At 34.8% G+C, this 133,908-nt stretch overlaps 8 protein-coding genes across 11 annotated transcripts; 4 read left to right on the top strand and 4 right to left on the bottom strand.

Annotated features, from left to right (window-relative positions):
• Positions 1–2,169: 2,169 nt before the first annotated feature.
• On the bottom strand, positions 2,170–10,532 carry LOC120336161 (uncharacterized). The gene is made up of 16 exons (XM_039403772.2): positions 10,289–10,532; positions 9,628–9,771; positions 9,252–9,406; positions 8,953–9,045; positions 8,596–8,765; positions 8,077–8,238; positions 7,720–7,900; positions 7,260–7,498; positions 6,597–6,754; positions 6,017–6,105; positions 5,260–5,453; positions 4,919–5,096; positions 4,305–4,501; positions 3,440–3,562; positions 3,108–3,326; positions 2,170–3,020 (listed from the first exon to the last, which is right to left on the bottom strand). Exons 1-16 carry the CDS (start codon positions 10,374–10,376, stop codon positions 2,333–2,335), a joined length of 3,078 nt encoding a protein of 1,025 aa, XP_039259706.2. The 5' UTR covers positions 10,377–10,532; the 3' UTR covers positions 2,170–2,332.
• A 12,772-nt stretch (positions 10,533–23,304) lies between these two features.
• LOC120335478 (casein kinase I-like) lies at positions 23,305–27,632 on the top strand. The gene is made up of 3 exons (XM_039402984.2): positions 23,305–24,070; positions 24,483–24,581; positions 26,184–27,632. Exons 1-3 carry the CDS (start codon positions 23,333–23,335, stop codon positions 26,394–26,396), a joined length of 1,050 nt encoding a protein of 349 aa, XP_039258918.1. The 5' UTR covers positions 23,305–23,332; the 3' UTR covers positions 26,397–27,632.
• A 3,196-nt stretch (positions 27,633–30,828) lies between these two features.
• On the top strand, positions 30,829–59,241 carry LOC120336474 (glutaryl-CoA dehydrogenase, mitochondrial-like). Of its 2 annotated transcripts, none has more exons than XM_039404160.2 (9): positions 30,829–31,364; positions 31,784–31,933; positions 32,337–32,448; positions 54,296–54,417; positions 55,753–55,882; positions 56,424–56,646; positions 57,272–57,501; positions 58,077–58,237; positions 58,810–59,241. In XM_039404160.2, the coding sequence occupies exons 1-9, from the start codon at positions 31,277–31,279 to the stop codon at positions 58,875–58,877; spliced, it is 1,284 nt and encodes a 427-aa protein (XP_039260094.1). In that variant the 5' UTR covers positions 30,829–31,276; the 3' UTR covers positions 58,878–59,241. The 2 variants fall into 2 exon arrangements, with proteins under 2 accessions (XP_039260094.1, XP_039260095.1); XM_039404161.2 differs by lacking the exon at positions 30,829–31,364 and adding an exon at positions 31,381–31,514.
• A 673-nt stretch (positions 59,242–59,914) lies between these two features.
• Positions 59,915–72,957, bottom strand: LOC120335713 (uncharacterized). 2 transcript variants are annotated; one of them, XM_039403300.2, is made up of 17 exons: positions 72,641–72,957; positions 71,582–71,772; positions 70,727–70,878; positions 69,701–69,792; positions 68,988–69,105; positions 68,508–68,606; positions 67,713–67,800; positions 66,926–67,067; positions 66,464–66,573; positions 65,143–65,338; positions 64,787–64,979; positions 63,762–63,906; positions 63,215–63,406; positions 62,337–62,465; positions 61,418–61,519; positions 60,871–61,006; positions 59,915–60,410 (listed from the first exon to the last, which is right to left on the bottom strand). In XM_039403300.2, the coding sequence occupies exons 1-17, from the start codon at positions 72,838–72,840 to the stop codon at positions 60,293–60,295; spliced, it is 2,403 nt and encodes an 800-aa protein (XP_039259234.2). In that variant the 5' UTR covers positions 72,841–72,957; the 3' UTR covers positions 59,915–60,292. The 2 variants fall into 2 exon arrangements, with proteins under 2 accessions (XP_039259234.2, XP_039259236.2); XM_039403302.2 differs by lacking the exon at positions 63,215–63,406.
• Positions 72,958–74,616: 1,659 nt separating this feature from the next.
• On the top strand, positions 74,617–89,950 carry LOC120335325 (uncharacterized). Of its 2 annotated transcripts, none has more exons than XM_078110042.1 (8): positions 74,617–75,342; positions 75,853–75,912; positions 76,465–76,545; positions 76,827–76,994; positions 81,935–82,048; positions 84,878–85,096; positions 87,025–87,257; positions 88,246–89,950. In XM_078110042.1, the coding sequence occupies exons 2-8, from the start codon at positions 75,861–75,863 to the stop codon at positions 88,429–88,431; spliced, it is 1,053 nt and encodes a 350-aa protein (XP_077966168.1). In that variant the 5' UTR covers positions 74,617–75,342; positions 75,853–75,860; the 3' UTR covers positions 88,432–89,950. The 2 variants fall into 2 exon arrangements, with proteins under 2 accessions (XP_077966168.1, XP_077966167.1); XM_078110041.1 differs by having other exon boundaries at positions 74,617–75,552.
• LOC120336325 (5'-3' exoribonuclease 2-like) lies at positions 89,116–101,973 on the bottom strand. Its single transcript, XM_039403986.2, has 21 exons — positions 101,809–101,973; positions 101,019–101,146; positions 100,533–100,644; positions 100,082–100,143; positions 99,703–99,814; positions 99,269–99,358; positions 98,816–98,957; positions 97,879–98,090; positions 97,271–97,462; positions 96,904–97,032; positions 96,433–96,588; positions 95,721–95,834; positions 94,781–94,882; positions 94,034–94,109; positions 93,647–93,843; positions 93,007–93,163; positions 91,873–92,062; positions 91,497–91,622; positions 90,681–90,892; positions 90,035–90,168; positions 89,116–89,412 (listed from the first exon to the last, which is right to left on the bottom strand). The coding sequence occupies exons 1-21, from the start codon at positions 101,881–101,883 to the stop codon at positions 89,296–89,298; spliced, it is 2,835 nt and encodes a 944-aa protein (XP_039259920.2). The 5' UTR covers positions 101,884–101,973; the 3' UTR covers positions 89,116–89,295.
• A 3,097-nt stretch (positions 101,974–105,070) lies between these two features.
• On the top strand, positions 105,071–109,130 carry LOC120336859 (uncharacterized). The gene has a single exon (XM_039404625.2). The coding sequence runs from the start codon at positions 105,120–105,122 to the stop codon at positions 107,955–107,957; it is 2,838 nt and encodes a 945-aa protein (XP_039260559.2). The 5' UTR covers positions 105,071–105,119; the 3' UTR covers positions 107,958–109,130.
• Positions 109,131–112,507: 3,377 nt separating this feature from the next.
• LOC120336860 (putative RNA-binding protein EIF1AD) lies at positions 112,508–115,209 on the bottom strand. Its single transcript, XM_039404626.2, has 4 exons — positions 114,859–115,209; positions 114,434–114,542; positions 113,671–113,779; positions 112,508–113,322 (listed from the first exon to the last, which is right to left on the bottom strand). The coding sequence occupies exons 1-4, from the start codon at positions 114,943–114,945 to the stop codon at positions 113,025–113,027; spliced, it is 603 nt and encodes a 200-aa protein (XP_039260560.1). The 5' UTR covers positions 114,946–115,209; the 3' UTR covers positions 112,508–113,024.
• Positions 115,210–133,908: the final 18,699 nt, after the last annotated feature.

The raw sequence follows: 133,908 nt of genomic DNA, 5'->3' as shown, positions 1-133,908 counted from the left end.
CCACGTGATAGAATATTGTGGAGAAAAAAGCGAGAAAAAATGAAAACTCACCATCTTCTAGCAGACGCTTTAGACCTGCCGCCTCCCTCACAGAGCGTTCGTCCCAAACCGGAGAGCTCTGAATGCCATTGAAACACTCAATGAGCTCAAACCTAATTTCGGACACGCCCTGCACCACGCGTGATTGGAAGTTCCAACGTGTTGGTGCACAAGCTGGGAGACGGCGGCTACATATCTGGCGAAGGAGGTCAGAGCGCTTCGGCGAAACGGAAAAAAATGAAGAAAACCCCGAAACATTTGCAAAAAATATACGGACGAGAGGGGTATCAGGACACATATTTTTAATAACGAGGTTAAATTGGTGTGCATAACAATGTAAAAAATGCGCATGAGGAAAATCTTCTTTTATATAAACTTGAACACCCTGTTTCGACCGCCGCGCCGTCATAAGTTTGAGCTATCAATTTTGACTTCGCGTTGTAAGGCTGTAACACTTCTTTCAGTACAGCCGTGCGATCAACGATTGGTACAAAGCTGTGAAATCTCTCGGTAGGTTTACCATCTTTCACAAACCGAAAAATCACAGCCAGTTGGGAAACGCACGTGATGTCAGTTGTCTCGTCAGACTGAATCGAAAGGAACTGGCAATTCTCAATTTCCAGAGCCAAATGTTGTAAATAAATTTTATACATTGAGTCGAGCAAATCATTTTGGATATCCTTAGATGTCCCTTTCGAAACAGTTGCGGCATCAAGATGATCTCTCAATACTGTATCTAGGGATGCGGTGTATTTCACCATATCCAAAAATACCCCTCTATTAGAAGAGCCAGCCCGTTCATCGTGCCCACGGAGGGACAGCTCGTGACAACCAATGAACTTCAAAACATCTATCAATCGACCGAGAACATGGCGGTTTTTCTCGACGTTTTGGTTGTGCTGACGAATAGAAACCGCGCGTCCTTCATCCAACTGTGCTGCAATATTAACATTTCCGAATGTTCGGTATTTTACTGCATTGTCCAGATGTTCATAGAAGATTGATGATCCCTGGCACGCTCGGAAAGATGTTTAAGATCTCTAAAACCAAATTTACACCAACGTGAGTCACGGGCGGTAGCAAAAAGTAGGCAATAGAAACAAAAAAGTGCATTTTTGTCCTCGCTGTAACACAACCATTCGTGTTTTTTATACCAAGTTTCTGCGCAGAATGTACGCCGACGCTTTCCTCCGTCATGTGATTGTTCCAGTGAACAATTTTTTGGTTGATAAGGCCCAAGACGTTGTACCTCTAATTTTTGTTCCAGCGGCAGTTGCGATAACGGAGTGCGAAGTAGTGCATCAACCTTATTTATTATGAGGTCTAAGGCTAAGAAATGCGAAGCCGGAAAGAAGTGAGGAGCTCAAAAGGAATGTGGAAAATTGAAAGCAAATAGACTAAAGGTCTCTAACTGATTCAAATAGCGAAACAAGCGACAAAAACGAAGGCGAGGAAACGATCCACTCTTCAAGCAACCAACGAACGAGAAGGAATGCGTGAATATGTCAACACGTTGTTGTAAGAAACTTCGGCATTGTGTCGTCATAATTTTGGGGCTAGCCCCCGATGATTTAGTAAAAGAAACAGAAAACAAACGAGACAAACGCGGCGAGTGGAAGTTAAAAGAGAGAATACGATATACAATGAGCAACCGGGGCAAAATCGGCGTCGCCCCGTCGACGTTCGGCGAAGGCTTTGGGAGCGAAAAATGAACCATGTCGGGAGAATATGGCTAGTGTAGACAGTCTGTGCAACCGATATTGAGGTATTTTTCGAATATTTTTTATTATACCGAAAAAACAACCGGGACATTGCCCCGGTTGGCCCTATTGACGCGCCGCCACTGTGACCGACGCTAAAATTGAATCGATCACAATTTATAACTCGATTTTGAATTTATCCATCAGAGACAGAAGAGTCAGGATAAATATTCTCGGGCGAAAAAGTTTCGTCATATTAATCTGAGTAACCCAGAACATTTTTGAGTTATTTTAAGTTTAATATACTTGGAACCATGCTGCGCAATAACTGCTTCTGGGCTTATTTTGAACGTAGCGTTTCGAAACTTAATTTTAACGTTGTGTATTTCGTGAGTTTCATATTATGTAGACGCAGAAACATGTTAGTAGGATACTGCTGACATTTTCTATTCATTTGCAAAAGTCAGAAAGTTGTGTTGTGATTAACGCTTTCGTGTAATGAATGATCACGTATAAAAATAATAAAGTGCTTCAATGTTTATAAAATTCCAGTATAAAATAAAATGGAAACACCAAGTACAATATTTAAAAACTCAATCAGTTAACTTCAATTCCTCTCTGCGCAATCGTTCTAATGGACCCAATTCAGTTTCATTGTAGACGGCTTCAGTTTTTATTTCATCTTCGCATAGAATACTTGAAGGTTGTTGATTTTCTTCTACTTTTGACTCTATATTTAGTTGCTGTTTACCTAACTCATCATCAATCTTGTTAATATTTTTATTTTGAATATCAGTGGATGTGGCATTAATTACTGGCACCGTTACAAGAGTTTCTGAGTTCGAATTTGGTGAGTGTAGAGCATCCTTTTTTATGTAATATTCGTTATTAACTTGGTCGCCTGGGGGAACTTCTTCCACAACAACTTCTACTTTTGTTTTGTGCATTTCCTTCATTTCAATATCTTCACCTTTGAACGATGAAAGCATGGAAATTCTATTAGACAAGTGTTCAGTGCTATCTCCTTGAATGAATGAATTGATCCCACTTCTTCGTTTTTCTTCTGGAATTGCAGAAAACCGCTTAAATTCTTCCGCCGTCATTCGACGTGGCCACCTGTTTGGCTGATAAGCATCCATTGCATGTAAACTATCCAAACTTGATGTTCTTTTATATCCAACCAAAACCGCGTCAGTTCCGGAATCATGAACTTCTTGCAATCCGGCAACGTCTGATGCAGCATGTACACAAGGCATATCTTTACAAGCTTTGCAGATGTAGCTTTGAAAAGAACAAAAAAACAATTATTAATTACAGATTGATTGATTCGAGATTATTAAAATGTGTTTTACTATTCTAAATACTTACTTTGTGGCAAGTTCAGGATCTTGCCGATAAACAGCATATCGCCCAGATGTGTATATAGATTGTCGACCCAGCATATTGATTGAAGAAACACTTCCGCTTCTAACAAGTCTCGAATATCTTTCAATTTTTCCCAATCTGGGCAAACTTGCACTACAGCCAGCTTTCATATAGTACCCGGACGTATGCCGTATCATGTCATTGGGCCCCGTTGGGATAATTCTGAAATGAATTTGCGTCAGTAAGTGAATTAAATATATATGTCACATAACAAAATTGTTCCTTCCTTGAGGCTAAATAATTAATAATATCATACTGTGCGTTTTAAAGCAAACCTGTTGATTCTATGAGCGCATCCGCTTAATGATGTTGATCCAGAACCGGAGCTTTGTTTTCTATTCATCGATGACGTGTAAATTGAATACTGACTAGCTGCACTTCCAATGCTTCTAACGTTACTGTAATGAGAATCGTTAAATAATAAGCTTATATAATATATATATTTATTGAGAAGCGCATAATTGACATAGAATTTATATATATATATATTGTGCAATCCGTTTTTAAATTAATGACACCCAGACAAAAGTATGTTTGATTGGAGTACTATAGTGCAATATATAGATTAATTCCGAATCAGCTACTTTATTACTTATCGATTTTAATCGGTAATGGGCGAATTATGCCGTATAATTAGCGAGTTATTGATTAATTAGTGATGGGACACAAGTGGAGTAGGAGCGCTGTTTTGGGGGATCCCCTAACTTTCGATCGATAAGTCTTCAGTCTCTGACCGCTATTCTCGCTTATAAGTTGTTTGGATTCCTCGAAGCTATTGAGAGCAAAAAGCCGTAGTAAAATGTACTCAAACGTTTAGTATATGAGACTTTGTTGAACACATGACCTCACAGCGGGTCATAAATATAGTGTACTGTTGACGGCAGTACAAAAGGTATACGAAAATACGGTAGGCACAAGGAGAAAATTTAAAGAGTAACGGGTGCGACAGAATGTGTTTTCGAGCGTTCACAATCTACCATATCAGCTTAAAATAAATCAATGTACACTTTCGTACGTTGCGCACTTTGTGCGATAAACGCAAATTGTCTGATTTGGACATAACAGACATATTTGTTCCAGTGTATCTGCTGAAGAAATTTCTTGCACGTTACTATATATATATATATATATAACTCAAACCTCGGTCTCCTTGTGTACACGGGAGTTCCTGTAGCGTTTAGCTCACTTGCACCCATTTGACTACTAATACTTTTACGATGTCCACGAGTTCTTCTACTCCCTCCAGAGGTTGATCTTGCGAGTGTGTTTGACGCAGATATACTCACTTTATGTTGTTCCCATCGATTACTTGCAACTCTTGTAACAATTCCCCGAGACTGAAAAATAAAGAAGATTTGTTGACGCAAAAAGACTTCCACTTCGAAATAAATTCACGTCAAAATCAAGAAAATGTAAAACACACAAAGCTATATTGTTTCCAGTTGTGACAACAAAACGACAAGATATTGTAATAAAATGATCACCATAGATAAGTTACTGCAGTGGATTTTCTACACAATACGAGTTACATTATAGTTACTTTACTCAATAGTACTTTATTCTAAAAATATTACTATTTCGAACTGTACTTATAAAATTTATAAAAATTTTGTTTTTTGAAATATACTCTGCAAGTAAGAAATAAACTGCGTAATAACCAGGCTGACACAAGCATGGTATTTTTATAGATGTTGATACATCCCGTTTCCAAATTAATTGTACAAGATACCTTTAAAACTCTGAATACAACTTACCTCTCTGTTTACAACACAGTAGAGAAGAAAAATAAAGAATCCTTGCAATCCGTTTAAAATGACATGTATGTATTGAAAAATCACATTGAGTAACGTTTGTTCAGTGTTGATGAGAAATCCAATAAGCCACGGTGCTCCTAATATGGGGAAAAGTACCAAGATGCTTTTTGCTGTTTTCCTGAAATAGGTTCATTAAAATGATTATTTTCCATCGTTAAAATATGACTTCCCTTTGCATAGTATTATGTCATTTTACAATGTGTTCTGTTCTCTCTTTTGATGATAAAGATTTAGTCATCGCACCATGCAGAGTGGGCAAAACATCGTTGGTAGAAACTCACCAAAAATGTTTGCTATCCCGATTGCTGTCCGAAGGCATCATTGTATCAGTTTTTCGATTTAATCTCCAAACAAATATAACTGTGTGAGCGAGTATGAAAATATTAACTGAAAATATAAATATGAGAGGCCCAGTTGCTGCCCAAATCATCCCGTCTTTCTTATTCAGCCAACAATACGATTGATAAGTCTTCGTCTGAAAAAATGAGAATTGAATTAGCGTTGCTTGCTTTTATCTTTCATTGTTAAGTTACCTTCAAAGTATCTGATTTATTCAAAGGTTCTGACAACAAGAGAAATATTTGATTTAAATATGGGGGTGTTATTAGGGGCTAGCAAGCCTAGCATTAATGCTATGATTCGAGTATTGGAAACTGTTGTAGTATGATTCCATAGACTTGGTTACCATAACGCGTTTGTGACGCAATTATTGAAGTGTGACGTTACGCGTGCATACGCTTGACTTTGTCGCAAACTGCTGTGCTGTCCAGTTATCTTTGTGTTTATACAGTGATGAACCAAGTTCGTACTGTATACTGCTTAACAAATGTCATTAGCCCAACTGATAAATATTTGGATCATATTTATTGTGTATAACATAGGCTTATTGACATTAATAATTGTGACAGAAACCGTTGATGCCGTCGATGCCTTTTTTGCAAAAAGGGGAGTTGGTCTCTGAAATTCCGAGGATGAATGATTTCGCGCCTAATGTAGTATAGTTGGAAATGCTATAGGCATATCCGATAAGAAACTCACGAATAATGGCGTTTTTTCTACGCCCTCTTCTTCCTGACAAGTTTCAACCACGGGTCTGTCGAGGTAAATGTTTTGAAGAAAGCCAATCACTGAAAAGCATAGATAAGAATGTTTAGAAAAAATTAATGTTATCTTTAATACGATTTGTCTATGAACTTTATCAACGCTACCAGAATAATCCAAAGTTTGAAAAAAATATGATGATACCCGACATATCATAATTTTTTGTCGACACGAATGTATGATACGAGTTTGTTGGTCATACCACCCCAAACTGCACTGTTTATCACATGGCAGAACTGACATCATAATGATTTCAACATGCAACAACAATTATTTAAAAGCACATGGAAAAACGTCTATTTATAGTAACATTACTGCAGCGTCTAGAACATTGGCAGTACGTGTCTGATAATCAATACTGACTACATAAGACTGGAACCTATGCTATAGAAATAGTATTTTTACAAATGAATCATAAAAACGTATTTATATTATGTTTTCTCGGACAAGATATGTTATGTTGACATTTGTTCATACGTGCTATCCAGTAATGTATTATTATCACGGCGGCACTTACTCGCAGATATAAACACAATTACAGCAGGAATTCCCCATCCTGTCCAGTATTTATGAACTCCGAGTGCCGTATTCTTCATACTTCGTATAATTACATTCAAATAAAGTAGCATTCCTTCTATCAACATCCACATCCCACTTGCTAACATGAAGTAGTGGCTGAATGATGTAATTGGAACACGTTATTACGTCTGAAACACCTTGTATTTGTGAACTATTACCTTATGGCGAAACCATGGTATCGCCTTTATCATTTTTGAAGTTTTGACATATAAATTATGCTATCGATCTACTGAAAATTGCCAAACTAATTTTTAAGTCATATTCCACCAAAGCATTCCAAATCTTTTAACTGGACGAATGATTTGAAATATAATACATAGTGCTCAAAACCAACTTAGAAACCCACACGCTCAAGCATGGTTTCATTATTCATTACATTTTCAACAAAAGTACGAATAAAAGATGCAATAAGTTCTGTAAATAATACATTATAAATGAGAAATACTTTTGAAATTGAATGGAAATATTGACAGCAGTAAACAAAACGTTCATGTCATTATATAAGCTATTGGAAATTAGTAGCTAATAATCCGTTTTAATGAGTGCTTATTACCAAAGTTTAAGTGCCCCAACTACAATATATATTATATTTCAATGTCACCTTAACACTGCAACAACTCTGCATGCCATATCTTCTTGTTGTGCCAGTTCGCTCAACAAGCGCACGAGATGCAAAAACGCCAAGGCAGCAACAAAATTCGCGTGTACTGTTGTCCGTTCAACGGATCGCATACTTGATACAGATGATGCTTTTGATCTCCTCCTTTGCACCAACCATAGAACACCAAATGTGGCGATGAGACACGCTAACGATAGGCTTTCCATGATGTATTCCAATGACTGCAACAAAATTAAAGGTTACGTTACATTAGTGTCTTCCAATATATACTAAACTGTACTAGATATTCAGGCTTAGCCAAGGATCAATTTCTCATATATCGTGGACCGTACATCCAAACATTTCAAATGATAATGATGTTTTATTTGACTAATAATTGGAATTGTTGTAAAATACTTTTGTCTATTTAGTGAAGACAAACCCTTTCGATCTGATCTGTTACCTGAATATAGTCCATGTGACGTCGTGTTATGTTGAGTTCTATGACATTTATAACAAAGAGCATTGAAAATTTTGTAGTATGATTACATGAGCATGTCATTTCACCGTTGTTTACAGATGTGACAGCACAACCCGAAAGATTCCATTTTCGAACAAGTTCATCCAAATATGTGCAAGAGAGACTAAAAATAGCAAATAGAATAAATTTAGTTTGTCGTTCTATAAGATGCTGATCATTATTTATACTAAGCACAAATAATTGCAGTTTCGACCAAACGCCTTTAAAGAAAATGACTTATACAAACATACTGTATCATGTGTGCTATAACAGTCCAAAGTTCTAAAATAGTCTACATACTCTGCGGACATATCCTCTGGTAGAAAAGGTGTTGTAGTGTTCAAGTTTTTTACAGTATAAACAACAGGAACAGACAATTTGTTCCAATCTTCGTCATACGTATTGATGGAAATCACCGGCGAATCGTCCATATATTTCTCTGTTATTCTGCATTCATCTGATCTTAAATGAAAAAGGGTTAAGAACATTGCTACAACATTACGGCAACTTATAAAAATCAAAGTTAATTTTGTCTATATAAGGCATAGTGTTGTATTGATAATGAGTATATTTTTCCACAAAATTCAAGTTTGCAATTCATTTTGGTTTTAACAAATATGATTCATCGGTTCAAAGTAAACCTTGGCGGTACGTTTTCTCAGTTTCCAAAGCTCACTTGCATTTGTGCAAAAAATAGTTTTTGGATTCACGCATTGCGTCAGTACACGACTAAAATACGTTCGAAACGTGAGGCGTTTTAGTTTTTATCTTCCATCAATTCGTTCTATTTGCTGATCATCAAATAAAAAGTATACCCACCTTGGACCTTGCTCTTTTCTGAAAACGGATATTAAAGTAGGATATTCAGCAAATATTGCTTTAGATATATTTCGAACAGTGCCATTTTCGAGTGTTCCCCAGTGCTGTTTTAGCTGAATTTCAGTTCCGCTTGCAAACTTTATCACCTCAAAAATGGAATTCGGATTTACCTGTTAAAAAAGAAACTGTCGTGAATTCGAAATTGAATCCACTATCAGGCAGGGATAACAAATATATACAACGAGTATAACGAGCAAATATTACGTAACAAAGCATTTTAAAAACTTTTTTACGTTTTGAGAAATTAATAAATATCTAATGTTTCCCAATCTGATTTGCTCGGTCTTATTCAGTTACCTTAACAAGTGTATTAAATACATTTGTAATTTCATGATCCCAGTCTACATTGCTATTTTCTTCTATTGATTTTTCTCGGAAATATCTCTCAAGCTGGAAATAAAAAGTTATTTTCATTTAGAGAATTAATTAAGAATATTCATTTAGTATTTTTATGCATTTTACATAATTGATTTTTCTCTCAAAATTGTTTCATCTGCCCAACAAAAAGGCGACTTGCTGAACATAGGTGGGGTGATGATAAAATCAAAGATTTTGCTGATCAGGTTTCTGCTTCTTTAATCTTTATGTTTTCTTACCTCATTGATTGCTTCAATGGCACTACGTTTTGTCAAATTCGTCAAGTTCACCATAGTCTTTTCGAGGTTGTATGGAAGTTTTACTCCGTCATCAGGTATTATTTCTCCAAATTTTTCTATCTTGTATTTTGTTGTTGTTGTTGTTGGTATTGTAGCTATAAGCAGAAGAATAGTAAAGTTATATAAATTTGCAATCTTTATTTCTGACCTCAACGGAAAGATTGTTTACTTAAGTTCCCGACGTTGACAAAACTAAGCACACGTAGTTTATCTTGAGGTATTGCAATCGTGACTAAAATCATATAAAATGGGATCAATTATCGGTATATTGTTGAAAATAAACGAAAGAGATACCAGATGTTTTAATTCCCTTTACCGTGGTATGGCAAATGTTTTAAATTCTGGAAGCAAGTTGATATTACGTCTTCTTTTTCAGCAAAACAGCAGCCTCTGCTTATACAAACTTCTTCTGAAACATTACCATATGCACACAATTCACCGAAGTTGCATTCTTTGGTTTCTGTAACATAAAATCGTAAGACAGTTTTTTTCATGCCAATTAAGGAATGTTATAAACAAACTGTTAAGATTATTAAATGTCTATCTCGACGGAATAATTAATTATCCAGGCGCTCCAGAAAAGTATGTGTAACAATATTGAGGTAACTAATTTTGTTTGCCTCTTTACATCAAGTTGTGTAAGGGGACTGAAACCTATGGACAGGGGGTGTATTCGCTTGGCTAACACAGAAAGTACTCGAACTCGTAATGAAACTAAAATAAGGAAAATCGGAATAAAATTATTGCCTAACCTCAACATGGTACACATACTACGGGAGTATCATTATCCAAATTCCAAAGCATGAAGTATCACTTAAAAAAATATTTTTAGAGAAATGGTACTACATTAATTATAATATTATTTATTCGATTAAAAACCAGAAACTATTGAAATTTGTTATTAGATGCTATTTCTGGATTCCAAAATTACTCTCATAATATGTTTTATTTGGCAAAGGCACAAACAAAATACTTACCAGCCTGTATCGTGAAATATCCGTTGAAAACTATTATCCAAAGCCAAGGTAATCCAAGTATAAGTTTGTAGGGTTTCCTCAAATACATTCTACTTCATGTTTCTTTACAGTAAATGTAGATGTTTCTCTTCAAAGTTCATGTAAGGTAATACTCCAATTTCGTCGTTGAATGTCATACACTTTTGGAACAGCCAAAAAAAATTAATATCAAAGCTTAACCCTTATTGATTTTATTGCGATAAGCGCGAATAGGACTACTGCCTTGAATAAAAAAAACGCGTTAATTTGACATAACATGTGATTGATTAGAAACATAGGCTGGCAGTTCAACCTACTGACAGGAAATTAAAGTAACTCGTCACGAATTCAAGCATAAAGTGCACTTTCAGACATCCACCACACCAATATGATCAATGAATATGTATGTTTTTAAACAAGAAAAAAGTCACGTCTATTCTGGGAAATTTTTACTTTTTAAATATCAACACTACTCAGTCACATTGTATCTTATATATATACTATATGTAAATTCCAATTACATTGCCGGGAATGTAGTAACTCTATTCCATACGATTTTTACTATTCATAATTGTAGCTATTTTATTTTTAGACGCACTAATTCGGGAAAAGTGTGTCAATTTTCGTGACAATACCAAATCAACTTTTACACGCGGCTATTCCACTCCAATAATTATCAGTGTTTGTTGCATACGTTCTATGATCCCACGGGAGGGCGTGCTAAACATTGACAATGAAATAAAATAGAAGTGGAAATTGCTTTTTGTTCAAGTATAGCTTTCCATCTTAAGTCTATATATATAAGTTGAAGAGTGTCATTTTGGAGTCTACTCGTGAAATATAACCCTTTCAAAGCTGCATTTATTCAAAGCATGACTGACTGAAATAGTGAAATATTTTCGTGGAAATCTTTGATCGGAATATTTTGTAAAGTTTTCGCGATACAATTAGTAGCACAGGCAGTTATGCTATTCTCATTAAAAATCCCTCAATTCCTCATTGAAAATCTATTCTGCGTGAAAATAGGCTCCTCGCAACTCATAAAAACGGAACAGGTCTGGTCATAGCTGGAAGAATCTCTATGAAACTCTGTTTACGATAGTCTTTTACTGCTTTTCGAAGTTTTTCGTTTATTTTGCCTCATTTATAAACGTGATAGCAAGATATATCGTAATGGCCTTGTTAAAGTCACTGTGGCGGAGGGGCTTTGTTATACGTTTGCATTGCCTAGTCATAAACTATATTTGCATCGTGTATTACACATATCGAATTTTCAGGTCCAATGAATGAGGTGCCCACTTGCACCGAGGACGTCATTTGGAACATATCCTATAGACTAGACGCAGGGCTTCCCAAACTAGGGGCCGCGAAACGAATTTTATGGGCCGCAAAGAGAGCATCAGTTTTACACAAAGTACTATATTTATTGTACTTTTCCAGACTCTTGATTCGAAATACAATTATTAAAAATAAAGTGAAACAAAAATTTCACGATTCCTAATGAACACATCATCATACTGTGTAAATAAGACAGTGTCTTCAATTTTATTTCGAAAATAACACTAGGGCTTATTTTGGGGGGATATGAAGAATAACGAGATTTTTTATTATGCCAAATATGAATACCGATTTCCATTACTTATAAATAGCACGTCTTCATTTAAAATAACTGCTACATATAGATTATCAACCATTTAAAAAGTAGAAAGAGTAGAAATTTCCTGAGTAGAAATTTCTTGCTATCGACTAGGACTCAGTGGTTCTCGAACTTCATTGTATTGTGACGCCCTCCAAAAATATGCTCAAGTTACGACTACCCGTGAAAATACGTATTGATACCTTTCAATAAAAGACTTGTTTTCGCAATGAGTTTCATTTAATAGAACAAACAAAACATAACGACAGTAACATAACAACGGAAACCATACTTAGTGGGCCTTGGTAGAAAAGTCTTTATATAAAAATGAAATCGCAAAGGGGATAGGAGTCCGCAACGCTTTTTGAACCAAGAAAAATAATCTTTATCTACAAAAAACCGAATTTTCAGAATTAAACTTTTTTATTGTAACACCATCACAGGTAAGATCGATATAATCTTCCATTTTTCTGTAAAAGTAGAAGATATATTTGGGTTGTTTGAAAGGTTCACGAATCATGAAATGTTGCGACGTCCCAGCAAAATTGAAACGACGCACTTCCACGGGATTAGGTCAAAAAATTTGCGCTAACGAGTAACGACTAAGTCTTTTTTAAAGCGGAGCGCGCGCTTATATTAAAATAATTTCTAAAATTCAGGCTTGGTTTTATTTTCGGGGAAACACAGTAGAATCATCGCGCTTGCATAAAAATGCATATTCTGATCGTAAGACCCGATTTGCTTGTGATTGCATAACAATGCCGGCTTTAATAATCGTTAAGCTAGCGGTTCCCGAAGGCGATTTGCTAAGTGCGCCTCGAAATATGTTACATATTTTATTTATTCTAAATGTTTTATTGTTTCTCATTGTTGCAAATAATGTGTATACGAATCAAATTCATTTTACTGTTCTATGTTGTGTATGCTCTGTTACGTCGGGTATCCTACATGCTGCAATTTCGTAGGTTGCAGTTTATTCATTTGCTGAACATGAGTGATTTTTTAACATTTTGAAGAAAAACCAGGCAGAGATAAGATAAGTAGGCTACATATTAACGATGACAAAATTGTGTTTTATTATCAGGCAGCATATTTTTCGTGTAGGTGCGCCATGAGTTTTTTCCATGATAATTTGGCGCCACACAAACCGCTGTTTTATGCTAAGTTTGATCAATAAGAGTGAACAATTCCGGAAAGGGACCATGCCGTCGGTGGCCAGACATCGTAATTCATCATTTAGGCCTGCATAAACAAACATTGAGCCAAGGCTGGACTTGCTATGCAGCAAAAGGTATTCGCACCATTACACTGAATAATTGAGTAACGTTAATCTAAATAAATACGTGCTTGTTTTTGTAATTGAGTAGGCCTATACTAAAATTTGAGAATTAGCTGTGTCAATAAAACATCAAAAATGCATATTTCGAGCTGTTTAGCATTATTAGCGCGAACAAGGCCGCGGAAAATATTAATATATTAAAAGGGGCCGCGAGCTCAAAAGTTTGGGAAGCCCTGGTAGAGTATAGACTGCAGAGGTTCCCAACCTTTCTACCCTAGCGGACCGGTAAAATTAAATAAAGTGCACTCGCGGACCAGCAAAAAATAGCAAAAAGTTCATATCTTGCTGGATATCAAGGCTCTGAAATATTATATATATACTGTTCTTGACTGTTCACTGGTTTAAACAAAGAAATATTCATAACCTTTTATTTGGATGGTAATATTAAGAAGAGAAAGCATGCCGAATAAGAAAAAATACGTGCCGATCTTTAGATTTCGCGATAAAGCGAAAAGTGTGATTACTCGGCGCCAAGACGTCACCGGGCGATTAATACCGCACTTGTCAAACAGAAATATGACGGCGGAAGAGAAATAGAGACGGCAGAAAAACAACGAAATTTCTCGCGGACCGGCCAAGGACCAGCGGCTGGGAACCACCGTTCTAGAGAAAACATAACTTTTGTGCAAAGCGTCCTGAAATGCTGAAACTTCCGGGTATAATCATATAGCCTACAGAAGTTCAAGTGTAAACGAAATTTGATAAATTTTTTCATTTTGGTAGACATAATTACCAACTTTATCGCTCCTGTTTTAGGTCACCCAGTACCATGCTCGCCACTTCACCCAAGGTGTAATATTATTGGATAGGCACTGCCGAACCGGAAAATCCCAGTCCTTCAAAAATAGTCGCAAATTAAATATTGTGATCAGTGGTTGCTTGCTAACCGCTTCAAAATACACACTTGTGAACTGAACTATACCGGACTGCAGTTTGGTGCAACTTGCAACGTTTCCATAACAATTACACTAAAATGAACGATGACACCAAAGAATTTTCTTTTGCGAAGGTACACGAAATACAACGAAGATGATTCTAGAAAAAAAAAATTAATGTAAAAACTAAACGAATGACATGATAGTAGTTTCCAAATATTTGAGTGTGTCACGAAATACCAATCCATTTGATAAATCTTTTTATTCCAACCGCATGAACGCTGAAATCCTGGAAATTAAAGTTGAAAGAGAAGAACGCATTCTCATATATATATATATATATTAAAATGTCTGATGTACCTGGTAGATGAGCCATGCTGGTGATTATTTCTTCGTTCTCTTGGTCTTTTCTGAAATCGTGATCCCATTTTTAATAAAATCATTTTAAATTGAAAGAGACGCCTTGTCATGCCGATGATAGGGCGTGCAATTTCTATCATTTGATTGAAGCACAATATGGACCTCGAAGGTCAGCACCTCAGCAAAAAGGACGTGAATAAAACAGTGAACCGCAGTATTCTTTGGATACATCGATTTACATAAATTTGAAATACGAATTGCCAGTACATCCAACCAGGTCATGTTCCTTAAAGAAATTCAACATCTTAATACCTATGCTCTAACTCTTCGTGATTGAGTTGGCCATCCTTTTTCAGGTATTGCCTCTTCAATCTATCGACAAGTCCAAGCTGTAAAGTTGGCGTTATTACAGTTTATTATGTTTTGCTCGGTGTGTTATTATTTAATTAAAAGTTGGACATTATATATGTGTTTAGTTTTGTGATACTGGATGTGGTGATGGGTGTTTCCCCGACCATTGACCCCAGAAAAATTCTTCATATCCTATTTCACAATTGCAACATTTTTGGTTCTCATTTTAGGGGTGGTTTCACGAGTTAGCCCCTTAAACTGCTTTATATGTTTTAAACAATCATTTTATTTCAAAATATTCAACCCTGTTATTTGAAAGTACCGGTAAAAAAGTTTAACCTCTGTCTTTCACAGCTATTTTTGGACTAATTATTGATTACTGCAAAAAAAAACTATATGAGAAGACAATATGATCATTGGGTCCCATTATCTTTGCACCCAGGACAATTGCACCTGCATACATTTGCACCTGTGGACATTTGCACCCATGAACAACTGCACCCGCAAATTTTAGCACCCACATACAGATTGCCACCATGAACATTTGCACCCATGGGCATTTTCAACCATGGATATTTGCACCCATGGACATTTGCACCCACGTACATTTGCACCCTTTAAAAGCAAGTCACTCATTATAAAGGCACCTGTTTCTAAGTCCAATCGCTACTTTGCTGGTAATAAATATCTGAAAGACAGCCTCCTTACCTCGCTTTTTAAGAATTTCTTTTAGATGCTAATCAAAGATAAACTTGACAGGCGCTAAATTGGACATTTAAGAAATGTTTTTTTTTTTTATATATTTAAACTCTGAAAAAGATCGTGCGCAACTAGCCAGGCTAATCCAACGTAGCAAGAAAATCTTGAAAATCTGTTTCCATTTCGGAAAGGCTGTAGACATAACGGTATACGTTTTAGCGGTCGCACCGACAGATTTTCTGGCATGGTTTCAACATTGCCTCGTTTTCGCATGCTATTTGTTAGTTTGGGTTGTGTTTTGGAAATTTCAAAACGTATCAAATAACTCAATGATTAGGTGACAGCATATTTGCATCCGTAAACTGCACCCTGGACATTTGCATCCATACATTTCCACCCATGAATTTTACCATTCGCATATAGATTGCACCCGCGGACATTAATACCCATGCACTTTTGCACCCACAGACATTTCCACCCGCGGATATTTGCACCAACGTACATTTGCACCCGTGGATATTTGCACCTATGAACATTTGCACCCACGGACATTTGCGCCCACGTACATTTGCACTCACGAACATTTGCACCTATGAACATTTGCACCCACGGACATTTGCGCCCACGCACATTTGCACTCACGAACATTTGCACCCGCGGATATTTGCACCCACGTACATTTGTTTCCACAGACATTTGCACCCACGGAAATTTGCACCCGCGGATATTTGAACCGATGTACATTTGTACCCACAGACCGGTATCAATGGGTGTAAATGTTTACGGGTGCAAGTGTCCATAGATGCGAATATCCGTGGGAGCAAATGTTCATGAGTGCTAATGTACGCGGGTGCAGATGTACTTAGTGCAAATTTCTGCTTGGTTCAAAGGTACATAGGTGCAAATGTCCGTTGGGTCAAAATGTCTGTAAGTGCAAATGTACGTAGGTACAAATGTCCATGGGTCCAAATATTCATGGGTTCAAATGTTCATGGGTGTAGTCTGTATGTGGATGTATGTATGTGTACTTAGTGCAAATTACTGCTTGGTTCAAAAGTACATAGGTGCAAATGTCCGTTGGGTTAAAATGTCTGTAGGTGCAAATGTACGTAGGTGCAAATATTCATGGGTTCAAATGTTCATGGGTGTAGTCTGTATGTGGGTGCTAAAATCTGCGGTTTCAAATGTCCGAGGGTATAAAAGTATGCAGATGCAATAGTCCTGGGTTAAAAGATAATGAAACCCAATGATTATACTGTCTTCACATATACTTTAATTGTAGTAATCAAAAATTAGTCTGAAATAAAGTTTTTTTTAGAATTTACTAGATTTAAACAGATATCTCAAAAAAAAAAGGTAGAAATGCGAGCGCTTTTTGAGGTAGGCCATGCTGGTAAAGCCAACCGAAGAAAGCGTAGCAGAGAACGCATAGTTCTCCGTGTATCTTGGGTAAGTAAAAAATAAATATTAATACCAAGCTGAGAATAAATCAGAACTCGTCAGCTTTTGATTCTCATACCCGAAAATACAGAAAATGAATAACGAACCAACGTTCTCGATAGGATATCGGACAAGATCTCTGATAACAAGGACCTAGAGCCTGCCAAATGTACAGAAAATAACGAGCGAACAAACTTTAAGGAGGGAGACTTGACAAGGGAGCTCCCGAAGTATGTGCACCAAGATGACGCACAACCTGCACATAGTATGTGTACCAGGTTAGGGTTCACTTCTGGACCTGGAAGGCCAAAATTATAACACCCAGGATGTATTAGAATCACCAGCGAAAAACTTGGTCGCAAATCCGCAACGTTCGAGAGTTCTGGTGCCAAACAATTATTTTTTGGTGGAACAAGTGGTTGCAGACCGATTACTTGAATTTGGCCTTATTTCCTAACAGTCTATGATTTAACAAAACTGTGATTCTACTTGTAATGAACAAACAATCGTCAAATGAGGGAGAGAGAGAGAGATTTTATTTTACAAACAATGTCAACACTATGATAAATTTGAAGCAACAAAAAAATGAAATAATTCATAACTGGTTTGCATTATTTGTGTGGGTCCGGATGCAAGACCGGTCACCGAGGCTCCTGGCCCAATCTATATAAATATATATATATAATCAGTCAGATAAAGCATCAGCGATGAAATATAGATAAAAACACAAGTTAAATGTATGTATGGTTATTTTATACGACAAAGTACTATACACACAAATAACACAAGATCAGCCTCTACACATTCTTTTTATTTACCTCGTTTGTCACATTTCAAAACCCAAAGTTGCCTGAAACACATTGGAGTAAAAATGTGGAACAATATACCAAGTGAGTTAAAAAACATGTCTCACCAGATGTTCAAATTAAATTCAAAAAGACATTTACTTTCAAAGTATTTCAAATTATGTCTCATATTACAGTATTAACTTCTGAGTTAACACCAATTTACCAGTTCAAGCATCGGGGTGTTCCTATTACAGTACTACCTCTATTTCTATCATTGAAGAATTCCATAGTCTAGTGATTTTACACTACTGGTTATTTTCACCTCAACAAATGTCAATACTGTTTTCCACTGTATTCTTATTACAGTATCAATTCATTTATATTTGTTCTTAGTAGTTTTCCTGTTAATTTACAAGCGCTACCGGTTCCGTTACTGTGATAAGGTGTCATGCCACCAATGGTGAATCTTTATTCCAACATCCAATGTGCTAATTTCACTTTATTTATTTTACCTGATATTTTTACCACGATTATATATATATATATATATATATATATATATGAGAATGCGTTCTTCTCTTTCAACTTTAATTTCCAGGATTTCAGCGTTCATGCGGTTGGAATAAAAAGATTTATCAAATGGATTGGTATTTCGTGACACACTCAAATATTTGGAAACTACTATCATGTCATTCGTTTAGTTTTTACATTAATTTTTTTTTTCTAGAATCATCTTCGTTGTATTTCGTGTACCTTCGCAAAAGAAAATTCTTTGGTGTCATCGTTCATTTTAGTGTAATTGTTATGGAAACGTTGCAAGTTGCGTTTTTCATACTAGGCCTGCAACACTAGAGAGAGTGCTATTTATAAATGCTGAAACTCAGAAGTACATAGCATTTCTAAAAAAATTGCCAAGATATGATGTTTTCTACCCCATTAAAACATTAGCATTAAAGAGAAATTCCTGACCAGCGAGGTGAAAGAGGCTGTCGTTCAGACATTTGTTGCCAGCAAAGTAGCGATTGGACATCGAAATAAGTGACTTGCTTTTTGTTCATGAGATTGTTGCTAAGTTTGAATATATATTTATTTACTAAAAAAACGTTTCTATCTTACTTGACCTTTCATTTATTTATTCTCTTGTATAACGACATCTAACTGTCCTTTTGTCGACAGCTTGCCAAGCGCTCAATTACTTTATTTGTAAATTGTTTAGCATTAGCACCGTATAATATTATTATTTTTCTTACATGATATGGATAGAATATACTTCGGTTTTGGATTAAAATTCTAATTGTTGAGAAGGAACGGTCTAAATGTAGTCAAATCTAAGGTCATTGGCGTGAACTTCTCTAAATACCGTGTTTGGTCAAATCAGCTGACAAACCGGAAAAATTGACGTCACGTGTGACGTGAAACCAGTCAGTTGATCAGCGTCGCGACGAATATCGTCTTTTCGCCTTTGTTGCTAGGTGGGATGGGAGTGGGCGCGTGGTTATAGCTGAGCCTTTCGAACAAAAGCTGTATTAATTACTTGTTGTAAATTGTTTCATAAGGTACCCGACGTAGTTTCACAGCCTATAACCGACGATAATCGCCGAAGTCGCAGTTTTGGCTGTCATATTCTGAGATTTCAATACATTCTATTGTTTATTGGACGATCGATTGTTCAGTCCGGTGGCTGGGTGGCGGTACCGGTACCGGTACCATACTGCAGTAGTAGCAGGCAGGTAGTTCAAAGTTAGGACATACGGTCTGACGGTATGGTACCGGACAGACGTATTGGTATGGAAGGCTTTTGGAAGGCGATCTCTCTCATATTGGAATCGTCGCGACGTAAAAACGAGAAATAGCCGTTCGATTTCGGGTGCGCAGACGTGCGCGTCTTGGATGACAGTTCGTATAGTTTGAAGGTCTCTATTACGTCACTGTGACGTCGTAAAGACGTAATATTTGGATGGCGTAGTCAGGTGGGGGTTAGGATTGACACATGAAAAAATTGTTGTGCTACGCCCGCTAGAAGTAGGAATGTTACAAAACACGCTTTTTCGCGCCAAAAAATGTACGCACCACATCTGCTAAGTACCGTAACGCCGTGTCAGAATACCGCTCATAAAAACGACTACGGACTGCTTGCTGTTGTTTGGAATTCCATGAAATTTGGACATAACTTAGATAAAATGCGCAACTATGATTTGGTATTCGAATTTTTTCATTAGCGCATAAATTTCCCAACATTCGGGGCTTTTAAAAATTACGCTAAAGTTATACGTACTGCAAATTAATGATATTGTCTATGGACACCAATAAAATATATATGGACGCATGTATGTCATTCCTAACTTGATACTTACCAATTTTTATGAAGTTTGTTCAATCAGAACATCGTTAATTATTACCCGCAACGAGGCACTGTCAAACTAATATGCTCAACTCCAGGGTTGATTTGCGACGATCTTCCGACGGCCTCAATGATCGTTGCCAGAATAAAATCCTAAAGTAATCTGAATTTTCTTAGATGTGACGCACATCGAAAAATTAAAGATTGATATGTGTTTTTTTTTTCATATTCATTAAAGTTCTTATTGAAAAAAGTCAATTCGCATACGTTTACGAAACGGTACAAATTAATTCAAGGCACGAGAAGTATGATCTTTGCACGCGTCTGTCAACGCGCATCAGTTATCGACTGAATGCCGACATTTTCCCTCGCAGCGATTTCTCTCGTTTTGCGTTTCACTAAGCGCGGTAAATCTCCTACGAGTTAAGGAATATTAAATGATAATTAATCGTTCATTAAGGTCGGATATGAAAAACGCTAAATCAGTTAATTGCCGCGTATGCGGGGACTTGCGTATTGGGAAAGTCGTTGCCGACCAGAGGTTATGTAAAGTTCAGAAACTTTCTCGTACATAATTATTTGAAAAGCAGCTAATATCGTTAAAAAGAATTTGTAAACTTTTTTGCATTAGGTTCTTCTATTCACAATAACTTTTCGTTCAAAATTTTTTTCGATTACCTCCAAAAATAGCCGAGATACATTCTCTTGTTTATCGGTCTGACATTCTCGCGGTCACAGTTTTTGAGTCGGCGCAATACAATCCTTATGGAAAAAATTGGCCTATCGGGCGGTACTTAAATGCAGATATCTCCGTTAATTCTTGACCATTTTTCGCAAACTTGGTATTGTTTTCTTATTTTCACTTAGATCTATCCACTGGTGCAGTTTTTATTTAAATCGGATGAACTTTAATTTTTTTGTAACATACCTACTAGAAGTACGTACCTACTAGAAGTACTACTAGAGGTACGAAACTACATGAGACCCGTACTACAGTACCTGTATGTTTCATAAACCATCACCTTCTGACCTTGTAATCTTTATATACCTACTGGACTCGAAGACTCATAAGGTACCCAAGTACCGTACGGTAACTACAGAATTACGCTTCATCGCTTGTTTCACGAAGATTTTAAGAGTAATAAAGAGCGTCATTTCTTTGATAAGAAGGAAAAAAAACGGAAAGGCAAAACACATATAATGTATTAAGATAAATTTACATTCGGAAGTTATAGATTTCATCACAGATTCAAATACTTGTCATTTTTCATCTGGCAATTTCAGAATCTGGCGAGTTTGTGGTTTCATTTTAAAAAAGCTGAAAAGACAAAATTCAGTAATTTGGAGGTGTCTAAGTTGTATTGAATCTATTAAAATAGTGCCAAACGTCTTATTTCGGTACCTATTTAGTATGGCAGCATTCCCAACTTATACAAATAAAAATTGTTGCTTTAAATAAAAATTGATTTTGTAATGGTGACAGAAGACTATGTAACAGATAGTATATGACATATACAGATATATGAGTGAAATGAATTTATTGATTCATATACACAGCATTTGAAACAAGAAACAATAAAACATTTATAATAAATACAATACATAAAATATTCAATCATATATCAGTTATGTTTAACATAATTCTGTTAATTTTTGGGGTGGCACAGTTCTCCGATTCCAAGAATAGCCCCTACATTAAAAGACATCTATTCTATCAAACCAGTTCTTCTCGAGACAGTCTGCGCCTCCATATTATAGGCACAATCCTCCAAACTGGCACTGCACAGTAAAGTAAAAGGAAACGTAATTCAAAAACGTTACCATTGGATTCCACAGAAAAAATCATCTTGTTTAGCGAAGGGAAAAAATTCACCGTAATATTCAAGAGCTTTTAGCCCAACACCGAAGTTTTGGTCATCTGTCGACTGACGCACGTCAAAATTGATTTAAACTATTATTGAGACATGCATGGCACAATCTAACGCATCGGCCTTTGTGCCAGATGCCCTTGTTTTGGAGACAAATGCAGTGTTTGTTTTATTGGACCAAATGTTGGGACAACTTGGAATGTGAGGAAACTTTGCCCCACTGTTATATGCCAGCTTTGAATCTGACGTAAATAATGATTTGATTGCATGAACGTATGATAAATTATATAATTTTCAATTAACCAAACAATTTGAAACATTGTTTTAAACAACCTTAATTTTAAATATAAATGGTATGGGTATTCTTACTGAATTAGCTTTTAGAATAGACTGATTTTAGGTATTGATTTTTAAGGGGAATGTTATCAAAATAGGACAGACGCTACTTCAGTACATTATTATTCATAGTCAAGTACTCTGTCATCAAATTGATTGTTAGTCGCCAAAGTGATCGTGACCTAATCAGCTGGTCTATTAATAAGTTTGAGCAATTCAAAATTGTGAATTTACATATTTTAGTTCAAAATATAGATATAATACTCCCTCATGTCCCCTTTTTCAGATTTATTTTCATTCTATTCTGTGGTTTATGCAAGCTTTTTATTTCATTCAATATACTTTTAAATGCCACCATCAGTTTCATAAAGAACATTAAAGTTCTTTTGCCTAATTTAATACAAGATTTCAGTAGCACCTTTTATATAATTGTAATATCTTGAAGCCTTCCCCCTTTGGAAATAGCTCATTGTTATTCAATCAATAAAACAAGACTACGAGATTAGGGCTTGGTACATATATAATAGTCGAGTGTGATGTTTTATTCATAATTTCAAGAATACTAGTAGTTGTACTTGGGTTGTAGCCATAAAGATTTCACATTAATTTCAATTTTCCATTTTAGCAATGCCCTGATTTTTCTCGTAAATCGGACAAATATTTCTTCATTGTTAATTCCTGAAATGTTGCCGCATTTCATTAAAAATTACTGCTGTTGTTTTTTGTATTGGGAGAATGTTGAATGGCAGTGAAGAATTGATTAATTGGTCAAGCAAGAATCATCATCAATTAGTTTACCTTGTTGAAATGTGAAAAGTAGAATATGTTGTATGAGATACAAATAGAATATTGAAAAACTTCGTGGATCCTATTTTGGAACCATGGATGAGCCTCATAATCTTTTGATTTTAATTTGTGTAACTCTGAGGTTGTGCTCTGGCAGATTTTTTTCTAATCATTTGACATGATTTTGGTTTGTTTGTAGTTTTAAATATGGCTAGTTCTAGTGCTTCCAAGAGTGAATTCATTGTTGGCGGAAAGTACAGATTAGTACGTAAGATCGGAAGCGGATCATTTGGTGATATTTACCTCGGAATAAATATTGCTAACGGTGAAGAAGTTGCTGTAAAGCTTGAATCTCAAAAAGCAAGACATCCACAACTTCTTTATGAAAGCAAAGTATATAAGATTCTTCACTCTGGAGTTGGCATACCACATATAAGGTGGTTTGGTCAAGAGCGAGATTACAATGTATTGGTTATGGACCTTCTCGGACCAAGCTTGGAAGATTTGTTCAATTTCTGCTCTCGTAGGTTCACAATGAAAACCGTGTTAATGTTGGCTGATCAAATGATCAGTCGCATTGAATATGTTCACAACAAAAATTTCATTCATCGTGACATCAAACCAGATAACTTCCTGATGGGGATCGGTCGACATTGCAACAAACTTTTCCTCATAGACTTTGGCCTTGCTAAAAAGTTTCGAGATAGTCGAACAAGACAGCACATTGCTTACAGAGAAGATAAAAATTTGACAGGTACTGCTCGATATGCATCAATCAATGCACATTTAGGAATTGAGCAGAGTCGTAGAGATGACATGGAATCACTGGGCTACGTTCTTATGTACTTCAACCGCACTTCATTACCGTGGCAAGGACTGAAAGCAGCAACTAAAAAACAAAAATATGAGAGGATTAGCGAGAAAAAAATGTCAACACCGGTCGAGGTTTGTAGTTTTCGACTTTGTAGTTGTATTTATGACAGGTGTTTAAATCAAAATTGTATTATGATATTTTTTTAGCTTTCAGCATTCAAATTTTCTAATATTTTTTCGGCTTTCAGTTTTTCAGGCTTCCAAAAATACTTTTTGTCTACCTTATCACCCATCTGAATTTACAATTAAAGAGTTTAATATAAATAACATTAGACCTTTTTAGTAAAAACACGCCTTACCTATAAATAATCAAATATTCCAAGGATAATTATTGTAATAGTTTGAGAACTTTTTTGAGCGGGCATTGAAACATGGTTGCTTTTAACATTTTGTAGTTGATCACTTGTTACTCTATTTGGTTCATTTTGCCAATTTCCTATTTATTTTATTTAATTGAGGCCATTTTACAAATAAATTTCGGCAGGTTCTCTGCAAGGGCTTCCCAGCTGAGTTTGCCATGTATCTCAACTACTGCCGTGGGTTGAGGTTTGAAGAAGCACCAGACTACATGTACCTCAGACAAGTAAATGATACTTTATTTTTCTCTAAGTATTAGTGAGCAAAGTTGATGCTGGCAATTCGTTAATAAGCATTGGTTGAAGATGAATCAATAGTTATCGGTATCTTGGACTAGGACACCAGGTCATGTTAATTTTGCAAAGATTGGGAACAAGAGTTGATTTTTTGCTATACCGGTATCAAAAGTTTTCTTTACCATATAGGCTATATAATTGTGAATTACTTGTTAGTCCTGTTTTGGAGGCAATAAAATTACATTGGCATGCATACGAAAGTCACAAATTGTTAATAAAGCAGACTACAACCTCATAATAAAGTAATAAATTCATTAGAATGCTTCTGTGAGTGATTCTATTGCTTCAATTTTTAATCAAGTGGAAGGTAATGTAAACTTGGATGGTATAATTTAAATTTTCTTCATGGCTGTAGATATGTGTTGATATGGTCATGATTTTGGCCATGGACCATATTATTTTTGTTGAATGTTGAAAAAATATAGTTCAAAGCTGATATTCAAAATTCATTCAAGGTCCCATTTGACAAAATCATTGCAGTTATAGATTCACAGAAATGTCAAGTTTTGATGTGAAAGAATTCTAATCTACCGAATTATATGCGCATGGTCATGGACATATATTATTATTGTCTAATAAAACGGAATCATATACAAAACTTTAACAAATATTGACATATAAAGGTATAAAATAACTATATGTTAAAGGGCTGTATTACATCTCTAACAATCCATAGATTGTAAATGTATTATTATTTTTCGCTTTGTTGATTCATTTAAAATGAATAATAATTACCTATTGCATGAGCAATGGTTAATGGATTATAACTTGTCATTCATTTTTAGCACCATGAGACACCATATTCATAATTGCAGCTGCTCCTTAGTTATGATCTATCAAAACACTGTAATGATTATTACTCAATAGTCAGGATTGCACATATTATTACCACTATTTTTCTGAATAATAGATAGCTCTGGAAAGGAATGTCTAATATTAATGTACTATTCAGATGCATTTAAAATTGGGGTAGTTTCATTTGATGCAAATTTTTTCTTCAAATTGAGCAAGTTTGGTACATTTTCATTTGAATTTTTAACAGTAATTTTGAGCAACAGATGGCAAAAAGGCACTCTGGGTTAAGTAGTACAGAATTCAAAAGACACCTTTTCATACCTCAGTTCATTCAAGCAAGCACTTGTGATACATCGGTACTTGATTATAGAATTCTGAAAGCTGTTTTAGCTGTTCAAATAGCATAATTACAGAATAACACAATATTCAGCTTTTTTGAAATATTTAAGCAAATTGAATCGAAAGAAGTCTGAATTAGTATTTAGTTTATAACAATCAGGCTTCTGATGTAGCCTGAATTGTATCAGTGAACTTACTTTCACTTTATCAATAGCAAGTTAGAAGAACCAACATATAAAGTACTTTCATTGTGGTTGTGGAATTCATATTGTTCCAGCCTCCACAGTTGTTTTTTTAATCTTACTTCCTTTTGTTGCAAGAATCGGGTTACACTTGAATGAGCTCGAATACGTTTGGTATACTTGCATTAAAATTTTCAATTTCCATTTCCCTTCCAGCTATTCCGGATACTATTTCGCACATTGAACCATCAATATGATTACATATTCGACTGGACAATGCTGAAACAGAAAGCTGCTGCAGCTGCAACATCTTCTAATGTTACTCCAACTGGTGCAACAAAGCACACAACTACTGGCCATACTTCCCATCACCACCACAGTCAACAGCAAGGACATGCAGAAAAGTCTAGAGCGAAACAAGGGTACTGATCATTTGTGACTTTGCTTTACCGAGTTCTTAAATTTCTTTTGTGCTTATTTTTATGACCTGCTACCAGTCAGAAATTATGATTTTGCAAGTATGAACAATAATTGAATCACGTTACTGCGTACTTGCTAAGTCGTGTATTATTTTGGCTAGCAATTTCTGATTGGTTTATTGTGATCTAAGGCAGGTTTTTATCGCCATCCTCAGTTTAAGATTGTAGGCCTCACTGTAACTTTGTTCAGCTTCGTCATTTATATTGTCTGCCATTACTAGTTTACTCTATTGATTTTAAGTCAAAACTGTAGTTGAATAGAATAGATTTTGGTGCCATGTCTTTTGAAGAAGTAAAAGCATGAACTTTGGCATATGATTCATTTTCTTGTGACCAGTTACGACAAATTCAATACTTTGAATTTATTACCAAATAATGTTTTTTCTATCAAATGATTCTTAATTAGGCAGCTATGATGCAATTGAAATATCAAATTTGTATTATCTGTTTTATAGATTTTTGTCGGTGATACAATGTTTCTTTGAATTTCTTGTATTAATTTGAGCTATAGGTTGTTTTGTTTAATGACTTTTCGTTTGGAACAAATCATCAATTGATTGTGTTATACCTCAGAATTTTTTTTGAGAAGATGAGGCGTATATCTTTTAATGGTACTTTCGTTTTGTCACCCATACTTTGGATATGATTACCTGTATAATAAGATGTTTCATGATCGGTGTGTAGGTATATTAACTTTAGACCAAAATGTAGTCAATTTGCAATTCAATTAGAATGGATGAGTTATAATTGAATGCTTTTTTGCATTTATGACAATTATATCAATTTGGACAGTGCTCTTCGGCGTAGACTGGGGGAAAAAGTAAAAGTTTGCTCTATAATTAGTTTTCATCATAAAGAATTTGAAAAATGAGTTCAAGCATCAAAAGGAACGTATTGGTTAAGATGGTTTGTAATCCAACTGAAATAATCAATGCTTCGTCATTTTTTTATAAATTGATTGTAAACCGCATGTTCTGTCAGACTGTCCCATAACCTATTTTCAATATGCCAACTGTAGGATGGTATGATTGAATGTCCTTGATTTGTAGTTATGTGTTTTTCTTTATGTAGAATGTATTGTTACATTTGAGATGTTTTTATTATATTTATAGCGTGGTGACTCCATGAAAATGAGAGTTGTGACTTTTTCGATTCTTTGTGAAATAATATACAACTGAATGATGTACTTCGGAGTGATGAAATGTCTTGGTCTGGGAGATTTTTTCTTGTTGCTGACAATGGTACTTGTACTTCGCTGACTCTGATGTATATGTCCACTAATATTGAAAATAGTACAGAGCACAATTTCTAGCGACCATAGATACTTCGGCAGTGGAAGCTGTTATAGTTTCTACAAATTTCAATTTTTTCAACTGCCAAGTCATGGTTATCGTTCGATTTGAAACGATGCATTTCGGTAATTACTTGTAATCTCATGAGATCGATATGTCATCGAACGAAGATCGATAAGTTACGGAATTGTCATTCACGTTGCGCAAATGCTTTCTTGTCAATTTCAATTTATACAGCACCAACAACAACGACGAGAAGTGGGGTTTCGCGGTTTAATTTTGTAAAAAAGTTGAAAGACAAAAAGTCTCTAGTGTTGTAGATCACGAAATTCCGTATTCTAAACTCCCCCTAGTTTTGCATTCAATATTCTAATAACCACGTTACAGAAATAATCAAGCTATGGTCACCAAGTCTTGTTTTTCAATATACATCTTGTTGTCGTACATATGTTCTACACGCATCATTCGCACCCCTTAAAATTACGTGGTTTCAAATTGCGTTTGGATTGAAGGATTTTAATCAACTTTTTACGATATCATTTATCAAAGGACGACATCGCGCAAGAACTATGAATGTAGATTAATGGAGCCTTTGTTTGAAAAGCGTCACCCGACATATTCGCACGGAGACAATAGTTTTGTATTTCGACCATTCTAAGAAGGGTCATAACCTCCGTAAGAGAGCTGAGAAACTGAAACGATAAGGTAAAAAACCTCAAGTCAAATTATCGATGGGCGCTGCTGTCGATACTACAATTCTGTCGACCATTTGATGAAATTGGTATCATTAAAACATTAATATTTAAGGCCACTGAGTGCATCCAATTCAACTTCATCGTAAATCTGAAGATTGAAGAAGCTGTAGCGTGTTTTAAAAACATTTTTATAATATATATTTTCTTCGGTTCGCTGGATCATATCATAGCGAAATGCTAACGAAACAATCCAACACAAAGATAAATTGAGAAGTAAAATAAATGAAACATAAAATAATGGAAGTAAAGTAAACAAATAAGGGTCTCCTAGAGCGGAGATCCAATAAACTCTAGTAGTGAGAGTTGAAGACGAAACTTCTGGGGTAAAATTTTCATCACTCGAGGTTGACAATATAGAGTCATAAAATCTTTTAACATATCCCTTAACTATATGACAGAATGCAAATGATTTTCAATTCAGAAGTAGAACGCAAATACAAATTCTTTCAAAAATGTAATTATCTGGTGTCAGGGACGTGTCAAACTTTTCCGCTGCCCGGGGCGAGTTTTAGATTATGATCGTATGCCCCTTATACCCAAATGAGTTTTCAAACACATAACGAATACTGTAATAAACAAACTGTCAATCGTTCACAACTTCTAGTCATTGACTCGAGAGTACTTCTGCCTGTCCGCGAAACCAGTTCGATTTTTCATCACTCAAAAAATTTCAATTCGGTTTCAATTTAATGCTGTTTCCACGATAATATATATTCTATATATTCTCCGTAATTGAATCTCCATAGTTGTTTGCCGAATCGTATAATGGGTTATGTTAGAACAAAACAAAATTTGTTTTATTCGTTATATTCTGCCATCCAAGAAAATTGTTTGCTAATTCTCCTAGCCGTGAGTTCGAAAAGAATAGCAGAAATGCATCCCAAAATTAAATTTCTTGGTTGAATGCTTTTATTGTTGGGCACGATATATCCATATTATATGAATCGTTTTAAAAAATCGCTGTTGATAGTCTTCCGTTGGGAACGAATCGCTTTTTCCCGTAACTAATGGACCAATCGATTTTTCAAATTTTTGGTAAACAAAGATGGAAAAAGTATTTCATTGCCACTGGGTCATTTGTCTGCCGATCTCGTCAGGAACTTCGTGCTCGCTAGCCAGATATATTGCATAACAAAATTGTCATGTTCATGTTTTTGTCATGTAAAATTTAACTTTATTCACATACCTTTTCGTCGCGTTTGTCTGCGGTGTTGTTCAGCAGAATCAAGGGGTTAAGAAAAATGTCCCACTGTAGCACCGCACAGTCGCAGTTAGGTTGCATTACACCGTGTTACAGGATTGGGGGATGGTTGTAAGATCGCCATAGTTTCCCCGTCTGCTTGTAGAAGGCACATGCGGCTGCCGATTGACGGCAGATTCGTTTTTATTGCGGCTGCCGGCTATACGTAATATAGCGCCAAATCATAATGTCAGAATGTATAAGTTCTGAAGTTTATTTCGACCCCATAATCAGCATAATAGACGATAAAATAATGAAACATAATGAATAAAGATGATTACCGGGATATAGGCCTAGGCCTATATATAATCGGGAGAGCAAACAAAACCTTAGTAAGGACGTAAGGTTAAAAACGTACAGATTTTAGATTGAAAAGTGTTGTTAAAAGACGTAGTACGGTACGTTTTCGCTCACCCAAATGTTATTGGGAGAAGACAACACAATTGCAAGTTTTTTTGCGATGACGGACAACTTTATCATTAAAAGATTTCAATATACAGATATAATAAGGTTATGTAGGCCTAGGCATTTCGTTTTCTGTCAAGTTTCAAATCATCTGTTTTAAATGATCAGAAAACTCAGAATATCAGTTTAGTCCATGATCCAAATTACGAGGCGCAGTTCTTACCACTTCATGGCAGCTCCTGCCACGAACGAACCGCGGCAGCTCTTGTCATGGTTTTATAGCGCTATTCAGTATTCAGTAATCAGTTTTAACGGTATATTCACAAATTAATGTACCAGATTTTAATTGATCATGTGGAATTATATCTACTTAAACCCTAACCCTAACTCCAAATCAATCAAAACTGTATCCAAAAGAAAAACGTTCCAACTTACCCAATATTTGTCACCATAATAGACAGCCCTGTCTTTAGGGCCCACCTGCCGCGGTTACGGCAGCAAAATTTTACCTGCCATTGGTTTTCAATTTGCTGCCGCGGTAACGGCAGCTCGACATTGGTTTGTGGCAGCTAAAAAGTCAGTTGCCATGAGTTTGGCCGTAGCGGCCATGGTATGGAAATACTGCCATGGTTTTGCGGCAGCTGCAGCTGCAGATGCCACAGAATACTTAAAACTGCACTTGCAAATTACTTAATCACGAGCTACCGGTACCAGATACAGTATTTTGAACAATTCACGGATTAGTATGTCACCGAAATTATTAATAAAGAATCTGCTAACACTTTCAGACTTTGCTCAAGTTGTCCATGTAGTAGAGTTGTCCGGTTCCCGCTCAAAGTACTGAAATAAGAAGACAAACAAACTGCTTATTCTGATATTAACAAAATAAAGTAGTTACCATAGACATAGTCTAAATATCTTGCACGTCATCCGAGCCTACTCAAACTAATTACAATGTTTCACATTCAGACATTACAGCCTTACGTGTCATATTGCAGTATTGGCCATTTTTTATCGACAGATAGTCTACCTCAAAAATTCTTTATGAGATCTGGAGATACAGAAATAGTTGACAAGTAGCAAAAGTATACTATACCACGCTTTGTTCTCTGATTTCATAATCCTTTAATCTGTCGAGATGTTCAGAAAAACGTTGATCAGCTTTTCGAAGCATATTCAAAAAGGACAAAAGTTATCACCATACAGAGATTTTTCTTTGACTGCAGGTAGTGTTAAATACTGAAATAAGACACGAATGATGTGTGATAATATTTGCCTTATTACTGCACTACGTTGTAAAGTCTGTAATTGCATATTCAGATATTAGAATTTCAGCTTGGTCTGCTCGTGAGATTCTCTGGATCTTGTGTATTTTGGTATGTGTTAACTCATTTGATTGGAAATTGCAGGATTGGGAATTTATGAATTTTCTAAGATTATTATTCCTTAATCATATAACTGGGCAAGACTAAATTTAAGATTCATTCGACCTGAATTGATTACAACAGTACAATGAGAATTCTATATGGTTATGTTTTCATCAAGTAAAATGATCAAATTCATTGAATCGATGGATTGTATGGATAAATAACTACTTTACTAAAAAGACAAGCTCAGTGTTGATGGATAATTATTTTCTTCCCAGGTTGCTTATCTTCGGTCAAATTCGACTGGCAGGATGCTCTAAACCTGAACGAATTACTCACTGATGATGAAAAACTCATAAGAGATCAATTTCACTCATATTGTCAAGAAAAACTTATGCCAAGGATATTAATGGCGAATAGACACGAAAGTATAATATCATTCCTTCTTTATTATAGAAAACTTGTTTATTGTATTATTCACATAACTATTAATAAACTGTTATGGAAAGGGTTCCCAAGGTTCCTATTTTCCATGTATACTTCTCTTAGCATATTTTAGATCTTCCAATTTCTCTCTCGCTATGCATGAAAACACCCATTGTTTGTATCTGTTTCCTGTTATGTGTTGAATTTTAAATGGATTCTTAACTAGTGTTATGTGCATATTGAATTAGGTATATTGGGGCTGAATACTTGCATGAATATTTATATTCTATTATACTGACGTTGACCTTATATAGCTATGAGGAAATTTTTGGCAATCACAAGTATTGATATATCTTCGTTTTTCAAAATGCCATGAAGTATCTGATGATGTTTTTCTTCTTTCAGAATTTGACAAAGAAATTTTTCAAGAAATGGGTGAACTTGGAGTACTTGGTTCTACCATAAAAGGTTATGGTTGTGCAGGAATTTCATCTGTTGGTTATGGATTGCTAGCAAGGTTTGACCAGTTATTATTTTGTGCAATAGGATTGCTGGACTCCTCACCATCATGAGTGGTTCACGTAGCCACTTGGCGGCTACACTTTTCTGCACCATCAAGTCCATGACTACGAAACGAATATTTGGTTCTCATATCCGACATATACTGGTAACCGGACTAGAGGTCGAGTCTCGTCGTACGATTATGCTATCGTATCACTTCCCCCAAATGAAAGAATACAAAAATCCATATTCTAACTTCTATATAACCTCTGTCAAGCTAGCAAAATGCTAGCAAAATCTTGCTGCTCGAAAACACGAAGTCATAAAAAGTGTTTCATTATAAAATTTATGATTAAAAATTAATTTAATCGTACTCAGCAAATGCGGTCTATCATTTTCGTGTATAAATACAATACCAGTATCCAGTCTCAAGTGAATAAATTAAGATTGTATACTTTGATATGATGATATTATGTAAGTATTGCAATAAAATAATGTATACATGTCAAAAACATATACGTGAATAACAATTAAGTTCTCAAAAAAATTAATTTTTGTCGAAAAATTTAAACAAGAGACCGAGACAAAACTTGATCAGTTTTCTAACAAAACACATTTAATACAACGCAATAATATAAATTTCACATAAATGCCAAAAATCGTTAAATTGACCCAAAATTTGAACAAGATCTGCCTTCGGGACTCAAAAAATATTTTGAGTATGGATATATCAGAAAAATCGTTAAATTGACCCAAAATTTGAACAAGATCCGCTTTTGGGGCTCAAACAATATTTGGAGTATGAATTTATACCTTAGACATCTTTCTAATCAAATAAAGAAATTGGGAAAAAACTCGATCAGTTTTCCAACAAAATACTTTTAATATAACGCAATAACGTAAATTTCTTAGAAATTCGAAAAATCGTTAAATTGACCCAAAATTTGAACAAGACCTGCCTTTGGGGCTCAAAAAATATTATGAGTATGGATATCTGAATTCATCATCTTTCCAATGAAATAAAGAAAATGGAAAAAAACTCGATCAGTTTTCTAACAAAATACTTTTAATATAACGCAATAACGTAAATTTCTTAGAAATTCGAAAAATCGTTAAATTGACCCAAAATTTGAACAAGATCTGCCTTTGGGGCTTAAAAAATATTTTGAGTATGGATATTTGAATTCATCATCTTTCTAATGGAATAAAGAAATTGGAAAAAAACTCGATCAGTTTTCTAGCAAAATACTTTTAATATAACGCAATAACGTAAATTTCTTAGAAATTCGAAAAATCGTTAAATTGACCCAAAATTTGAACAAGATCTGCCTTTGGGGCTCAAAAAATATTAAGAGTATGGATATCTGAATCCATCATCTTTCCAATGAAATAAAGAAATTGGAAAAAAACTCGATCAGTTTTCTAACAAAATACTTTTAATATAACGCAATAACGTAAATTTCTTAGAAATTCGAAAAATCGTTAAATTGACCCAAAATTTGAACAAGACCTGCCTTTGGGGCTCAAAAAATATTATGAGTATGGATATCTGAATTCATCATCTTTCCAATGAAATAAAGAAATTGGAAAAAAACTCGATCAGTTTTCTAACAAAATACTTTTAATATAGCGCAATAACGTAAATTTCTTAGAAATTCGAAAAATCGTTAAATTGACCCAAAATTTGAACAAGATCTGCCTTTGGGGCTTAAAAAATATTTTGAGTATGGATATCTGAATTCATCATCTTTCCAATGGAATAAAGAAATTGGAAAAAAACCCGATCAGTTTTCTAACAAAATACTTTTAATATAGCGCAATAACGTAAATTTCTTAGAAATTCGAAAAATCGTTAAATTGACCCAAAATTTGAACAAGATCTGCCTTTGGGGCTTAAAAAATATTTTGAGTATGGATATCTGAATTCATCATCTTTCCAATGGAATAAAGAAATTGGAAAAAAACTCGATCAGTTTTCTAGCAAAATACTTTTAATATAACGCAATAACGTAAATTTCTTAGAAATTCGAAAAATCGTGAAATTGACCCAAAATTTGAACAAGATCTGCCTTTGGGGCTTAAAAAATATTTTGAGTATGCATATTTGAATTCATCATCTTTCCAACGGAATAAAGAAATTGGAAAAAAATTCGATCAGTTTTCTAACAAAATGCTTTTAATATAGCGCAATAACGTAAATTTCTTAGAAATTCGAAAAATCGTTAAATTGACCCAAAATTTGAACAAGATCTGCCTTTGGGGCTTAAAAAATATTTTGAGTATGGATATTTGAATTCATCATCTTTCCAATGGAATAAAGAAATTGGAAAAAAACTCGATCAGTTTTCTAACAAAATACTTTTAATATAGCGCAATAACGTAAATTTCTTAGAAATTCGAAAAATCGTTAAATTGACCCAAAATTTGAACAAGATCTGCCTTTGGGGCTTAAAAAATATTTTGAGTATGGATATCTGAATTCATCATCTTTCCAATGGAATAAAGAAATTGGAAAAAAACTCGATCAGTTTTCTAGCAAAATACTTTTAATATAACGCAATAACGTAAATTTCTTAAAAATTCGAAAAATCGTGAAATTGACCCAAAATTTGAACAAGATCTGCCTTTGGGGCTTAAAAAATATTTTGAGTATGCATATTTGAATTCATCATCTTTCCAATGGAATAAAGAAATTGGAAAAAAATTCGATCAGTTTTCTAACAAAATGCTTTTAATATAGCGCAATAACGTAAATTTCTTAGAAATTCGAAAAATCGTTAAATTGACCCAAAATTTGAACAAGATCTGCCTTTGGGGCTTAAAAAATATTTTGAGTATGGATATTTGAATTCATCATCTTTCCAATGGAATAAAGAAATTGGAAAAAAACTCGATCAGTTTTCTAACAAAATACTTTTAATATAACGCAATAACGTAAACTTCTTAGAAATTCGATAAATCGTTAAATTGACCCAAAATTTGAACAAGATCTGCCTTTGGGGCTCAAAAAATATTAAGAGTATGGATATCTGAATCCATCATCTTTCCAATGAAATAAAGAAATTGGAAAAAAACTCGATCAGTTTTCTAACAAAATACTTTTAATATAACGCAATAACGTAAATTTCTTAGAAATTCGAAAAATCGTTAAATTGACCCAAAATTTGAACAAGACCTGCCTTTGGGGCTCAAAAAATATTATTAGTATGGATATCTGAATTCATCATCTTTCCAATGAAATAAAGAAATTGGAAAAAAACTCGATCAGTTTTCTAACAAAATACTTTTAATATAGCGCAATAACGTAAATTTCTTAGAAATTCGAAAAATCGTTAAATTGACCCAAAATTTGAACAAGATCTGCCTTTGGGGCTTAAAAAATATTTTGAGTATGGATATCTGAATTCATCATCTTTCCAATGGAATAAAGAAATTGGAAAAAAACCCGATCAGTTTTCTAACAAAATACTTTTAATATAGCGCAATAACGTAAATTTCTTAGAAATTCGAAAAATCGTTAAATTGACCCAAAATTTGAACAAGATCTGCCTTTGGGGCTTAAAAAATATTTTGAGTATGGATATCTGAATTCATCATCTTTCCAATGGAATAAAGAAATTGGAAAAAAACTCGGTCAGTTTTCTAGCAAAATACTTTTAATATAACGCAATACCGTAAATTTCTTAGAAATTCGAAAAATCGTGAAATTGACCCAAAATTTGAACAAGATCTGCCTTTGGGGCTTAAAAAATATTTTGAGTATGCATATTTGAATTCATCATCTTTCCAATGGAATAAAGAAATTGGAAAAAAATTCGATCAGTTTTCTAACAAAATGCTTTTAATATAGCGCAATAACGTAAATTTCTTAGAAATTCGAAAAATCGTTAAATTGACCCAAAATTTGAACAAGATCTGCCTTTGGGGCTTAAAAAATATTTTGAGTATGGATATTTGAATTCATCATCTTTCCAATGGAATAAAGAAATTGGAAAAAAACTCGATCAGTTTTCTAACAAAATACTTTTAATATAACGCAATAACGTAAACTTCTTAGAAATTCGATAAATCGTTAAATTGACCCAAAATTTGAACAAGATCTGCCTTTGGGGCTCAAAAAATATTAAGAGTATGGATATCTGAATCCATCATCTTTCCAATGAAATAAAGAAATTGGAAAAAAACTCGATCAGTTTTCTAACAAAATACTTTTAATATAACGCAATAACGTAAATTTCTTAGAAATTCGAAAAATCGTTAAATTGACCCAAAATTTGAACAAGACCTGCCTTTGGGGCTCAAAAAATATTATGAGTATGGATATCTGAATTCATCATCTTTCCAATGAAATAAAGAAATTGGAAAAAAACTCGATCAGTTTTCTAACAAAATACTTTTAATATAGCGCAATAACGTAAATTTCTTAGAAATTCGAAAAATTGTTAAATTGACCCAAAATTTGAACAAGATCTGCCCTGGGGCTTAAAAAATATTTTGAGTATGGATATCTGAATTCATCATCTTTCCAATGACATAAAGAAATTGAAAAAAACTCAATCAGATTTCTAACAAAATACTTTTAAAATACCGCAATAACGTAAATTTCTTAGAAATTCCAAAAATCGTTAAATTGATCAAAAATTTGAACAAGATCTGCCTTTGGGGCTTAAAAAATATTTTGAGTATGGATATTTGAATTCATCATCTTTCCGATGGAATAAAGAAATTGGAAAAAAACTCGATCAGTTTTCTAACAAAATACTTTTAATATAACGCAATAACGTAAACTTCTTAGAAATTCGATAAATCGTTAAATTGACTCAAAATTTGAACAAGATCTGCCTTTGGGGTCAAAAAATATTAAGAGTATGGATATCTGAATTCATCATCTTTCCAATGAAATAAAGAAATTGGAAAAAAACTCGATCAGTTTTCTAACAAAATACTTTTAATATAACGCAATAACGTAAATTTCTTAGAAATTCGAAAAATCGTTAAATTGACCCAAAATTTGAACAAGACCTGCCTTTGGGGCTCACAAAATATTATGAGTATGGATATCTGAATTCATCATCTTTCCAATGAAATAAAGAAATTGGAAAAAAACCCGATCAGTTTTCTAACAAAATACTTTTAATATAGCGCAATAACGTAAATTTCTTAGAAATTCGAAAAATCGTTAAATTGACCCAAAATTTGAACAAGATCTGCCTTTGGGGCTTAAAAAATATTTTGAGTATGGATATCTGAATTCATCATCTTTCCAATGGAATAAAGAAATTGGAAAAAAACTCGATCAGTTTTCTAACAAAATACTTTTAATATAGCGCAATAACGTAAATTTCTTAGAAATTCGAAAAATCGTTAAATTGACCCAAAATTTGAACAAGATCTGCCTTTGGGGCTTAAAAAATATTTTGAGTATGGATATCTGAATTCATCATCTTTCCAATGGAATAAAGAAATTGGAAAAAAACTCGATCAGTTTTCTAGCAAAATACTTTTAATATAACGCAATAACGTAAATTTCTTAGAAATTCGAAAAATCGTGAAATTGACCCAAAATTTGAACAAGATCTGCCTTTGGGGCTTAAAAAATATTTTGAGTATGCATATTTGAATTCATCATCTTTCCAATGGAATAAAGAAATTGGAAAAAAATTCGATCAGTTTTCTAACAAAATGCTTTTAATATAGCGAAATAACGTAAATTTCTTAGAAATTCGAAAAATCATTAAATTGACCCAAAATTTGAACAAGATCTGCCTTTGGGGCTTAAAAAATATTTTGAGTATGGATATTTGAATTCATCATCTTTCCAATGGAATAAAGAAATTGGAAAAAAACCCGATCAGTTTTCTAACAAAATACTTTTAATATAGCGCTATAACGTAAATTTCTTAGAAATTCGAAAAATCGTTAAATTGACCCAAAATTTGAACAAGATCTGCCTTTGGGGCTTAAAAAATATTTTGAGTATGGATATCTGAATTCATCATCTTTCCAATGGAATAAAGAAATTGGAAAAAAACTCGATCAGTTTTCTAGCAAAATACTTTTAATATAACGCAATAACGTAAATTTCTTAGAAATTCGAAAAATCGTGAAATTGACCCAAAATTTGAACAAGATCTGCCTTTGGGGCTTAAAAAATATTTTGAGTATGCATATTTGAATTCATCATCTTTCCAATGGAATAAAGAAATTGGAAAAAAATTCGATCAGTTTTCTAACAAAATGCTTTTAATATAGCGCAATAACGTAAATTTCTTAGAAATTCGAAAAATCGTTAAATTGACCCAAAATTTGAACAAGATCTGCCTTTGGGGCTTAAAAAATATTTTGAGTATGGATATTTGAATTCATCATCTTTCCAATGGAATAAAGAAATTGGAAAAAAACTCGATCAGTTTTCTAACAAAATACTTTTAATATAACGCAATAACGTAAACTTCTTAGAAATTCGAAAAATCGTTAAATTGACCCAAAATTTGAACAAGATCTGCCTTTGGGGCTCAAAAAATATTAAGAGTATGGATATCTGAATTCATCATCTTTCCAATGAAATAAAGAAATTGGAAAAAAACTCGATCAGTTTTCTAACAAAATACTTTTAATATAACGCAATAACGTAAATTTCTTAGAAATTCGAAAAATCGTTAAATTGACCCAAAATTTGAACAAGACCTGCCTTTGGGGCTCAAAAAATATTATGAGTATGGATATCTGAATTCATCATCTTTCCAATGAAATAAAAAAATTTGGAAAAAAACTCGATCAGTTTTCTAACAAAATACTTTTAATATAACGCAATAACGTAAATTTCTTAGAAATTCGAAAAATCGTTAGATTGTCCCAAAATTTGAACAAGATCTGCCTTTGGGGCTTAAAAAATATTTTGAGTATGCATATTTGAATTCAGCATCTTTCCAATAAAATAAAGCAATTGGAGAAAAACTCTATCAGTTTTCTATCAAAATACTTTTAATACAACGCAATAAATTTCTTAGAAATTCGAAAAATCGTTAAATTGACCCAAAATTTGAACAAGATCTGCCTTTGGGGCTTAAAAAATATTTTGAGTATGGATATCTGAATTCATCATCTTTCCAATGGAATAAAGAAATTGGAAAAAAACCCGATCAGTTTTCTAACAAAATACTTTTAATATAGCGCAATAACGTAAATTTCTTAGAAATTCGAAAAATCGTTAAATTGACCCAAAATTTGAACAAGATCTGCCTTTGGGGCTTAAAAAATATTTTGAGTATGGATATCTGAATTCATCATCTTTCCAATGGAATAAAGAAATTGGAAAAAAACTCGATCAGTTTTCTAGCAAAATACTTTTAATATAACGCAATAACGTAAATTTCTTAGAAATTCGAAAAATCGTGAAATTGACCCAAAATTTGAACAAGATCTGCCTTTGGGGCTTAAAAAATATTTTGAGTATGCATATTTGAATTCATCATCTTTCCAACGGAATAAAGAAATTGGAAAAAAATTCGATCAGTTTTCTAACAAAATGCTTTTAATATAGCGCAATAACGTAAATTTCTTAGAAATTCGAAAAATCGTTAAATTGACCCAAAATTTGAACAAGATCTGCCTTTGGGGCTTAAAAAATATTTTGAGTATGGATATTTGAATTCATCATCTTTCCAATGGAATAAAGAAATTGGAAAAAAACTCGATCAGTTTTCTAACAAAATACTTTTAATATAGCGCAATAACGTAAATTTCTTAGAAATTCGAAAAATCGTTAAATTGACCCAAAATTTGAACAAGATCTGCCTTTGGGGCTTAAAAAATATTTTGAGTATGGATATCTGAATTCATCATCTTTCCAATGGAATAAAGAAATTGGAAAAAAACTCGATCAGTTTTCTAGCAAAATACTTTTAATATAACGCAATAACGTAAATTTCTTAAAAATTCGAAAAATCGTGAAATTGACCCAAAATTTGAACAAGATATTAAAAGCATTTTGTTAGAAAACTGATCGAATTTTTTTCCAATTTCTTTATTCCGTTGGAAAGATGATGAATTCAAATATGCATACTCAAAATATTTTTTAAGCCCCAAAGGCAGATCTTGTTCAAATTTTGGGTCAATTTCACGATTTTTCGAATTTCTAAGAAATTTACGTTATTGCGTTATATTAAAAGTATTTTGCTAGAAAACTGATCGAGTTTTTTTCCAATTTCTTTATTCCATTGGAAAGATGATGAATTCAGATATCCATACTCAAAATATTTTTTAAGCCCCAAAGGCAGATCTTGTTCAAATTTTGGGTCAATTTAACAATTTTTCGAATTTCTAAGAAATTTACGTTATTGCGCTATATTAAAAGTATTTTGTTAGAAAACTGATCGAGTTTTTTTCCAATTTCTTTATTTCATTGGAAAGATGATGAATTCAGATATCCATACTCATAATATTTTTTGAGCCCCAAAGGCAGGTCTTGTTCAAATTTTGGGTCAATTTAACGATTTTTCGAATTTCTAAGAAATTTACGTTATTGCGTTATATTAAAAGTATTTTGTTAGAAAACTGATCGAGTTTTTTTCCAATTTCTTTATTTCATTGGAAAGATGATGGATTCAGATATCCATACTCTTAATCTAATCTCTGAATTCATCATCTTTCCAATGGAATAAAGAAATTGGAAAAAAACTCGGTCAGTTTTCTAGCAAAATACTTTTAATATAACGCAATACCGTAAATTTCTTAGAAATTCGAAAAATCGTGAAATTGACCCAAAATTTGAACAAGATCTGCCTTTGGGGCTTAAAAAATATTTTGAGTATGCATATTTGAATTCATCATCTTTCCAACGGAATAAAGAAATTGGAAAAAAATTCGATCAGTTTTCTAACAAAATGCTTTTAATATAGCGCAATAACGTAAATTTCTTAGAAATTCGAAAAATCGTTAAATTGACCCAAAATTTGAACAAGATCTGCCTTTGGGGCTTAAAAAATATTTTGAGTATGGATATTTGAATTCATCATCTTTCCAATGGAATAAAGAAATTGGAAAAAAACTCGATCAGTTTTCTAACAAAATACTTTTAATATAGCGCAATAACGTAAATTTCTTAGAAATTCGAAAAATCGTTAAATTGACCCAAAATTTGAACAAGATCTGCCTTTGGGGCTTAAAAAATATTTTGAGTATGGATATCTGAATTCATCATCTTTCCAATGGAATAAAGAAATTGGAAAAAAACTCGATCAGTTTTCTAGCAAAATACTTTTAATATAACGCAATAACGTAAATTTCTTAAAAATTCGAAAAATCGTGAAATTGACCCAAAATTTGAACAAGATCTGCCTTTGGGGCTTAAAAAATATTTTGAGTATGCATATTTGAATTCATCATCTTTCCAATGGAATAAAGAAATTGGAAAAAAATTCGATCAGTTTTCTAACAAAATGCTTTTAATATAGCGCAATAACGTAAATTTCTTAGAAATTCGAAAAATCGTTAAATTGACCCAAAATTTGAACAAGATCTGCCTTTGGGGCTTAAAAAATATTTTGAGTATGGATATTTGAATTCATCATCTTTCCAATGGAATAAAGAAATTGGAAAAAAACTCGATCAGTTTTCTAACAAAATACTTTTAATATAACGCAATAACGTAAACTTCTTAGAAATTCGATAAATCGTTAAATTGACCCAAAATTTGAACAAGATCTGCCTTTGGGGCTCAAAAAATATTAAGAGTATGGATATCTGAATCCATCATCTTTCCAATGAAATAAAGAAATTGGAAAAAAACTCGATCAGTTTTCTAACAAAATACTTTTAATATAACGCAATAACGTAAATTTCTTAGAAATTCGAAAAATCGTTAAATTGACCCAAAATTTGAACAAGACCTGCCTTTGGGGCTCAAAAAATATTATTAGTATGGATATCTGAATTCATCATCTTTCCAATGAAATAAAGAAATTGGAAAAAAACTCGATCAGTTTTCTAACAAAATACTTTTAATATAGCGCAATAACGTAAATTTCTTAGAAATTCGAAAAATCGTTAAATTGACCCAAAATTTGAACAAGATCTGCCTTTGGGGCTTAAAAAATATTTTGAGTATGGATATCTGAATTCATCATCTTTCCAATGGAATAAAGAAATTGGAAAAAAACCCGATCAGTTTTCTAACAAAATACTTTTAATATAGCGCAATAACGTAAATTTCTTAGAAATTCGAAAAATCGTTAAATTGACCCAAAATTTGAACAAGATCTGCCTTTGGGGCTTAAAAAATATTTTGAGTATGGATATCTGAATTCATCATCTTTCCAATGGAATAAAGAAATTGGAAAAAAACTCGGTCAGTTTTCTAGCAAAATACTTTTAATATAACGCAATACCGTAAATTTCTTAGAAATTCGAAAAATCGTGAAATTGACCCAAAATTTGAACAAGATCTGCCTTTGGGGCTTAAAAAATATTTTGAGTATGCATATTTGAATTCATCATCTTTCCAATGGAATAAAGAAATTGGAAAAAAATTCGATCAGTTTTCTAACAAAATGCTTTTAATATAGCGCAATAACGTAAATTTCTTAGAAATTCGAAAAATCGTTAAATTGACCCAAAATTTGAACAAGATCTGCCTTTGGGGCTTAAAAAATATTTTGAGTATGGATATTTGAATTCATCATCTTTCCAATGGAATAAAGAAATTGGAAAAAAACTCGATCAGTTTTCTAACAAAATACTTTTAATATAACGCAATAACGTAAACTTCTTAGAAATTCGATAAATCGTTAAATTGACCCAAAATTTGAACAAGATCTGCCTTTGGGGCTCAAAAAATATTAAGAGTATGGATATCTGAATCCATCATCTTTCCAATGAAATAAAGAAATTGGAAAAAAACTCGATCAGTTTTCTAGCAAAATACTTTTAATATAACGCAATAACGTAAATTTCTTAGAAATTCGAAAAATCGTGAAATTGACCCAAAATTTGAACAAGATCTGCCTTTGGGGCTTAAAAAATATTTTGAGTATGCATATTTGAATTCATCATCTTTCCAATGGAATAAAGAAATTGGAAAAAAATTCGATCAGTTTTCTAACAAAATGCTTTTAATATAGCGCAATAACGTAAATTTCTTAGAAATTCGAAAAATCGTTAAATTGACCCAAAATTTGAACAAGATCTGCCTTTGGGGCTTAAAAAATATTTTGAGTATGGATATTTGAATTCATCATCTTTCCAATGGAATAAAGAAATTGGAAAAAAACTCGATCAGTTTTCTAACAAAATACTTTTAATATAACGCAATAACGTAAACTTCTTAGAAATTCGAAAAATCGTTAAATTGACCCAAAATTTGAACAAGATCTGCCTTTGGGGCTCAAAAAATATTAAGAGTATGGATATCTGAATTCATCATCTTTCCAATGAAATAAAGAAATTGGAAAAAAACTCGATCAGTTTTCTAACAAAATACTTTTAATATAACGCAATAACGTAAATTTCTTAGAAATTCGAAAAATCGTTAAATTGACCCAAAATTTGAACAAGACCTGCCTTTGGGGCTCAAAAAATATTATGAGTATGGATATCTGAATTCATCATCTTTCCAATGAAATAAAAAAATTTGGAAAAAAACTCGATCAGTTTTCTAACAAAATACTTTTAATATAACGCAATAACGTAAATTTCTTAGAAATTCGAAAAATCGTTAGATTGTCCCAAAATTTGAACAAGATCTGCCTTTGGGGCTTAAAAAATATTTTGAGTATGCATATTTGAATTCAGCATCTTTCCAATAAAATAAAGCAATTGGAGAAAAACTCTATCAGTTTTCTATCAAAATACTTTTAATACAACGCAATAAATTTCCTAAAAATCCGAAAAATTGTTGAATTTACCCAAAATTTGAACAAGATCTGTCTTTGGGGCTTAAAAAAATTTTTTGATTATGAATTTATACTTCAGACATTCTTCCAATCAACATAAGAAATTGGGAAAAAACTCTTTCAGTTTTCTAGCAAAATACCTTTAATACAACGCAATACCGTAATTTTCTTTAAAATCCGAAAAATCGTTATATTGACCCAAAATTTGACCAAGATCCGCCTTTGGGGCTCAAAAAATATTTTGAGTATGGATATCTAAATGCATCATCTTTCCAATCAAATAAATAAATTGGAAAGAAACTCAATCAGTTTTTTAACAAAATACATGTAATAAAACGCGATAACGTAAATTTCTTGAAAATCCGGAAAATCGTTAAATTGGCCCAAAATTTGAACAAGAACAACCTTTGGGGCTCGAAAAATATTTTGGGTATGGATATCTGGATTTATCATCTTTCCAATCAAGTAAAGAAATTGGAAAATAAGACTACCAGTGTTCTAACAAAATACTCTTAATACAACGCAAAAACGTAAATTAAACGTAAATCCGAAACTGGTGATTACCTTTGCTTTGTGACATCATAATAATATAAAAGCCTCTTGAGAAGTCGATCAGCGATGTCTCAGCGTGCGTTGCGGCGTTTCGAGATATTCCTTAACTGCCATTCAATGATTGCAACTATTGGCATCCACCGCCTTCATTTCTCGTGATATAGCAGTCAAAGTCTTGAGTTTGAAGATTATACATCCCATCCACCGTTCTGGGTGAGTATTCAGATTTACATTTTTTGTAATATAACCATTAATACAGTGACTTGTTGGGGTCTAGGAAGTGCTCCACCAGAAGCAAACGTCTTCCTATTTGCATATGTTACCGTTGCGACTTTGGGTCATAATGTAATAACAATAATAACGATAAAATAAAAGATACGATTTATTTTAGGACGGATCCCTTCCTTTATGATAAAATGGCTGCAGATTGGAAAGCTAGACCGGAAATAAAGAAAATATGCAGGTCAATCGCTTGCTACATGATTGAAAATGACCTAGATACACTCGAATCAAAAATCCATAAACAATGGTTTTTGTTCAAAAGCAAAGTATGGTCACGAAGATCATATTCGGAGAGACGTAAGAAACTTGACGAGTTTCTCAATCAACATGAGAAAGCAATTTTTGAAATTATTAGCGAAAAAAAATCTGAAAAAACTACCAGCAATTTGGAACGAACATGTAAGGCAATTCAACCAAGACGAGCGAATCAAAATAAATTGCCTCTTGGTAAGTTTCAAGGCATACGTGAAGACAAACCATCGCAAAAAGTGCATGCTCAAAAAACTACCGAACCAATAAACATGATGAATTTGCCATCCAGCTCGACATCATCATCTTCCTCCACTACATTATACTGCATTTGCAGGAAGGAATATAATGGCGAATTTATGATTGGTTGTGATAATTGCGATAAATGGTTTCACCCAGCTTGCATTCGTAAGAGTGAGACACTTGCTGCAGCCTACTGGAAAAATTGTCCTTTTGTTTGTGAAGGCTCCGCCGTTGTTATTGACAAGGCAGTTGATAAAATATTTTATCACTCAGAAGACATTGCTAAACATATTCCGGTAGTAGACGCGTTTTCAGATTTTCAAGTGCCCTCTACAAAAGAATCCAAATGCGTGCAGACTGACGGAAAATGTTTTTTCGGTGATCAGAGGGAATTCATCACAACCGATTCATCAACATTAAAATGTACGGAAACCAACTATCAAGAGAATTCACATACTCACGTGTATCCGGATTATCGACAAAATTCGGCCAATTTCTTAAAACTAGGTCTTTACCACGAAAAAGACGTAAACTCTTCGATAGAGATCAAAAATATTGACATACATGGAAAATTTACTATTTCACAATCGGAATGGCAAAAATTGATACAAGGGCGTCAAGAGCATAAATTTCGAAAATCTACCGATATGGAAATCGTTATAAAAAAGTATTGGTCTATATACAAAGGCTGTGTTCCATGCATCACGAACCATTATTTGAGAAGTCCTATTTGCAGTCAATGGGAAACATCAAAATTTGTCAAAGAAGGGTCGATAAATATACATTGCGGTCACAAATGTTGTTGTGCCTGTAATGTGCGTGGAAGGATCGAAATATTTTCGACATCGAGTGAACAAATTACGTGTCACGTGACCGTGAGCGGAGAAAGAAAACATCAAATTCATTGTGTTAAAAGTCGTTATGTTCGAAAAAATGAACGAACAAAATTGAAAAATGAGATGATTTTGAAATCAGCTGAAATTCAGAAGCGAGAACTGCACTCAAAAATGGAAGACGAAGAAAGAATTCTGGGTGCATACACATATTCTCCAAGCGCGAGCGCATTGCGAAACATTAAGTCAGAAAATAAAGAATACAGATTCACTGAATCATGGTTGCAGAATATTGGTATTATGCAAACTATATTTAAAAGTAATAACGAGCACTTCATTCGCTGCTTCTCAAACGACCCTCCCGGCGTTATCCTCTACACTGACGAACAATTGGAAATTTACAAGCTTATTACTAAGCGCGATATTTTATATTTTGATGCTACTGGCAGCATTATAAAAGCAAGAGATGGACAAAAAGATTTCTATATCTACTCTCTGCTAGTGAGGAACCCTTATCAAGGACACTTGCCATTGCCAGTGGCGACAACTGTTACAAATGATCACACAGCAGCAAATATTTGTTATTTTTTGCAGCGTTTCATTGTAGATTCTTCTAAGCACGATAGTGGCTCTCACCATCAGCCCATTTTGATTATAATTGACGGATCAGCAGCAATGTGGATTGCCATATTACGGGCTTTTTGCCATGAAACACGGATAGCGTACTACAAAAGATGTTATCGTATTGTTACAGGCGCGGCATCGCCACACGACGACATGCCTATATTGCACAATTGCCTCAGCCATGCAATGCATGCGGCCAAATTGCTGTGTGTTAAATATTATAGAAAAAGTCATAGAGTCGTCGTCATGAATTGGGTCGAAAGGTTTTTTGCATCAGAAAGCATCGAAGAACTTGACGGAATAGCTAATAGTTTTTTTATCGTCACAGCATTAAAACAATTGTCCCCTCTCGTCGAGATACATTTTGAAAAATTGAGGATAAGAAATTATGTCAGTAGATTCTACACTGATGAACACGAATACCGTGAACAAGGAATTTTTGACACAGTTAATGACAGTATAGACCCTCTCTCACCCTTTTACAACAGATATCGTATTATTTTGGACAACTTTCGACACTCGGAGATCTATAAAAGTCACACAGATGAAATTTCATTCCCCTGTCAAAATCCATACTACTCGGATACATTTTGCGACATTTTTCTGAAAGTAATTATGAGCAAATTAGCGGCAACATCTAGCTTGATGTTGGGGGATTTATCACGCCATGTGAAAAAAACGACCGTAGACAGAGAATTTTACGAAAAATTTGCCAAAAAGTATCAAACAATAAAAAATTCTAACGTACAATCGGCTCACCAGAATAATAAAACGCAAGGCATAATTGAAGAACATTTTGGGCAATTGAAACGAAACCATTTACATGGAAAACGCCTGAGTCATCTCGACGAATTCGTTTGGATGTATCGAAAAGAAGTCAAAGTAACACAAAAAATGTACGCGGATTGTGTCCTACATAAAGGATACAAAATAAATACAAATAAAATTCAGACAGAATCTCTGCTTGTCAAAGAAAAGTTTAAAAAAAGAAAAACACGAGGTAAAGGATTTTATACTACAGGTACCGCCTCACATAAAATTCATTTCGATTACGGGAAAAATCACCAGAAACAATGCATCGCGCATATTGAAACCAATTCGACTGCATCTTTAGAAACGCTTGAATTGACTCAGAATGTGCGACATCCGATATTCTTCTCAGAACATCAGTTGAATATTGAACTTCATATACAGTTTTCTAGAGATGTGTGGGGTAGTATTCCAACTGATTCAATGCTGAGTGTTGCTGCTGTGACGGAAAATGATAAAATTGTTCGATGGCTAGATATTTATACTCTGTGTCCTGCGCCATCTAAAGTTTTGGATTTGGCTGGGAAGTGTCTATTGGATAGATCGCATCAAGCAGGATGGCTGAACGAAAGTATAGTAGAGGCATATATGTGTTCAACAATTGAAGCATGTAATAGTATTACAGGCGACGTCATTCGTTTTGGATATGTTGATTGTCTTCTAACACAGCATATTTTAGCAGGTAAACCGATTAGAAATAAAGAACTTATCAGGGCAGCTCTTGAAAATCCGAACCAACCTGGGATTTTGAGAGAGAATCTTTTCTTTCCTCTGCTCTACAACCATCATTTTATTTTGATTTGGATTTCTATTCCTATGCTTACCGCGTTCATTATAGACTCGGCTGAAAGTAAAATAGACACCACGAAAGAGAATATTGCCTCATATCTTCTCCCGTTTTTATTGAATCTCGGAAAGTATGAAGGAAACATTTCCATTCTTCAAAAATGCTTTATTAGGCAAACGGATGTGACAAGCTGTGGCGTATGTGTCTGTATGGCAGTGGACATGATTTGTTCGGACTTCAAAAATGACCTTGGCCTTGTCTCCCCAGACATATTTCGAAGTTGGATGATGTATGCAATTTGTCTTGGATCTAAAAAACTACATCCGAAAGTACATGCCATATTCAATACTGTATTTCGTAGAGATAGAGAGATAATTGACTAAGTAGTGGAAACAAATAAACGTTTTGGTTCAATTTATACTTATCTTTGAAAACTAAAGAAGTTGACGTAATTTTTGTGGATTTTTTTTATTAGGTTACATTTTTTTGCCAATATTCATAGGTATTTCGTTAAATATATGTGCCAATTTGTAGCATACAATTGATTCGCGTGTTTCAATACTTACGGGCTGTATAGTAGGAATTTGGCATGTTCTCACTGGATCTGGAAGCTTAATATTAAACTGTAAGATTTTGAATTCGATCGTTAAAGTCATAATTTCAGACATTCAATGGTGATAATGGAAGTCAAAAAAGCATCAAGCTTCCTAAGCGTTTTCTAACAATTAATTAATGAAGGCTAACATGCGCTAAAAATTTTGTTATCAAAATCGGATTTTTCTAGAGTTCGGAGCTGTAGTCGGGGTCAAAATTGTTTGCAAACCCGAGTCTAGAGTCGGAGTCATTTCTTTTTTCAATTCGGATTCGAATGTAAATGACCGTGAAGTGGAACGCCGCAACTATTTCACTGTTACGAAAGCACATGGGTTATTTCTTCGGATACTGTTCATCTCTACTAATCAATGATTTGTACTTCTTTTTCGTTCATGTTGCATGTATACCGGAACAACGTAACAATTTTTGTGCGCAGCCATTTTGCGAAAATAAAATCACCAGTTCAGCTTATAATGCAATGCTGCAAAATTCTTGTTTTGTCTCACCTGAAATGAAAGTAAATCGAATTGTAAATTATCTGTGACTATTTAAATTTTAAATATAATTTAACCATGAAAAAGCGAAGACATTATCCAGTATATAAACATATTATTTCAACGCAATCAAACATAATGGAGAGATTGTTCCTATACATGTGGGGTTGCAAGTAACCAAGCTGATAAAAAGAACAGTGATTAGAGTTTCTCCCGGACAAACATAAAAGCTCATGGATTTGCGTAGAATTTCTCTTATAGACTACTTTCAGCTAATATATACTATGTAGGTGAGTATCGGTGATGGGTCGATTTATACCATGGCATGCATGTCTCTCAATAACAACACTATTCTGATTTTGAGCCCCAAAGGCAAATCTTGTGTCAATTTAACGATTTTTCGAATTTCTAAGAAATTTACGTTATTGCGCTATATTAAAAGTATTTTGTTAGAAAACTGATCGAGTTTTTTTCCAATTTCTTTATTCCATTGGAAAGATGATGAATTCAAATATCCATACTCAAAATATTTTTTAAGCCCCAAGGGCAGATCTTGTTCAAATTTTGGGTCAATTTAACGATTTTTCGAATTTCTAAGAAATTTACGTTATTGCGCTATATTAAAAGCATTTTGTTAGAAAACTGATCGAATTTTTTTCCAATTTCTTTATTCCATTGGAAAGATGATGAATTCAAATATGCATACTCAAAATATTTTTTAAGCCCCAAAGTCAGATCTTGTTCAAATTTTGGGTCAATTTCACGATTTTTCGAATTTCTAAGAAATTTACGTTATTGCGTTATATTAAAAGTATTTTGCTAGAAAACTGATCGAGTTTTTTTCCAATTTCTTTATTCCATTGGAAAGATGATGAATTCAAATATTCATACTCAAAATATTTTTTAAGCCCCAAAGGCAGATCTTGTTCAAATTTTGGGTCAATTTAACGATTTTTCGAATTTCTAAGAAATTTACGTTATTGCGGTATTTTAAAAGTATTTTGTTAGAAATCTGATTGAGTTTTTTTCAATTTCTTTATGTCATTGGAAAGATGATGAATTCAGATATCCATACTCAAAATATTTTTTAAGCCCCAAAGGCAGATCTTGTTCAAATTTTGGGTCAATTTCACGATTTTTCGAATTTCTAAGAAATTTACGTTATTGCGTTATATTAAAAGTATTTTGCTAGAAAACTGATCGAGTTTTTTTCCAATTTCTTTATTCCATTGGAAAGATGATGAATTCAAATATCCATACTCAAAATATTTTTTAAGCCCCAAAGGCAGATCTTGTTCAAATTTTGGGTCAATTTAACGATTTTTCGAATTTCTAAGAAATTTACGTTATTGCGCTATATTAAAAGTATTTTGTTAGAAAACTGATCGAGTTTTTTTCCAATTTCTTTATTCCATTGGAAAGATGATGAATTCAAATATGCATACTCAAAATATTTTTGAAGCCCCAAAGGCAGATCTTGTTCAAATTTTGGGTCAATTTAACGATTTTTCGAATTTCTAAGAAATTTACGTATTTCGCTATATTGAAAGTATTTTGTTAGAAAACTGATGGAGTTTTTTACCAATTTCTTTATTTCATTGAAAAGATGATGAATTCAGATATCCATACTCAAAATATTTTTTAAGCCCCAAAGGCAGATCTTGTTCAAATTTTGGGTCAATTTAACGATTTTTCGAATTTCTAAGAAATTTACGTATTTCGCTATATTGAAAGTATTTTGTTAGAAAACTGATGGAGTTTTTTACCAATTTCTTTATTTCATTGAAAAGATGATGAATTCAAATATCCATACTCAAAATATTTTTTAAGCCCCAAAGGCAGATCTTGTTCAAATTTTGGGTCAATTTAACGATTTTTCGAATTTCTAAGAAATTTACGTTATTGCGGTATTTTAAAAGTATTTTGTTAGAAATCTGATTGAGTTTTTTTTAATTTCTTTATGTCACTGGAAAGATGATGAATTCAGATATCCATACTCAAAATATTTTTTAAGCCCCAAAGGCAGATCTTGTTCAAATTTTGGGTCAATTTCACGATTTTTCGAATTTCTAAGAAATTTACGTTATTGCGTTATATTAAAAGTATTTTGCTAGAAAACTGATCGAGTTTTTTTCCAATTTCTTTATTCCATTGGAAAGATGATGAATTCAAATATCCATACTCAAAATATTTTTTAAGCCCCAAAGGCAGATCTTGTTCAAATTTTGGGTCAATTTAACGATTTTTCGAATTTCTAAGAAATTTACGTTATTGCGCTATATTAAAAGTATTTTGTTAGAAAACTGATCGAGTTTTTTTCCAATTTCTTTATTCCATTGGAAAGATGATGAATTCAAATATGCATACTCAAAATATTTTTGAAGCCCCAAAGGCAGATCTTGTTCAAATTTTGGGTCAATTTAACGATTTTTCGAATTTCTAAGAAATTTACGTATTTCGCTATATTGAAAGTATTTTGTTAGAAAACTGATGGAGTTTTTTACCAATTTCTTTATTTCATTGAAAAGATGATGAATTCAGATATCCATACTCAAAATATTTTTTAAGCCCCAAAGGCAGATCTTGTTCAAATTTTGGGTCAATTTAACGATTTTTCGAATTTCTAAGAAATTTACGTATTTCGCTATATTGAAAGTATTTTGTTAGAAAACTGATGGAGTTTTTTACCAATTTCTTTATTTCATTGAAAAGATGATGAATTCAAATATCCATACTCAAAATATTTTTTAAGCCCCAAAGGCAGATCTTGTTCAAATTTTGGGTCAATTTAACGATTTTTCGAATTTCTAAGAAATTTACGTTATTGCGCTATATTAAAAGTATTTTGTTAGAAAACTGATCGAGTTTTTTTCCAATTTCTTTATTCTATTGGAAAGATGATGAATTCAAATATCCATACTCAAAATATTTTTTAAGCCCCAAAGGCATTTCTTGTTCAAATTTGGGGTCAATTTAACGATTTTTCGAGTTTCTAAGAAATTTACGTTATTTCGCTATATTGAAAGTATTTTGTTAGAAAACTGATGGAGTATTTTACCAATTTCTTTATTCTATTGGAAAGATGATGAATTCAAATATCCATACTCAAAATATTTTTTGAGCCCCAAAGGCAGATCTTGTTCAAATTTTGGGTCAATTTAACGATTTTTCGAATTTCTAAGAAATTTACGGTATTGCGCTATATTAAAAGTATTTTGTTAGAAAACTGATCGAGTTTTTTTCAATTTCTTTATTTCATTGGAAAGATGATGAATTCAAATATCCATACTCAAAATATTTTTTAAGCCCCAAAGGCAGATCTTGTTCAAATTTTGGGTCAATTTAACGATTTTTCGAATTTCTCAGAAATTTACGTTATTGCGGTATTTTAAAAGTATTTTGTTAGAAATCTGATCGAGTTTTTTTCAATTTCTTTATGTCATTGGAAAGATGATGAATTCAGATATTCATACTCATAATATTTTTTGAGCCCCAAAGGCAGATCTTGTTCAAATTCTGGGTCAATTTAACGATATTTCGGATTTTAAAGAAATTGACGTTATTGCGTTGTATTAAAAGTATTTTGTTAGAGAACTGATCTTTTTTTTTCGAATTTCTTTATTAGATTGGAAAGATGTCTGAGCTATAAATCCATACCCAAAATTTTTTTAGAGTCCTAAAGGCAGATCTTGTTCATATTTTGGGTCAATTTAACGATTTTTCGAATTTTCAGGAAATTTACGTTGTTGCGTTGTATTGAAATTATTCTGTTAGAAAACTGATCAATTTTTTTGTCAAATTCTTTTTTTGATTGGAAAGATGTCTGAGTTGTAAATCCATACCCAAAATATTTTTTGAGACCCAAAGGCAGATCTTGTTCAAATTTAGTGTCAATTTAACAAACTTTTCATTTTTTCCTTAATAATACGTTATTTTATTTTGATAAATGTAGTTTTTTGTACTTCTCCCTTGATCCCAAATGCTTCGTGTGATTGAATGCTACATAATAACGTTCAATTTGCAATTCTACATCTCTGTGGTTAATAATTAAAAATATTTCGCAAAGTGGAAACACGTTTTTATGACATCGTATATTTTGCTGCGGGATTTTGCTAGCATTTTGCTTATATGACAGTGGCTCTATATAGGCTATAATTTTATCAGGATTAATCAAAAATTGTATTGTATATAAAGTTTGGGCCTGGTGTGAAGACATTTGAAAATATATTTTCAATGATGGAAAATAAAATATCATTGCTCAATTAATATGCTCACTTTTTCCAAAACAGAATGTTGGATAAAACTGCAGAGTTTTTTTTTATAATAATACTCTTGAGGCCATGAAGCTTTTTTGTTGCCAATGTTACATTTTCATTTTTTCAAGTTATTTTGTGATTAAATAGGGTCTAAATTTTTGCAATTTTCAATTTTAGTTTCCTGCTTCTCTTTCTAAGTCCCTATAAGAGAGGCCGGTCATTTTTAACATATTTAATTCTATATGCAGGGAATGTGAAAGAGTTGATAGTGGATATAGATCAGCAATGAGTGTACAGTCATCACTTGTTATGCATCCAATTAGTGAATATGGCAGTGAAGAACAGAAACAAAAGTATCTTCCAAAACTTGGTAAGCCCAAACTAGGATAGAATGGTTGATATGTTGATCTAATACAGAAGCAGTTTTTAATTGGTTTTTGGCGCTCCCGTAGTATGTGAACCAAGATGGTGGACACTGGAACATAGTATGTGTACCAGGTTAGGCCATAATTTTATTCCAATTTTTCTTATTTTAGTTTTATTATGAGTTCGAGAACTAGCCAAGTGACTCCTGTAGTATTTGTACCTGAAATTATGGCCTAACCCTAACTGCCTGGTACACATACTACGTTCCGGTGTCCGCCATCTTGGTTTACATAATACAGGAGTACCTGAATTTTTTTCATTTGAGTTTTGTTGTCTTGTTCATTTTCTGCCATCTCATCTGCTTGGTGGTTGAAAAGGTGATATATTGCTGTTTTAAGCAATTTGTCTTTCGTTGTTAAATTTGGTGTTTGGGAAGTATTGGTATGCTCAGCGGTGTCTTGGCTTGGCCAATGAGTAATCTTACTTTTCAGGTTCTGTTTCTTTGTGGAAGTGTTTTATTAATTTCACAAGTCATCAAATAGCAACACAGAATAATACTGGATCCCAATTTTAACTACCATGTAGTACTGATTGAGAGAGTGTGGATAGTCCTTTTCTGGATGTATCATGCTTGGCCATTGAACGCTGGAGTCATTTTCCCCATTCTTTACCAGCTTCTAGCCTTCTACCATATGATACAAGAAGCAAACAGAATAATATGAGAGGTTTTTTAAAACTCACATGCGTAATCGGAGAACTTATGGAACGTCATCGTCACACATGTTCTAATATTCTGAAGTTATGCGCATGTTGACCATTCATGTTAAGGTTGAGGTGCATATGAGTCTACTTGGCAATTTGGCATGGATTTGGTGTTTTATGATTTTTTGTTCTATTCTACCAAAACAGTACAGCACTGGTTATTATTTTTGGTACTCCGTAGTATGTGTACCAGGTTAGGGTAGGCCATCATTTTATTTTGATTTTTCCTAGATTAGTTCTATCGCGAGCTCAGGGACTGTTTGTGTTAGTCAAGTGAATATACCCCCTAGCGGCCCCTACCCATAGGCTTCCGTCCCTTTACACAACTTGATGTAAAGTAGGCGAACAAAATTAGTTACCTTCATATTGGTACACATACTTCTGGAGCCCTATTTTCTGTTTCATTCATTCAATACTTCGTTGTCTGTTCGTCAGGTCTTTTAATTTGATGTTATCGGTCTGTGGTGTTGGACCAGTATTTTCCCATGTTGAATGATAAAGTAATACTCATCATGGTTTATAATAATCAATTCTTTCCATTGTCGAATTTTATTCAATTTTTTTTATTTCTATTCAGTAAAAGGAGAGTTGATAGGGGCTTTTGGGCTAACAGAACCAAATCATGGTAGTGACCCCGGCAGCATGGAAACACGAGCAAAGTTTGACAAAGCGACAGGAACCTATATACTGAATGGAACAAAGTCGTGGTATTTATTTTTTGTTTGTAATGTACTACGGCTTCTGCAAAACAATTCTCATTCTACTATCCATTCATTTTATGGTGTGTAGAGTTGTTTAGGCCACACAGTAAATGTCTTTTAGAACGTCTGTCTGTGTGGAATTCATCTGTGATTTCATTTTTTATTGGAGCAATTAATAAGAAAATTTTTTTTTTAAATTCTGATTTTCCAGATAAAAAAACATTTGTTTTACTCCCATATTAGGCCTGATTTAAACTTTTTTCAATATTTTAGTTGGTGTCAGATCTAGCAGAGCAAGATATATGACTTGATATATGATTTCCACAAATTTTGTTATATCATTTTTTTTATCACAAAGTTGTGCATATGCTAATTTGATAAAAACCAAGTTTGTATACAGTGATTGTTAATTTTAGTGTAGGTAACCCTGACAACAAGCATAAATCTGCAACTTTGAGGTTCCGCGCTGGCTCGCACTCTTTGGCTTAAGCAACTGACACAGACAATTTCCACATAGCATAAATTTCTCTGTCGTTTTCATTCATAGGATAACTAACTCTCCAATTGCTGATGTATTTGTGGTTTGGGCTAAAAATGAAGCTGAAGATGACGCTATTCGTGGATTCATATTAGAAAGATCAATGCCTGGATTGAGTACACCTACAATAGAGGGCAAATTTTCACTGAGGGCATCAGTAACAGGACAAATCGTGATGGAAGATGTTGCTGTCCCAGCTGGAAATATGTTAGAAAATGTGTCTGGTTTAAAGGTAAGATAATTTGGATAGTAGCTCAGAAAAGCATCTAATAGGGCCAAACTATGAATAAATCTTATAGAGACCCTGGTGACGTATTTTAACACAACTTCTGGAAAATTCAAAGCCTCTTCCGTCCATGGCTTGGGAACTGCCATGACAAGCCACATTGACTCCAGCCGCAGTATATTCAACCTGTGGATCCATTTCCTTAGCCTTGTTTTTCTTACCTCTGTGCTGGGCTGGGCCCTCCCTTGGCCCCATAGCTGGGATGTTTTTTGGTATGACCACCAGCATAAAACATCAGCCCAAATTTTAGAATTAATCTTTAAAGTTTTGAATATACAAATTCAACTCTCAACTTATAAGGTGATATTAGAAATTGGGTTGCGAAAAAAATAGTCGAAAAGATAGATTTTATTTGTATATGGTATTAGAAAATTAATAAATTGAAAAAGTTAGATAGTTACAAGCTGGCGCCACTATTATAGTAAGCTTGACGCTATATTCAACAAAATCTCACCGCTCCTGCTGTCCAGCCTTGCTTTTATTTCTGCTTCAAATAGTTCCAACTTTTTGTCAAGTCTTTTTTACTTGAATCAAAACCATAACTGTATACTTAAAATGTTTTTATACACAGGGTCCTTTCGGTTGTTTGAATAGTGCAAGGTATGGCATTTCTTGGGGGGCATTAGGTGCTGCAGAATTTTGTTTGGCTACCGCTCGTCAATATTCATTGGATCGAATTCAGTTTCAAAAACCACTTGCCAGGAATCAACTTATTCAAAAGAAACTTGCTGATGCATTGACAGAAATTTCAATTGGATTACAGGCTTGTGTTCAAGTTGGAAGACTCAAAGATAGTGGAAAGTAAGCCTGCATTTGGATTATTTTCAGATTTCAGATGGTTCAGATTTCACATAAAATTTGAAGTTTTACTTTTTGGTCTGAGCTGAAGTCATATTCTGCTTGTGGTTTTGAATTTCTGACCTCTCCAGAGTCATTATTAGGGAACTATAAATTTTAAAACTAACAAAGGCTTGCAAACATTCAAACTTTTTTATGATCGAAATTTTGGTATTGCAGAGTCGAAGTATATTCAGGAGATTGTCAAAATTAAATGTTAATATATATTCTTTGTTAGTGCTCATTTTTGAAGGTACAGGGGTGACCAATCTGATATTATTCCTAAATCAAAAATTTATAATATAGAATATAATCAATTTCAAATCGATTCGATTAATGTTGGACATTCTTGCCTTTGTATGTCTAGATTTGTAAATATTAGATTGATTTATGGTTGAATCATAAATAAAAATACTTTTCACTGCTGCATATTCCAGAATTACACTCATGAGTGTAATTCTGGAATATGCAGCAATGAAAAGTATTTTTATTTTCAGGCTATTTTATTTCTGCTACATATGTTCTATGATTTTACACAGATCTACTCCTGAAATGATTTCAATGATCAAACGTAATTCATGCGGTAAATCATTGGAGATTGCAAGAAACATGAGGGATATTTTGGGAGGAAACGGAATATCAGATGAATACCATATTATACGTCATGTTATGAATTTGGAAAGTGTAAATACATATGAAGGTAAATTAATACTAATTTTATTAGTAAATCATTGGAAATTGCAAGAAATATGAGGGATATTTTGGGAGGAAAAGGAGTATCCGATGAATAACATATTATACGTCATGTTCTGAATTTAGAAAGTGTAAATACATATGAAGGTAAATTAATACTAATTTTATTTATCCTCTTCCTTGATATTGTATCATAACCCAGGTCATTCGAAACATATTATAAGGGGAACGCAACTTTTCCGCAAAGCATCCTAGATTACTAAAACTTTTGGGTACAATTATACACAAACAGAGTTCAAATGTTAAATAAATTTTCTTCATTTTCGTAGTAATTAGGAAATTTGTAGGTTCTGTTTTTTTTTGGTCACCCTTTATTGATATATACCACATCTCACAGAACTGATCATCATTAGGGAATTTTAGTTTCCATCACTGGTATTGCATCTCATGTAAGGTAGTGATTAACAAACCCACAAACATCAACAAATTGTCATATCTTTTCTAGCTTAGTTTTGATTTCTTTAATGTTTGCTTGGTATTGCAACGATGTCTAAGCCTGTTTCATGAAACATTTTGCAGGAACTCATGATATTCATGCATTGATTCTTGGAAGAGCAATCACTGGTGTCCAGGCATTCACACATTAGCAGAGGTAGAAAGTGGAACGATGAGAAGATGGTGGGACATAAAGATCTGTAAAAATACAGAACTCCAGGAGATGGATCATTCCTGGAGCACATTGCACTGGTTTCGGCCACGTAGTTGAATACCTAATAGTTTTATAATATTATCTAATAAATGGGTGAGAAAAATGCTTTTCCACAATGTACTTATTCACTTTTGTAGTTTGATGACGAATTTCAAAAATTCAGTCCTTGTTACATTAGACATGATAAGAATTTATACAGCTGTGCTCGCATAATATGTTGATTGTATAGGTAGATATATTATTTGATCGTGGTGCATAGTTTTTGTGCAATAGCTTTTGGAATAAATTATAATCTATCACTGTGATTGTGAATATATTGAGGATGGAGACCAGGAAATCTGGCAATGCAACTTGTTAGGCGAATAGTATGATGACGCATGGTTTTTCTTGTGTCTGAATATGTGGTTAAATTGTTGGTTGTGCCACGATTCTGATATGATCCAATATGAGATGATTGGGCATGGTTGATTTAGATCTGATCTGATTCTATATCTTTAAGGGAAATGAATTAAGCTATCCCCTGGTATAGGTGTATTTCTTTTAGCTCTTAAATGCAAATTTGCATTTCATGCAAAGAGATGGGATACAGGTCGACTAGCACAAACATACACAACTGTCCTACTCTTGCTGCTTGTTTCTTTGCAGTTTGATTTGTGAAACTGAATGAATCGGAAGGTATAGATAAGGGTTTATACACGCACAACTTTTTGAATACACGCACAACTTTTTGAATAGTGAAATGCCTACTTCACACGTTTTCAACTACATAATGAGCAAAAAATACAACATCTGACAGTGTACCCGATATATTCGGAGAAACTAATGTGGATTAGTCTGCTAATGTCAAAAATGACCACAAACATACAGAATCTTCATAACACAAAATAAGAGTTTGTTTAACATAAAATACATGTATTTCACAAGTGATGCAAAACGATTGCTACAGTGGGTAAAAACCGTGTTTTAAATAAAGTGTAATATGAAAGTACAAAGTCAAGCTAAAATATAAAAAATTCATCTATGGGTACCAAGTATTCATGTAAAACAATCCTGTCTTTTGAGCTTTCAATATTATATAAAGCATGTCTTTTATTCAGTCTCTTTTAGACTAAAGCTCATTGATCATTTTATTATTTTTACAATGTATCATTTCTTGCAGCAAGTTTTGATATGAAAATATCTATAATCGATTCTGTCAAAATACTGATGACTGAATATAGGATATGAGCAATTCAAAAATGCAAATGAGAGGGTGCACTGTTATGTTTTACTGGCAACAGTCTTGACAATGTATTGTATACAAGCGGAAAACTCGCAAATTATTTTTCATATTGAAAGATATTCAATTTGACATCAAAGTTCTTCTTCGCTATATTCCTCACTGACATCACCCATAATCATCTGCTCTATGTTTTGAAAATCATGTAGAAATTGCTGGTTATTGGGACTTCCTGATGTCATCTCAGAAAGACTGTAAATAGATGTATAAGTTATATACCGGTACTCATTTTTGTTTTTATACAACGCTAATTATTGCCTTGACTATTTAATGATATCTAGTGGTGCTACGGTTTTTGGAAATCCAGAATTGAATTTTTCTGCTTTGGCATTGGCTATCCAATTTATCTCACCCTAGGTGAGGTGGTGGACATGGTATACAAACCAGAAATGCCAACACACAACTAATTATAACGCTGCATTATAATGAAAGTTGGTTCAGTAGTTACTGTGTGAGAAGTAAACGTAAGGATCTAAATGGGCCAGGTACACCCAACATGGTAATGTAATTGGTGAATCTGTTATTAAAAATTGATCCCGAACAGTTCTGCCCATCCCCCACCACCAAGATTACTAAGTTTGAAAAGAACTAACCACAAATCATTTAAATTTGACAATAGGACTAATTTATTTTGCTGAAAACAATTCCTCACCAATTTCTATCAACATCTGGTGTCGAAAGTCCAGATCCTACTCCGGGATCATCAATTATATTAAGATTAACTTCATCATCTTCTTCTGACCATTCATCAATCAGTCTTGATATTCTTCCATCACTTGTGATATTCCCTGCAACATAAAATGTATCCATTACATTGTTTACACTGAGCTGAAATTTTATAATCTACCGCCAGTAACCACAATCATTTTCTTTAAAAATATATAAATTCTGTATCACCTGGTCATACACCTTATGATATAACTATGTCAGTCATTTATTTAGCTCATCGTCAACTTACCACTCGTGGGAAGATTTACTTATTTAAATGTGAAGATAATTTTTATAACATGGCAATTCTTTATTCATGCTGTTTTCTATTGTCAAATATGATCTACCAAGCTGAAGTACAGATCAATTCACTAAATGAACACTTGTTTGATAAATAAAATAGAGCACTCGAATCATATTAATGCACTCAAATCACAATGTGCCCAAGTTCAAAGCAGTTAGATACCGAAAAAATCTGCGATGTCACAAACCTGTTCTTGATGCAAGTTCCCATTCTAGATCGTCCAAAGCTTTATCATCGTCTTCCCTTGTATTGTGTTCATTGTCAGATTCAGAATCATATTCATTTGATTCTAAAAACAATGAAATTTTTACTATGCATGGATCCTTGCATTATAGGCAAACAAATCCACTTGCCCCAAAGGCATTGAGGAAGGATTGTGGGTTGGTCTCGTGTAACCACTACTGATAGTAAAATGAAATATATGCTGTGAATTATGAGTAGTTTGATGTTATCTGGTAACTATATTTCTAGTAGATATCAATCGTACATAACAAGTACCAATTTTTATTTAAAAAGGTCCATAACTTTCAAGCGGGTCCTCAAAAGGGCGCATAGCATGAAAAAGTTGGGAACCACTCTATAATCGCATATTGCTGTACATAATATTTGAATACTATGATAATCATCACCATCAGGAATGATATCTAAATAGTTCGATAATATAAAAAGGAAACATTCATCCTGAGAACTAGTAGAAGAAATAATAATTCGTCAGCAGTTGGGAAAACCACCTTGTAGCCTAGTAGTGATACTTTCAGCATCTAGTAATGTAATGGCAACCATGTTTCCACAGTTTAGCAGCATGAGTGAACATTCCAAATAAATGCTTCAAATCAGGTTTTCAGAAATTGGTCTTCAACCCCAGAAGGCCACAAAGCAGCATTTGACCATTATGCATATTCTTCTACTTTAATTTGTTTCCCCTTTTTTCTTAATAACTTGGCACATAGAATAACTGATGGAAACATGTTGAAAACAGAGCTAGATATATTTATAGAAGAGCAGACGAACACAAGTGTTGAGAGACTTTTACAACGAGCCAAAGATCATAAAGTTTGAAATCTTTTTGCTCTAGATCGTTCTTATCCAGGTATCTAGAAGCTTACCTTTCCATTCATTTGAGTTTAAGATTTTGTCGTTCTGTGATGAATCAATATATGTTACAACTGCCTCATCATTAGTGCTTGGTAAATCAGGACTGACTAAACTCGCAGTTGGTTTCCACATGGTGGATACTGAAAAAAATATGGTATATATTTTGTTAAGCAATTACATTATGGAAAAAATTAGTGAATATAGATATTTTTAACATCTAATCCATTGATATTTACTTATCGCAATTAGTGAGTTAAAATCAAATATTCAATAGGGGCAAGTGGCACATCGGAAGCACACAAGATTGGTAACCATGTAACAAACAAGCCTGAAGCAAAGCGAGTCTAAGCACCATATCAGCCCTGGAATGCTTGATAATAATCATTCAGGTTCCTAATCTGTTCCCCCCCCGGCATTTAATATTAAGTAACTTGTTATATATTTAATGCTTGGTAGTGAAATAAAGTTTCTAATTTTCAAATAAATATTTTTTGACATGAAGTAATTAAAATGTTTTAAAACAGTTGTTGTTGATGATGCTCATATCAAATTTTTAGTCAATTGGTGTGAAAGTACGTCTAAGAAGACTTTTTTTTTCAGATTATCTCTGGGCTCCCCAGAACCACTGTTCAACCAAAATCTTGCTATTCTTGAAAACTTGTACTACCATGTGGATTTAAGAGCGATGGCGGTATACCATACTATACCAGTAACAACTTTATGATCATATTCTCGAGTATTGCTCTTGTTCTAGATAAGGAATTACTATAATTTCGAACGGCCAGAATTTTTCTAGTACTGCATTGCCTGTTCAATTTTGGCATTGGATTTGAACCAGAGATTTTACGTTTATAAACTGAAAGTAATCTATGGACACACGTTATTATACCTGAGGCCATTACAGAATGAACATCTCTTTCCAAAGGTTTTTCGATGACTTCATTATAAGATCTCTCAGAAAGATCGTTTTGATTAGAAGAGAAAAATTCATTCAATCCTTTATGATAAATTGCATCAGGATTTATTGGTATTTTACCAATTTCATGAACAAGAAGTAGTGGATTTCTCGATATCCTATCGTCTGAAAAGTATTGATGTAATACATGATTTAGCTTGCACGATGGTCTGGCGGTTTAAGCGTTAATTGTGAGAACATCGTAGGTTTTAATCCCATGCTCACCACCTAATCCGTGGCGAAATATTCTGGGTAAGCAATGCCGTACTAGGAAGATTCCAGTCCTTCCATAAATAGGAAGTACGGTAGCTCTTTACATATTATTAGATATCAGTGGCTGCTTGAAAGACGTACAAAAACGTTGATTAATAAAAAAAATTCATTGTTTTTATTTTCATGAAAATATTCTTCAAATAACAGAATTATATAGAACTTCAAGAAGTCTTAAAAAAATAAATTTAAGGTAAAAATTAATATTTACTTTCTTTTTTAGTTGACAATCGACCTCCAATAGACGTTTTCGATCGTCTTTTTTGTTGCTTGAGACTTTTTGTTAAATCATCTTGCATCAGAAGATTGTTGTTGATAAAACTGGCAGATTTGATTCGATGATTTTTTCCTTCATTCTAAAAGAATTAAATAATACAGGATATTCGTAAAATTCTGTCACAATTTCAATTCTGATATGATGTCAATTCTTGACATATCTCAACCAGGTTTGTTTTATTTTATTAAGGGATTATTCAAGTTTTTTTTATTCATCTGATTAAACTATACTTGGTACCGACAAATTTCAAGACTTCATGAAAACCCTGCATTGAAACTTCATACATTCTATATTATTTGAAAGATGCCCAAAGAAATTATATTAAATTTTTTTCTAATTGGTTCCCAACTTTTTTGGCCGCGGACCATTGCCTAGCCAAAATGAAATGCAGTAGACTTCTGAAATTGAAATAAAAAGCGATTTTTTTATTGGAGTAACTATAAAAACACCATTTATCGCTTAGATTTGCACCTTTGCTTGTGCAATTTTTCAAGTACGCAAGTTAAGCCTTACAGTGTGATATCGTTATCTCCTTCCCTGGATGATTAGTTTGATTTACTTTATGTCTAATAAAAAATACCAAGTGGAAGTGTGTGCAACTAAAACGGTACAGTCAAATTGTAATGTGAATGCATTGAGTTGTAATAAATAATATTGCTATTCTGTCGCTAATATGTCTGAAGATTCACCAAAACCCTTTACGGACTCAATTGCATCTGTGTCCTTCGGTGGAGAAACACTGTTCTAGAGCGAACATAAATAACTTTCGTGTAAATTGTTCTGTAATCGATCACTGAATCTTTTGGTTTCAATCATACACAAACTGATGCTCGAGTTATAAACAATTTTTTTTCAATGTCGCAGAAGTAATTGAGAAATTTTTGGGTTTTGTTTATTTGGGTCATCTTATATATGGCCCACTGATGTAAGACGTGACCACTCTGTAAACATTTATTTACCTTCATTCTTGTTGGTTTTGATTTAAAATTTTGCACAGAGTGTGTGTGGTCTATTAACTCAGATTTTTCATCTATTTCAATGTCATCGATGATTGGGCCGTCCGTATGATGATCAATATGAACAACGCTGCTAATAGCTGATTCTGTGACTGAATTCTGTTCGGAATATTGTACTTCTTCTATCACAACAGTACTGCAAAAAAATATATATGTGAAACATTACTGAATTAGAAATAAAGTGGGCACTTTGGCCTAGTTGTTAAAGCGCTGTACTTGATTATATTAGCAATTGTAGAAGCTTCAAATCCCACTTACAAATAACCTATATAATGCACAAACATAAATAGGTAGCATACCTTGTACTTCTACTTGTATCTGGGGCAGGTGATGGGGGAGGACTCTCTTCAATGATACAATAGTCTGTGCTTTCAGTATTTTCAACAATGTCTTCAGATACCTCATCAATTCTTATCTCATCAGCAAGATATCGATTTTCATTTTTATCAGGACTGAAAAGTTCTCTGATCCTTCGTCTTTCTTCTTGTTCATCAACTAAGATCAAGCAAACAAATTAATCAGTAAGCGTGATAGTCTAAAGTAGAAATTCTATATCCAAATAGTCGCTGTAGTTTTGTTGCAGTCTTTAATGGAATGATTAGGGATCGAGTGAGAGTAAAGCCGATAAGTCAAGCCATCACAAATTACCTTAATGGGGTGAAGCGTCAGTACAGATAGTTTAGAACTTAGTCGTTCCCAACATTTTTCGCTAAATTCCTAGTTTCGCCAATTTTAATGGAATCTTAGTTAGTATTGAGCGTGGGAAGCTCTCATGCTTTAGGAAAATTGATGTAGTTTATGTGTGCAATGTGCATACATTACCATTATACTACTACAAATAATAATAAAAAAGAAAGAACATTAGTAGATGTTATTCAGCAAATAATAGGCAAAATTCCTCCCCCGAGAATGACAAAAATCCCTCCCTTGATTGGGAAACATTGCTTTGGGTTTTCATCTTTGAAGTTTATGCAATATTTGTAAATGTAATTTGTCACACAAGTATATGTTATAAATGTTATTCAAAGTCAGTCACTTGTGACAGCTAACCTCTATGGTAATTGCTGTTTTATTGACAAAAACTCAAAATCAATTTTAACATAAAAGTAATTTTAAATTTTGTTCACACTGAAGTCATAATATCCTCAACTATTACATACATATCTGTATTTCAAAATATTTATTCATTCTCAAATCAAAACAACTTACTATTTGAACAACATTAAATGCCGAATTTCAGTCTCTTATTTAGAGGTCCAATTTTATCTAACACAGCATTTATACGCCTTTGCTAATCAAGGTTTTGCAGTGGCCGTAAGGTCAGAGGCTACTACAGTTTAAAAGGACTGGAATATTTCTGATGCAATTTATTACACTGTGGGTGTGGGATTTTAACTCAAGATTTTAACCTGTGATGCCATCGTAGTTAAACCTAACGCTGTAACCACACGGCCACCATGCCCACTGCATTGGTTAGCCAGTACAATTCGTTTAACGCAGTTGTTGGTAAAAATGATAGATGACAACCTACCACATGGAACAGCGTGTAATAATGGAAGCCTGTAACGCACCTTCACCCTTTTATAAAATTAAAAAAATATATATTCAAAAATGATAAACCTGTAAGAACGTGCTCATTATCATCTGCATCATTGTAATTGTATGGATCAAGATATCCGTTCACTGTTTCAGAAAGAGATTTTACTGGCATAGGTGGTACTTCAGATTTCCTGATCAAAAAATATTAAAAGTATTAATATTCAATTAAGATATGCTCTTCTATATATAAAAGGTAACAAAATCCATCAAAATTATCTTATATCATTATTAAAACCATATAATATGAAGTGGCAATGATTGTTCTGATTGTATAGAAAGGATAAATGAATACTCCCAAATAAATTTAGGCTTCAACTTGATGTTTCAGTATATGATATTTCATAATTTAACAGTATATCATTTCACTCAACAATAAAGAAATGTAATGAACAATAGTTTTTTCTTTTTTTAAATTTGCAAAATCAAATTTTTCAAAAACAGCAATTTTCGTGATCTGGGTAGAAATTAAAAAATCACTTTCACCTGTGCTTATCAAGTAGAATATGTTCCATGTATGATAATGTTGACGTTTCAGAGAATTTCACTTCATAACTTGGTGGATTACATTGCGCAACATGCACTGACATTTCTGGAATCTTTTTTTCATTAGAGCTTTCATCAGAGCCTATTTGAAAGCATAAAATACACTTTAATAAACCCTGGGTTGAGCCCAATTGAGTCGATGCTCATCAAATCTCAAATAAGGTGCAATAAATTGAATAAGTTATACTCAATGTATGTATGTTTATTCATCTTGTAAGGGTAAGAAATATGAACAAGCTGACAATTAATGATGGATACGTGAAGACCATACTGGCCTACAACACAAATGTGCGGCATACACTCCTTTTAACAAATATAAAATAAAGCTAAATGCATGGATAATTATGATTAAAGTGGGTGAAGTATACAAAACTGTTCGTGTAAGGGAGTTTATAAGACATGACAACATAATTTAAAAAACAAAAAAGTAACTAAGCCAGCCAAAGAATAATTGCAAGGAACTAAGTAACAAGTATACCAGAGTTGTTCTCCTAATGGAAAATATTAAATTGAGAAAAATATATCAGATTACCAGGTGTGTTTGGATATCACTAACTCAAACAGGAACTAAAAGTACATTTTTCCATAATGGAAAATTAAGTTTCAAATAAAATCCAGTATCAAATGGAAGAATTCTCAAGAACTTTGTCAAATTTAAAGCAATAAGCAATTTTACTCCTTAATAAAAAAATTACCGGTACATATTTTCTTCTAGGTCTGTACCTACTTGAAACAATATTTTCTTTTTTACTCTGCCTCCAGTCATTAACAGCTAGCTGAAAAGAAGCTGCACTTTCTTCCTCATTGAACGCTCCCTACAATGATAACATAAAACAATGATGAAAACTTTCATGATACTATCATCAAAATACATGTTATTTAACATGAGAATTACCAGTAACTTATCTAGTTATATCTAGATGAAATTTTTATTCAGGATGGGATGAGAATATAATCAAATTTTTCGTATGATGAACCAAAGCCTCATCCCAGTTATCAGAGCAGCAGTCAGGATAGTAATTTCATATCTAACCATTTAACCTGTAGGACAGGAAAGATGATAAGATATCATATGGAAAATCACAGCGTTCGGCTACCAGTCCATACCAGGTATGGGAACTGTTAACCAGTTATTTGTGGAAGCTGTAACTGATCAGTGATTACGTAAACCACCCTATGATGGCGAGAGCTTCAGCAATCCTCTTGCACATAATTACCCCCAATATGATTCAAATCTGCGAACTTTGAAGAGTAACTAGAGGTGCGTTGGCAAGTGTATCACAAACACTTAGCATGATATATATGCCTTCTGCCAAAGAAGAGCCGGTCAGATAAGCATTCCAGAAGAATCAATTTCAAAAGATAAAGGAGGTTGTAAATAACTTGTAACACATACAACCACTTCAGTATTCCCCAGCCATTAGTTACACTTTTTGCTTTGGGCGAAGACTCAGGAAATAAACTTTGAACAGTAACCTAATGAATCATGTTATGATATTTAGCAAATAAGGTTTAGATTAACCTGGAGCAAAGCACCACCAGATGTTTTGTCATCTTCATCCCGAGGTGTATTTTCGACTGTGTTGGACAAATTTCGAAGCGGTGGCTCTGGTCTCACAGACTTTTATAAAAAAATAAAACAAAAATAGAGATAATGTTGCATTAGCTTGATACTAAAAATGTCAGTTAAAGTTCATGAAATTTCAGTTGAAATTTATTTTCGATGTCAACATTTTTAGGTGTCCCTGCCTGAAAACCTTTTGAGGTTTCTTGCGACTCCAGCCACAATTTGAATTAGTTACCTTCTTTTATATGTAATGTTTTTTGTTTGATACGTTTATATTGCACTGACAAATAAAATGATGATTGATATTTTTTTTTCAAAACGAGATTTAAAAAATGAGCAAAATATTTAACGATGCAGTTGCCGTACAGTAACACTAACTAATAAAATATCAGTATGAATAGTATTTATTTATAACAATCAAATGGATACACTTACTGTTGGCATTTCTGGTAAAACTCTTCCAGCGTAAGGAAAGTACAACTCATCTCCCCATCCTGTTTTTGGTCTTCTTATCACACCATCCACTGCCATCAACAATCTTTTTCTACCCCATCTAACAAAGTAAACAGCAAATGTTTAACACAAAATAAACCTGTGTTTCCTGTTTGTTACTCATCATGCAAATCTCTCATAAATCTGAACAGATAATTTGTTGCACAAATGAATATTTAAACACTTTACGTCAGCTACTATTGAATAATAAAGAATTGTTAAAAAATATTCCATTATAAGAATTATTGCATACCCAATTTTTCAATTTCCATATGTTCAATGAAAATGACAATGATCGATTCTAATGAAATAGGATTGGATTTTCATATTTATCAAGGACGAGAGGAAAACCCAACCGATGTCCTTATCATATGGTGAATCACGGCCTCTAGCCGAATGGATAATGAATTCATGTTGTTTATGGAAATAGTTTACCAGTTATTTGTTTCGGATACATAGACTTGATGATGGAGGAAGTGGTTACGTGAACCAACCTACGATGGTGAAGAGTCAAGCAATCCTCTCACACATAATTATCTCCCAGGGGATTCAAACTTGCAAATCTACCCAGGGTAATAATAATTATGGCAAGAGTACTACTAATGCTTAGCATGATGTGCCTACAGCTGAGTCTAGTCTATTCAATCATTACTTACTTCAAAAAATAAATTCCAATAGCAGTTGGATCAAGAGCATGAACACTCGACAAAGGCAAATTTCCATCTAAATTACTTTGCATTTCCATGTTCTGTTCATAACAAATAATAGAAACAATATTGATGAAACAATTGATTAAATCACTAGTTATACCAAACTGTAATAATAACTAGTTCGCAATTCAAAATATGGTGGTATGTTAAGACAAGTGTGAATACAGCGGGGCACAGGGGAAAATTTTTAATTTATAATGCTTGTTCATGTTTTTAGCTCTGAACAAGGACAGAAACAAGCAGCTAGTGAGAATGATATAAAGGGGCTAATACTACTTAGAAGAACTGGGATCTTTCTGGTGCGGAATTGCCTACCCAATTAATTACACCATGGGTGAGGTGGGGAGTATAGAATTTGAGCCCCAGTAACTTGTGAGACCATCACAATTAAGTCTAACCCTTGAACCTGCTAGGTGATATGATTTGAACAATCTTATGTATTTATTGGAAATTGTAAGGTTTCCAGAAAGTTGACCATTTTCGTGAATGTCCATATAGATTTAGCATTACCAAACAAACTCTTTATTTTTCTAGCAATAGATAATATACGGTAGTATAAAGGTATAACTCAATATCTAATAACCATCACAGCGGGGTTACTTAATTGATCTCACTCTGAAAAACAAATGACCCTAAACATTACAGAGATGATAACTCATCATTCAGATATCAAAATTTTGTCTTTGTTTATCATGAGTAGAAAGGTGAAAATTTGAATGTTCCGGTTTTCGGGGAATGTTCGATTTTCATAGAAAAAACATCACAATTATGTGGAATTGACCACCTCATAGTTGTTTTCCTGAACTACATCAAATTGTGCGTCAATCGTAATTTACTTACGCATAATTCTACACTGTAAATTATTATAGTCTCAGTAGCTTTCGGAACAATTTGTGAGTGAGTGCAAGTTACCTCGATTTGAAAAAATTTCTTCAAATAAAGAAGTAACTTCATAAATATACAAATAGTTACATCATCACTATTCTTATCAACAGCAATACGAATCCAATCCTCTCTTCTCTCCGTTTCAAAATCTCCACTAATCATCTGAACATCATTAGGCAGTTTGTTTGATTTTAATTTTTCAATTAATTCTTTATTTCTTGAATCCCTTTTGGGTAAGTCTGAATAAAAATTTACAATATAAATTGAATAAATAATGTGTAAATTCGATGTCAATTCAAAGGAAATGTATTAGCAATAAAAATGTTGTCACTCAATAAGAATGCTGCACAACTTCGGCGGATAACATGATATCAGTATATGGTAGTACGGTCCCTTGCATTTAAAGCTTTAGTTGGCATCGAAGATTTGCCTCCAGACTTGCACCAGTACAGGCCAGATATCGTATTGTTTGACAAGTGCAAGTTAAAATTCATAAAATAGGTAACTGACAAGCTTGGCGATTAATGCATTGTGCTAAGCATTAGACTTTTCATCTCATCTTAGACTACTCTGTGTGGTTTTACAGGTTCGAATTACTGTATGTAGGGGATAATTATGTACAAGAGGATTGCTGGACTTTTTGCCACCATAGGGTAGTTCATGTAACTGCTGGTTGGATACAGCTTCCTTCACCATCAAGTTCATACATATGGAACAAATAACCGGAACACTAATCCATTACCCGACATGGTCAGATGACAGGACAATAGGTCGGGGTATGGCATATAATTCAGCAATCTCATCAACTTTCCTCTCCGACAGGATAAATTCTATCTTATATTTGAAACATGGTTACAGCTAATGGATAAGCCAGCATTCTTCGAGTAACACAAGCTATCATCAACCGCATTTGTTAATTTTAGGCTATATCAGGATCATCACCTAGTGGTTCGTCTTTCAAAACTTTGACTCTTGGTTTAGACTTCGGAGCTGATTTTGATCCATTCGAATGTTTATTTTTTCGTTGTAGACTTCCATTTACTGTTGTAGCAGAAACACTCCTACCAAGTATGTTTCTTGCATATGATTCCAATTTACCACTTTCACCTGATTTCCATATGTATCCTTGTTTTCTGTGGATAAAAATTGTCAAGATTGCTATGAAATAGTATGTTAGTAATTTGTAAAAAAATTTCTGATTATCTCAGAATGATCACAATAAAATTGCAGAATCAATTTTTAATTTAGGTCGACTCTACACTCTCAAAGTAAGTATAATTTTTTTGCAATAGTACAGTATAGGAAGAATTTTTCTGGGGTCAGGATAGGATAGGATTTACATATTTATCCCGGGGGAGAGGAAAGCTGATAAGACGGCTTATCCATATGGCGAACCACGGCCTCTCGTCCGGTAACCATTCCAAGTCGGGTATGGGATTAGTTTTACTGTGTTGTTTGTTTTCGGAAGCATGGACTTGGTGGTGGAGGAAGCCGTAACCGACCAGCGGTTACGTGAACCACCCAACGACGGCGAGGAGTCCAGCAATCCTCTCGCACATAACCATCCCTGCATGGGATTCGAACCTGCGAACCCACGCAGAGTAATTAGAGGTGCGGTGGCGAGCGTATTCCTAACGCTTAGCCCGTTGAGCCACACCGTCGGAGGTCGGAGAAACGTTATATAGACCAGTCCAGTCATTACAGATTGCCCTCGCCTGCTATTTTCCACGAATCGATATGGGCATGTTACCGTCCGTCTTGCGAATTTGGTCACGAAGAATGTAGTGCCACATTATAAAATACTCTTGTGCCATTGTTCCCCACGCCAAAACAGGGATTTTTTGGTGGTACGCGGCCAGAGTAAAAACAGTAAAGTGGTACGCGGTCAGTAAAAGGTTGAGAACCACTGCTATGGACAAACAATATTATTCCTCAGATTTTATACATTTAAAGTTAGTTGCTAATTAATAAAATTCATCCATATGATAATTCTTAATTTACCCTCGATCTTCTTTCTCTTTACTCATTGCCTGTTTTATCTGGTTTAATTTCCATTCCATTTGCTTGTTGTCAAAATCTAATTGCTGAATTTCTCTCTTTTTGGCAGAAGTTGTCTGATCATTGTTTCTTTGCAACTTTTTTGATACGGCTTCTTTTCCCGGAGGCAGAACAGTGAACTCAGGAGCAAAGTGATGACTCATTTTAAATTTGGTGCTTACTTTTAAATATACGGGTATAAAAATATTCAAAATTCTGCTCAAGCACAAGTAATATTTATATAATTGTCACCCTTGATTCTAAAGAAGCCTGAAGGGACTTCCCCGGAAAGTTGCTAAGCAACAACGCTAACAATACCATGGTTAACTGAGACAATACCGTTCTTTGGTCACGCCCTGCTGATTAATCTGTTGATTGCGATTTATGACGTGCGAATGCGTGCAAAATTTAAAAAAAAATCAGGTTTTATGGAAAAAAATTACTGTATATTGATTAATCCTGATTTTACTTTGAAAGAATACTTACATTTGAAGTTAGTATAAATAATGTTAGTGATAATGATTAATAATGTTTGACAAACGTTTATTCAGTGTACAGTATATTTTCACGTTGAATGAATTTTGAAATTTTCAGTTGAATGGTACTTTTAAACCAGAGACAATACATATGCTATGTAAAATCTATGTTTAAACAAACTATAACTCGGATAACGATCTTCGTCACAACTCTTTTTAGTTCCTTTTATTGAGCCCGCAATTTCACGATTCCTGCAGAGTGAAAATAATTATTTTGTAAAACGTCAACATGTTTTGATAATGACAGGGGGAAATTCTTGCTGGTTTGTATCATTAAAAGCTTTAACTAATGGTAAAAAAACGATATAAATTCTGTTCAACACTAACTTTTCACTGGTAGTTTGTAATGACGAATGATGTCAGGTTTACAAGCATTGCAAGTATAAAGCAAGCTCGTTCAAATATTACTTGTGGAAGGGCACACTTGGTTGGGTTCGTGAGTCACATCTGAAAGGCCTTCATAACATTATAAAGTTACACAAAAGTAGACAATATTGTAAGACTAGAATGGTATGCACCTATAAACTGTTTTCTGTTAGTTGTAGTTAACAGCAATATTTGTGATAATAAGAGAAACATTCGTTGCAAATTGTCAATATACGGCCGGTCGCTTTGGGTACTCATGAAGAATTAAATGTATTTTGAAAAATTCGGTCGTTGGATGTTTCCCCGAGCATCGATTTCCTTACGTATGTCCGTAACAATAACCAGTCAACAATGACGTAACTATTGCAAGTTTACAGCCGCTCAGCCCCTCCCATCTCATTATGTCTTCCGAAGACCTTTTTCAGTTTAGTGGCAATAATCAAAAACGGAGCCCGCAAACCTAGCGATAGACTAGCCTAAAATTAGCTATCAGTACCTGTAAGCTGCATGTGGATTAATGTTTTTTTTTTTTTATAAAAATGATAGTTTTACACATTTAAGCCAGTTTGTAAGCGCCAACTCTCGAAAAACTCTCAAAATAAGCATTAAAAATTTTGCAATGGCAAAGTGAAGGAGAATTTTTCAGGGGTCAAGGATCGGGGAAACGTCCATTGATTCATAAAGTATTTATAAAAATTGAATCTTTATTGAAAAAGTCATTGAAATGACTGGGTTTCGTTGTTAGCTCATGTTCATAAAATTTTGGCAGGTTACATATTTGAATGACACATATTCATACTATACTATATAGTCATTTCTTAGTAGATAAACAGATAGATAGATAGTTAACAATCTTAGTAATACCTTGGTTCGAACAGCAATGGTATTTAAAGACGAAATACTGCAAGCATTGTAATATAAGAAACTGCAATGTAAGGAGGTGAAATCCCACCTTTAGTCATGAATAGGAATCGAGAGTGCAGTATTTTAGCTGAAGCGGAAGTTAAAAAGTAACAAGCATGTGGCGAGTGACGTTTGAGTCAATACTTTTAACTGTAAGGTCTGGCAAAATATTTCAATACTAAGAAAAATTATAGTGAAGGTTAGGTTCTTAGTGTTGAAAACTGTTGATTGTAGAATAGAACTGTAAATCGTACTTTTCATTTTACTAATTTTATACCGGGCTGACTGACTGAACCGCTGGCATAAATAGAGTGTTTCTACAGCGAATGTAGGCCATATCTATCGTTTGGGTTATCGTTAATTAAATATTTCATTAGGTGCTCACCGTCAGCATAAAGCATAGAAGTTTCAAAACTCCAGAATTCTTTCTTTTTTAATTAGATATTAGAACCTCGGGTGTCGCTGCTCGATAACCAATTTGGTTCCCCGCGACTTCCCTTCCCCAGTAAAACTGTGTAAATTATCTTTTTGCCGTAATTTAATACTGTGATATTTTTTACTGGTTGAATAAATAGACTTGACTTGACTTACTTTATTGGGTGCTTGTATTGATGTTCGGTTCGTGTCCATGTCATGTGTTATAGATATTCGAATAGTAGGCCATTATTTTAATGTTTGAATATTTTGCTCAACCCTTCTCAGTAATCATTAAATATTGACTTCATTGATTTCATGTAATTAAACTTGCTTTTTTTGTATTATGTAAAATCTAACCTAAATCAGCTGGTATTCAACTTTGGTAAAAACATTAGCGCATGCAATGATTTTCTTCATGTGAAAGTGGCTCAGGACACTAAAAAGGTTAGACAGGCTGGATTTAGGAGCATGTCTTGCATGTCAGTCTATTATTTGTTAATGTTTTGCGACAAATAAACTTATCTTGACTTATGACTATAACATCAGTATTGAACACTCGATACGTACACTTCTTTTTATAAAAGAGCTCAAAATTATAAAACTCGATGGCAAGAAATTTTGATACTGGTTCAAACCCCGATCAAAACTCCTCAGGTAAGTGAAAATAATTTAATTGCTCCGATCAAAGTGCTATTCCGCCGCGGTACAGTCCGCTGCATTTTGAGAAAAATGTATATAGTATATTAATATTGCAATGGAACATGTCTATACATAGTGATAAAGAATTAGTTCAAATTCTTTCTAAAATTGCATAGATTTATTCCAATAATGCGCAATGAAAGCTGCAGTTACAACAGCCAACCAGGAATCGGTAAACTGACTTACTGAAGCAATATAACAGATATAATGAATCTCATATAGACTCATTTCTGTTTAAGTTAACCTTCTATTCAGGTATCTACATGCCAATGAAGTTATGTTTACCCGGCCAAACGTACGAAAATGTTGAAAAAGGTAAAAGTTCAAATATACATATATATATATATATATATGTAAGAGATCAAAAGTGGTATTCGTTCGGACATTATAGACATGAAATCATAATAAGAAAATTCTTTCGCCGTGACTCCACATCTCTTCAATGCTTTTATATTTATCTGTTAATGAGATTTGATTCATAATCTGTAATTTCAATAAGATATTGTAATATATAGCAGGGGTTTGCAAACTGCGGCCCGCGGAGAAGTGCCAATTTTGAATGGTGTCCATGGGAAACGAGTTTTCAGTTAAGTTATCTGGTTCGAGCGAGCAATTCCAATCTCCTTGCGTCGCAGAGACTACCTGAGTGCCATTGTCATATTAACAAAACTAGCTACCAAAAAAACAATTTTTATGTCTGCAACTGCTAGAAAAGCTATCTCAAATAGAGGTGGGCCCGCAGCTTCACCAAGTTACTTGTATCTAGCCCTCCAGCAATAAAGGTTGAACACCCCTGATATAATATGAGAATATAATAATAGCACGCTTAATTAACGTATTAACTTTTATTATTCTTGATGCAACAAGATACATCGGATCGAGGTTTTGCTGTACATTATTCTAATGCTGCTGTAAATGCACCGATAACGTCAAATACAATGAAAGATGGTATGACATTGCTTATATTAATAAATAATATATATTTGATATTATATATTTGCAGCGTTGTTTCGTGATTTTCTTTTTTGCAGAACTGTTTGAATGATAGCCTACTTACTTGTTAAGCAAGTTTTAATCCAACATTGGCAATTTTTTTTAACATTCAAAAATGTAAATCATTAGTATTTGATTTCGGTGTCTTGCTTCTCTCATAAATTTGCTATCGTTTCGTCCACTGGGTTATTAAAAAAAGTATTTGAACATTGTATATTGTTTAAACATGGTAACAGGTTATGAAATCGAACTTCTGAACATGAAGGCTGTTCTGGAAAACCTTGGGAAACAATTAAGTACTCTCACATCTACTGTGGACAATCATTCATCGGAAATTTACGGAGTGAAAACTTCTTTAAATGCTGAAGCAGGAAAAATCCGCGATCGCCAGATACCTACTCAATGTAAGTTGGCCAAATAAGCGCAGAGTGCAATACAGCGGTTCCCGGAAGGTGTGTGTGTGTGGTATGGTAATATATGGCGCTTTAAACAATTTGAGTCTTTTGCGCCAGACAATTTAAATCAAATTTTTGTATATACCTATAGTACTCTCTTGGTAGATTTCACAAAATCAACAAGAGCAGGGAAAATGCTAGGGTCGCGTAAGATAGCTTTGAGTTGAAATTCAATGCCATAATCGCGGCATTTCATCTTTAGTATGCGTCTTTCATTTCTATATGCACGACAGTTCATTAGAAAATGTTCTACTGTCTCTGGATCATTACAGAAATCGCGAAGTCCATTATTATGGCATCCTATTTTATGGAGGTGCCCATTTAAACGGCAATGTCCCGTCTGAAGTCGAAATAAAATTTTGTCCATTATTCGTGGTGACCAAGTGGAATTCTTGATGCTGTCTTCAATTAAGGGGAAAATTGTCTTGTAATGAAACGCTTGGTCACTTTGTATAAAATGTTGATCCCATTTATTAGCGCAGAATTGTCGAATTTGTGATTTGACTTTGTTTTGTGATTGGGATAATCTTTTGTCCACATCGACTTTCGCCGCTGATACCTTTGCTATTTTGTCGGCGACTTCGTTACCCGGAATGCCAACATGTCCTGGAGCCCATAGTAGTGTGATTTTGCATCCTTGTTCCTGTAACTCAAAAAGACAAGTCTGAATATTTGAAGATATATTACTAATTTGATCCGAGTTATTATTTATAGCGAGTATAGCAGACATACAATCCGATATGACAAGTATATTCCCTTTATAGTTATTTTTTGACCATGTAAGGGCACTATATATTGCAAAAACTTCGCAATCAAACGAGGAACAGTCTTTGTCTAGCCTAAAACCCGGGCGAGTTGCTAAGTGCGCCGCAAAAATTAACAGAACATAACTAAAATATGATTGTATTCATTATAACTGTTTTATCGTATTTTGAATGCTGAGTATATGAATGAATGAATTCATTTTACCTTTCTGTGTCGTATAGTATACTATTTGATGCGTAGTCACTGCATCTATTGTTACGTAACAGTATATGTAGAACTGCTTGTTGCAATTTCACGAGCTGTAGTTTCAACGAGTTTCTTTATCTGCCGAGTTTAGCTAACATGAGTGATATTTATAGCATTTCAAAGGTAATTCAGGCGCAGTGACGAGAAGCTGGCCTTCTGCCTACATGTTTGAGAACTTTAAAAGGCATAAAGTACACATAAACGAACACAAAATTGACTTTTATTTAAAAGCAGCATTTTTTTCGTGTGAGTGAGCCGTGAGATTTTTGTTTCTTGATAATTTGGCGCCGCACAAACAAAAAGTTTTGGAACCGCTGGTGTAATAGAAACAAGGAAACATATACTATAGTTTGTAATCCTCCATGAGACTTCGACGCCAAACGCATTCATACAAGACTGGGTTTAAGAGTGGGATGGAATTCTAGCTGTGATATCACATCACTGCGTCGTACCTATTATTTGGAAACCATTAATTGAATTATGTGCGTTTGTACGCGGGCACTCAATTTCACATTTACAAAGTCATGTATATAATAATATAAAAACATGTGAAGAGACTAATGGTATAGGTCAGGGTGGTCCAAACCGCGGCCCGCGGGCCGCATGCAGCCCGCCGACAAATTCCGTGCGGCCCGCAGCACAATTATATCGTGCACTAAATCATTGGCAGATATTTGTATTTATTGGCAGAACATTTTTGAGTTATTTTTAACTTATTCCAACTGGGAATAGTCCTTTTCCCAATCCCGATGTCGGGATTCATGTTTGTTAAAATCACGGAATTTCAATGTTGCATTTCATTGTTGGAATTTTATGCGTCAAGACGGTGCCAATATGAGAATGACGTCCTGTGATCGGTACAAAGAGAATGGATTGTCATGTGCAGACAGGACCAAGCTAAGATGGGTTGCGCTTCTTTTCTAAACTTCGTACCTTAAGCTGACGTCAGGGAACTCATCATTTGGAATGACGTTTTGTGCCTTAGTAAAAAAAGCGTTGGCCATGTGACAGCAGTGACGAACCGCAGAGCTGACTTAGCGCCACGCGATCAATTATTTTAACTGGGTGCGGAATCCCAACTTAGACGGACTTGGTTGTTCTTTGACGACAGCGCCAGGCCTGCTCATGCTACGCAAGTAATAAAATTAGTCAAATATAACAATTCATCATACAATGAGTGTAAAAAAGGTGACCGAGGTAAACTGTGAGGAAGCGTATTTCCTTACCCACAACAACGTTAAACCACAGTGTCTGGTGTGCTTTTTAAGTAATATCTGTCACGAAAGAATATCTTGTGAAGCAACATTACAAAACCAAACACGAGAAAAGATACCGAAAATACCACGGTATTTCTCGGAAAACAATTTTAAAATAACTGAATGCTTTATATATATTCCTTGAAAAACTGATTAGAACGGTGAACACTCATTTCTAAATAAAAGTTAAGTTAGTAAACTCGCGATGTTTTAATCAATTTTGGGTTTTCTCCGACTGCGGCCCGCGAGACATATTCAAAAGTTTTTGCGGCCGCCAACCTCGCAACCTTGGACCACCCTGGTATAGGTATTCAAAAAATCCATGCTATGACAAAAAGTGCTTTATATAAGTGCTATAATACAGTAATGATTGAAATTTAAACAAAACTGCTATTGAAGTTTCAAAGGTATAATCACATAGAAAGAACATGGTGGTGCGAGGTTGAAGAGCCGCGAAGACTTTTGAGGAGGTCTCGCGGGCCGCAGTCGGAGTAAATCCAAAAGTGATCAAAACATCGCGAGTTTACTCTTTTTAAATATATTCAAGAATAAGAGTTTATCGTTGTAATCAATTTTTTAAGAAAACTATATAAAGCCTCTAGTTATTTTAAAATTTCTTCTCGAGAAATATCGTGGTATTTTTGGTATCTTTTCTCGTGTTTGGTTTTGTAATGTCGCTCAAAATTATATTCTTCCGTGACGGATATTACTTCAAAACACACCAGAAACTGTGGTTATTGTGGCGTAGGGCTGTCCAAAATCGAATAATTTTTTGATTCGAATCGAATCGAATATTTTCGCCGAATCGAACCGAATAATTGAATATTATTGCGCAATATTAAATCTGTCTCTATTATACAATAAACGTCTGCCCTTCGATGTTGTGGTATTGTATGTGCAGTTACATCTTATTTACTGCTGGTATTTCGCAACACAATGTTTTCAGATTTATGAAAGGAGATCACACGCTTGTATGAACTGGTCAAAAAATTTGGAGGACTCCAAAATTTGGGTCTCGAAAACTGTTGAGTGTTAAGAGTAAAAATTGCACTATTCAAAAATTGCAATCTCAATTTTGATGGATTCAGTTTTAATAGGACATGTAAAGCCTGTAGATGCTATTTTAATCCTATTCACTAGTCTTATGTTTTTTTGTGTAAATTTCAGCAAAATAATAACAGCCATCAATATAGATAAAACTGTTGCTCAAGTTCAAAATTGCATTTAAAAATTCCAAGCTAGTTTGATGACAATATTATTTGAGGACTATAATATTGTTAGTGTACAAAAGCCATCAAAATGCAAGAGTGCAATTATTTCTCTTGGTATATAGATGGATAATACAGTAATGCCATCATAAGAAATTACAAATTCCATTCAAAGAAGGTATTGCCGTCATAAGGATCCCAAAACACCTGTTTCAGCTTAGAGTTGCCTGTACCATGTTCCTATGATAACTAACTCAACAGCTTCAAATCGATTCTATTTATAGAACTATCGTTTTCTAAATTGTCTCCTTTTTCTCCTTGTTCTCTCTCAAAAACGTCATGACCAATTATACCTTGTTATGATGACCATGCATGAAATGGCTAATCACGTGCCACCGGGTGGGCATTAGTAATGACATGTTTATCACAAAATGAAGGCGAGAGAAATATCGGGAAACCAATTAAGCCGGGAGCAAGAGTGGTCTGAGTTCGGAGCGCCGCCGCTTGCCCGATGAAAAACATCCCGTAAAGGTGGTTTCCGCTCTATGTACAGGTACCTAATTTTAGCGATTCGAAAATTAGCCGAAAAATGATTCGAATAATTTGCGATTCGATTCGATTTCGAATATTTGGTTCGCTTGGACAGCCCTAATTGTGGGTAAGGAAATACGTTTCTTCTCAGTTTACTTCGGTCACCTTTTTTTCTACACTCATTGTATGATGAATTGTTATAATTGAAAAAATTTATTACATGTGGCAAAAACAACCAAGTCCGTGTAAGTTGGGACCTCGGACCCAAATAAAAAAAAATGGATCGCGCGGCGCTAAGTCAGCTCTGCGGTTCGTCACTGCTGTCACATGGACTTTTGGCTAAAATAAAGGCACGAAACGTATCTTCAAATGAGGAGTTACTTGACGCGAGCTCATCTCATCGGCTTGAACTTGTCTGAGCAAGACAATTCATTCTCCTTGTACCGATCACAGGACGCCATTCCCATATAGTCACCGTCTTGACGTTTATTGATACAACAATGAAATTCCGTGATTTCAACAAACATCAATCCCGACATCGGGATAAGGAAAAGGACTATTCCAGTTGAAATGGTTTGAAAATATATCAAAATTGTTCTGCTGATAAATACAAATATATATCTGCCAATGGTTTAGTAGTGTACGCTAAAATTGTTCTGCGGGGCCGCACGGAATGTGTCGGATGTGTTGGACCACCCTGATTATAGAATATATGATAGTAGAAAAATGTTTTATTTGATCTAAACCACAGACACAATTTTCACTGTGATAAACTTTTCCTTGTCGGTCGATTGTTAGCGACAAATTGTAATGCCATTTGCATCCATATTAAGCCGCTCAACATCAACGTCTTTGTCAACTTTTATATTCCGTTTATTTTTAGATACCAAGACACCGAAAAAGAAAAAATGTTGTTATGTTGTTCTAGCAGTGATTGTATCATTTATTGTGGGTGGATCGTTGGCGACTGGAATAATTCTGTCCTGTCTTTCAACAGGTATTTGATTTTTACTCATTCAGAATTTACCTGCACTAACAACATTAATCATAAATTAAACAACATAAAATCATCTTTTTTGTGGTAAATATTTGAATAGTGTATGTTGGTGAACTTTTAATTCGTTAGCTTATCGATAGAATAAAATAGCAATTATCAAAAAGGAATACGATAACCAGGACTAGGCACGATAATGGGTATATGGCTGGGACCATTCCAAACCAGGTTGGATCGAGTGCAGTTTTTAATAATGTCGACAAAATTTAATAGGCGCGTCTTATTGACATGATGCGTGCACGTTTGTCTCAGAATATTGCATGTGGTAGGTAGAGTGCTTTACCCTTTTTTATACGTCCTAATGCCATGGGCGATACATTTGAACAACGACCGAATTACCCTTGAAATTGATAGTATAATAGTGTATGTTATTTTAGATTCAGTGAAATCGGTCAACGTGGCTATGCCACATGGGTCTCCCAATTAGCGGTTTGATTTTTATGTTGAATTAGATTATTTCCCCATGCCATAATGACGATTTTTATTGATCCTATTTTTCGTACTCCCGTAGTATGTGTACCAGGTTAGGATTAGACCATAATTTTATTCTGATTTTTCTCATTTCAGTTCTATTACGAGTTCATAGACTGTCTGTGTTAGTGAATATACATACCCCCTGCTCACAGGCTTCTTTACATTACGACTTGATGTAAAGTAGGCGAATAAAATTAGTTAGGGGAAACTCGGGACATGGGGCACAGTGGAAAATCAGCTTTCACACTTATACTATATCCGAAATTCGGTCTGCGGTTCGATGTTTGAATCCTTCCTCTTCCTTCCGCAAGTCCTCCCGTTCTTTAGATTATAGTGCTGATTCTTTGTCTATGTGCATACTTCATAGAATTTAACACAGTGACCTTTTGTGCCCCAGGGTCTGTCCAAATCTGCCCCACCAGTGGGACACTTGACAAACGTTTTTCAAAGCATTGTGGTGGTAAGATGTGTGTCGCAAGTAGGCTTGCACGTAATTGACAAAAATCAATTCCGTAATTACGGCCAAATCGATTACGTAATGACCCCGTAATTGCGATATTTTTTCACACATTTAAACCTATCATAACAACCAATTTAATCCACTTCTATTCCGAATGGGACATCGAAGTTTGGTTTTCATATTCCCGGCAATACTACACGCCGGCGACAGATGTTAAAGACAAATATCAAGGAGTGAATTCAAAATAATTTTATTCTGATTTTTATCTTTTGTATTAGGTTTGATTTTTTTATCCACTTTATAAACAAATTTTATGCGATCAATTTTATCATTACCAACACTGGTAATATATTTAAGAAACGATAGTTCACTTTTTTAAAATCGTATTAACGTATTAATACGACTTTCGTATTAAATAAAAATTCCGGGTTGCTAATTTATTAATCAACTACAAGCGTATTCTTTCGTTTGATTATACTTTCGCTTGCCTCGCGACGAAGACTTGTTATTTCACCGTTTTTTAGAATATCCGACTTTACTACTTAGTTAGCATTTTATAATAATTATTGATGCCGACTTATTGACGATATTCCGAATTCCATGCTTCATTTTACATTAAATCATTTCGCGGCCTAAAAGTTATAACATTATTTGCGATAAATTTAGACCAAATATTAATTATTTGCGCATTATTTAAAATACCGTACTTATATGACATGCCTTCTCCGAAAATACAAAGTTATATCGCAAAACAATGCATTTTGTGACATTTATTTTACACTCATGAAAATATTAATTTATTTTTCTAACTAAAGTCGACAATCCTATTTGCCAAGATTGACACAAGTTTGGTCGAGTGCCGGTGGTATTCGAGTCGACGATAAATCAAAATAAGTTGCCGCATTTGGTAAAGACAGGTAATCATATTTGGCCGACATATTGCGAGGCATTGTGAAAAACGTATTGAGCAATGCCAAGTCCGGACAGATATATAACGATAAAATCGGTAACAGAACATCAAGATTTTGTGATAGAAAATGGATCTCGTGCAGAGTAAACACGGGAAATCCCGTCGTATTGTTGTTTCTCTGCCGTCTCAATCGCTTTAACGATGCCGAAAAGACTAAGTTGCGTTGGTTCATTACGCAATTTCTCTTCCGTCTTTATATTGCTGCTTGATGAGCGCGACATTAATTATCACGGCATTTACAAATAGACCATGTTTTATAAGTTGATCTCTTACATTCTTTAGTCATTTCACCCGAAGAAGTTGAAACCAGGTGTGTTGACGTCCATCGGTCTCAACACAATTCTATTCCTTATCTACGGTTAAAATGTACATTGGCCATCCTAGATAAGTTGATAATAGGTTAGTAAGTGACGCGTTATCCCTTCCCCATCTGCCTAACAAGAGAGAGAAAAACGGCTGCGAATACCGGAACTCTAACTTCTTTTACTTAAACTTTAATTTTTTACAATCGACAGAATTGACTGCTCTGAAGAGAGCTCGTTTCAATCGCGAAAGCGCTCGACCAATAATTACGACTTTACGTAATTCGTAACTTCGCTTCCGTAACTCGAAATAATTCCGTAATTCCGTAAATCCGTAAATTACGTGCAAGCCTAGTCGCAAGGAAATTTCTTAGTCCTTGAATAAAGACTACATTTAGCCCTCTCTACATTAGTACCGCAAAGTGGAATGATTTTGCAGAATAAACGGCTCAAAATATGCAGAAGAAAAAAATTGTCCCAACGTTTCCCACCCTTCCCTTCCCTCCATATTGGTACACATACTTCTAGAGCGCCCTATTTTTAGTTATATTTTTTCTATATTTTAGACAAATCTTCCCGAGAGAAAACAAATATGGATGATTCACCAGTCAGTTTCAAGGAACTTATAGAGGAACAAAGCAACAAAACATATCAGCTCATTTTCGCCGAATCAAACAAACTGGAAACTATAAACATTACGTATAAAACGATTTTCGATTCTTTGTCGAAAACAATAACATCAATTGGAAAGAATGTAGACAAATACGGTGAAAGTTTAGCAGCAGGTAAATAATTTATTTCACAACCTTGTATTGTTGATAACTGGTGTAGCTGAGGCTACAAATAGGCTAGTTGCAAAATAGAACGCCATTTTGTCATTGAACCGTAATTGTATGGAAAATGCGGTGCCAAACAATCATTTTTCATTGGTAACATCACTATTACTTTGGACCTTAGGGTCGATATTAAAAATCAAAAATAAATAGGCACAATAAACACAATAAAAGCTGTAAACATAATAGGATGTAAAAGAAAATGGAATAATGATTGCAAGTTGAATGAGTCATTGATTTGGTTTGTTGGGGGTGTCTCAAAAATGTCGTATCCCTCCTGCCCCGCGTGTTCCACGTGTCCCACTTGTTTCCATTATATATATCATTATCATTAAAGTGCTTTCGTTTCGAGGCCAAAAAATGTTTATCCGGAGAAATTTTGCATGCGCGTGAATTATCGTTTGCGTTCAATACAAATGGCACCTATTTGTTAACACTATATGAATGAAATGTTTTGTCGTTGCCAATGTGTATATTTATGGTTTAAAAAATACAAAAAAAAAAACGGCGATTACCAATCTTTGACGACCTCGTTACATACATACCGCCTTCTGCGTGCATAATGGTGGCATAGAAAACTATTCTATCATACATATTTCTATCAATATAATCGGAGATTTTGTTATCGCCCGATCTGAGATTTGTCCAGATCAAACATTTTTAATAATAGTCTTCTATTGTCTCAGTCGAAGGATGAAGGACAGTGCGCAAATAAATTTACATTCAAACTAACCCGTATACTTATCAACAACGTGTGTATTACCCGATAAAAACTCTACTTGAGATAGCAATGCAGTGTTAACATTTCTATATCGGAAGTTTTAACTCATCCAACTGTAAAAGCGATTGGAAAAAAAGGGCAAACCGCTCACATATACGAAAAATTCGAAAATGCAGAATTATATTCCACATGACGAATTTTTCTGACGTGTTTCCTCGGTACTTTTTACAAATTTTTTGCTATTTTCATAATGCGATTCTTCTTTCTCGAAGTTGGAATTATCCAGATTGAACTTTTCACCCGATATCAAATAGTTCAACAATGCCTGAGTCAAACAATAACCAATTGATCACTGAACGACATTGCTTAATGCTTATTGGACACGTTTAGTGGCCATAACGATCGTTTCAAAATTTTGTTGTTATTGTTATTTGTCTCCGTCTCCATTTTTAAAAAATCGCTTTTCTCTTCGAATACTGGACCAATTGCTTTGATATTTTCAGTGGTTAAAGATAAAATTTTTCTCCAGAAGGCTATTACTTTTCCCCCCCGCTATGACGTCATCAAAATTATTGCCACTGGGTGGCGCTACGTGTCCATATATTTGAGCATAGCTCTCTTGTTTCTATTTGGAATATCCTTATTAGGTAATAATCAGGCGTCAGTTTAGCCGTAAAACCTTCTTGCATTAGACCCGAAAACTGCCCAAGATAAGTACAATGTTCATAGGTACATGTATTCATTTTAAAATCTTTGATTATGTGCGTAATAAATCACTACAGAATCTGGGGTATCGCAAAAATGTCGTGTGACACTTGTCCCTTGTTCCATTGGTCTACATGGTACAAGTGGTACACGACATTTTCGATACACCGGTTTGTTGGTATACTCACTCGTCCCAAAAGTTTTTTAACAAAACAATGCCAAGAATTTCGTCTGCCAAGTGGGGTAAAATTGGAAATTTATTATTTAATATTTAGTTAAGATTTCATTCGTTTAATACATCTCTGTGTACAGTTATTGGACACGTTGTGTACCTATGAATTGTTTTGTTATTATGTTGTTGTTGTTGTTTTTGGTCTTTACTTCTTGTATTATATATATATATCGGTAAAAATCATCTTCCTGACAATTACTAGTACTTCTGTTCAATTTCTAGGGAGCTATACTGCAAGCGACAATACGTTATTCTGGACAAAATCAGGTAATGGGAGTCAAAAGATGAACTTTGATGAAGCAACGAGCGCATGCAACACTAGTGGCGCTACCATAGCACAGATTAGAAAAGTACGAGAATACAACGCTATCATGAGGATTCTGCGTTCTCAAATTTATGCGAATGGCAATGATTATCCTACAACGACTTGGATCGACCTTGATGTTAACCCGTTGGTAAGTATTGTAGGAACGGATAGGATTTACATATTTATCCCGGGGGAGAGGAAAGCCGATAAGACGGCTTATGTATATGGCGAACCACGCTCGTCCGGTTACCATTCCAAGTTGGGTATGGGACTAGTTATATTGTCTGTTTCGGAAGCATGGACTTGGTGGTGGAGGAAGCCCTAACCGACCGACGGTTACGTGAAACAGACCGACGGTTACGTGAACCACCCAGCGTCGGCGAGGAGTCCAGCAATCCTCTCGCACATAACCATCTCAGCATGGGATTCGAACCTGCGAACCACGCAGAGTAATTGGAGGTGCGGTGGCGGGCGTATTCCTAACGCTTAGCCCGTTGAGCCACACCGCCGCGCAGTCTTTCCGACCTAAGACCGATCAAGTTTGATCTTCAGGCGCGCTCGGAGTTAAAACAATAATATAAATATGTAAATACATGTGGATTTATTGGACATGTGAGTGAACCTATGAACCGTTTTAGTATTATGTTGTTGTTCTTTGTCACAGAAAAAATGGCTTTTCGTTTTGAATACTGTTCCAATTGCTTTGAAATTATCAGTGCCAAAAGAATAAATTTTTTCGCTAGGAGGTTATTACCTTTATTATTTAAATATCCCGGTGAGCTGTATGGAATTCGTTTTTTTTGCGTGCTATGACGTCATCTGAGTTTGTCACTATGTGGCGTTACGTGTCCATATATTTGAGCATAGCTCTCTTGTTGATAAATATCATTATTTCACTACAGTAGCAACAAACTTTAGTAACCTGCTGGTACCGGGACTAATTAACACCACCTACCTCGAATAGGATGTCTTTCGTGGTCTTTACAATTGACCTGAGCTTGGATAAAAAAAATGGTTTGAGTTAATTAAAATCGAAACTTGCATCACAATCCTACTGAAACCATAGATATCGAAGGATCACTAGCACTATATTACTTCCGGGTTTAACCATAACGCCCCTTACAAATTTATATCAGACAGGTGAACCTATTCCAAAACGTGCCTTCACTAAATGGCAAGTTGATGAACCACAAACAGGAGAACTTTACAAAAATTTCACCAAAACAGCGCTCTCGGTTTCCCCAGATCCGAGCGATCCAGAACAAGGAATGAAAAACTTTGACCCTGATCAGCGTTTGCATAAAGTAGTTTGTCAGAAATGAAATACTAAAACTGCCTCTGTACATACACAACTAACGTACTATAGGAGTTGAAAACAAACTTGGCAACTCTGACTGCACTTCTAACAAAACTCACATCTTTGTGCGCAATGGTCTCGACGGATGATGCACTGCGAAATTATTACGAAGACGCTTGTCACCGCCACCTCAGCTCGTTGCGTCCCGTGTGGGATAATTACAGAACTTCTCAGTGCCATAGGGTGGTTTACGTGACGTTGGTGACGGCTAGTTGGTTACTTCTTCCTCCACAACAAACTCCACGAATAAGCAACAATACATTGGTCAGCTATTTCCATATCTGAACAGGTAGCCGGGAGTTGTTTCTAACTGCCACAAAAGTTTTCTTACTCACAAAGAGGAAAATGGCAACGCAGATAGTGTAATGGTGAGAAGAGCTTTAACAGGACAGCGTGACAACGTAGAACAAGGAGGGTTCAGCATTTCTACCACACATAATTTGGGTTGGGTGAACAAACTCGATAATCGAATGGTCGTATCAGTCTTTACAAAAAACATTGGTCTGTTCAATTGTATTTTTGCTCTTACGTTTTTGGTTGACGAATCAATAAATCTATCCATCTCATTTTTCCCAAAATTTGACAACTAATACCATGCAGTGTAACAAGATGTGGGACGGTGGCAATCTGATTATCGAAAGTAAAAATCTCAGATTATTCATTTTATTTTATATCATCATTTACCAAAAAATTGTAACAAGATCAATTTGAGACAAAAATCAGATGATAAAAACGCACAAAGCTGGAAAATTCATCTGTTTCGAACTATCCTATGCACAGGAACAATATTTTGAATTTTAGGCCACTTTGAGTTTATCTGAGGAATTTTTCAATATCTGCCATACTGTGAATATCCACCTCTACTGGGATATGGCTGATAGTGTTGATGTCTGGGTCCACCACGCATCGGTCCTTGATGGCGATGTTGATCGTACCCTCTTTGCCTCTGTGATACAAATTGTAAACAAAAAACTGAGAAAAAGCATTCCCTGTTATAAAGTAAGTTCTGTTGTGGGAGGTGCATGGCATGGAATAAGACTCGCACAGAACTAGTACGCCAGAAATAAACTGAAGGAAGACTCAAAAACAGAATCCATAAATTCTAGATTACTTCTATGAAAATGAAGAAAATTGATGTAACACTTTTGTTTGTGTATGATAATACCCAAAAGTTACAGTAATCTAAGAATCTTCGCACCAAAAGTTATGTACTTTCTAGAATATTTTCCAAATGACCCAGGTCCTGTTTATTTGGCTACCCTGTATTTCAAGATGCAGTGTTGAATTCACCAGATAATCAATTTTGTATCTATTCTAAAGTTTGATTTATCGATAGATTATCAGCCTTCAACCAATAAACAATTGCAAATCACCACATAAAAACAAAATATCATTTGAGTGTTTTCATCCTATCATCGTTTATTTTATGATCATTACAGTGTTTCAATATTGGATTTCAATAAAGCTTTTCTGATTTCATGGCATAGATTGTGCTCTGTTTTTTAACTTAAGATTGGTATAGAAGCGATGGTCCGTTAAACCTCCTGCTTAAATATATATGTATATACCTGTTGGTGATAATCATATCCACCATGGGATCCACGTCCACCTCTACCATATGATTGTCCCTGATTATGATAGGAATTTTGTCCGTTTCTTTCTCTATGATTCCCAGAACCCCAAGCATAATGTCCCTGATTTCCTGAAAAATGAGATACGAATTTCTACGCCTTTCACTCCGAAGGGGTTACTTCATTTTTGGAAAAACAAGAATCATCCCGATTTAACATTGCTACCCAACTTGTTACACCTTTAGTGAGGCGGTAGGCATAGGATTTGGACCCGAGATTTTGACCTGTGATGGTCAAGCTTTAAGTCTAGGCTTTGAGCACTAAGCCATGAAAAATTCGGAAGAAATGTATTCTCCTAATTAAAACAGTATATAGCAAAATGTCGACAAATTTTTTCCTGAAATTACTACTGTAAATTAACACAGTTCAATGTTTATCCACGAGTATACCATGAATTAATTTCCCAATATGCACATACACAAAAATATTTTTAGTCAACACCCCCTACTTCATGTCTGTGTGTGACTTCAACTATGGTGGTATAATTCTGTAAAAATTGTTCTAACTTCACAAATTGTGTGAAAAAATGGTAACTGTCATTCTACTACTAATTTTTTTTTATATAAACATTTATAACACTAACTGTTTCCTTGGTAACCACCACGTTGTTGTCTTCCATAGTTATCAGGAGGTGGAAAACGTTGTCTCGGTAAATTATGTTGCAAATGACGATGGCCAGAAGCATCCAACTGTGCACGGTTAGTTCGGTTTGGGTTGAAACCAATTCTTGGTTTCCATCCTTGATTTGGATTATATCTATCCCAGTCTTCAGGTTTGACCGAAGGGGCAGGAATTCTGTGGCGGGAAATAAAATAATTTTTAAGATAGGATTTAATTTACAGGGTAGGGGGGAAGACGATAAGACGGCTTAATTATATGTTGGATCATATTTTGGGTTCAAATCGTGTGGAAAATAACTTTGTGCAACTATGTCACCTTCCATGCATCTGAACAAATAACTGGGTACTTGTTCCCATGCATGAAACAGGATTGGTAACTGGGTGAGAGACTGTGCCTCGTTGTACAACTAAGCCTCCTTATTGACTTTTTGCACCCTATTAAAGTTTTTCATTACAATTATTATGATAATTCTTTAATAAAAATTCTATACTGCTATCTATAACAAAAACAAATAGTTGCAACGATAAAGATGGGAGCGATGTTCAGACCCTTTCAATATATAAAGGCCTTATTTTCAACTTATGCATAAGTTCATAACCCCACAAAATTTTGTGAGCTGTTCTTGCCGATCATTTACCCTTTTTACAATAACCACAAGCTTACCTCTAGCCAGATAAATATTACAATTGTGGATTTATTATAGGACCATCATAACATTTATCTTCCTCAGTGTATTTGATTTCCTTTCAAGTAAACTAAAAAGTTCATAATAACTTACTTGGCACCAGGCAGTAATTTGGCTTCAAAAATATGTCCTTCAGGATATTGAGGATCTTTATAACACATTGATAATACATTGTTACATTTCAATGATTCTAGACCTTCAAGAGGAGATTCGAGAAATCTATAAAATAATGATAAAGTATGGTGGTGGATGTGGTACACACTATCAGTGTTTTTACACAATGTTTTTATGAGCCTGAGGTTTTGCACAAGGTAAGAAGCTATAGTTTGGAAGGAACAAAATCTTTCCACTTCGGCATTTCCCATCTAAGTCATTGAACCCTAGTGATGTGGTGGGGTGGCATGAGATTTGATTCTGAGATTTTAACCGGCGATGCCATCATATTTAAGTCTTAACACTTCGCACTCACTTAGAATCAGGATTACAGAATTCATCGGCCCAAACTGTTCCAGACATTCCTTTTGCTAATTTGGGATCAATTTCTGCAGCATTTTCTTCATCTTGTGCACACTGACCCTCGTATAATCCTTTCAGATATGAATGTAGAGGATGGTGTTGTCCAACAAATATTCTGTCATTTCCAAGTTCATTCCTTTTGCCTATTAGAATCGATCAATTAATAAGGATTAGGATTTTTACATTTATACCTGATGGAACTAAAGCCGAAAAAACAGCTCAATCATATGGAGAACCACCCTGCGACAACGAGAAGCTAACTAATCACAAATATAATTACCCCCACACAATTCGAATTCGCGTAGGGTAATCAGAAGTGCGTTGTCAAGTGTAATGCTTTGCAGTTAGCACGAGGCCCCAACTGCCGAGCCAGAAGTTCAAGCTGTGTACGATGAAGATACAGATGGATATTATTAATTCATCACTTTTATACTCCACTCCTTAAAAAAAAAAGGAAACTGAAAGTATCATTAGGTAGGTGTTGGCATTCGGGTTAGATAAAATTCAAAAATTGTTTCATTTAAAACATGTTATTCAGGGAAACCAAATAATCGAAATTGCTGCTTCTCTACTCCATTTGATTTGACTTTATAGCAAATTTAATCAAAGTAAAATCAATTGCTCATACAGAGTTTTTCAAAATGAGCCATCGTTTCCCCCAGGGGTCCACGGGCAAAGGAAATCACAAGGTCCAATTTAATTGATTGTGATTTGTTTGATACATTGACTGTAATGTATATCTTCTTTTTTGTTGTCTTTTTATATTACAGTGGAGCATAAAATAAAAATAACTGTGATGGAAATACGCAGTAAGCGAAACTTAATACTCTCACAAAAGAGCGAGTAAGCCAAAATGTTGAGTCTTTGGAAGAGGGCCACGGGTCTTGAAAATTTTAAATCTACTATTCCAGAATAAATTTTGAATATCAAACTTTTGGGATCATCCAATCCTTCAGTATCTTGCATATGACCAACCGAGTGTATATAACCTAGATTCGAAAGCACTGTTTCGGGCAGGTAGCCTACTGTAAGAAAATGTACTTTGAGTTATGACCATATTTCACTCAATACAATATATGTAACTCACTTTCTGCTGGTGTAAGGTTAGGATAAACAGTGTCAAGTGTTTCCATCATCCTATCTTCATCAACAAATGGAAGAAGAGCAACTCCTTGCCATGCATATTTTTTACCATTAAGATCTATCTTAAAGTCGTTTGGATAGAAGTCTATAATAGGTGAATCCTGTACAAATGAACATGACCAAATATGAGAAATAATCATATCACTTTGCACTGAGGCTCCACACATGAGACCACCAATGTGCAGTAAAATTAAGAATTTTGTTTCTTAAAATTTTTTTTCAAAATTATGGTGGGTTTATAAATCCAAAATATACATTTTCTTATTAAAACAGCTTTTTCAGGTTTCGTCCTTTTGGGGTAATGCCCTTGAGTATACGCCGCACATATACTAACACTGTGAATGCATAGTCCGCTACTCAAATTTCGAATAAATTATAGATCCTTTTCTTTTAAGTAGTTCTGCAAGTTTCTATCAGTGATTTGTCAAAGCTACAATAATTATCTATCAATATTTCATTCCAAATGAATTTTATTAATACTGCCAGTAGACAATTTTTTATATGGCAAATTTATCTACTTTTGCTCTAAACAGCCACTGTAATGAGTACAAAAATGATTGATTGAGTGATTTTTTTATACTCACTGGGCTATACATTAATTCACGCCACGAATCAGGTAAAAAATTTCCACTAGCAGCTGGGAATACACACATTAGTTGTTCCAATGGATTTTTAGCTTTTGTGGTCGTTGGAAATGTGTTTGGAACAGATTCAATATCAACAAAATCAGATGCAAAAGGTGCATAGTGAAAGGGGAAAAACCATTTCCATGACGCACAACCTGGAATAAAATAATCCATATTTAAAACCATAAAGCTATTAATATTTTCCAGATGGCAAACCACAAGCTGACGAAACTAAATTTTGATAACAAAAAACTTTGTCTTTGATTAGTAGCATTATGAAAAATCTAAAATTCTGACTTCAGAAAATTCAGCATATCGACTAAAGAAAAAAATGATTACCCTCACCTTGATAATAATAAGACAAAACCCAGCATAAACCTTCAACATAAGATCTGACAACACGACGTCGAAATTCATAATCCTATGTGGAATAAAAACAATACGTATAATAATAAATTTTCAGAACAACATCAGTAATGTCCATATACGAAGTTAGAAATAGGGATATTTACATCGTGACCCCAAAAACAAAACACAGGTCATTTAAAACATATTCTACAGAAGTTAAGGTATACAAGTGTTAAATAAAGTTTCTTCAATTACCGGTATGCGATATGTTTTTTTGGTTTACACTGTAAATATTTCCAATCCCTATTCGAATATCCAATAGTATATTATGTGCCTCTTGCTACCCCGGGCTGATATGAGAAGATAAAATAGATTAGACCTTTTTGCATTAAATTATTCGTCGATATTGTGACTAATGTGCACTAAGGAGTGGATGGGTGAAAACTTTTACTGTTTTGCACTAGATAGCATGTGGAATATTTTTTATTAACTGTGTTTCACATTTTCATTCCAAAGACAAGTCTGAAAAGCGGCCACTAAATACACCTAGGTAATTACAATTTTTGAAATGTAATTTAGCAATCAGTTTTATAAACCCAGTTTAAAACAGCAAAATATTTTTCTTATCATTATCATTATTTTGAGCTCCTTTTTGCTCCTTTCATTTTACATGAATTGCCAACTTAATATTTTGTTTTGTTAAATATCTTGGGCTAAGTAATAGTAAATCATGAATTCACTTACTTTTAAAGAAACATTAAATTTAGTTCTGTAATATCTATCTTTCCATCCTTCTTCCCATAACCTAACATCATCCTGTGGTTCATCATCTTCTTCGTCTTTCATCTGAAAAACATATTTTGCTTCAGTGTTTATTACATGAAAATTACCGTATATTTCTATAATAGCTGTAAAGTAGGGAAAAGTAATTAATGTTTCCAATAATATAGAAGAGTTGGTGTCATTCTGAAACTGCTCCAAATTCAGAGCCAGATGAGAAATTTGGAATACTCTGGAGTTGTAGAACCAAACGTCAGAATGTTGGATGGAATTTCATAATTATACGAGGGAGGGTTAATCATACCATGGCATCTCATCAGGTTATCACTCCATGTCCATGTATGTGGCTAATTATTATTTTTTTCAGATGCATTGACTTCATGGGGGGAGCGTAACTGACCAGTGATTGTGTGAACCATCACCCTATGGCAATCCTCTCACACATATTTATACCCCACGGCCCACTGGATTCAAACCTTCAACTTTTCTGATGGTGGTAATTCAAGTTTAATTTCACACGCAAATTACAAGAGCAATAAGTGGACTAATCATTCTCAACATAAAATTACCCGAAGCTAATTCTACATACACCATATTTTTGTGGTCAAAATTTAGTTTTCACAGAGTTGGGTGGTGGAGGCATCGCCGAAATTTTCTTCAACTTGGAACAGCAGTCGAAATTTTGTCAAGGAGGAATTCAAAATGATTCGTTGTTTGGGAATCAAGTATAGATTTCTTGGATTATATATCCTTGATTTCTAATGGTAGACTGAATCGAAATATTCAAATACAAAAGTATACTGTGATTGAACGCCTTAATCAACAACAATCCATTGAATGATAAAAGTTTTTAGGAGAGCTATGAATAGTGTCAAAAAGAACAAATTGAGAATTTCAAAACAACCTTCCTTTTCTTTGCAAGTTTAGATGTACTTGAGATAGATGATGATGATGATGATGCTGCTGCTTCTCCATCAGGAACTTCTTTCAGCATAGAACGTAGAGCTGAAGCTGCATCCTATAATGACAATATATGATAATCGTTAATCGGTTTTATTTCATATAATTCAGCATTTCGCGATTGGTAAGGAATTCCTTCATAGAAAGGAGTTTTGTTGTTTTGGGGAGGAAAATGTTGAAATATTTCATTGTATTTGATGTAGTTCCAGTAATATTGTTTAGTTATTCAGTATTAATGTAATACATATATATGCACACAATATAGACTATTCAAACTATGCATAAGCCAGCATGCAAGTTGCGAGAGGCATTAGCTAAGCTTTTTTTGGGAAAATTGAACAAATAACAGAAATACACAAAGTGAGGGAGAGGTGAAGAGATCCAAAATAGACAATGTGAGGAATATATCAAAAAAGGATGAGAACTACAGACTCAATTGTCCACAACACCATTCTAAGGAGTAACCTAAAGTAACAAAATTGGTCGCAGTGAGAACCAGGTTCAAGGTTTCATTTTGGTTATATGTAAACAAGGGTCACATCTTTACACAGGTTCCTGACCCTTGAGTAAATTCAAAATTCATTTGAATCCTATAAATTCTAGAAATCCAAAAAAAAAATGTTATTCTATCATTAGAAAAAAAAACATTTCCTCACCCTATTCTTTAAATCCTGTGTTCTCATTTCATAAGCAGTCTGTCTGACATTTCTTATCGCAGCAGGTTGTTGTCCACGGCCCAGTGGCGTCGGTTCAAATTGACCACCTGGTATGTATGCAGGTTTCTCTGAATTGTTTCTTTTTCTTTTTGCTTTCTAAAAAGGTTTCTGTGTCTACTATCCACCCACAAACATTTTGTGGGTTTACAATTGTTTTAACAAATAGTATCCAATTTTTATGAACTGTTTTACAACAGATTTTGAATTAAGTTTGCTGCTCATGCAGTTAAATATACCAAGGTTTGGAATTGGACACTTAAGACCTCTATAACTTTTTCTATACAAAATCATGAATATCTGTTTCAAAATGTTTCAGGATAATGCTTGAGTTTAAAAAAAAACTGATAGAAGCTTGGAAATATAATTTATCCACTTTCTATTTTAAATGATTTGATAATTTTTCAAATTCACCTCTCTTTCTCTGAAATTGACATCATTTTGTCGTCTTCTTCGAAAAATCTCATCTTCCATTTCACCAATTCCTCGCATTATTTTCTCCACTCTTCCAAGATTCACAATTCCATTTTTTGTGAGATATCCCTGAAAATTTGAAATAAAATTATCCTGCTGAATACTGTCAGATTCCAATAATTGTAAATTGAGCAGGTTGTGAAATTCTGAAATACTGTTATTATTGCCTTCATATCAGAGTGCTCAGTCGGAGCCATGATCTCATCTATGAAGAATGTGAAAGAAAACCTCACAATATATACATAATAGATAATCAGCCTCTTGAGTTTAAACAGCACAAAAATTGAAAATAATAAAAAAAAATTACCCCAGTTCTATGTACAATGTCCTTGTATAGACGCACTAGTTTATCGATTGCACCTTCTCTGATTTCAAGCGATGGTAAATGAGGTAGAAAATCATTACCAACAAAGAAGCACATCATAACCCAATCATCTAAAACATTTTCTAAATCAAACTTGAATGGGAGTCCAGGCATCGCCATCTCTCTCGCCAGATACTATAATATAAAAATACATTTATAGAGTCCAAAGAAATGCTGGCAAAACCACAATTTATGAGAGCAGTTGACAACTGTTCAAAATACACAATAATATGTTTTTGTAATATTTGGGTTCAAACCACGTTCGACCTTCCGAAAATAGTTTATGATACATATCAGAAGCCATTTGTAAAATTTTCTTTGGAATGAAAAGATAAAAATAAATACATGTATGCAATGTGAAAATTGAATATATAGACATCTGTGAAAATATGGAAATTGGAAAATTCGAGGATTCTGGAGCGCTAAAATGTTATATTCGAACTCCTTATCTTTTGATGGTCCAATGGCTGCTAAAAATCATTACTTATACCAGTGTAACTGATGGTTTTTATTCATGTCATTGATGGCTATCAAGTGACAAGATTTCATACCTCTCGTACAACGTTTAATCGGATAAAAATATAATCTGTAGTGACGACTGGAGTTTTTTGTAATTCATCATGTTCTCCTTGCTTTTCTCTGGGAAGTCCACAACAATCTTCCATTTCGTGTCCATATTGAGAACAAATTCCACAAGGTCTTGGTTGGTTAGGTTTGAATTCTTCACGAATAATTGTGAAATATGGTTCATGTGTAGCAAGACCTGCAATTGGATAATTATTCAAGCATTAAATCCAGCTGAGACCACTATTTTAATCTGGTAATGTCCAAAAAGTGTTGCTATTAGAATTTGAAACAGATAAATAATAGAACACATATGAAATCAAATATACCCGTATAATTTCACAGTACTTACACAGTCAAAATTTTTTATATTTTACACAAGTTTTGATTTTATAAATCTTAATCTGAACAAGTGAGACTATCTCATAATGCAGAGAAGCACCAGTGATGTTAAAATTAAATAGAATAGCCAAATATGTTTTCAATTCTCCATTCCTCACAGGCAAGAAAGCTTTAAATTTCAAATCATATCACACATGCCATATGTATAATTATTTGTATACGCCTCACTACGATAACATTGTTAAAGCTAACTCCTATTATGGTGGATTTTGATAAACTGAATAATTATTGATGTTACCTGATTGAACTGTTTCAGGGTGTATTTGGGACAGTAATTCGGTTGAGAGCTTAACGCCATCACTGCTTATCATTTACCGGAAGATAAAGTGCAATACTGAGCATTCAAAATCAAAGAATGTAATATGCTCTAAATGAGTATGTAACCACAAAAAATTAAAAAAATTTCTTTGAAATTTGAACAATCTACTTTTGAATTTTTAAAAATAATGCAGCAAAATCTTTGAAAAGGATAGCTAAGATATCAGTAATGGTGTTATACAATGTTAATTTTCCCAAACGTACCTAACATAATCAAATCGGCATCAGCACCACAAATGCAGTGATGTGTGTTGGGATCATGAGACTCTCGTCCTCTTTGTCGTCGAATAAAATCCATTATTTTATGTTCACCTTCACCTGGTACATTTGCATCAGATAAAATAACCTGAAATTTCAATATGAATGTTGTTAAATAACAAGACATAATATTTTGCCATATGAAGGTTTCCATGTGAGTTTCGAAATTACAAATTTATCAATTTAGAACAGTGGTCGTCAAACTTTTTAAGCCCTGCCAACTTATTTAAAATTTGTCAAAAATTCCTGTTTGTTTTGTTAAAAAATTCATGATTTTTCATGAAATTATAATAGTTTGAAACAGTGGTTAAACAACTACCATACTATCAGGAAAAGCTTATTTACAGGACAATATTTTAAATTTCTGTAATAACATTTTGCTGATTCAAAAATATTTACTTCTATGTTTTTCCAACCAGGATCATTGTTAATTCTATCTTGAATGTAGAATCGTAGACAGGCAGCAAGACGAAACATAAATTCTGTACCCTGAAAATATTTCAATCCCCCATTATATTTTTACGTAAAAAAATAAAAACGAGGATAAAAACAAAGTATAAATTTTAGAACGCATTGAGTTTCACAGTCGCAGTCGTTGGTCTTCATGCATATGGTGGAATAATTTACATCAAGTGTGTGAAAAGCATTTTAATGTTGTGAGACAAGAAGTCCACCCTTTTGGGCTGAATTAATTTCAAACACACGATATACCTTAAGAAATGAGTTTTGTATATTACAGGTTTTATTTGTGTCTAAAGATTAATATATGAGTGCATAAAAGAATTTCTTCTATATCGACAAGCGGATTTTAAATAGATGAAGCATATACTTACAGGAGTAATACAATTACTATCAAATCTTTCTTTTTTGGGGTCATCTTCTGGAAGTGTTGCTCCTCTTTCTTTCAATTCAGAAATTATTTCTTCTTTCAAATCTTTGGCTTCACTTCAGAAAAATGTTACAAGGAATCATGAAAAAATGAATATTACCGATAATTGAAAAAAATATCCATGTCACATAAAGAGATTTCACTTCGTGTCTTGTTTCATTCCACCCATTTTTGTTGAGAAATGGTAATTCTGTTCACTAATAAGGGTTAAATCATAGCACTATATAAGCAACCACCTAAAATGTGCCCATGAACGCCCTCTTAAAATCAACAAAAGATGAAAACAACTGCCTTTAAATGTCATACTAATTTGAATTACTCACGCTGATTCTTTGGAAGCTCTGAATCTTCTCGACCTTTGTTGATTCATTTTTGCCCGAGGTGCCTAGATGATTAGAATTGTGTGGTATTTAGTTACCTACATAACCAATCAGGAGACAATTCTATTTTACGAAAGACCATACCCAAATTTTGACAAATCAGTAGGAAAAAATTATTTCTCGCCTCGAGGTAGAGATACAATTGCTATTTGTTTGTTATTAATATATATTTTTCGAAGCAAATTCATGTACCCTTGAAAAATATTGAAATGTAAGTATGAAGGACCAATGGAGTCATTAAGGCTTTTGACTCGATTTTATATAACCAGTCATTTGGGCACAGCATCCATGATATACATAGAAATAAAAAAAGTGCTAGTTTTACATATGGTACCAGTAGACAACCAGTAGGCTGTTTACAATACGTATTGATTTAAATTAAACTAAAACTTACAACACCATCAATAGCCATATATAACAAACGTCTCGGTCGAACAATACCAAATATTCTGTCAATTGCATCAAAAATAGCAAACATAATCTCAACTTCATTTTTGGGTGCCGGTCTGAAAATAATTGAATACTGGTTACATGCACATATCAGATCGGAAATATAAATAATAATTGACATTATGTTGATTAAATGTAAAGTAACAACTATTAAATAAAAATGTAAATATATTGTATACGAGTATATTTCAGAGAATGGACAAAGAGAAAATTAATACTAAAGAAAAACAATGTCTTCATAAATTTATAATAAATATCAGTATCAGACGTACAAGAAATTTGACAACTCGTACCTACTTAAAAAACCCATCCCACAATGTTGACCAAGTATATGCCAAAATTTGACTTACAGAACTTATAAAAATAAAAATATTATTAATTATAAAACTCAAAAATATTTTTTATTCAGATTATCATTGTTAAAGATTACCGATCTTCTGGATGACTGCACGGATGTATGATTCCATTCATATCAAGATATAAGTTGTCAAATTCTACATCATTCGGGTTTGGTGAACTTGTGTCAACAGGAATTTCCACTCCATTGATTTCTTTTTTCTGAAAATATATTTAATCAAAAAAACAAAGTCCTCATCAGGCAGTACTGCAGTATTTTAATTCATATGGGCTAATTTTATGACAATGCTTATATTACTGTATTAGGATAGGATAGGATTTACATATTTATCCCGGGGGAGAGGAAAGCCGATAAGACGGCTTATCCATATGGCGAACCACGGCCTCTCGTCCGGTTACCATTTCAAGTCGGGTATGGGATTAGTTTTTACTGTATTGTTTGTTTTCGGAAGCATGGACTTGGTGGTGGAGGAAGCCGTAACCGACCAGCGGTTCCGTGAACCACCCAACGACGGCGAGGAGTCCAGCAATCCTCTCGCACATAACCATCCCTGCATGGGATTCGAACCTGCGAACCCACGCAGAGTAATTAGAGGTGTGGTGGCTAGCGTATTCCTAACGCTTAGCCCGTTGAGCCACATCGCCGCGCCAACAGCAGTACTTACAGTACTTCCAGTACTGCAGTATTTTAATTCATATCGGCTAATTTTATGACAATGCTTATATTACTGTATTACAGCAGTACACCCCAGTCTGCCAGAGTGGACAAAATGTTATAACAGTACAAGGTATACACTATTAATCGAAACTTTCACGTGTTTTTATAGAAAATAAATAGCCTAGGCCTATTCAAACTTATTCACCTTCTCTTCATTGCAATGAACGATGATTGAGGAATACTTTTTACTCAACCATCGAAAGAATGCTGGAACACCCATTTGACAAATTACGCAATTACCGTACCCAACACTTGAACACTCACTGCAGTTGTACCGTAATTATTGAATTAGCTCGGAACTTTTAAAAATCTGTTAATTTAAATGGGGATAGGATTTATATAAGTATAAGTTTATTTCGACTCCATAATCAGCAAAACAATAAAATGAATGCTAAAAATAAATAAATAAAAACTGATTATGAAATCAGGAGAGCGAACAAAACCTTAGATAAGGTTTAAAACGTACAGAATGTATATAAGATGGAAGGTTTTGCCAAGAACATGTGGTACGTGTTCACTCACCTAAAATAATTGAAATATTTCACACACGCTCACACGCACCCACACACACAACCATATAGAAGTTATTAAGTAAAGGGAACATGAAAAATTACATACTGGTAGTTAATAAAAAATAAATAAATAAAAATTACTTGCCACACCATATTAAATTATATAATTATATATTTTTCCTGGGTGAAGATAAGTCGACAAGATTCACTATCGGTACCTTCTTACATGCTAATAAGCACCTAGCTGAAAATACATTTTACAATATGGAGAAGTCCAAATAAATGTAAGGTATGTACATTTTCAGCATAAAGAAAGCAATTCATTTTTCAATAGTTATCATATGGTCGGTTTCCCCGACCCTTGACCTCTAAAAAAATTATTCTTATACTCGACCACTACAAAATTTTAAACGCTTATTTTGAGTGTTTTATAGTTTTGGGGAGTTAGTTATCTATCATTTTTATTTAAAACATTAAACCAAGTGCTGCTCACAGGTACCGTACGGTGCCGGATGACCGGACCTGATAGCTAATTTCAGGCTAGTCTTTCGCAGTTGCTCATTGGTTTGCGGTATCAATTTTTAATTATTGCACCTTAGGATTTACATATTTATCCCCGGGGAGAGGAAAACCGATAAGACGGCTTATCCATATGGCGAACCACGGCCCCTCGTCCGGTTACCATTCCAAGTCGGGTATGGGATTAGTTATATTGTTCGTTTTCGGAAGCATGGACTTGGTGGTGGAGGAAGCCGTAACCGACCAGCGGTTACGTGAACCACCCAACGACGGCGAGGAGTCCAGCAATCCTCTCTCACATAACCATCCCTGCATGGGGTTCGAACCTGCGTACCCACGCAGAGTAATTAGAGGTGCGGTGGCGAGCGTATTCCTAACGCTTAGCCCGTTAAGCCACACCGCCGCGCCACCTAAACTAAAGGTTCTTGAAAAACATAATGATAATCAAGTTAATTGATTTACAACTAATTTTTGGAAACACAACTGAAAACTGACAAATAACACGCAAAACATAATTTTAGTCGGAAGATGTGGAGGGGCGGGGAGTATGACCCGATTACTGATAAATGAAATTTACATATCATCTTTTTAAATAAACGAATTCGCGATAAAAAAGGTTCGGAGAAATACGAAATATTACCAAATTATCAACTCAATTACAAAATTAAACAAATATCAGGTATACCGTTTTATTTTGGAACGACTTTACAATTAAGAATCGATTTAAAAATGAATAAGGTTTCAAAATAGAATATAGATGCCCGCCAGGCGTCAGCCAATCTTGGCAAATTTGAAATCCAGCCTCAGACTGGTAACAGGGTAACCTTGATCCGCCATATGATTAAACCGTCTTCCCTATCGATCGGGATGAATATCAAAATCCCACATTGTCCTAAAATATTGCTTTGAACGAAACGTCCAAATTTTATCGGATAGCGACTCCGTACATTACATTTGAATGACGTCACGTGAACAACAAAGAGAAGGACAGACGTATGTAAATAAAAGAACTTGGTCACATGATTCGTGTTTTTGTTTTTACCTTCTTCTTGCGCCATACTGGCGTCCTCGGGGGCATACCCGGTGCTACTCTGGGTTTAATTTTAGAGGATCGCTGATGAGGATTAGCTGGTTATTATCTTAGTTCTTTCCCCCACGACCTCATTGCTAGGGTAGGCGTTATGTCAGTGGAAATTGTGTTGTCAGAGTCATCACCAGACTACTTTCGTCCTTGTGTTCTGTTGTTGCACATTTAACGTTATACATTTAATTTTGTTGATGCAAATGCTGTTTTTGTGTTTCTGTGTTTACCGGTACTCGCCGCTAGGCCTAATTCAAATTTTGCAATGGCAATAAATATTTTTTTAAATTAATTTTCTCGTGAGGGAAATTACTTCAGTCTGTCAGAATTTCCCATTAGTACCGGTACCGGTACCATACCAGCATGCGGTACCTACCGTACCGCACGTTTGCTTTCGGTTAGGATAAATCCACAGTTCTATACCGGTATTTTGTCATTGAAATGAGGCAAGCAATTTGATTTGGCAGCTATCTCAGTATCTGGATCTGTGGATACAGACAGACAGAGATTATTATTGCAGTATTCTGGTTGAAACATGATTACAGTATTGCTGTATTGGTATACTTTCAACTTTACCTGCTATGGTAGTGTCTGACTGTAGTACAGGTAGGTTTCAATATTGTGAGGCGAATGTTGTTGATAGCCTGATAGCAGAGTACGTAATGTGGAGAAAAACATAAAGATTATATTCTCAAATATTTCTGAAAAAAAAACATCATTATATGCCCGACATATTTGTGAGTTATCCGTGATATCACTCTGTCACTGGCTGAATGGAGTTCAGGATAGGATTGACATTTTTGTCCCGGGGAAGAGGAAACGCCCAAATAGTACAGTACAATTACTTATGTTATATTCCAGTAGTCCAATTGATGAGCATGTTTGAAGTTTTCAAGAAAATTGTTTGCTAAACTAATTACCATATTATTTAGCATAGCATTTTACTTGGGGATTCATATCACTGCATATTTTGATCCATTTATACGATTTTTATCGTAGTCAACCATTCTTCTGAAATACCAGTACTGAAATAGATAAACAAGCTGTATGAGCAAATAAAAGATTTTTCGTGCATTTAAACTGTGAAATATATCAAGACTTTTATTTCTGTATTCAATTGTCAGAATTAGGAATCTTGTTTACCTTCTCATTAACCTGTTAAGACAGTAAAATTAAGATTATTGATTCTATTTTTGATTGATTTTGAATTTGTTTTGAATTCAACATTCTAAAGTTTGAAAGTGTTAATACAGGGAAAAGATACTCATTTTGTTGAATTTAATTAAAAAAATTCTTGTGTTTTTTTTTTACCAGATTTGACCATATTTAGTTTTACATATTGCGATGGCAACATGTGATGAAATGTCATCTGATGTGCCACATATACCAGACTCTGCTGTTTCAAAGGACATTTCAAGCAGCTTTTCCCAGGTGGTATTTCCTGATATTTCAGACTATTTTCCTCCTGGCAAAAATGTTTGTGTCAGCTACGTCCTCGCGTCTTCTCTTGAGCCATCTTCAAGAGATTGGATTGGACTTTTCAAAGTTGGATGGACAACTGCAAGAGAATATTGCACATTCGTGTGGGCTCCAAAATTGTCAAACGATGCAAAAGACAGAAGCGTAACTGTTGAGTTCACAGCTTATTACTTGCCTAATGATGAAAATGAGTTTTATCAGTTTTGCTATGTATCAAAGCAAGGAAACATTCATGGTGCCAGTACCCCTTTTCAATTTCGCAATTTGACAGATGGAGATCAGCTTGTGGAAGTTGAGGATGAAACTGGTATGATTGTCCTAAAAACAAAGACGGCTGCTCTACAGGAGCAAGTTGAACGCATAACATCCCAGAAAGAAAAGTTGGAAGGCAAAATCAATGAGTTGACAAATGAGAAAGAAGCATTGTTGAGCGATTTGGCTAAAGTTCAAGATGAATTGGCATCGTCAAAGAAAGCTAATGAGGATCAAGAAAAACATTGTAAAAAACTAGAAGAGGAGATTGACAATTTGAAGGAATCACTGAAAACTTTGAATTCAGAAATTGAACAAGCAAACGTAAAACTGGCAAAACAAAAGGCTGAACTGGATGGCGCTGCATTTGCAATTGCGAAACTGACAAAAGAAACATTGGGAATGAAAGAAAATCTCGAAAAGGCTTATACGAGTCACAAGGAAGAAATTTCATCACTGAATGAGCAAATTCATTCTAAAGATCAAAAACTTGTTGAATCTGATGGTTTGATGCAAGAAATGAAGGAAAAATTGCGGAAATTAGAGCTCAAATCGGATGATTTGCAGCAGAAAAATTCGCAATCAAACACACAAGCTCAAGAGTCTATGGATAAAATTAAAAAAGAGCAGGAGGAGGCTGAGTTGAAGGCTGTCAGATATAAGGAAGAAAGAGATTTATTTAAAGATCAGTTCGCACATTCTGAAGAAGCTCGACGTGATATCATGCAGAACATGGCAAAATTGAAAAACGAAATTCAAGCCAAAAATGAAGAAATCATTGAGAAAAATCAGAAGTTATTGGCACTCGAAGAAAAAGCTAAAATGCTACGAAATGAGTTGAAAGAATCCAACAAACTTTCCGTTCTTCAAAAATCTACAGCTGAAAGTGAGCTTGGTAATATTGAAGATAAGCTAAATGCATGTGAAGCTTCAAAACGTCTCATTTCCACAGAGTTGACTGAAGCTCGTGATTGCAGAGACAAATTAATGTCAGAACTTCACCAAGTGAAACAAGAACGGGACAATGTGACTCGACAACTGGAATCGACACAAAGACAACTCAATGAATTTGAAAATAATTTCTATGACATGAAGGAGAAAGCAGAAGATGCTGAACAGAAGTTGGCAGAGAGTATGTGCAACATCACAGATGAGAAATTAAAAGCTAAACAAATGGAGGAAAACTTGAAAGAGGAGATATCAATCTTAAAGTCACATTTGGAAAGTGCAGACATGGCTGTGGCCACTGCTGCCTCGGCGGATAATGACAAATTGGAAATCAGTACACAGACCCTTGGCGGAACTAATACTGAACCAAAAAGCCCTGTGTCCAGTTCACAAAAAGATGATGATCTGCTCGCGAAAGATAGAACCATCGAAGAATTGAAAATGCAGATTGAGGATCTTCGAACGCGTCTCTCAATGGGGGCTACTGCTTATACAGAAAAGTATATGGAATGTCATAAGCTGGAAAAGAAAATGAAAAAAATCCATGGACAGAAAACACCAGCAAAGGCTGCAAAGCCAGATTCGGCATCTAGTGATTCCCAAGATGGTCTGATTCAGAAAAATGCCCCACAGACTTCTGTGGGAAGTGGAGAATTGTCTGGTCAAGCTAATGAGGCCGGTGATGAAACTGGTGGAAATTTCATGTCCAAACTTGAACAGTTGTTCATGGCAATTGCTGATCCAGATGCAGAAGAACAGGCACAGGCAAGCAAATTGAAAGTCAGGCTCGACAAAATGGAAGAGAGCATGCAGTTTCATCGCTCCAAATATCGCAAATATAAACAAATGTATCAGGAACTGAAGCAAACTCATGGAACTTCAAGCAAGAGATGGACCGAAGAAGTTACTTCACTCAAACAAGAAATTGTCACTTTGAAGTCAAATAATGGTGGATTACAGGATGAAAATCAGGCATTGAAGGAGCAGCTGAATGAGTTTGTAATCAACTCTCGGGATGTAAATGTGATTAAGACACGATCTGATGTTCCAAAATATCCTTCAGAAACGGTTACTGAGACCTTCCAGAAGCATGCACGGGAGTCTAAGTACCCTCACATTGGTTCATCGAGTTATCCACACGAAAGAAATGCCATCATCTCACATAATGGTGATAGCAGTTGCGATAGTGACTCCAGCGATGATTTTCATTTGGCAAGTGCAAGGTTTGGGGCAATGGGTCTTTGTCCAAAGAACCAGTCCTCAGATGATTCTGGAAGAGTTAAATCTGTACCGATCGATATGCCTGCGTCCAGCTCTATAGTGATCAATCGTCAGCCCATTAGGTCTCCCCCACTTATAGAGGTGATTTCAGAAGATGGAGGTGCTGTCTGTGCTCCAACCGCACCGACAATGTCTAATGATCGTGGTAAAGCGGGGTCAGCTCGCCAAAGACGCAATGGCAAAATGAGGAAATTGAAGAAAACGAAGAGAGACTATGCATAAGTGTCTAAACCCTATTGTATATCATTTATCAATAAGGTAGATTAGATACTCCATCATGCACTACGCTTGCATATCAATTTTTTTTAAAACTTGTAAATTGTGATTATCGCTAATATTTTTAGTTTTGCTTGGCATTATATGATGAATGTATGTAATACTAGAATATACAACTTTGATCAGCTGAAGTTTATCTGTCTTTTGTTTTGTTGTATATTGAATAATTGGACATACCGTAGTTTAATTCTCTTTGAAAACACACACAAAAAAATTATATAATTCTTGCTGGTCCTATCTGTGAAGTAAGCTTTATGTATTTGTTTGTTGGACATGATATTTTTTTCTTGTATTGTATATGATGATATTCATAATTTTTCTTTTTTGATGTTCCGTAAAATGTTTTAACGTATGCACTTAATCCTTTATGTGTCAGTCAAGGACAATGTATATAGCTTGGTGTTAAGTTGTTTAATTTGGTAATTGACACTTTGGTAAGAGAGAAGTCAATGTGACATTGTTAAGTTACCATACCACCAATAAAGGCATGACTGTAAATACTGACCTCTAACCACACTCCTATTTTTAAAAAAAATGTGTGGTGTTACATTGCAATCAGTGTGTTAAAAAGTACATTTTAGAATATGGTTAATTATTGACTTAGTGATACTAAATGCGGAGAGGTTGCTCATTGTTAAGTCAATCCATTTGGTGTTACTCACTATCTTATGATGATATACAACATGTACAGATATAACTGGTGTTGTGTATGTCATTGAGTCATAATTGTACAGTCATAACTTGTGGTGATAAATATTTAAAATGACTGGTGGATAATTGACCTAGATTTAAATCAAAATATGTTATGCTGGAAATTTTTATGGGAACACCATGAAGAGTGTACCTTTTAATTTTAGATTTTCACTGTTCACTTTTATAAAAAATCAAATGACTTTCATCCACCAGCATATTTCAAGGTAGGGTTATATAAAGTTTTGTTCCATCCCGATTGTTACAGAAAGATACTAATTAATAGTCGGTATATCAGTAATGTTTTCACCTTTTTATTCAATATAAAGTGCTTCCTTCATTTTGGGTAGAAGTACGTGTGTGGGTTTTTTCTTGTGAAATGTTTATGCTATTCTTGTGTGTGTAAATATATTATAATCGTCGGATTTCCATCTTGTCCACACTTTGTTTTGTACATATACTCGTGACTGAAATGATCTCAAGTCAATTGCGCTGAACAAAATTTGGTCAGGCTCTAGAAACGATCTCGTGTGCAGAATTTCAGGAGTGGTTACATAAATTATTATGCAGATCTACCTGAAAAAGATTAAAAGAATGTATCCACTCCAGGCTTTTGAATTATTGACATACTAGTGATCGAACATCTAATAATCGGCCACGGAGCGGTAAAATGATATTAATCCTCTCGGCTGGTGTGCTGCCGCTGTGTGTGGGATGGGTGAGACCCTGAGTTTTTGATCTTGACCTGCACAGTTAGTTGGTGCTGATAATGACGCTTATCTCCGTGGTTATTAAAGTATGTACTGCTACAAGGTTCGGATGACAGGACAGCAATTGAAACGTGTGTAAACTGTGATCCAGCAGGGAGAGAGAGGACGCATTTTCACCGTTGAAACGAATTTAACCCTATTGCAGGAAAGAAGTTATGTGTCGTTTTTTGTTTCTTTCAACAACACACCGATGATGAGCTTTTAATATTCGATCGCTTAAAGCAGGGGTTCTCAAACTTTTGGTGTTGCGGAGCCCTTGGAAAGGTTGACTATTATTCACGGAGCCCCAAAATAAATGTTAAAATTGTTACTTTCCGATTAATATTCCTGAGTAAGTAAGTTAAAAGTATTTTACTTAATTTAAATGCAAAACCTTTTTTAATAGGGTTAATACAAGTCGTAAATAAATCTAAATTTCAGAGATAAATTATATATACTAAAGCTGTAAATTTCACACTTGACAAACATAGTAATAAATTAGGGGTCGAATCTTTTGACATTCTTGGAAGACTTAAAAGGCCGCTAACAACGTGCGCGATAACATTTTGTTACAATCGCCGATCGTTTTCGTCAGCATTACGCCGGTGTTTATTCTCCCTAAATCAAAAATTTCATTCGGCATATACATGTATTGTTCCACAATGACGACGATAATTTCTTTTTTGTTCTCGTGGGGAATTATGAGTTCAATGTGAAAAACATGTAACCATATTATAGTCATCGGTGACTGGATGCTAAAAATAATAATTATTAAAGAGGCAAATCTGCAACTCAAATTTCTTGCTTGAAAAGAAGCATTCTAATATATTGAAACTAAAACTTAAAATGGAAGATCACGCTATAAGTTTGGTTTCAGCAGACTCACGTCAGATTAAAAACGCTTTATAGACATTGTAAATCACAGTTGGTGTTATGTTAGGTTTTCTTCGGTTATTCATCGTAACTGCGAAATCGAAACACAGTCAATTGTGCGCTCGATGTACCTTTTTTTTATTCTGAAACTACCGACGGAGCTGCATGCGAGAAAATAAATTTCAATCGTTCGTATTTTGCCCAGACCTTATGATTTTTTAAACGGCGATATCTTGCTTAAAATAATCTCGAGTGCGAAAGAACAAATCAAGTTTGACAAATCCCAAGATCGCAAAAATACGACTTCATTTTATTTATAGTTGGCAGTTTATCACGTTTTTATCCTATTTTAGAATAGTATTCTTTCATTTTAGTAATCTTAATAGTAATCTCGAATCAAACTTGAGTAACGATGAGCACAATTAAATTATAACGACAAGACACTTTAAATGCACGCAACGTCATGGATTGAATATTTTATGGCTTTACGCAACAGAAATCTTGTTATCCGTTTTTTTTAAATCGCGAAGAATGTTGCGCGGAAATTTCCAATTCCAATTTTGAACCACCTCTCTCTTAAGTATCCTGGCTGCGCTCCTGCTTATAAATATTGTCATTTTTTAATTCCGCCTCTTTACCATATTCCGAGGCTATATTGTTGTCAAATTTTATCAAAGCTGTTATTGCTTCTTTGAACAGTTACAAAATTAGCCAAGTCAGTATTTTGAAAAGTAATCGAATAGCTCGCGGAGCCCCTGGGTTTCTCTCGCGGAGCCCCGGGGCTCCGTACGGAGCACTTTGAGAACCTATGGCTTAAAGGATAAGCGTTATTTGGGCTATGAGAAAATTTTTTTGTTAACTGTCTGGAATTGTTATATAGATTCTACCATCTACTTTGATCGATGACTATACCTATTTTTGTATCGTTTAAACTTTAAATCACATACATTATTACCTAGATTAATTTTATTCTCGCTGTATGTTGTAAAAGTTTACTAAAGAAAACAGAATTGAGCTATAGGTAATATTAGTATGATACAGCGCTGCAAAAATATAATTTTTCAGAGCTGCAAATATTTCTATCAGGCCTCCTTCATTCATCAAAGTAGGTTGTTGTATCCATTTTCTTCCGCGAGACAAGGAACAGTTTTAAAAAAACAAGAATGGTTAACCGATTTCAGATGGTTAACGGATACGATTTATTTTAACCGCCAACAGACATAGGTTAGGTAATAATCACCTTTCTACTCAACAATTTTTTCAAAAATTATTCGTTCATCGCAAATTTATCTTCCGTGGCGTTTAATTCAAAAGCTATCACTAAACCAATTGGTAAGCGACAAGAAAATGTAAAAAACTAATTAAAGTGGATATATTGTCCTAGTTTTGTTTCAAAAGCGCCTATTCAATGCCATCCAATAATATTACCATATCGCCATTTTCGGGAAGTAGTAATGAATGCTTTGAATTTTATAATATTTCTCGTCGTGCGGTATACACACATATTTTTGCACCACTTCCGCAATATATTTAAATGTGGATATATTAATTTTACACCATTCCTGTGGGTCACAATTTCGCTTTCTGATGGTTCACCGAAAACGCCTCGCATTGATCCTCCGGCGAAAATACTCTCATGTCCGAAGTATGCTGTATGTCTCTTGCTGTAAAGCGACCACGAAACTGTCATGATCATGACCGTGCACAATTTTTATCGATACCAGGACAAAATCTTGCGAAATTGCTTCGAAACCAAAAAACAAGCCTAAATTTTAACTTATTACGTTAAACGACATGATACGTTTAATTCTACCCGGTTAACGGTCGAGTTGTTTTCCCCAAAATTCCCAGCCCAATCGACGGTGTTTCGTTTTTAGCGACAAACGCTACCTCAACTTTTGCATAAATTTGAATGTCAATCGGCATTTAACTGGCAACAATGGACGTACCTCTAATTCTTGACAAATAATTGGTCGCTCTGCAATATTTTTTAAAATAAACTTCGCGTCATTATCTGGAATTTTTTGGTCTAGTTAATCCAAACTGCTTGGACCCCACTATATGACTTTATCAGAGAGTGCATTAACAAATCAAGATAAAGTCAAATTTACAAAGTATAATGTTTTGCCATACCCTACAAAAATACCTGGAAACTTAAGTGGTATCACATTTGTCAAATCTTAGTTCAACTCATCAAGTTGTTTTATTTTTCAACTTTGGCAAATAGTATTAAAATGCATAATAGCGCACCAGTGATGTAATGTTTCACCCTACAGTTAGTTGTCAAAGAGTTCACAATGTAGGGCTCAAGTAAATAAATACACATCTCAACCTCCCACAGAAACTAACCAAAAAGTTTCCAGACTTCAATGTTATACATTTCGCACATAAATAAATTCCAGCCTATAGGAATAGAACCATAGTAATGAAGTGCGATTATCTCAACTAACCATTTGCTATATTGCACAATGGGGAATGATTCTGAATATTGGCCCATCCAGAGATATTTATCTCAAAGTACCAATATGATAAATCCCTCGCACCAAAAACAAGCAAAACAACTACGTTGGCATCGGATATAAGTTCGAAACAACTTTGAAAGATATACAAAGTGTCAGAATCAGAAAACGGGATGACTGAAAATAGCATGTAAATAACACTAGTATATATCAATGTTTTGATCATTTGGACAGATCTAATTTTACTCTACTGAGCTGAGGTCACTTTCAGAATCACTTGTTGATTCTTCATATACAATAGTTGGTCTATTTGTGTTTGCTGGAATATCTGTCAAGTCATCATCAGAGGAATAATAGTCATCTTCTCCGTCACCAGTATCAACTTTGGAATCATTGTCCATGTTTAGAATATAATCCCCTTTACTGAAAGACTTTTCATTGCTACATTTTATGTTCATATTAGACACTTCCTTTGTCAAGTTATCAGCAGTTGTTTCAGTTTGATTGTATTCTTTTGTTTGAGAAAGAAAGCCACTTGGCCTGAAATTACATTTAGATATTTCTTTTATTGCAAATACATTTAAATGATCAATACTTGAAAAATTTGCATAATAAGAGCTTCTTATCAACGTCTAAAAATTACTAAATCAATGAATGAGGTATTATGACACAAATCAGATATTTTCATATCCTTGCATCAGTCTACATGGTGAACAGTCAGAATTGTGGATTGGAAAACTCACCCAGTGATGGTGTAAGTGTAAGATATTAGAAAAAGAGAAAACCTGTAAATTCACCGATTACCGGAGTACTGTTACGTACCCTTTAAAGTTTAAACAATATTTAATAATGACAGTGATTTATTATTAATACCAAAATAATTTTTACCATATATCTTCTTTCTGTAAATATTTAACATGTTGTGGATATAATATTCGCACAATTTCTGCTTTGACTTTATCTCCTTCATCAATGGGTTCAATAACAACAAAATCACCTATGTGAAAACATTTCAGAACTGAGGATCATCAAAATCAAGTATTGGAAAACAAAACATATGAAACAGAAAAACATAAGCGACAATGAAGTATAGCAGGAAAATAGAGCAAGATAACAAAATACAGTACAAATGAAAGAGGAGAACAGGGAATATACCATACGTAATGCCCTCGCCCTTTTAATTAATTGCATTGGCAAAACCTTTTATTTTCTATTTGTGCAAAGCATATCTGGATGTTGAAATTGGTTGATACCAGGATTAATATGCATGTTGATATGAATTTTGATATCAGTAGTGTAAAATAAGCAGCAATCATATACTGTTGCTTCTGTGAATTTTAAAAGGCTAATAGCAAGATGATAATATCACATTGTATCAATCAATCAAACAATCTAGGTCATGACTATCTCTGAGAGAACGACAAAGCATGCAGGAATCAAGAATGAGGTTGATTCTGCGATAATTTTCAATTCTAGACTTAGAATGTACAAAAGTCCAGCAAAAACCAAACATATTGTATAATAAATCTTGAGTACATGGTTAAAAAATTGGATTCATCGAGTGAAGCGTCTTCTTGAACATCAGGTTGAGTGAAGATTACTAGTCAAGAATCAAGATAATGTATATATATATATATATTTCAATAAAAACCTCGCTTGATCCATATGTTTTTCCGAAACTTCAGAGGAAGGCTACAGAGTATCTTTTTACCATCTGAAGTTGAAACCTCATGCAGGTTTGATCCCGGAGTCCCCAATACCTGAACAAAATTTATATGATAGTTTAATAAAAAATTACCAAAGCACAATGAATGGTTGCTCACTTTCACCAATTCTGATTGCAATAGCAAGCTTAGAACAAAAGCTTTAGAATTTATTCAATTTTTGAATATATAAAAGCTATTCCATAGCTCAAGTACTATTGGACATGAAGCATTTCATTGACAAAAGTAATATACGCATGAGCTATACATTGCTATACATTTGTGCAAAGGCAAAATTGGGCAATTTGTAAACAAAAACTGAATGAACTAATACGGTATTTTCAAAGGCTTGGATTGGGAACAAATATCTCACCTTTACAATAGTTTGATTTTCACTTGGAATGCTAAAGTCGTCAAGCATTTCTTTTACAACATGTTTCCTCTTTGTTGCTGATGTCATTTCGTTCGTGATGATTCTGTTTTAAGTCTTTATGTGTCTCACACAACTTCACAGTGGTTTGTAATAGTCTTTATTATCAGTATATAGTTAAGTCACTCAAAAACCGTCAGCCCTATGGCATACCAAATATGGTAGCCACAGGAATATAAACTTCCGAAGGGTTTAGAAAGCCATGATTGCACAACACAGGCAGACGTTACAGATTAATCACAGACAACGATTTGAAGAATTGTACAATAACTAATGTGTTACAAAACATATTATTCTGTGAAATAATAAAATAGGTACCCCTGAGAAAAACTGCTCATAAAACTCAATCGATGCTTGTAAACTAAAGAATACTTTACAATAATCATGAATCTGAAGAAGATTTTTTAAACAAAGTTAAACAGGCATCGCGATGCATTTTAAAAACACAATTTGGGCACTTAAAAATATATGGTAATCCTTAAATGCCTACTACTGCCAATGGCAAAAAGAACACACCGATAATCTCAAATTACCATGTTCATGCGCTGTATGTGAAATATATTGCCCACGTTCCACGAATAACCTACGGAAGAAACTGAATCTGCTGTAACGTTAGCACCATCAGACTGCTGATATTATACGGTACCTATTATATTATGCTTCTGTTGACAAGATGTTGTGGTTGTGGAGATTTCAAAAGAAAATGCGGTGAGATGTGTGAACGATAGAGTAGCATATGCTGAGGCTAACGAAAAGGTACCGCGTGTTGAGGGCTATTATGACTGTAGGACACAGAGCTATCGTACAGCCATATTCTGGTATCTCAGTATCTGCTGAGTCTCTTCCTTGAAAAAGCTCAAGAATATACTGACCACAGTATCGCAAACAAAGAGTATATATATACATATATAGCAAATGTTTATCGAGGAAAAGTAGACAAAGTAATCAAAAACTTAAATAAAATCCCTTATAAGTATAAAATCCCTTATTGCTTACTCATAATCATTCCGTAACCAAAAAATCTAACGTTAACGAAATCCCTCGTTCATGTCCTGTTTCTGTGCCAGGCGCAGCGGCAGTCAAGTGCCCATCAGATCCTGCTTTTCTTCTGCAAAAAATAAAACCCAATTCAAGACTGAAACCTTGTCGTGCTGAGTAGGCTTCAAACTGTAACGTATGGCAGCTGTGAGTTAGGGTCAAAGGTCATTCTAGAGTTGACGATAGTTTCTATGTTCAGCTAGCGTCGTGTGTGCTTCTATATCCAATATAATCTGTGTGTTATGTCTTTAATTAACAAATACAATGTCCTGCAATACAACATACTGAATCGTAGCTCAGTCTATCAGTGCTATTAGAAGTAGCCAGATATCATATAAGTACACAACGTAGCAGAACATAACAACAACTTATTATAGCCTATCACTGATAGTTGGCACCAAAGCCCATGGTTGGCACTAAGTAAACGCTGAGCAAGTACAGGCACTGAAGCAGTCGAGTTATCTAGCAACGAAACGATGTCATACAAATGTTGCAATCATTGGTAAGGTGAGGTAAAAGGTTTAATGGCGTCTTTGACAACTGGGTCTTTTGCGCCAAAAAAGGGTAGTCAGAATGATACAATAAAATATATTCACAACTCTCGTTTGGTGGTATAGCAAAACTATTAATAAATGAATCAAATCAGAAACATTGAAAATACAAATAATTTCCCAGGTTACATTCATTTTTCACATCTTAACTCGCATCGTAAATTATAATCATTGGTAAGCGAGTTGTCTGCCTTTCGAGCATGAACATCGTATCTTCACAGATTCGGACTCGTCGCCGAATCTCCCGTAATCTGATACTCAGATTCGGCCCGAGCCTTAGATGATTTTACCCGAGTCCGGGATATAATACGTCACGCGTTAGTCAGTCGCAGGTTGATGGCGCATTCGACGAGTAATTCAACTTTTTCGTTCTGTTTTGCCACGAGAGTGTCAAGCCAATTTTCTCTCGCTATTTTTCCCTTTTATCCAGTCCTACGTAGCGAAGAAACTTCATCGCCTGTCTCGATCGCTTGGTGAGACATTTCCGGAGATAAAAACTCGTCGATAAAGATATCATTTATCTTGGAGATAAAAACTACTTATTTAGACTGCTTACACTCTCAAAGAAATTACTTCACAACAGAATAAAACAAATCAGCAGAGTGGTGCATTCCACAAAAACGTTGTTTGCACGAAATGTATGATATATGCAATGTCAGTAATCGTCTCTAATTTGTTTAGATTGACGTGCAAAAATGTTGGAATTTCTACATTTCTTGGAACAAGCCTGTTCCGTGAAGGGGATGTTACCTGCCCGGTAGTACCGAAGAGTTGCTCGGAGTCCACAGAAGTGGGCGGAAAAGACATCATACGCACGGCGAGATTAAACAAGTCAAAATTAGCATGTTTAGTTTCTGACCAGAACACCAACGGTGATTTACCGCGCGTTGGTACCTGCTGCATTTATCCAAATCCATTGAGACGGAAAGAGAACCCGGACGATCAATTTTCTGGAACACCACGCCTTCTTCTTGATCTTAAGAAGAAGAAGAAGAAGTCTCTCGATCAACGGAGCGTTCAGAAGCGTCAACACTACTTGTAATATTCTGCATTATTATTCGCTCTATTTTGGCCAAAGGCATTTTGCACCACGATGATTTTATGCGCGGGTCAAGCACCGCGTCTATGAGGCATCGATCGTATATATATATATATCATGAGTTTGCTTCACGAGTTTGCGTGATTCCTTGAACTGACCTAATAAATCTTTGCTCAAACTGGAATTTTCAACTTTCTGAAAACGACTCCTCCCCATATATGTCGATGTCACTTAGAAATGATTCGATTCTTCTTAGCAGATTATTATTAGTAGCCGGCAAAATACTGGCAAAGGTAAAAGAATGGCAACATACTTCTAATGTTTCCAATTCGAAAATCTTCAAAACTTGAACGAGAATATCGGTCGGAGACCGAAGACTTATCGATCAGAAGTTAGGGGATCCCCAAAACAGAAACTGCGGTTTCGATTCATCCGCTCTTACTCCATAGCGACACCGTGTGTCCAAACTAATTAATTGATAACTCGCTAATTATAGGACATACTTGATCCAAAATCAATAGGCTTCTGGTCCGAGATATGATGAATGCGCATGCAGATTTAATCTCGCTTTCGTGAGATATCTCGTAACACACGACAGTTTCTAACAGACAGACAGACAAACAAACAAATAACTATCAACATACTTACCGATCAAGATCGATAAGTAACAAGAGACGACGCGACACGCCATAAATTTACAGTCAATGTTGTGCCTATTCTGTAATATGATATATATGTGGTTTACGACTTCCTTCTGTTACAATATCCTTTCCAGCATATAAAAGGTTGAATTCCACCTGGTCGTCACGTCCCGGATTTAGGTATGTTGTACTGATCCTAAACGCTTCTGACATTCCCTGAAGAGTTCTATTGGATCGGTAATAATGGGAAACGATATTCCGTTCTGCACCAATAGTGTCTATCACAGTCCTTTGAATTTCTAGAGCATGGAGGATCACTAAATTTATAGTATTAGTATGCGCGAAAAATCTCATGTTGAAAATGTTACCATCAGTGAGGGCTTTAGTAATGTTGGATGCGTTGTCAGACACTATCACGTCGAATTTTATGCCCCAGGTTTCCTCTTGTTTTCGGATAACTTTGAGTATCAACTCTCCAGTGTGAGAGCCGTTAATTTCAGAGCAGGAAAGCACAGGCATGTATCTTTTCAAAGATTTATTTTCCTACATTTTAAAACTCGCTTTTGTGCTGAAGAAGGAGTTATTTTGTTGACTGGCCATATATCGGTTGTAGCGGAAATTGGCCCCACCGCCTTTTTCATCAACAATTTTCTTTTCTTTTCAACTTTCTGGTATATCTCTGAAATTACCATTTCCGCGTGACGGCACCTGATCACGAGGTTAAAAATCCGCAATCAGTCGTAGAAAACCTTTGTTTTCGACTATCGAATATGAGACAAAATCCGCCCCAATTATTTCGCCAATTTTCTTTGTGATCCTTTTAGAGGCAGGATGCGTTGATTCTATCTTCTCTTTTTTAGCGAATATTTACATATTAGTTTGTTGAGTAGATTCACATCCACACCATCGACACTCCTTTTTTCACTCACGGCATTAATACTAAGGAAGATTCTCAAATATTTGCTCATCAAGCTTATAGTATAACAGGACTTGTCTTTTCCTATACCCCCGCAAAGTCTGCAGGTGGCTTTGGAAGAATCGTCTTCGCACTTGTCGAAGTACTGCCAAACGCCGGGCATACATACATACATATTTATTTTGTCAACGGTGTCACAGACACGAGCCGCAGTCGGCGCGGCGGTCGGTCAGAGCGTATTCTACGTAACAAAGTATTCTTTCGACGGGGAATAGGAAGATCTGTTTAAACTGATTTAAACCTGCCCCTCAGCGAAAGACTGTCCCGAAAGCAATAGTGTTTATGTGCAACGTTTTGAATTACATAGTCTTATCTTAAAAAAATCAATTTACGGCCAATATACGCAAACAACAGCACAATTAAGGTATTTATTACGGAGTTATGTAAACCTATTAGACTCGGGCACGAGTCCAGCCCAAATACTCGGATTCGGCCCAGCCGAACCTTTTTGGATTCGTCGCATCTTCAGGCCGATTGTTCGGTATCCAAGATATCTGCCCAGATCTGATCTGACAATCGCGATGCACTTCATGTCTAAATATGCTATTTTTCAATAGTGGAAAAATATACATTGGTATAGCATTTGTTCCAATTAAATGTGAAATAAACATTCAAATCAATAGTCCACCTTCTTCTTGCTTTGTTTTTCATTCAATCGACAATAAATTTCCTTGTTGCAATTATTTTGCTCAAATTATATTCCTTATTCGTGCAGGGCATATATGGATATTAGAATTAGTTGATTATTCGCGACAGAAAAAATTATTTTCCAATCAATCGACAACACATTTTCTTGTTGCAATTATTTGCATAATATCACACCCCTATTGTAAAAAGTTGCATCACCAAGTGTATCTTTTATCACTCTCCAAATTTGAACCCCATATAAAATTGTAAATAAGCTGATTGGCAGATTTTAAAAATATCTATTATCACAGTAGCATCATCTGCTAATATTGTCAATTTTAGATGTTCTGTAAGTAATTCCTTTCATTCTAATGTTCCCCTAATCATGGCAGCAAAGTAAAAATAATTTTACAGACATAGGATCTCCTTGTCTCAAACCTCCGTTCATCTTAAAATCCATTAATAATTTTTTTTTATTGGTGATACTATTTCTGGAGGTTCATATACAGTATCACTTTTAATAAATGGATAAATCTTTTCTCAAATCCGAAAAGTCTCTGAATTTTTAAACATATATATATAACCCAGGTTACGCTGCCATGAGCTTTATATATATCCAGACTGATTATTGTGCCTGGGATATTTTCATATTGAGCAATGTTAATCACATCACATGGTCCAATATTATCTCCGATACATCTTCCTTTGATGAATCCGGTCTGGTCTACATCACAAATAACATCATCTATTTGATTTGTCTTACATAATTAATAAGCTGATGAGCCTGAGCTTATCGGAGGCATAACACCAGTTCTTTGAGTTTCGCTCAACTTTCCAGAGCGGTGTTAATGCATATAACTTGATATTGAAGGTTTTTTAATTTCGTGCCAAAATGTTTTTGTAAAATTCACAAGGTATGCCATTCAACCCTGGACTTTTATCATTATTCATGCCAGTTTCTCCCCACTCTCCTGGCCAACTCCCTCTAAGATCTTTTACAAATAATTTGAATCTACCCAATCATATGCTTTCATGAAATCTAACGATAGTAATGCCCGTCCACCTGCTTTATTTAGTTCTTGTGTAAAAACATTTCTAATAATAAGAAGCGTGTCACTCATCCTTCTCCCTGGTACGGCTATTTGTTGTCTATCTATAATGTCTGGTAGAATTATTTTGATTTTGTTGGCGAGAATTTTACTAATTATTTTATAATCTGAATTTAGAATAGTTATTGGTCTGTATTTATTTATTAGACTTGCTTCTCGTTTCTTGTACAGTAAAGTTATGTAGCCTATTCTCATTTTCTTGGGCATATCATTTGTTATAAATATTTCTTGTATTTTAAAAAAATTAGCTTCAATGATTTCCCATGTCTTTTACCCCATGTTAACCTCCATTGACTCAAGCAGTTGAATAATGGCTTTTAAATTAACTGTTTGCTTCTCATTTATTCGGCGACATTTTTTTTCAACGTTGTTTTAAAACAGTCTTTGTTTTGTTTCATCACAAGGTCTTTCGCTATACAATTCTTGGTGAAATGATCTGCCATCTTTTGTATACTAATTTTCTCATTCTTTTGCATTCTGATTAATTTTTGTTTGTTTAAATCTTGTCACCACTCTTTCTCCTTTATCCTATTTTATCTTCAATAATTTTAAATTCTTCTCTTTTTTTCCTGGCTATTTTCTCAGAAAATTTAATTGTTGAGTCTTCGATCTTTTTTTTCATTGCAATCTACCAGTCTGTTCTGGTAGGAAATAGCCACTGCAATGTGATCTAATTGTGGAATATATTCTTCGCCTTCATATACACAAACATTATTTTTCCAGTAAATCTTTCCACGTTCTTCCATCTTTGTTTTAATTTCGACCATTATTGAGTATGCATCGTGATCAGGATTGGTTCGCACGTAATTTTTTGTACTATGGTTTCACATGATGTGACATAAATTCTACCTAGTCTGGCTTAAACTTGATTATTCCGCCAGGTATAAAATGATGCTGGGAATTAATTCAACGGAATCAGTAAGCTCAAAACATTCAACCAATTCACATTTAGAGTATCTGAGACATATTCTCGTCTCAGTCACCATTTCCATCACTGTCACGTACACAATTTGTGTCCTCTTCTAAAACTATTGCATGTTGAGAAAAACGAAGCCTATATAACATAAAATAAAAATTATTTTGTATATTACTACTTGTCCTGCATGGTGCATATATTTTAACTAAATGTAGTTTTCACCAAATTCATCAATATCTGCTGCTAATGTTCTTCCTTCATTATCCCATGAAATGTTTCAAAGGTAAAACTATCCAATTTTGATTTGATAAGTATTGCTACTCCTAGGGAACTTGATAATGCCGTGTTCCATATACTGTTTCCCTGTGTCCATTCTTTGCTCCATTTCAGTTCTTTTTCTGGTGTGATGTGAGACTCTTGTATGAAAATAATGTGTGCATTCCGTTTAGAACGTTGATGGGATAAGTTCCTTTTTTTTCATCCCGAGTACCATTCACATTTAGGGTAAGAACAGAAAGGAAAATTAAGTGTTTTGTGTTATTAAGCAATAAAAGACTGGAGTACTAAGATAAGTTTTTCAAGAAAATTCTTCTCATTCTATTTCCATGCCTTTATCATAAGTTATATGTTCTATTTCACCTGCAATTTGTTCATAGATTTTATTGAAATGTTTCTTCAATGATTCATCTTTCATTGGAAAGGGTACTCCATGTATAGCTATGTTTTCTGATACATGCATGGGTAAACTCTTCTTCCCCCTATTTTCATGTTTCCTAATTTTCTTTCTACCTCTATGGCTGTTATTATTTGAATTTATGTAATGTCTTCTTTTATTTTTAAATGAATAAAACCCATCCACGATGAAAAGTCTATTCCAACATCTACAAATAAAGTCTAAATATTTAAAGAGAAAGATCTTGACATTTTCAAGCATAGAAAATGAGTGTTTAGGAAACAACGTTTGGATTAAGGTGGCATGTTTTTCGAACAAACAAATACTTCATTATTTGCTGTTTGATTAAGATTAAATTTGAGATTTTCTGTATTATGGCAACGCTAGTATTACCATACGCGGAAAAGAAATGCATGTCGTTGAAATTTGAAAAATCACGTTATCTGCATGGTATTAGTTTTCTCCAAGTGATGAGTGAGAAGGCTGGGTTTTAACAAATCGTTTTCCAATGATTTTTGACGAAGTACATAGACTTAGTCAGTGGGGGCGTCAATAGGGCCAACCGGGGCAATGCCCCGGTTGTTTTTTCGGTATAATAAAAAATATTCGAAAAATACCTCAATATCGGCTGCACAGACTATCTACACTAGCCATATTCTCCCGACATGGTTCATTTTCGCTCGCAAAGCCTTCGCCGAACGTCGACGGGGCGACGCCGATTTTGCCCCGGTTGCTCATTGTATATCGTAATCTCTCTTTTATCTTCCACTCGCCGCGTTTGTCTCGTTTGTTTTCTGTTTCTTTAACTAAATCATCGGGGCCGATCGGGGCTAGCCCCGAAATTATGACGACACAATGCCGACGTTTCTTACAACAACGTGTTGACATATTCACGCATTCCTTCTCGTTCGTTGGTTGCTTGAAGAGTTATAGTTTCCTCGCATTCGTTTTTGTCGCTTGTTTCGCTATTTGAATCAGTTAGAGACCTTTAGTCCATTTGCTTTCGATTTTCCACATTCCTTTTGAGCTCCTCACTTCTTTCCGGCTTCGCATTTCTTAGCCTTAGACCTCATAATGAATAAGGTTGATGCACTACTTCGCACTCCGTTTTCGCAGCTGCCGCTGGAACAAAAATTAGAGGTACAACGTCTTGGGCCTTATCAACCAAAAAATTGTTCACTGGAACAATCCCATGACGGAGGAAAGCGTCGGCGTACATTCTGCGCAGAAACTTGGTATAAAAAACACGAATGGTTGTGTTACAGCGAGGACAAAAATGCACTTTTTTGTTTTTATTGCCTACTTTTTGCTACCGCCCGTGACTCACGTTGGTGTAAATTTGGTTTGAGAGATCTTAAACATATTTCCGAGCGTGCCAGGGATCATCAATCTTCTATGGAGCATCTGGACAATGCAGTAAAATACCGATCATTTGGAAATGTTAATATTGCAGCACAGTTGGATGAAGGACGCGCGGTTTCTATTCGTCGGCACAACCAAAACGTCGAGAAAAACCGCCATGTTCTCGGTCGATTGATAGATGTTTTGAAGTTCATTGGTTGTCACGAGCTGTCACTCCGTGGGCACGATGAACGGGATGGCTCTTCTAATAGATGGGTATTTTTGGATATGGTGGAATACATCGCATCCCTGGATACAGTATTGAGAGATCATCTTGATGCCGCAACTGTTTCAAAAGGGACATCTAAGGATATCCAAAATGATTTGCTCGACTCAATGTATAAAATTTATTTACAACATTTGGCTCTGGAAATTGAGAATTGCCAGTTCTTTTCAATTCAGTCTGACGAGACAACTGACATCTCGTGCGTTTCTCAACTGGCTGTGATTTTTCGTTTGTGAAAGATGGTAAACCTACCGAGAGATTTCACAGCTTTGTACCAATCGTTGATCGCACGGCTTGCGGGATATCGGCTATACTGAAAGAAGTGTTACAGCCTTACATCGCTAAGTCAAAATTGATAGCTCTAACTTATGACGGCGCGGCAGTCATGAGTGGGTCGAAACATGGTGTTCAAGTTTATATAAAAGAAGATTTTCCTCATGCGCATTTTTCACATTGTTATGCACACCAATTTAACCTCGTTATTAAAAATATGTGTCTTGATACCCTACTCGTCCGTATATTTTTTGCAAGTGTTTCGGGGTTTTCTTCATTTTTTTCCGTTTCGACGAAGCGCTCTGACCTCCTTCGCCAGATATGTAGTCGCCGTCTCCCAGCTTGTGTACCAACACGTTGGAACTTCCAATCACGCGTGGTGCAGGGCGTGTCCGAAATTAGGTCTGAGCTCATTGAGTGTTTCAATGGCATTCAGAGCTCTCCGGTTTGGGACGAACGCTCTGTGAGGGAGGCGGCAGGTCTAAAGCGTCTGCTAGAAGATGGTGAGTTTTCATTTTTTCTCGCTTTTTTCTCCACAATATTCTATCACGTGGATGTATTATACGGCGCATTGCAGTCAAGGCTAATGGATGGAGCGTCTGTGCAGTCGTGTATTTCAGACTTCTGCGATGCTGTATCTCGTATCCGGGAAACAATAAAATACGACGACACATGGAGTGCTTCTTTACGCCGCGGGCAAACAACGCAGCGTTTGATTTTGTCTGCAAAGTAATGCTGTGACATTCTGGTGAATCAAATAGGCGATCGTCTGCGCACTGAACACCTTGCCGCGTTCTCTTTGATGAACCCCAAAAATTTTTCAAAATTTGCACGTCAATTTCCCATCCATTTGATGGCTACTGTTTCCAAATTTTATCCCATGATAAACGTGGGTGAATTGGAAAATGAATTGCGATGTATATACACCAATCAAACTTTTTTGAACTTCACATCAACTTGCGCGCTCTATGGGTTCCTCATAGATAACACTCTAGTAACTACCTTTGCGGCGTCTGCAAAATTTCTGGACATCATTTTGACGACGCCTATTTCTTCCGCCGACGCAGAGCGAACATTCAGCACGCTGAAGTGTATTAAAACGTATCTCAGAAACACAATGAAGCAAGATAGATTAAATTCCTTGGCTGTTTTATCCATTCACAGAGACGTTATTTCTAGGATGCATGACTTTAATCAGCGCGTTATTGAGCATTTTGCTTCCAAGAAACCGCGGCGTGTTGCATATATGTTCAAGCAGTAGAAGTCTAGCAGCATATATATCTATGAGTGAGCGACGCATGTCCTTATTTTTGCATTACCTTTCCTTTCTTCATAGTAACGTTTTAAACCTTATTTTAGGTTTTGTCTGCTTTCCCGAAGTTTCTGTTAATATGTCATTGTATTTATCTGGGTAAATATTGCCTTTCCTTTTGAAAGAGGTTTCAAAATAAACTATGTCTATATTTATTAATCCCTTGACTTGGACCGGTTTTAAAGACACTTTCTTATCGTTAAAAATTGTCGCTTTTGCCGATTGGTTGTTACCGATGGAATGGTTTTTATACTCATAAAATGATGGGAGAACTTACAGCGCTCATCCTGTCCCCGTAGATGGGGGTGACTTGGTCCCACAGTAGCTTGCCCCGGTTGTCAAAATGACCACGCGCCGCCACTGGACTTAGAAGTCACTGCAGTTCCAGTTAAAGCTTCTACTGGGGTGAAAATGTGCCTTCTTAAATTGCCTCAGGCCTTTAAATGATTAACATCGGGTATTAAAAAAGTTTTCAAGACAGATTAGAAGTTATGAAAAAAATATCTTTATACTTAATCCAATGCCCCCCTGGAAGTACATGTAACCAGTGTTCACTCTAGAGCAGAGTGGTCCAAGGTTGTCGCTATTATTACGCTTACGCTATTATTACGCTATTATTTCCGTATTGTTCGCGGGCCACAAAAATGTCAAGAATAAATAGGTAAACGGTGCAATACAAAACAAACACTGTTGTCAAACGGTGTCTCAAAAATGTCGTGTCCCACTTGTCCCACGTGTCCCACTTGCCCACTTGTCCCACTTGTCCCACGTGTCCAACTTGTCCCACGTGTCCCACTTGTACCATGTGCACCACTTGTACCACATTACCCACTTGTCGCTAATACCGCGTACATTTTGCTAAAAAGGTCGATTGTTTTGGTACTATGGTTAGTTAACGTTGGAAACCATACCATCACTTAAATAAAATAAAAAAATTGTGCGTTGGATTTACCTTTTTATCCATTTCTTTATATTGCTGCCGAAAGTTTCAGTGTTATAATTATACAAAGTTGTAAACGCGACGCGGATTTTAAAGTTAAATTAATTATGATGATAAATTAAATATTCCAATCGACCTTCATTGTACTAAAATAGATTTGACGTCGTGAGATAATAACGGTTATATCTTAAAAATAATCCGAGTGGCAGCATTGCGATTGAACGGATCGGAGTTACAAGTACAGATTTCTCTAATCCGCAAAAGGGCAAAAATACGGATTCCTAATGGCGATAACGAATTAACTTTTATTTTTCTTATGACGAATCAGGTACCGAAATCCAGCCCAATGCCTTCATGCCCGGTAATGCCAACGGAAGTATTAGACTCATTCTGCTTTGAAAAAGGGATCGTCTTTACCAAACTAATATGGTAAGCTTTCTCACATCATGTCCGCAATTTAGAATGGTATTACTTATATTTTTTTAAAAACCGCAAAAATCCGAAATAAACATATTGGTCAATTTAGCTGGTACATGGGTAGAAATAACAACCATTCGATGACCATGAGGCGATTTGCGTCGGACAAAGCACAAGCTTCTTGTACAGCGGTGCTTGAGTATCGGGCACTGCTAAGATGAAATTCAGCTACCATTTGTGGTGACTGATGAGTTGGCTCCATGTTGATGATAAATGAAGCACAGCCGATGTTAGCAAAACGATGTTATTTGCCGAAGTTTTGAATTTCTATGCAGAAAAACTTCATCAGGGCATGATATGGAAAGAACACAAGTGGATATATATAGATCAAGAAAAAGAAAAAAGGTAAATATGAAAAAATTATCATGGCGTCAACTCTAATCTAAAGGGATGATGATAAGATAATATATACAAATAAACAAATTAGCGCAAGTTCAAACAAAAAAGGGACTATTTAAACAATGATTAAATACACAGGCGGGAACAGTGTGGTTTCTTTGTCATTCATCGAATTCTTCTTTTCTCTATCTCATAAACAGATATGTAAATCAAACAGATATATCTTCAGAACTTCTACACAGAACTGTCTACCGGAAATATAAAGACTGGATTTTTATAACCATAGACCGATATGGTTCGGCAGATGTGTACGAACTATCCAAAAACTGGAAATCAACGTTAGATGGATGATATATAGGGCGTGCGCATCAAATGACAAATCTAAAGGATGCGCGACATGGAGCCAACTCAATAATGCATGATTGCCACCAGGTAAACTCATGTTGATAATTAATGAAGCACAACCGGCGAAACGAAATATATATAGACAAAATATCGGGCGAATGAGATGTATGATAAACGGGATTCATGTGGACAAAATATCCGGTGAATGAGATAAATGTGGACAAAACCCATGGACGAAATGTATGAAGAGAAAACACTTCGACTTCGCGAATGAGCTGTTGTTTCATCAGAGAAACGAGATATATATGGAAAAACAATCTGGTTATCCAGGTGTATGTGTACAAAACCCCTGAACGACAGGTAAGAAAAGAAAAGATTTCACGAATGAGGTATTGATGGACAAAACATCTGTTAAATGGTGTGTATGATAAATGGGATACATGTGGACAAAATACATATTGTACATGTGGACAAAACATTTGATGAATAAGTTGTAGGTGTAAAAGTCATGTGATTCCAAACCTTTTTTGTTAAACTTCTCTCTTATCAAATCTTTTATTCTTTTTATTCTTCCCTAACTATGAATAAAAACTACTGTATTAATTTAATCCTTAGATCTTTGTCTAGTGTCCCGGTTGAAAAAACGATTTTGTACAGTTCCAGTATTTATAATTGAATGTGTGCATTGCATTATATTAGGCATAACATACTCTGGAAAGGCAGTAATGTTACAGCAAATACAAAGCCGATTCCTCCTCAAAAGGACAAAGTTACTTGCCAGGGATGATTTTTTTTCCATTTTGGAAAACGTGCCCCCAATGAATAAGATATATGTAGACAAATTACGTAATAAATAGTAGTATCTTTACATATAGTATATTCTCAATCAGTCAATGCTCGATTGAAACAATTCGTTTATTTTTGTTAAAAAGACGCATTTGTAAAGCAGACGAATTCCTTCAAAAACATGACTTTATGTTTTTTGCAGTAAATGCGCCAAAAATATATGATTACAATGATTTAAGAAATTGTGATTGTAGTATTTTTTAGGCTAGTTTCATTAAGTATGGATGACTTGAAGATGAAAAAATAATGAAACTTAACATAGAAATAAAAAGAAATTGATATAAAAAAATACCAAACATCTTGGCAGAAAAAATATTAGGTATTGCAGTTACATATAAAATCGGAAAGAAAAATGCAATAAAATGACAAAATATTGTAGTATTCATGTTAGATGGGGCAATAATTTCTTGGTTCGATAGATAATTTGAACATCTGCTCGGGACATTATTAACTTTACATATCATATTAGTCTACAAACTACCTGAATTATTCTCTTATTTTTCTAAATTTACAGAACAAAATGACGAAAATCGAAGAAAACATGATAAATATCAAGCAAAGAACTTGAATACTAAACAAAATTGCAAAAAATAAATTATCAATTTATATAGCTTAAAATGCCAGTATACAAGCACAAAAAACTGCCCAAGATTTTTCAGATGTTTTTATTTGGGCTTTAAGTAAGGACTCAGTATGCTCAGGACACGTGGCACAAGTGAGGCAATTGGGGTGGCAAATGGGATACATGGCACAGGCGGGAAAACTAGGACGAGTGGGAGACGACATTTTTGAGACGCCCTTTTTACTGCCTCATGTTGGGTAGGGTCTATACTGCGATCTTTGAAGTGACTGCAATCGACTTTTACATAATAAAATTTTACCTCAATTGGCAAAGCCAATACTCCATACAGCGGAAACTCAATGATTCGTTCAGGTGAAGTCCTCATTTAGATCGCCTCTTGTTGTTCAGGTATACTAGTATAGGTCGAAAAAGACGCTTCACTACTTTGATAATAATTTGGGCGCTCCCGTAGTTTGTGTACAAAGATGGCGCACAACTTTAACCCCAACCTGATACACATACTATGTTCAGGTTGTGCGCCATCTTGGTGCACATTCTACGGAAACACCATAATTTGACCCCACACTTTGTGATATCTCTCATCATTTTATGCTACGAATTATTTTTACGACTCTTATAAAACTTTCAATTTGTCAACAGTGTGTTTGAAAAACATAAATTTTCAAGATAAAACTTTACTTAACTTGTGATTCATTAATTTAGATATTTTTTATGAAGAAGTAAGAAAAGTTTAAAGAAATAGACAAGAATATATGCCCAAAACTTAATTAGCCTGAGGAATTAACAAAATTTTCCACGGCGTGACTGAATGTTTAAAGATTTGCCGGTGTTTGACAATGTATATCCATGACGTCGTTTCACTCGTTTTCGTTTAATTAATTTTATGGGCATTTCTCCTACTTGGATATTCATTCCAAAGCATAGTAAAATATTTGAGTCCGTTGTGATACAAATTCCTGTAACTTTTTTAAAATCTTCAATTTCAAAAGGCGCAATTTTCGGAGTGAATTTATTTTATTTCTGAATTATATTTAGCCATTTCTATTCTATAAAATACCCCAAATTTTACAACTGTAAAGTACACATAGAAAATGTATAAATATATACGAGTACATGGAAGAGGATTGTAAACAAAGCTATAGAAATCATGCTGAAGTATCTTTGGAAACGCCATTTTCTATCCCGTCTGATATCAATATGGAATGACTTGCATCAGCCGATATGATTCAGAAAGTGTGCTAGAGGAAGGTTGTATGAACTGCAAAATAATTATGTTGATATGTAGCCTATTTGTATTAGTGTATATAACTGTGGGTATAGATGCCCATAGTCAATCAACCTCGTTCATTCATGACAAATGTGGTTTGACATCAAAGAAGAATGTGGACTGGTCGCAGGTAAGTCATATTGTGGCCTGAAGAGTTAAAACATGAAAATGACTCTGTATGAAGCGATATACTGTATTAAATATATAGGTCAAAATAATAAAATACTTCGAAAATAAAAAACGAAATACAGAGTTACCTAAAAAACCGAACCCTTAAATTTCCCAACAACTTCTTCGAAATTTGAGAAAATTTATCTAATTTTTTTTACAGAACTTTTTGCTAAAACCACTAATCCTCATCACTAATCCTAATCATCAATGTTGTTTAAATAACGTTCAGCACTTTTTCAGCACCATCACACAATGTTCCATATTCAACGTTTGATATTCGTTTCCATATTCGTACGGAACAGTACGTACACAAATGTCTACACATGCCGCGCACTGGGTGTGGCGTTCTCTGTAAGACTTCCCAATGTGCCCCTTTCTGTAAACAATATTTTTGCTATTGACATGCCCAGGTAGCAGGAAGTGCGCTTCAGCATAAAACCAATGAACCAAGACCACAAAACCAAGTCAATTTTGCGCAGCGTATACAAGTCTGTCTCCAAAATCATGAGAATAGTTTAGATTATATAACATATATATTCTAGAATCTAGAGCAATGGTTCTGAACCTTTTTTCATTTGTGGCAAATTTTTGCTGCACAATAATTCTGTGGTCCACTAACCTTTTCATGCTGGGGAAAAATTTCACGAAAAACATAAAAAAATTCTGCGAAAATTGACACTTTCACTTTAATAATAATTAGGTGGAAATTACGACCCTGTAACAAAAAACAGCATCATCCGTTGCTACTACCATCAAATTTAACTAACTTTATCAGCAACTCTAGCAATTTTTAATAGGTCTGTGGCCCACCTTTAAATGTTCCTGTGGACCAGTGGCCATGGCCCACTGGTTGGAAACCAGTGTTCTAGAGCAGGGGTCCGCGACTACGGGGTCGCGACCCAAATTTGGGTCGCGAAGCCCTCCGCTCTGGGTCGCGAAACAATTTAAATTTTCCATAAATATGAGCATCGCGTCTGTGCAGCGTATAACAACTTTATAAATCTCTGATTATAATTATGAATGTTTCCCCGAGTTTACACTTCCTTATTTACTGCCGTAACATTGGCCAATCAGTATAAGTGCAAAACTGAAGTAACAATGAACGTTTCAAAAGCGCTCAGATACTTTTGCCATTCAGACAGTCTTTCGTGGTTGTGATATTACCTCGTTTTGTCAGTTTTCGCGTGTTATTTGTTAGATTTTAATTGTGTTTTGGTAAATATAAGTCCTAAACTCGCAAAACCATTTAAATCCTACTACGTAGACTTTGGGTTCTCAAAGTGCTCCGTACGGAGCCTCAGGACTCCGTTAAAGACACCTAAAACTGTCCTCGACCCACTGCCCTATCTCCATCTACTTACCTATACTCGACCCACTGCCCGACCTCCCTCAACTTTCCTGTTCTCGAAACACCGCCCAATCTCCCTCAACCTTCCTATTCTCGACCCACTACGCTATCTCCTTATCCTCGACCCACTGCCCTATCTCAGTCAACCTTCCTATCCTCGACCCACTACGCTAAAGTTAAAAAGTAAAACTGACTACGGTCACCCATTCATGACGTTAAAAAGTAAAACTGACTACGCTCACCCATTCATAACTTTACAAAGTAAAACTGACTACGCTCACCCATGCATTAAGTTACAAAATAAAACTGACCACGGTCACCCATTCATGACGTTACAAAGTAGACCTGACTACGCTCACCAATGCATTAAGTTACAAATAAGACCTGACTACGCTCACCCATGCATAAAGTTACAAAGTAGACCTGACTACGCTCACCCATGCATTAAGACACAAAGTACAACTGAATACGTGCCTTCATGCATACCATTATAAAGTAAAACTGATTCCGCTTACTCATGCATGACGTTACAAAGTAAAACTGTCTACGATCACCCATTCATGACGTTACAAAGTACAACTAACTACGCTCACCCATGCAAGATGTTACAAAGTAAAACTGACTACGCTCACCCATGCATGATGTTACAAAGTAAAACTGAATACGCTCACTCATGCATGATGCTACAAAGTAATACTGATTATGCTCACTCATGCATGACGTTACAGAGTAAAGCTGACTACGCTCACCCACGCATGAAGGTACACAATAGGACCGACTACGCTCACCTATGCATGGAGTTACAAAGTACAACTGACTACGCTCACCCATGCATGACGTTACAAAGTACAACTGACTACGCTCACCCATGCATGACGTTACAAAGTAATACTGACTATGCTCACTCATGCATGAATGACGTTACAAAGTAAAAATAACTACGCTCAGTCATGCATGATGTTACAAAGTAAAACTGATTACGCTCACCAACGCATGAAGTTACAAAGTAAAACGGATTGAGCTCAGTTATACATGACGTTACAAAGTAAAGCTGACTACGCTCACACACGCATGAAGCTACAAAGTAGACCTGACTACGCTCACCCATGCATGAAGTTACAAAGTACAACTGAATACGTGCATTCATGCATAACATTACAAAGTAAAACTGATTCTGTTTACTCATGCATGACGTTACAAAGTAAAACTGACTACGCTCACCCATTCCTGACGTTACAAAGTAAAACCGACTACGTTCACCCATGCATGGAGTTACAAAGTACAACTGACTACGCTCACCCATGCATGACGTTACAGAGTAAAACTGACTAAGCTCACTCATGCATGAATGACGTTACAAAGTAAAACTGACTACACTCAGTCATGCATTAAAACCAGTGTTCTAGAGCAGGGGTCCGCGACTACGGGGTCGCGACCCAAATTTGGAACGCAAAGCCCTCCGCTCTGGGTCGCGAAACAATTTAAATTTTCCATAAATATGAGCATCGCGTCTGTGTAGCGTATTTATGTATATCAACTTTATAAATCTCTGATTATAATTATGAATGTTTTCCCGAGTATACACTTCCTTATTTACTGCCGTAACATTGGCCAATCAGCATAAGTGCAAAATTGAAGTAACAATGAACGTTTCAAAGGCGCTCAGATACTTTTGCCATTCAGACAGTCTTTCGTGGTTATGATATTACCTCGTTTAGTCAGTTTTCGCGTGTTATTTGTTAGATTTTAATTGTGTTTTAGTAAATATAAGTCCTAAACTCACAAAACCATTTGTATCCTACTAGGTAGACTTTGGGTTCTCAAAGTGCTCCGTACCGAGCCTCAGGACTCCGTTAAACACACTTAAAACTGTCCTCGACCCACTGCCCTATCTC

The sequence above is a fragment of the Styela clava genome, chromosome 2 (genome assembly GCF_964204865.1).
Source record: "Styela clava chromosome 2, kaStyClav1.hap1.2, whole genome shotgun sequence".
Classification (NCBI taxonomy): Eukaryota; Metazoa; Chordata; class Ascidiacea; order Stolidobranchia; family Styelidae; genus Styela; species Styela clava.
The sequence above is the reverse complement of the archived record's forward strand: the minus strand, read 5'-3'. Positions and strand labels throughout refer to the sequence as shown.

Coding starts and splice junctions, on each gene's coding strand:
- LOC120335478 (XM_039402984.2), top strand. CDS start 23,333: ATGGCTAGTTCTAGTGCTTCCAAGAGTGAATTCATTGTTGGCGGAAAG. Junction 24,071..24,482: donor AAATGTCAACACCGGTCGAG/GTTTGTAGTTTT, acceptor AAATTTCGGCAG/GTTCTCTGCAAGGGCTTCCC. Junction 24,582..26,183: donor ACTACATGTACCTCAGACAA/GTAAATGATACT, acceptor TTTCCCTTCCAG/CTATTCCGGATACTATTTCG.
- LOC120336325 (XM_039403986.2), bottom strand. CDS start 101,883: ATGGGTGTTCCAGCATTCTTTCGATGGTTGAGTAAAAAGTATTCCTCA. Junction 94,883..95,720: donor AACTTGCAAAGAAAAGGAAG/GTTGTTTTGAAA, acceptor TATGTTTTTCAG/ATGAAAGACGAAGAAGATGA. Junction 93,164..93,646: donor GTGAATTAATGTATAGCCCA/GTGAGTATAAAA, acceptor TCATTTGTACAG/GATTCACCTATTATAGACTT.
- LOC120335325 (XM_078110041.1), top strand. CDS start 75,504: ATGGCAAGAAATTTTGATACTGGTTCAAACCCCGATCAAAACTCCTCA. Junction 85,097..87,024: donor CGGTGAAAGTTTAGCAGCAG/GTAAATAATTTA, acceptor TTCAATTTCTAG/GGAGCTATACTGCAAGCGAC. Junction 87,258..88,245: donor ACCTTGATGTTAACCCGTTG/GTAAGTATTGTA, acceptor AATTTATATCAG/ACAGGTGAACCTATTCCAAA.
- LOC120336859 (XM_039404625.2), top strand. CDS start 105,120: ATGGCAACATGTGATGAAATGTCATCTGATGTGCCACATATACCAGAC.
- LOC120335713 (XM_039403300.2), bottom strand. CDS start 72,840: ATGAGTCATCACTTTGCTCCTGAGTTCACTGTTCTGCCTCCGGGAAAA. Junction 69,106..69,700: donor ATTGGAATTTATTTTTTGAA/GTAAGTAATGAT, acceptor TTACTTTGTTAG/ATGGGGTAGAAAAAGATTGT. Junction 67,801..68,507: donor CTGGTGGTGCTTTGCTCCAG/GTTAATCTAAAC, acceptor TTATCATTGTAG/GGAGCGTTCAATGAGGAAGA.
- LOC120336860 (XM_039404626.2), bottom strand. CDS start 114,945: ATGACATCAGCAACAAAGAGGAAACATGTTGTAAAAGAAATGCTTGAC. Junction 113,780..114,433: donor AAACATATGGATCAAGCGAG/GTTTTTATTGAA, acceptor GTTTTCACATAG/GTGATTTTGTTGTTATTGAA. Junction 113,323..113,670: donor TTACAGAAAGAAGATATATG/GTAAAAATTATT, acceptor ATGTAATTTCAG/GCCAAGTGGCTTTCTTTCTC.
- LOC120336161 (XM_039403772.2), bottom strand. CDS start 10,376: ATGTATTTGAGGAAACCCTACAAACTTATACTTGGATTACCTTGGCTT. Junction 8,239..8,595: donor AGAAAAGAGCAAGGTCCAAG/GTGGGTATACTT, acceptor TTTTCATTTAAG/ATCAGATGAATGCAGAATAA. Junction 7,901..8,076: donor CCAGAGGATATGTCCGCAGA/GTATGTAGACTA, acceptor TGCTATTTTTAG/TCTCTCTTGCACATATTTGG.
- LOC120336474 (XM_039404160.2), top strand. CDS start 31,277: ATGTTCAGAAAAACGTTGATCAGCTTTTCGAAGCATATTCAAAAAGGA. Junction 54,418..55,752: donor AAAGTATCTTCCAAAACTTG/GTAAGCCCAAAC, acceptor ATTTCTATTCAG/TAAAAGGAGAGTTGATAGGG. Junction 56,647..57,271: donor AAAATGTGTCTGGTTTAAAG/GTAAGATAATTT, acceptor TTTTATACACAG/GGTCCTTTCGGTTGTTTGAA.